The sequence below is a fragment of the Xiphophorus maculatus genome, chromosome 17 (genome assembly GCF_002775205.1).
Source record: "Xiphophorus maculatus strain JP 163 A chromosome 17, X_maculatus-5.0-male, whole genome shotgun sequence".
In the NCBI taxonomy this organism is placed as follows: Eukaryota; Metazoa; Chordata; class Actinopteri; order Cyprinodontiformes; family Poeciliidae; genus Xiphophorus; species Xiphophorus maculatus.
In genome coordinates this window covers 15072701-15216879 of record NC_036459.1, presented here as the reverse complement: position 1 = coordinate 15216879, position 144179 = coordinate 15072701, and the positions used below count along the sequence as shown (strand labels likewise).

The window sequence follows — 144179 nt, the reverse complement described above, 5'->3', positions numbered from 1 at the left end:
GCTGTTTTCACGCCTGATAGTCTGGTTGACTGAGTTCCTTTCTGAATCGGTTGCCCTCTGATCCAATCTTGGGTAAGTGGAAGATGATGGGTAGACACTAAACGCTAAACGAATCTGCAGTTTTCAGTTGTTAATTTATTACAGTTCTCATTGCTTGTTGCTTTCCTTTCAGTCTGTAATTCTGAGCAGTCTTGTGCTGGCCTATCACAAAGAAATTCCTCAAAACGCAAATTAGGGTCGTGGCATAGCAAAAGTTTTTTTTTTTTTTTTTTTTAAATTCTCTGGCAAAGAAAAGTAACTAGCTAAAATAACCTACTTCAAATAAACAGGAGCAATCTGGGTTAACAGGTGAATGTTATTAGCAATTTTTCAGTCCTATGAAAGAGAAAATATGCCAGACTTTCTCCTTACCCTGTTTGCTTGTTTTCACAATGAAGACATAGAGCCAGATAAAGCCTCTCTGTGCATTCATGTTGACTTTGCCTGAGACCCTTAACATAATCACATGAAGACAGATAATATTTTTGTAGACTATAGGCAGCGGCGTAGAAAATGGTGTGTTCTCTGAAGCCTTCATTTAATTCTGTTATTTAAATTTCAGTGAAATTTCACTTTCATTCTGGTGAAACCAAATGACCTCAGGCGCTCCTCGTAAATGCAAGACCTTGTATCTTGCTAACAGCATACCACATGCTTGTTTACAGTGCACTTTTGTGTTAAATCCACATTATTTATGCAGATTCTTTGAGAGGAGCAGACGGTTGCAGCAAGTGAGGAGCCATCCCTTGAACTGAAGGAACTAGGCTGCATGTCGGCAAGCACCCACCCTTAAGTGTCCTTGAGCAAGACATACAACTTCTGTCCACTGTGAGAGCGCTGCTCTTCTGCCGACCTTTTGTTTTGACCTCACTGTTGAGGTTGCACTCGATGGCCTTTTTTTTTTTTTTTACTTGCTGAATTGATCACTCGATGGAAGAATGCTAGCAGCTAACCACAGCTTTGGTGCAAAAATATGATACAGGTTTGTTTGGTTTGGGAAGGCAGCACCAAAACCAGAATATCTTCTTCATGTTATACTATCACAACATAGCCTTAAGAATATTTAAAATAAACATATTGTTAATGAAAGCTACATACTGCAAAGCAACCAACCAGAAAACATTTATACGTTACAGTTTTAAGCAGCTTTTGTACTCCATCTCATTTAACTGAAGCTAAGAAATAACTACTGCTTCAGTTTTGTTACTTCAAAATAATGAGTTTTGAAAGGTATTTGGCAGGAAGGTCATGGTAACAAGTCTATTTGATGCTGAATAATAGAAGCTATGACAATATAAACGAATGAATAACAAATGCACGCAAGACATTTGAGATTGTATTCATAATTACGGTGGTGCTCAGCTGCAACTAAATAGTCTGAATTATCTGAGAAGAATGAGAAATTAAACATCTTCAAAAGATTTACCTTCAGAATTTGTTAACAATTTCCTTTCAGGATAAATGTTGAATTCCCCCACTCTTCTTTGGACTTTCAATTATAATTTATTGTGATTAGGTATGTAAATATGCCATCCTTGATGATGTCCTTTGTCAGCGTGGCCTTCTTTTGCTAAAGAACACACTCTCTTGAGTTTCTTCTTTATGTAATGAAGATTGAAGATTAAACAACAGGCGGGAGCCATTATTTTTGTTGGGGAATTAAAGTGCCATCAATCTCACTTAATCATCCTTCTAATACCTCCTTAGACGACGGTACAAAGCTGTGTTGCAGCTCAAGGTTAACGTGCTTTTGTTTTGCAAACAGCAAAGCATGCAGGGAGATGAGAAATACACATCCGGAACAGATCCGTGCAGCACAGTTTGGATTCAGCCGTCCTCCAACTGGACTCGGGTAATAAAGAGCTGTGCTGTCGGTGGGAGGGCAGAGCTGGGAGGTTGATGTAGACAGAAATGACAGCCATTGTTTGGTCTGTAATTATCTCTGTCTGCTTATTTGCCCGCTCATTTCCTGTGGAGACAGAGAAGGGGACTGAGGGGCTTACCGGTGGTTTGCTGCTGTTGCCATCCAACAGGTGGCATAGGTTGTACTAAAAGGCCAACATTGCTGCTCTCATAACATTTGAAAAAATGTCTTGTTTCAAGTGAATTAATCTTCCGGTGCAACTAATACCTTCTCATCAATATTAGGGAATTATTGACCTGAGCTCCTATATCTGGTCGAAAAGTTCTTTGTTAGTTAGTGAAAGCAATTGGATGAAGTTAGAGTTGCAAAGATATATCCACTCCATGCACACATACGTAAGTCCACATGATACTTTTTTTCTAACTTTTTCAGGGCACAGCTGACACGACGTTCCATCTAAACTTGTTTACAGTCATAATTGTTGTGTGAGAAGTATCACGCCTGTCAGGGTGTTAAGATTTATCTTTTTCAGCACACTATGTGAAACATCCACCAGAGCCGTCTGAGTTTGAATGCCAGCTTTGGCAATGGTGTCACAAACTTAGTAGATTTGCTCTCAGTTTTCCACAGATGGTATTTACTTCAGCACTTGATGGACACCTGTTGAGAAACAACGATACAAATAGCTTAGCGCGGAAGGTTGCAGTCGGTCAGACACACGACAATCAACTTTGATGGTGCCCACTCTAGCTGGTGATGTTCTGACAGAAACCTGTGATTCTCAAACTAAAGACCCGCTTCCACTCCACAGAGGGAGATCATGTAACCACAGAAACCTTCTGTAAAGCCAGACAAAAGAAGCTTCTGAACACAGATGGGGATCGAACGCTCCAGCTGACTGCCATTGATTCGGTGTTAGAAGGGAAACAGGACAGAGAATGTGGGCAGAAGAGATTATTTCTGGACTCAGTTCATCTTCATCTTCCTACTTTCTCGTGCTAGAAATTCAACATTTCACAGTTTTTGCATCCTTTTTCTTTAGTGCTGATTGGTTGTACCCCCAAGAGCAGAGATGAGGAAAACTGTAGATCTTAGCTATCCCCCACCACAGTCTCAAGTGTCATGTGGCAGATTTTCTTCCTGGATCGCATTGTATTTAGCATCATTGACATCAACTTTAACCAGATTCCCCAATCCCACTGAAGAAATACAGAGCCCAAAAAAATATTCACTCTTTGGTTGTTTTACCCTTTTTATTGTAAGTAAAAATGAGCACCTTTTAGTGTCAAAACAAAAACTGATTTAGACTAAATTGCTATATACATGCACTTTATATTGACAAATCACTTCTGCCACGTTTTAGTGTGTTCAAAGAGATGTGCAGTATTTTTCAGCAATAGGACTAGCCTCTTTATTCACAATTATGGTGTTGTGACTTAAAATCCTAAAATAGTACATTAACGTTTGTGGTTGTAGCGTGAAATAAAATGTGAAAAGTTTAAAAGCGTATTGCCGTCTTTTACAAGCAACTCGGATCAGGTCTTTCAAAGTTATCAACTCTGCAAGTATTAGACAAACCATACATTAATCCTTGGTGTAACATCATAGCGGCCATAGATTTAAGAAAGGTTTTAAAAATCCATAAATATTTGCACATCACTTTTAACTACTGCAAAAACTGCGTTCAAATTCCAAAAATCCTGACATGTTGGTTTTGAAGTTTTCCGCTTTAACTTGCTTCCCTAACCTAGATATTCAATGTTATTTTCCTATCTTTTCATCCAGTCATACATTTAACTTTCCTAAATGATTTACACAGATTAAACTACTTTTTTTATCATTTATTTGGGGAACTCCAACTACTAATCCATGACCACTGATATTGCTGAGGGGGACAAACACCATGTCTGAAACATTAACTTAATACACTGTAGGTGTGGTTCTGTCCTTTCGCTGAAATTGAGAGCCTTGGATGACCCGAGATCTTGTTTGTGTGATTGCTTCTGCAAGGCTAATTATACACATCTGACCAGGAACACGTGATTATGGGAAGAATTGGCATTGAATTTCCCCAATAAAATGTTTTATTAAGAAAGACAAACAGGCTTTTCTTTTCTGTTGATTAGGTTTCTATTTTTCGGCTTGTGTCTTGTAGGGGCAAAGGGGGAATGATGAAGGATGGTGCTTTTGCAGGAACCCATTTAATTTGGTGCCCACGCACATACTGCATATTGGACATAGAAATGACTGTAGATACTTGAGGACTCACTCATTGTTTTCTATCTGGGGTAAAGGTGTTGGAAGACTTACATTAAGACATCAAATCGTTCACCCAGAAAACTGCTAAGCCCGGGGACAATGATGCTAGGGCGGGCATTCATCCTGTGGCCCATTGTGTTTTGAGTTAAAAAATATTTAAAGTTGACAGGAAATTTTAAGATATGACCAGATAAATATGATGTTGGAAGACATTAGCAACAATGCATAAACACCAACTCTAAAGTCTTAAAAAGGCAAATATTTAAAAAGTACAATTAAAATAAATATACTTTTTTTGCACTTTTGTTGTTTTACCCTATTTAAGGTGTCTAAAGACCAGTAAAGACTGGCGGTTGCCATGGAGTTACAGTCATTTAAAAAAAGACACCTGACCTCAGACTATGTGTGTTCACATACTGATCATATTATGTTGCCATTGTGCTTGCAGCCATTTCACCAAAGAAACTATTTAACCTGTTTTTGCTACTTCTGTTGGTGGTGTAAAAAAAATCTATAATAAACAAACAAACAAACAAACAGTCATGTGTGGGAGCAAGTAAAACCTGGTGTCCCGCCAGGCTTATATTATAGTAGGGGAAACACTGATGAACTTTACGCCAATGTACTTCTATTTAACCTGTTCGAAAGCATTATTAATGGGCTTTGAAAAATATGTTATTTTAGACGCTGAATAAGAGTAAAATTGTCAAAGGTTGTTTCAGTGGGCCCTTAGCCTCATGCCACTCCTGTCACAGACCTCACCTGTGCACGCATTCATGTCTAAGCTCATCTCAGAAGGACATACGTGTGAGTAAACGAGATGGACTGGCTCAAATACACAAGCTAGCACAAACAGTAACCAGCATGTCGATAGTCATCTCTCTTTCTGCTTCTCTCTGGGAGTCCGGTGAGACCTGGCCTAATTGAGCCGGCCTCAGGAAGCCCATCATTAGCCCCGCCGCTCCGGTCACACATGGCCACCAGATGTGGGTCCAGCCACAATGGAACGCAGAGTGCCACTCTTCCCCTCCGTTTTCCTTTTTTCCAGCCTCGGCCCCTCTCAGTCCATCTGTCTCTGGGACTCCTCAGCCTAATAAACTGTCCTTTGTCTTCATGTGGCCATTGTACGTTAAGTCCACCACTGGCTTCCATATGAGAAGTCATCTGGGCCTGAATGTGATGCTTTGTGCTGACAATAGACAGAAATAGGAGAGGCAGAACAGAGAGGAAGCGCGATATGGTGAGGGATGGGGGTGCAGAGGGTAACTAGAGAGGTTCTCAATGAACTCTCTGGAATTTTTATGGCTTTTTTCTTCTTTGTGCTGTTAAGAATTCAATGTTGTGGTACAACAAATGGTACATCACAGATTTTCATGCATCAATCTACAGATAACTCTGACTTTCAGTATTATTATTAACTTAGACTTTAAATTATTGCCATTAATTTCCTACAATTGCACTAATTTTGCTTTCTGTCAATTCAATTCAGCTTTATAAAGCGACAATTCAAAACACGTCTTAAAAAACACGTTTTATAACAGGAAGTCAATCCAATTATGTAAACAGATACATTCAAATTGATCCTAGTTATTAAACTATACAGTCAGGTTTAGTTTACTATTCAAATCAATTAAAAAAACATTTTCTATCTAGGGAGAGCCACTTAATCACTGACTGGGAGCAATTCCTCCTCCTAGTGCATTCCTTAAACACGAGTTTTCATAGACAACTCTTTATTGGCTTTTTGAAGATCTGGCATATCCTTTTCTTTATTTAGCCAAGTAAGTAGAAAGAAAACAACTTTAGGACCTATACAGATTTAGTATGAGCAAAGACATTGAAAGTCATCATCAACCACAGCACATCTTTGTGTAGATATCCTTTCAGTTTACAACTATATGATGTTATTCAGGAGAAAAGCAATGATATATTGATGATCATTATAACATTGAAACCAAATTTATTGGTCCCTAATATTTACTTATTAGGGATCTAGTGATACGTTGATCTCCAACACAAAGCTGAGAAATACTAAGTTCTTCAGAACAACATGAGATGAAATAATACCTATTTATTTATTTTTGACTTGGATAAAAAACAAACTTATTCTCCTGTCTGTGTAAAATATTCCATTCCAGATTTGTGCAGAGCATTTATTTTGGGTCTTGTTGGTCCCAGTGCCAAAAGAGCATTAAAAATGTTTCTCTACTATGCTCTCAAATATATTTAATTCTTGGAATGTTGATTTAGTAGAACTTTTTCTAAATGGTACAAAGTTACATACAATCCTTTGGAATACAGAGCAGTCAACAAAAATAATAATTAACAATTAAAATCATTGTAAATCAATGATACTAGTCATTCAAAAGTGAAACTGAGACATTGACATCAATTATATTTGTTCCAAGTTTGTTGCTGCACATTCTGGATGTCTATGCATAACAGAAGATAATATGGAATCAAAGTTTTAAAAAACTGGAGCTTTTATAAAGATGTAAGCTTGAGATAATTATATATATATATATATATATATATATATATCCCAATATTGATGATAAATATCGGGATATTTTATCAGTACAAAATCTCCTCTTCCTCTAGAAATTTACATTTTTAAATGAAACAGCCAGGGTTCTTTCATAGCAAAAATACAAAATTTACCAAGTATTTTTGGTTTAGTTTCTACTGCAAATATCTTAGTACACTTGAAATAATACAAAACTAACTTACAAGTTACTTTTCAGTACACTTGTTTTAAGTCAATAATTCCTTGATATTGATTTAAAAAAATACTAGTTCTACTGGTAGATTTTTTTTAACACATAACATGGGAAAATGTCTTGATATAAGTGAAAGACATTTGATATGAAACAATTTCAGACTTGCCACCAGAACACTGAAATGAAAGCTTCTAAGCCGGATTAGTCAAAAAATGGTACATTCACTGATAAAAGTGGAAAATTATAACACAAACTATTCACCACTAGGCACTAGCTATAGCACGTTTCTGATGCTTAAAAAATGCAAGCCATGAACTTGTCCTATAAAATATTATATCAATAAATTCTAGCTTTTATCTCCCTCCCTTTGGGCTGTAGTTGCAGATTGTGGGTGCAGGCAACAGACGACTTGTTGAGGCATATTTTGGTGTAAATTTTCACAGGTTAAATAAAATGACACTTTTTTCCCCCTTTAGTAATTTATGTAATACATAAAAATGGAATGGGAGTAGTAAGGTTGCTGTACGGTTGCACTGCGCTCCATTGTGTTTCAATAATCATGTGCATTTTAAAGGTGCTGTGACTTCAAAAATAGATATCGATTACCATTGGTTGATTTTGCTCATTGAATATTAAAGCTCCAAACTGGCAGTCTAGGTGGCAACATTTGTTCAGGCTAGTGGAGCTTTTTTAATATAGCTTTTTAAAAGTCTTATTACATACTTTTTATGTATTTGGAAGGGAAATATGGGCAAATATATGGATGTATTCTACTCACTGGTTTCCCTTAGTCAGGATTGACACTGAGCCGGTGTCCGTATTACTCATTCTTTTCCAAGTCAGAATTTGTCATTGTCTCTCAATCAATTCGGGGAGGTGTCTGCGTGTGTGTGTGTGTGTGTGTCCATGCAAGCGTGTGGGTTAAACTGTGGACGCGTGGCAACGCATGATACATTTTGACGTCTGCCCTCATTTGAAACAAATGTAATTATCATGCGTGGTTGAGTTTTTTCTTATTATTGAAAAGTTTAGTCACTAATCTGTGAAGTTGTTCCTCGGGTGAATTAATTCAATTATCCGCCAGCATGAGTAGATATTGAGGTTTGATGTTTGTGCCTCCGTGAGTATGCAGTTGTGTAATTTACATATGGGCCCGCATGTGTTTTTGTATTATCGTCTGTTAATGTTTGCGTGTTTCTGACTTGGCATAATGTGTTGGTATTTGTGTGCGTTTCTCTGTGTGAAAACGTGTAAGAATAGGCGCCGTGCTTTCCAACTCGCGCTGGATCAAGGCCTCTTATAATCCACTGAGCCGACATAATTCCAAAGCACTTACAAAGGATTTATCTCTTCTTTGTGTCGTCATTATTGTTCTCATTCACATGTTAAGCTGCTCCCTGATTCCATTAACAACCTCTTTCTTCTTACATGATATTGTTAGTAATCTTTGAACTCTGTTATTGGATCAGAACTTTTTAACCAAGTCATCTTGTTCTTGTTGAGCTGGGAATGTAATAAATAAACTCTATTTGCTCTTATATTAGAATCTGAACATGTTTTTATGCTGTTGATGTGCAGAACAACTGTGGTACAGCCATGATGCTTTCCGCCACCCATTTGTTCCGACCGGGATGATATGAAATTTATTTTCTGGTTTGTCTGTAAAGCTACACTTACATTAAGCCTCAACTACAGCACAGAGAGCAGCCCTCTCTGTTCCATTTATCCACTCTACCTGTATAAATACACCTGCTGCACTCTTCCCCTCCGTTCGCGCTGAACCAGCCACCAGGCAGCAGCTCTGGGATGAGAAAGGCTGTTATACTCCAGGCATCATGCCGGTCATTTTAAGGATTCTTATTGGTCCCCAGTAAAAACCCGGACATTATCATCAATCACTGAAAAACCCCCCAGATCAAACTTGAAAATTGGATGCAATGCTGCTAACACTTAGCATTCGTCAACAACTCATAGGCGGAAGTGAAAGCGATGCGCAACACAAATAATCTCCTGCCGCTAAATAATGAAACATAATTTAGCAAAGCTTCAAGGCACAACGAATTTTAGTAATCGAGGTATTTGAATCATTTGAGGAATCGCTAGATCTCTGAAGTATTGGCTCCACAATATATCAAGACAATATCAGCATGTACCTTATTAATATTGCAAAAAACTGGAATGCACTGTTTATTGGTTACTATTTTTAATAAGATATTTGGCCTACAGGAGTCTCACTGCTAGAGTTTACCAGCTAGATGACGGTGACCGAGAAGCTAAAGGCCTCAGAGAATGCCGGAAACAATATGGTCACAATCCAATTTCCTAATGTCATGCTGCCCTACTCCACGTCTTTATTTACTGAAGTCAAAAGTAAAACGGCTCTGTTTGCAAATAGCAGACTGCTGATCTCCATCTTGAATTAACATTATCTTTCTAAACCCACTGTCATAAGTCTGTTTGGTAATCATTTCATTTATTTAATAATTTTAGTATTTAAATTACCAGAACTTTATAACACTTTTTTTTATGTTTGACATAATTTTAAAATATTAAACCAGACGTCGTGATCAGATACTTAGTGCTTGAGTAGCGTTAGTACTAAATACTCTTTTTACTCTAGTAAAAATGTTTATTTTTCTCAAAATGTTTGGCTACTCATCTCACATCAGAGTGTTTGAAATGGAGTCAGACAGTCACATTTCTTTGCGACAGCCTATAAATAGACGATATAAAACTTCTTGAAAACATTGGTTGTTAAAAGGGGGAGCCAAACAACCTCATAAAGTTTATGAATTGAGGCATTGTTGGTTTAAAATGTTGCTGGTCTCCTTTTTGCATGCAGAAGAAATGGGTACAAAACAAACCAAATAGTAAAGAGATAGGAGCTCTATCAGAAAAAAATTTGTACTATATTAAAAGTTTTCAGTTAGGACTTGTCAGTACGATAAGACAGTGTAAATGCTGCGTGTTTGTAATTAGAACGCTGTTCAAAGGTCTGTAGCTGCTCTCCTCCAGCCCGTCTGTCTGTTGTTCTTTCAGACATGCTAATGCAATAGCATTATTGATCCTCATTGAAAGCGGACAGACCCTTCTACAGATAAGAAGACAATGCTTGTAGCAGCCCATAGATTTCCTCCTGGTGCTCCGAGAGATTTTGTTGCAGGCGGCTTCGGAGTTCAAGGGGTTCTCGCAATCTGTTGTCTTGTATCGACTGTGTCCTCTCGGTTCAGCTTGATAGTCTGTTTTTATCAGAGGAAATGGCAAATTATAGTATTTGAGCTAATTCTCGGTGTGAGTGGACCACTGACCTGTCGAGCACGTCTGTGTATCTAAAGGGCTTTTTGTTTGCATCGGCTATGCATTCTTTTCTGGATTTCCTTTTTCTTTCAAGTAGCAAAAAAAAAAAAAAAATTGTATTTGCCTTTGTTTGTGTGTGTTTGTGAAAGAGGGAGAAGATATAGAGAAAGCATGCGTGTCTGTTTGCTCCAAAGGTTGTGTAATTTATTTACCTAATGTCAGGGTCCCAGACAATGCAACTCCAGTGTCAAGGTTGGCAGTGGCCGTTGCTGTGGCGACTCTGGTAAACAGATGTCAGAGATCTGTTTTTCCTTTTGTTCCCCCCTCCCCTTGTCTCTATGAGGAAGAGAGGCCAAAAAAAAACAAACAGGGAGCTTTATATTTTTTTTCTTCTTTTGCCTGTGGAGTGGTGGATATTGATCAAGAATCGAACCCATGTCGCTCGCTCAGAGTTGCCTAATGCACTTTCGACCCAAACAAGAGAGAGATGGTTAAAACTCAAAGGGAGGGGGAAAAATTACAAGCTTCGGTTTTTCAGTGCTGAAAAAAGGAAGCCGCAATAAATGAACCCAAGAGAAATAAAAATGGGTTATGTTAGAATTAATGTGATTAGATCCTCTGCTAACAGTCCCACACAGCAACACCTGTACCTGCATTCAGCAATATATTTACTATACACACATTTTCAGTAGCACACACACACCCACACACACAAATCCACATGCACACACACTTCCACATACACAAAGGACGAGCCTTACCTGCACGGTCTCTCATGCAGGAGGCAGAGTAGTTAAGTGAAACGTGTTGAGCCCTCTCAGGTAATTACATCTTCATGCTAATGTCTAATTAGACAGCTCAGAGGGGACTCATCTGCACTGCATTAATTAATGCAGTCAATCTACAACTTACACATGCATGTGCTCAAACTCTGCCAAATCCACAACAGCACCAAATCCATGCACCTGTTATGCAGGATATTGGCATTTATGTAATTCATGTATAGAAAATCAATCAATTCAAAGCATTACTCTTTAGAGAGCTACATGATTTTTGCATATCCGAGGTATAAATGATCTAAATCATCTAAGTTTACACAGATCAAAGTTTGGGATTTTATTTGGTGGGGGATGCTCTGAAAATTAGTCAACTTAGAAAAGCTTGTGTCAATGTAAGAACTTCATTTTATGTAATAATTAGAACCTGGTATTTCCTGTCATAGATTCTTTAAAAGTGTGTTTTGTTTTTGAGTTTTGCTTTTAACTTAGAAAGAACTCTTTCCTCCCTAAAAGAAAGGTGTAGATAACAAATGAGGGTGTCTCCTTAGCTACAAGCACGGGTGCATTTGACAAATTAACCGGCGTGAAAAGACTCACAAAAGACTTTCTAGGCTCTCGAGGCACCAGGACTCTCCCAGTCAGCTTATGATGACGTTTTGCACATTGTTGTGGGTGCTGGTTTGCCACAGTGATTAATTTTGACCCTTACTTCACCTCATGTCACCTAAGAAGCTGCTAAAACCGCCTGACGGCACCCTGCACTTTGTGTGTCTCCACATTTTCTGTGTGTGTGTGTCTGTTAATCTACTAACCCTGGGGTTTTACAGTAGCGATGAGAGGTAACTGCACTAATTCACCGTCCTACTGTGAATGTCTGCTGTAATTAAGGCCAACTTGTCGGGCGGGTCATGCCTCTGCGTCGCATGTTTGCTCCCGTCCTTTCATTTTTACACCTTTTAGCATAAGTTTATTCGGTGGGTGTGAGGGTGTGTGTGTTTATATTGAAGATTGTTTTGCATGCATGTGTTCCTTGCTTCGATTCTCTTTAGATTTAGGCAGTCTTTATTTTTTACAATGATTGTTTTTTTTAACATAATAAAAGTGCAGTTACAAAAAATGAAAAGTCATCTAACATTGAGATCGCCTTATGAGCTTAAACTCTGAAATATCAGCTGATGTGTTATCTTTGGAGGAGACAGAAGGCCATGGCTGCTTCCACCCTTCACGTAGTGAAGCTTTGTGTGTTTGAGCACGATGTACGGGAATCTCCAGCTTCTTCCTCTGCAGCAGCATGTCTCCATCAGATCACAACATGCAGAAAGCTGCTCGCTAATTACGCCCATATAAATCTGCAGTTGTAATTATGCTAATTAGACTGCTAACTTCCTCTCAGAAGCCTACAAAAACAAAGGCGACCGTATCAGATGATGCAGCGTGTTAACGAGCTTGTCAACTTATCTGACACAAGCTAATTACTCCATGGGAGTCCTCTGTGCTTTGGGTAAGGGGGGAGGTCAATCTAGTCCAGCTCAAGCACCCCGATACAAACATCTATAAATGTTTTAAAGAGGATTATGCTTATATTTTTAGATCAATATGTACCTATTCATTGTTCTGCTTTACTGTATGAAACAGAGTTGAAACTTCAACTTCTATGTTATTCATATCAAGATGGCCACTAGTTATTCATGTTTATTTCTCCAAATACATCCAAAATTCCCAATGCATCACCCTTAAATCCTTTCAGATTAGATTGCAGACCAGATTTAAATCCAGATAGTGTTATTTACACTGCCTTGCAAAGTTACTCATACCTCATGTTGCATAGTTAAAACAACAAGGCATATTAGTTGGTCTACCATGTGAAATTCTAAGAATTTTTTTTTAGCATAATTGCAATGTGAAAAAAAATGACTTATGGTTTTCAAAAGTTTTTTTAATGTAATAATAATTACAAGAAACTCATTGGTCAATAAACAGGTGTATAATTTAAATGAGTTTTTCTTACTGGCTGGTTAGAGGACATTAGTACATAAACAACATCATTAAGACAAAGATCACTATAGACAAACATAGCTGTAATGTAGTGCTGGGTTATAGAGCAATATCCCAAGATCTGATCATGAAAATGGAAAGAATATGGCACAACTACAAACTTACCAAACAATCACTTTGTTTAAACTTAGACATGGTTCGGAGAAGCAGCCTAGCGGCCTATAGTTACTCTGCGGGAGCCGACTCAGATTGACACCAATGAGTCCAGCCCCTAAACAGAAAGGTTTTTTTATGGAAGAGTGACAAGAAAAACCATTTTCTTTTACATAATGCTGTAAGACAGGCAGTTTGGTGTTCACCACATCACAGATGACACAGCAGATGTGAAGGAAGGTTCTATAGTCATATAAGATCATAATTTACTTTTTGGTCTTTTTGACCTTCAAGCAAACACAGTGTGGAGGAAAACTAACTCTCCGTATTATCCCACCACTGCAATTTGTGGGATGCTTTTCTCCAGCTGGTTGAAGTTAATCAGAATATTGATGGAGCTAAAGAATAATTCTGGAAGGGAGCTCTTGAAAGCTACAAGAGAATCAAAACTGAGGCAGAGGCTCACTTTCTAGCTGGACGACTCTAAACTTACAGCCTGCAGAGAGTTGCAATAGGATCATTTTGACGCATTAGGACCAAAATACACCGGACCTGTTTTTGGCATCCAATCCGACATAAAATCGGGTCAGATGATGTACAATTAGAAGACGCTACAGTCAATGAGGCCTTGAAGACCAATCGCAGTTCTCTACAACAGCATCTCCGACTGTCAAGCGATTTGATGGAAATGTCCTGAGTGAGACAGGAAGTGAGCCACAGTGGCAACGTACAACACATCCGGTTTAGGAGAAAATATAAACTAAAAACTTTTAATTCCCCCAAATTTTGTGTACTTTTTACAGGAATACGCAAAAGTGAAGCAACAATTTTGCTCAAGCAGCTTTAAGTTTACTGCCGGCCGACTTGTGTTTACACTGGCATAATTTCTGATGCATTATCATGTCTGGTGGTCCAACCAGGGCACATCATGTCCGGTCCTGTGAGTTATGTATAAGTCTGGTAGGAGCGTGAAAAATTGGACGCAAGCATTGCGTTTTAGATCATAAGATGGCCGTCACTGTTCAAACAGAAGAATGTCAACAAAACTTAAAAATCAATGCTTTCAGCTGCTCTCGAAGACTTTCTACTAAATAGAGCTGAACATAAATGGATACCACGTTTTGTTTTTTTTAGCACATCTAAAAAAAATTATTTTAGTCGTGCTAAAATGATTACTTCACAATTATTTGTGTTTATCACATAAAATCCTAATAAAGATATTAAGATGTGTGATAGCTGCATTACAAAATAAATTCAAAAGATCACATAACACTTATATTTGCTCCAAAATCTTAACCTTCCCTTCTCTGCCTGTCTGTCCACATGCTGTCTGTCTTTTCATTCAATATGTCAGCCTGGCTATCAGGTGACAAGCACTAAGCCTGAGGACAGATGAGAGAAAAGCTGACTGCTTGTTAGCTTAGATTTATAAAGAAAAAGAAAAAATTTAAGAAAATGTACGTAGTTTTTAATAAAGGCTACAGAAAAGATTAACAGAAAACAGTTTCTTATTCTTGGTTATTAGAGTTGCTAAAGATGTTGCTCTGTGCATGACTACCACCTGCTGTTTACCTCCATCTCCTCCCTGATTTATCCGTGGATTCCTCTTTTTCCCCCCTTATCCACACTACCTCACTTGCACTTTTATTTCATTTCCAAATGTCTTTTTACAGCCATGTATGGAAAACTAAACAAACAGATAATAATGGACAAAGATACTTTGCTTTCATCTTATAAGTGGATATATTTACTTCTTCCTATCTGCTTTCCAAGACTTAATTTATCACAGATAGTTGATAAGTAGCAGTCAACCCGTAAAGCCCCCTCCCCAACTCGGTTAATGTTTTCTGCCTGTGTCTTGGGTGATGCTGACATTTCATTTTAAAGCATTTAGTAGACAATATCAATGACTTTCCGATCATATTGTGCTTCTCTCATTGGGGATGTTTGACAAATATTAGCTATTTAACCGGCTGTTTCATGCTCCATGATTAGCTCTTCTCCTCTGTTCTCTTCTTCTCTTCTCTCCTTCTCCCTCAATCTATCTCTGTGTTCAGTATGCAGTGCTGAGAGGGCATCATTACGGCGCCCGTATTTGAGTCATTTTGATTTAAGCAGCCAGACAATGGCCTGTTGATTGAAGCAACCAGAAGGCAGACAATAGGGTTCTATGCCACATAATGCGCCACCATTTTTTCTGAGCTCCCCGCTTTCAGAAAAGGGCCCCGGCTCTCCATTGTGCTCCTCCTGGAGGGAAAAAGAACGGTGCTTGGGGAGGAGGAATATTTTCCCGTGGTATGTCATTATTTTGCAAATTTCTATTATCTCATCATGTTGTCTTCATTGTAATTGCAGCTAATTAGGAGGCTAGTTAGGAGCCCGGGCTTTGAGGCTGGCTCGGCTGCTGAAAGGAGCCCACCGATTATGGCCCCCGACAAGAGAGGAAGCAGGAGAAAAGAGGAGATTAATGCTGTTACCCAGGAGACACTGGCTTCCATCTGCGGGGAACAATGCAGTTTTGTTTTCTCCGGGATCCTGCTCAGATCAACAGAATGGGCCAGCTCTGCTTCACTTCGCTTGGCGACAATGCCCAATTCTGTCTTACCGAGGGCAAAGCGAGCCCCCCTCCCCATGTCCTCTGCTCACCTACCCCCATCATCCCTTTACCTTCACTCCATCCCTCCTCTCCATCATCTTTACCACCTTTCCTCCGTTCAGCAGGCCCTGGCAAAAAAAAAAAGTCTTAGCCTTCTCAGCACCAAGTGACTGAGAGCTCTCACACACCCCCTAGTATCAGATGAAAGCGGCGCAATGTGTGGGTAGAGTTCCCAGGTTGTGGGGGGTCGTGCCCTTGTCACACACAGAGCTGCAAGGTTTTACTCCCCAATCGCCGCCAAGCTCCAAAGCACTTAATGAAATAATATACTCTGTCGCTTTTACTCTTTCTTCCTCCCCTCGTTCGCTCACTCACTCACAACACAGACCATTCCCACCCCTGCCAGCTTCCTCACACACACAGAGAGAGAGAGTCTCCAAGCGGGGGCCCCATGGCCCCTAGACACCTTCTTTGGAAACACAGGGAGGGAATACAATGAGAGAGGGAGCCTAGTTCGGTACAGTACAAACATGCGGAGGACAAGCAGGCATGGAGAAATGAAAGGCCTTTGTCTGGCTTTGTCGGGGGCCTGGTGGGGTTGGGAGTGCTGGGGGGAGGGGGGAGAAGGACACCGAGAACGAGGTAGATCGAGCGAGGTAGATTACGGCCAGAAACGGGGAGGAAATCTCATGCTGGATCACATAACAGAGATTCGTCTTGAACCCGAAACAGGGGGAAAAGGTTTGGAGCGGAGCATCCCTCCATCTGGTCAGCGCAAAAAAGCGCAGGGACAGAAAGACAAACAGACCGAGAGATGGAGAGATGCGGAGCGACGCAGCAAGGGAGCAAACAGACAGAATGAGAGAAAGTATTGAGCAAGTGCCAGTGACATCTGCTCCCGTGGGCACAACAATAAAACTCCCTCTCTCTCTCCATCAGCCTCGCACTATAGACGCTCGCACAATGCATCGGCCTCAAAGACACAAATAAATGTATGCGAGCGAGGAAGGCTCCGCTAAGCGTTCACCTACACAAAATCTAAATTAGCATAAACCCTTCTCCTGTTTTAACTTTGAGCTGAAGCAGTTGGAGTCCGTTGTAGATATTCGTCTGCTGAGGAACAGTGGACATTTAATAATGTAGTGGTTTTTGGTTGTCACTGCACTTAAACAAGTGAAAACTATTAGTCAATTGCAAAAAAACCTAAACTAAGCATCTTGTTTTTATAGCTAATTACTATTGTATCTGTCTTGTTTGCATGACCCCGGTAAAAGCAGCTTCTCCAGTAGGAAACAATATAGTTGAAACTAAACAGTGAATTATTTTAGATATTCTGTTTTTGCCTTTTTCTAATGCAGTGTTTTTGTTCAAGGACTCTTTTTTTTTTTTTTTTTAAAGTTGAAGAGAAAAGTTGTTCTTTGAAAAGTCATAACTGAATGGCTGAAAACTTGCACCTGTTAATCAAACAGCCTGAAAACAAGCAGACAAGGTAATCTGTGTTTTTGGGAGATGGGGAAGTGTGAGGGGTGCACTTTATCTCTACCAAGGAAGAAAAATTCTCCTTGTTGCGTTTAATGTCTAGTCAAGTGGAGAGGGCGAAACGCTACTCTCTAATTTTGCATGTCATCTCCCTCCAAATGACTTCAAACATGAGACTCCTGCCAAAGGTTTTCTTCCCTTTTTCCTTTTTTTCTTCTTCTTGTATTCCTTTGCTAGTTCTCCCACGTTGCTGTTGTCGCTGTCGCTCTGCGCCAGGAAATCGCAGGCATCTAAACAGCAGCGCACAATGTTGTAAAGAAAAAAAACAGAAAAGAAAAGAAAAAAAAAAGACTGGAGTTGTACTTTCAGATGTCTCTCCAATAGCACACATCTGCTACGTGCCGTGCATCTGCTAGGCTCTCCCCCGTCTCAGAGAGCTGGGTGCGCTGATTGAACTGAAGATAGAAAACATCCTCATTATCGCCGGCAATGAGCGAGCCGGGCTCCCCAGCAGCCTCTTTAATGCTTTCACTCACTTAAATGCAGCCCAGCGTCGTGGATATGCAGAAGCATGCAGAAACGTTCACATGTTGAGATCAGTGAACTATGCGCACACACACACACACACACACACACACGCACGGTGCCAAACATCACTGTGTCACAGACAATGGTATTAACCAGCTTTTGTGTCTGTGTTATGCAGCCAGCAGCGTGGATCAGAGTGGTTTTGTCTCCACCAAAAGTTTGGCAGGAAATTCCCTTGTTAATAAAGATTCTATCTGGAAATCTAATCGTTGCATCACGTTGTGTGTTTAAGTTCTGTAAATGTCTTGTCTGTGGAAAACCCCCCTGAAACATCACTTTTTGCATAACCCTAGACTCATCTTCTATGAGGCATTCAGAATCGATTTTAAATTACATCCAACAACTATCACTGGAACGGTTTGATCTAGAGGCACATTAAGGAAAGTTAGATAAACTCACCATTACAGACCATTGTTTAGAAGCTTTCCGCATAAGCACTTAGGAAGAAGTCCTAAATATGCTTTTATTCTGACAAGCAATCATCATCTGAACGCATATTCAGATTTATTGAATGTGACTATATTTTTAGTTGAAATGTCCAAAGATGATTTCACCTCAACTAAATACTTTTGGCTGTAACAAGCTTCTAACGTAATCTTTACGACATATTTGCCAACTGGTCTTGATGTAAGTGGTTCTGTTTATTTGACTTCTAAGAATAGTCGATTGATTTTCTACATGGTTTTTGGCGGGCTGTTTCAGAAGTCTGTTGTGTCCATCTCTAAATCCGTTTTGGTGTCTTCTTGGGTTCATTGATCTGTTCAAGTTTAAAGCTCCTGTCAGAAGAGAGAAAATTAGGTAGGATTTTCAGAAAAACCCAGGAACCACCAAATCCCCAACCTGCCTAAAACCTGACAGAACCCTTGTGTTCCTGTACGTTATAAGGAGGTTTCACATTATGCTGACCTGGAAGCCCAACAAAACATAAGCACTTGCTCCTCAATCAACATTCATATGCTTTCTAATCTTTGGTCAAATAAAACAGAACCAAATGGTTACCATCGGGTGTTCCAGTGGAAAAATGACTCCAATCAAACCAAATTTCGATGCGACAAACTGGAAGACTCTGACATGGCCTAGAGCTCGGCCATTTTGAAAATGTCTCATTCATGTTTCAAAGTCGACTTTGTGGCAGTAGAGCAACAATCCTTGATTTTGATATGATTTAAAGTGGATTTCTGAATGATCATTCGTCCATGAAAATAAGCTCACGGTCCTGTTGTGAAGCTCACATTTAGAGGCATCAATCCAGATGATGAGCATATGTCACCAGCATTGTGCATTGCTTGATTGTTTTTGAAGGTAACCCGATCCTTCTAATCCAGAACATGGTCCAACATAGAAACTATATGGCTACAGATTGGTAAATGCATTAAAAGTCAGATCTTTTCCCAAAATCTTTTCATACTTTTCAAAACTTCCTCTAAAATGCTAACTTTCCACATCACAAAAACATGTAGAACTTTTTCATGCTGTTCTAATGAAATTCACTTCTGTTGTTTCTGGTTCTCTTTACGCTATGTCAGACTTCTAGAACATTTTTCCACACATGCAACTTCAAATCACTTGTCAAAGTAATAATGTTTATAGCCAGTAAAATCACATAAAACAACTGATAAAACAAAATGAAACTATCAATACATCATTGACTTAATTAGTTAACAGACCATAGAAATGTAGCAACCCATAGGCTAATTTAATTCAATCCAATTTCATCAAAACTTGGTCTCCTTTTTTTTTTGCAAATGCCTTTAAGGCCACATTAGATTCTTGAACCTCTTGATCATAAAACAATTTAATCCACATTTCCTTGTCTGCTTATCAAGATTTATTCCTCCAAGTTGCTTCCCATTTGTATTATCTATGCTCCCATCTATATATGACTAGTTTTTGAATTACTTTCTCATGCATGCCTGTACCGTTTCTGCTATTGCAGAAATAATACACGGATGTCAAATAAGAGAAGTTTCTAGTAGACTGTAAAAACGTACAGTATTTGCCCCCTTTTGCTTTTTTTGTCACACTTGCATGTTTAGAATCATCTAACGGATTTTAATATCAAACAGAGATGCTTTAAGTAAATAAAAACAGTTTTCAAATCATAATTTGGACCTTGGTTTCTCACCTTCACCTCCTTCAGCAGTGGTGATGGAGCGTAACTGTGGCAACGCTCCTTAGTAGCACAATATGGTGGCCGCATTTCCAAAGCTGTTGATATTGAACAAAAGCGTTTGCACATTTTCTGCAAATGGCAGCCCCCTTTTCTGACTCAGTGTCACTATTTACCCCAGACACCATCCTTCCACTTGTTCCAGAATTTGCTGTTTGTTTCATGCTTCTCCTTCTCTCAGGGTCCTTTATAATAAACATGGTTAATCCTTCAAATACATATGTGACTTTTAGAGTTTGGAAGCAGAGAGGGGGATGCTCTCCAGGTTAATTGATATAGATTGAACTGAGGATAGAGGAAAAAATGATTGTTGAGAGGGGAAAAAAGAAGGAAAGTAGATGTGGGGGACGGTTATAGCAAAGTAAGGAGTGTAGAATTTAACATTGAGGAAAGAGATTGTGAAGTGAAGCATGTGTTGGAGTTGATCTTCTCATGGAATTTCAACCAATCAATGCCAGGAATGGATTTTTGTGAAAACTTCAAGTTTTTTACTCAAGTTTGAAAATCACAATAGAACAAACCTGACCCTGTAAGAACAACCGAGTCACATAATTTCTGAAAGAATGGATTCGGTTTTCTTACCTTAGTCGAAAGGCTGCTACATACTTGGGATTTGTGGAATCCAGTCATCATCAGACACTTGACTCCTACCAAGGATGAAAATCAATGACATCTCAATTGCTGCTTCAGTTTTAAAAAGTATTTTCTTCAGTTTACCCCTGAACTTTATAAGAAGTGCAACACTAAGCAATTACTTGTTAAACAATATTATTAAAACCATTGTGTGGTGTAAGGGTGTTGGAAAATTGACAGCTGAGAAAATTCATTTTCAGTACATTAGACATGATCAGCAGCATTTCTTGAAGTCTTTATGAAGGACTCATGAATCATTAATCGCTTAGTTTAGATGTAGAAGTTAAAATGAACTCTGATAAAAGCTCTTGCAGAAACACACATGTTGAGAAAGGGACATGAAAAGATGAAAAAAAGAGTCATTTTACAGTTCATGTAAGAATGGCAGAGAGGGTTATTATGTTACTATCTAACCATGTCAGTTTTGAATGAAATAATATAAGCAGTAACTGGTAGATATATTATTATTAAAGGCAGAATCAACAGAGTTGTGGCCAGCTAATATGCACCTTTAGAGAGTGATCTGAGGTTTCCCAGGCTTGTTTTTGATAGAATAATCGCCTTGAGTGAAGGTTTTTTATTCTGCACAGGTGACTGGAATATTACACTGAACTACAACTTTGATACAAGAATTAGACACCATATGGAAAACACAACTAAAGGAAAATGGACTAAAGTGTGGAGGGATTTTCATCTGGAAGGGAAGGATTTTACTCATTATTCTGCAACTTACCAAGCGCATTCTAGAATAAATGATTTCCTGATGAAAGAAAGAAGGAAATTCAAGAGTGCATCAATTTAAAGAAAGATGTTGAAGTGGAACCTGTAATGATCTGGGATATGGTCAAGGCCGTAATAAGAGGTAGCCTAATTTCTAGAAGTGTTGCCTTCAAACACCAACATATTCAGATTAAAAATGACTGACAAGATTTTTCAACAGACGGATGAAAAGAGGCATAACAGTAATACACACTTTGATTTTGATTGAAGGAAATACTTTTAAGTCATTTGAAAGAGTAAAAAATATATATAATTCAAAATAGAAAATAAAGACTTGTTTCGGTATTTGCAGCTCACATTTTTATGACACTGAAATCGCAGTTATCAACTAACTGTAGTGTGTTAAGTGAAAATGATGAAGTCTATTAAATTGGTGCCATCCAAAACAGTTTGGAAATGGAAATCTAAGAAAGTGATTGGCATTTGATGTGCAAAACGCAACTCCAGCTCTAGAAACTTGAGAGAATTTGGATGAAGAAATTTATTACATTTAATCACACCTTATATGACAAACAAAACAATATTGAAGAGAGTGTAGTCACATAAATCGCTATCATGCTTTTTTGTCATGTGATAAACTACAACCATTCTGGTCAGATGTTGCTGGGCTAACAGATGATGTTCTTCAGTGTAAAGGTCTGAGAGACCGATGGGTCTCTTATGTAGGTCTGATTTTGGAAATTTGATTGAAAAAGCAGATATTGATATCTTTAAAATAATGATGGTGGCTGTGAAGAACGTTATCACAAAGAAGTGGCTGAAAAGAGTAACAGAATGGATGGAAATAATGGCAGAGGTTTATGAAATGGAGAAATGTTGCAAAAAAAAAAATGGATGCCTTCAAACTGAAGTGGTAGAAATGGACACTATATTAAAACCCCTATGCAATAGACTTAAACATATGAGAACTGCCATCCCAAAGATTGTGCTTAATGTCCTATCCATTATTTTTCTGCTTTTTGGGGAAAAAAATGATTAACTAAAGTATTTAAAAAATAAGTCTGAGGCTAAAGTTTGGTTGTCTTAAAAAAAGGAAACTTTAGCACTGCAGTTTATCTATTTGCAGCACAATCCTATTACTTTTTATTAGTTGGCCATTATATTGTATAAGAGCCATTTGAGTATGTGTGGTTGGAGTAATTCTGTATTATTAGGCGAAGCAATGAAAAGTAGTGTTGGAAAGTAATCCATTATTACAACGGAAAGGTTTATGCAAAAGCCAAGTGTTGGTGCGCTTATAGGCCGGACATCGTCCAGACCTAAATACAATCGAGAATCCTTGACGAGGATTAAAAATTGATGTGCACAAATGCTACACATCCAAGCTATCTGAGCAGAGTGGGCGAAATGTGCGAAGCTGGTAGATCCATACTCCAGAAGAATTGTAGCTGTAAAAAGATCGTTCTAATTGGTGCACAACACACCTCTTAGAGCTTTACTTGTTAAAAGATGTGGAAACTATCCTTTTCTGGCCAAGAATAATCAAGTTATAATGTGACAGGGAACTTTCTTTTTTTGTTTGTTTGTGTTTGTCAAAAAACAAAGGAATTTACTAGTGGCAATTTCTTTTTCCGTTTTAAAATGTTGGGATGTGTATCCCTCATTACAGCGCGAGGTGATGATGGAATAACTTATGCATACAAGACAAACACCGCAACAAGAAATTAGGCTTCACCTTAGTCTTAAAGATCCAGTCTGCACCAAGAAAAAGCATTTTTAATAATAAATTCAAATATTTTATGTAAATATTGTTCTATTTACATTACAAGTGAGGAGGGCCCCGTCCCTTGGTAGACGACTCCTACAGTAAGGTGAAAACGGATGAGATTCTGAACTCTGGATGGGTTAAATGATTAGACTCCTGCTCAAACACAACTGTGCATGTCTGTGTGTGTCCGTGCCCACGGTCTAATGACTGTGCTGTCTGCAGAGAGCGGAACACAGGAGGGAATTAGTCGTCATTGCATATCAAAGAATCAGCCATTAGAGATAGAGAGTAGGCTACTTCTAATGAGAAGGGTACCACTTGTGTGTGCTGATGTGTGTGGTATTAGATTGGGTCTCACGCCACATACATGCTTTTTAAGGCATGCACCTTAAAAAGCAGCATATATTGTACTTGTAATGAATATATAAGTACAAGGTACCTGGCACCAATCATCCAGCAAATGACGTTGGCTAATTGGTGTTAGGACACGCTTTGCAAAATTCATAGAAACACATTATTTATGTGTATACCTCAAAGACATGTTCAGATGCAGATGAAGTCAAAGGCACATAGAGCCTTGCCAACCCCTCTGGCAGGCCTCGCTGTGCCTCTCAGTGTGGCACGGCGTGGGCAGAGGTGCCAGCGAGATGCCAAGGCTTTGTGTGCCACACGAGATCAACACCAGCCATCGCACGTACACAGCACACATCCGGACACAAGACCCACACACCCACCTACACCTTCTTCTATCCTTACATATCCATATCCTACTAACCCCTTTGTGTTTATCTTTCCCCCTTCATTCCTACATGTTGATGTGTGTGTGAGTGCATGTTGGCTTATTGGCGATGCCCTCTGTGCCATCTGCAACAACCCCCCCACCCTTCCCCACCACCACTATGCACCCTTCCCACTCATCACAAGGGTGGGCTTAACCATCTGTGTGCCAGTGTGTTCCCACAGTGACAAAAGGATGACTTGGGGTGCGGGGAGGGGGGGCGATATTGGTGAGGCTCCCTCAACAAAAACAAGTGTAAAGATTTAAAAACAGAACAGTGCCCTGTATGTTGGGATTAGACGAAGCACTGACATATGAGCTCACAGCAACACAAGTTGGTCATGTTGGTAATTTAGTCTGGGAGAAAAGCTGTTGTTGAAACTTTTGTACAGACTTAGAAAGTGGGCCAAGACTGCCTGACTGCTACAGTCTGCTTCTAGGCAGAATTTTTGGGTCTTGTTTTAATGGTAAAGCAAAAGCAAGCAACCACATTTTACAGACTCACATATGTGTATGTGCTGGCGCAAATTTAAAAAGGCAATTTCCTTTGAGATGAACCTTTCGCTGCGGCGTCACCTGGAGGTACAACCTGGTGTGGGTTTTCGGGAGAACGCCGACAAACGTGCAGATATGCGCAAAATAAAGATCAGCAGATCTGATCAAAATAGTTGCATTCTGGACCATTCCATCAACATGCATCTTCAGTTATTTATTTAATCATCACAATGGATTTAGATTTGCGTGTCTTTGTAGCAATAAAATGTCTCAGACCATCAAACAAATCTTGACATCAGAGACGAGCACAAAATGCAGTCTTCAAATAATATGTATTTATGTGAGAAAGTAATCACCCCTAAAGCTATCTCAGCAGCACAACTACCATTAAATATTTGTGATAACTGGCAACGAGTCTTTCCCCTCACTTTGGAGACCTACACTTCTTTGCGAAATTACATAAATTCAGGAGAATGTGAGGTTCACAAACACTCCATCCAATATGAATGAGTTTGTGTGATTTAGATTAATCAGAAATTCATCCAATGCTCTTCAGATGGAAAATTGTTCAAAAATAATGTATCATTTTCGTAAATCTCCACAATTCCAAACAACCATGAGTCAATCTGTAACAGTCCCTTGTCCAGCAGTTTTCAGACGTTTCCTTGCTCCAATAAACCTGCATAAACAGGCTAAATTACCTCCAGAGCATGTCATAAAGTTCTGCAATGGCCTGCTGATGAGTCAGTCATTTAATTCAGTTGTGTTGGAACCGGGATGCTGCAGAACAGTAGCTCCCAATGATCAGCGTTTAAGCTCCTTGGACTGTCCCATAAAATAAAAAGTTAGTGGTTGGAACAATAAACATACAGCTGCAGTTCAGGTAATGTACAACTCTGATCACATGCTAAATGGCCTTGTGTTTATGCGCTCCATTTCTGAACCTGTAGCTTAGTCCAACTTGTGGACTATCCACAAATAGCCCAACTTATGTGGAGGCCAGTGAAAGACCAAGATGAAAATTGTTCTTTCACAACCTCATTTTCCAAATAAAATTACTAAAATTACAAGACACATACACACCGTTGTAAAGTTTTAATTGCAGTATTGGTTTAGTTTATTTACCTATTACTGAGATGTGATCATAGTCTTGGAAAAAGTTGATGGAAATGTGAGTAGCTATTGAAGGTTTGTGGATGTTGTGCACATTACGGTCATCACGGGCTAGCTGACTTTACAGTAACTTTTTTCTTTCTTTTTTCCCCCTCCATTTTCTCATCTAGTTTTGTTCATTTTTCTCTTTTTTCTTTTTACGTAATTTGATATCTTTGTGTGGCTTCTGTGTCTTATCTAAATCCACTCTACTCCCACATTCAGATAAACACTTCTATCGCAAGCACGCATGGTCACATATTCAACAATAGTACCGCAAAACACAAATGCAGCCATGCAGTAGAAGCTGCAGTGTGTATTCTCGTACCCTGCCTCCCTAACTGCGCACACTCTCAAATGTTTGTCTGGTTTTGTTTGTTTTGTTGGGTTTTTTTTCTTTGCATATTGCCTCATTGCTGGAAAAACAGAAACTTATAGAAAGCGTCAGGGCTCACACCCAGTCTGCTATGCGATAAGATTAGATTTAGTCCCTCAGATGTGACATATAAATGGAAGTGGATTATTTAGTAAGAAAATGGCAGAATTAAGTTAAAACTTGTAGGCGTTATTGTTAAGGAAAGAACATTGCAGGGCTTAAATATATAGGCTCAGCATCACCCTTAGGCAGTGAATACCACAATATCCTCATCTTTTGTTTTCGCCAATGGACTCAAAGAACACACTCTCGCATACATATGAAGAGCCTTCCAGGACCACAAAGCCTGTGTAGAAAATCAGAAAATCATCTCCTCTCCACTTTAGATTTCCCTCTCCTCTTTCTCCCAGTTCTTCTGTTTCCTCCATCGTCCCCCTTCTTCCTCTAAGCAAGTACACAACGGGCTGCCAGGCCGCATCAATCCAGGGCTGAGCCTTGCGCCTTGACGTGGAGAAACACAAAGTGCACAGATTTGGTGCATAAACATGTGCTTAAGTAAAAAAAAAAAAAAAAAAAAGAAATGGCTGAAGCGAGTAAGGGGAACAGTGCCAAATCCCCTCATTCAGCCTCAGACCCAAGGAGGCAACATCCTGACAGCTTTGAGGTGGGGAGGGAAGAGGGAGAGAAAATGAAGATGAGGCTGGAGGGTGGGGATGAAGAGGTGGTGAGTGAACATCAGCTTCTGGGGATAAAAGCAATGCTCTGGGAGTTACAAAGTGATAATCTTCTGTATTTTAATATTTAAAAATGTGTTGCCTTTCCACATCTCTGTGACATAATGAGACCAGGTTTAATCTCTTAGTTTGACCAGTTAGATCTGACAAAATTGTCATGAACATCTGTCGTCCCCTTGGGCAGAAAGATCAAAAGCCCTGTGTTTTTTTCTCTTCTTTAAAAAAAAAAATCACATTCTACACTATTCCATACCATGAATACCTAATACAATAGTTCAGCTGAAGGTTTTCTGAAATGAGTTGCTGCATATATGACCTTCATCAGTAGATGAAGTTGAAACAGAATAGCAGTGGTGCAGATTTTAATTTTGTTGAGCACTCAAAGATTATTTCATAAGAGATTTGGGGATCAAAGTTCATTATAGAGCTCTGAATAAGACTACAATCCTTGGCGCTCAGACATTTAACTTATTTCAGTGTAATTCTAGTGTAGTTATCCAGCTACATCTTAGTTGTTGTTCTCGTTTCTTCCAGTGATGCGAACCAGACAGTTGTGGTGGTAGACGTTTGAAAAATCTGGCCAGATTATAAAATCCACCGTTTTGGATGTAAAGTTGATCTAAATCTCTAGAGCCATTATTTTAATGCAAAACAACAACAATTTTTTTTCCTTATGCAATTATGATTGTATACTTATTAAAAGGATAATGACAACCAAAATGGGGGCTTCAAATCGGGAATTTACAAGCCAGTAATTGACAAGATGGCCCATGCTACTTAAATATCACTTTTTATAATATGCTTAGAAAATAACCAAAATGATGAAGTCTGTAAGGCATATGAAAGTTGAGCATATTCAGTTTATAAATTAAATGTAAGTTCAGAAGATGCTTAGTCTTGGCTTACAGTCCAAAGAGCCTTTTTCCTTGCCCCTGTACTTTATATGATATATAATATTTTTTTAAAACAACTTTTATATCATTTAATTAAATAATTGCATTTTTATCCTGACTAAAGATGAAGTAATTTTAGAAGAATGTCTGTTCTGTCTGTTTTGATGTAAGGTGGCAGGACAACTGAGGTGTAACGTCTCTAACGTTATTGTTCATAAAACATAAGTTATTTTGAAATACTGCTTATCTGCTTTGACACAACAAATTTAAAGTTGGCAAATTTTGTAAAAGGAAAAATATGATGTTTACTTCGTGGCACTTGGTTACCAGAAAACGCGCTCATCTCTTAGCAACACATTGTTGTTGTTTGAAAAGCACAAAATTTATCTGCTGTCTTGAAATAGGGGTAATCTTATACTCCCTACTACCTAACAAGAATTGTGCAGTTGGTAAATTTTGCAGAAATGTGAAAATGTTCTTCTTTTTTTGTCATTGGTGGTAAACAAATTATTTAACAGACATTCAACACAAAAGCAAAAATCTGATGTTTACTTCATGGCAGTTTGTTACCATAAAAAAACACTCATCTCTTAACACCAAATTAATAACAAGTAATGTTATTGTTTATAAAACATAAGCTTTTTTGAAATACTGCTTAGACACAAGAAATTTACAGTTGGTAAGTTTTGCAAGAGTAAAAATCTGATGTTTTCTTGGTGGCACTTCATTACCAGAAAACGCATTCATCTCATACCACCAAATTAACAAGTAACAAAAAGAGCAGAAGAAATCTTATGCTTTTTGAACGACGACATTTGTTGTTAATTTGTTAAATTGAATCTCTTAGCAATTTTGTAACTGCAACGATCTGGAAGTTACTTTGTTTACTGCCACCAAGTGAACATCTGATTTTTGCTATTGCAAAATTTACCAACTGCAAATTTCTTGTGTCTAAGGAGATAAGCGGTATGTCAAAAGAGCTTATATTTTAGAAACAATATCATTACTTGTTATGAATTTGGTGTTAAGAGATGAGAGAGTTTTCTGGTAACAATGTACCACGAAGTAAAAATCAGATTTTTACTTTTGTGTTGAATGTCTGTTTTATAATATATTTACCACTAATGACAAAAAAAAAAAAACATTTTCTCTTTTCTGCAAAATCCACCAACTGCACAGTTCTTGTTAAGTAGTAAGTACTAGAAGATAAGTAGTATTTCAAAAGAGCAGAAGAAAACTTGTGTTTTTAAAACAATAACAAGGTGTTGCTAAGAGATGAGCGCGTTTTCAAGTGCCACAAAATAAACATCTGATTTTTACTTTTGCAAATTTTCCCAATTGTAAATTTCTTGTCTAAGCAGATACGCAGTATTTCAAAAGAGCTTATGTTTTAGAAACAATAACATGGATACACATGGTGTATCCAAGCATGCATTTGCACTTTTTGTGTACTTCTGTCTTTTTAATCTGCGCATACCTTGTGTGTGTTTCCAAGTTGTCTGGTGTTTTCTTTTTTCTTTCTTTTTTTTGTTGTAAATCATTCACTTTTTATTTATCTTCCCAGGTTAGTTTTTCATTAACCCTGATGTGACACGGACTCCTTTTCATTCACCACTACGCATTGTCTGCTCCAGCCATTCGCTCTTGCACAGCACTGAGGATTACTAATAAATTAGTGACACCAGAAGCAGCCTGTTTCCCTCACTCATAATTAACCGACTTGATGTTTTCAAGCAGAGGAGCTAATTAGGAATGAGTTAAGATTCGCACAAAGAGTACAGATGATTAATTAATTTTCCACACAGCCATTGTTGGTGAGAAAAACAGCTTGTTTACAATACAGTTCTTTGCGTCGTGCTTATAGCTCACTTAGGGGGCATGGCAGGGAAAGGTCTGTCAATATTACATGTGAATTCCACACCCATGTCAGAAAAGGTGTAATAAGAAAAAAAAAACTTCAATGAAGACTCTTAGAGAGTCAGACAAAAGAGTGAACCATGCTTTCATTCATTTATCACCCCCCCTTTTCTTGCTTAGAGCTGTATTAAAAGGAAGATGTGCTAGAGGTCATTACGGCCGCTGGTCAGTACAGATACACATGAGAAAACTGTTCACATTTACTCCAAAAATGAATTTCAAATCAACAAACCTAAAGCACATTTCCAACTATATGGAAACTGGAGTATCTGGAAAACCTGAAATACCAAAACAAACACTCCAAACTAGAAACCCTCTGACTGCAAGGCCAAAGTTACATATCAGGGTTGTAGTTGTCTTCATTTAAATAATAAAGATCTAAAATGTTTCACAATAACGCTTCATCCAAAGTATCCCACAGGAGCTTGAAAACAGTGGCATGCTAACATTCCTAGCTTCCAGTGACACTGGGGAAGCTACGGATGGAACATGTGGTGGATGTTTGACTAACCATAGCATTTCTTTCTTTACAACGCCTCCTGGATTCTTGTAACACAGTTAAATATTCAACCAGGAAGTTATTTATCTAATGACACCAAGTAAAATCTCTTAAAGTGCTAAGCTAAGCGCCACCTGATGGTGTGAGAGCAAGTAATTCGAAAGTCTTGATATTTTATTGTTTGGGGAGAAGTTAGTGGGTGATGTAATTCTACTTAGAAGTTGTGATTTCTGGTTATAAGGTGGCCATTTTTACTGGAGTGCTTCCTGAAGTTCTAACTTGGAAAGTCAGAAATAAATGAATGCCAAGTTCAGATTTAGACATATGACTGGTTGTATGCCATTAAACTAGTAACACAAACAGTGCTGTCCAGTCTGTCAGTGAACAAGCTCCATTAGTGTTTGAATTCGTAGACTGGAAAATATTTATTTGCTATATTGCTAACAGTATGAGCTCTGCAGTCCCTGGTTTCTTGGCATCTAGTGACAGCACCCTCAGTTTGGGTCTGATGTGACTCGATAATCTCACTTCCAGCTTCAGACGCATTAAACAGAGAATTATTCACCTCTGTACCGTCTTATATTTCACAATATTCTGCAAAATGACAAATTAATTTGAGACAAAACCTCCAAGTTAGATTTTTATCTTCAGTTGTCTTCAATTCATGCAAACAGTTTGTCAGGAATTGTTTACTTCAACTTGAAAAGAATATTAAAATGTTTGTTTTGAAATAAAGTTACGAGTCAACAACTGGCAACCTTGTGAGACTCTTGGTTTGTTTGTGTCTCTGTTCTAAGGTGGGTAAACAAGCCTGACATTTGCTTTTGTTGCACCAAAATCAAGGCACCTACCTATTGTACCACGACCGTGAAACTTAAAAACGTAATATTTAGTTTTAATATTTATGCAGTTCTTAATGACAAGTCTTTCTTTTTAATAGATGTGTTGCTCTTTGTCCTTTCAAGGACTTTTAAGATGCAAAAAAATTATAATAAAAGAGTCAGTTTTACTGGCATAAAATTTATTAGACCCTTTTATGAATTCTAGTATAATCCACTTGCCATCAGAGTTGCTTAAGTGTGAAAACTGTAATGTCTAGTTATAATCATACCAATACATTTTGATTATCTAGGATCCAGGACATGAAAATCCTCAGTAGAGTCCAACTAATTATAACTGGTGTATTTTGTTTGGTTTTATTGTTAATTTTTCTTAATCTCTTTAAGAAATTAGGTGTGTCCTGCCACAACCACTGTTGGGTCTAATTCAGTTCAGACTTAACACACTATCTATCAATTTACCATAATAAACTTATTATAGCAAAAAAATAATAGTATTGTACTCTAAATACAAGTGTTGTTTCTTTAAATGCAGCTGACAATAAATCAGGTTCTTGAATATTTGCTATAAAAGCAACTTTTCGTGACACTGAAGTAAGAACAAAGCATATGTATATTTCCAGAAACAGAAAGCAAAATAAAACCTGAAAACAAGACTTCAGGTTTAACCTTCTGCTTCTCCCTAAGCGATGAATCTTCTGGCCAAGTTATCGTACTTTACTCGCCTCACTATACCTTGCGAAAAGTGGGATAAAGCAATTTGTTTGTCTGTCATCTTGTCTCTAGCTGTCCACCTCCCCATTTACCTGCTCAGTTTTCCAGCCTATGCAGAGATTGATGGCTTAGGGGAGAGAGGGGAGGGGATTGCAAAATAGACAGAGATAAAGAGACAGACTTGGTTGTAAGTGTAAAACGAACACACACATGTCCACATCCATGTCACTTCATGTCACTTGACACACCAAAGGAGAGAAGGTGTGTCTTTGTGTGGGCGTGGGTGTGTGTGTGTGTGTGGATTGCAGTGGCCTGAGCCCCTGCTCGTATTAAAAGGGCCCTGGCAGCAAGAGATAGCGGCTCTATCTTAATGGTTTCCACTGCCTGCCACTCAGCCTTCAGACGGACTCTTCTCCCTGCGCACTTCTTCCCACGATAAAACCACTTCACAGGGGCTTGTGCCTCTCCTCGCTGGCCTCTCCTCTTCTCCTTGGAGAGACGAGAGAGAGAAAGAGAGAAGAAAAGCTTCCCGAGGTATTGATACGTGCGCACAGCCTCAGACTGAGGCAGAGACAAAGTAGACAGGGACAGTTCATCGCTCATGTTACGGAAAACTGTTATATGATGTTGCCAAAAGTATAAAATGAGACATAGCAATGGCAACAGGAAAAATCTTAGGAAGAGAGGCCAGTTTATGCTTTCCTTAATCTAAATTCGGTTCCTTATCCATTGGTTTATCCGCACACACTGGGTGGCAGGATGAAAAAAATCATAGTGCCTTGCAAAATATTGATACTTGTTGAACTTTTTCACATTTTCCCTCATTACAAACCTGAATTGTATCGGATTTTATTTGCAGTTTTTTGTAAAAGATTGACACAAAGTTCCCTAGAAGCATGAAGTGAAATAGAAACAATTCACAGTTTTCAGCCTCTACACTTCAGAGGTTTGCTAGAGAATGTCAGTGGACATACTGTATGTTGTAGTGAAGATCAGGAAGTACAGCAGACAGGTCAGGGAGGATGTTGCGGACAGCACTATACAATCTGTCATTGTAGGACAGAAATGGTGTGGTACAACTGAAAACGCAAGACAAAACCTTAAAAACGCTTCTTGTACAGGGTTTTTGAACTCTGTTATTAGCTGTAAACTGAAATACAAACCTTCACGAACAGATAGATCGCTCATTCACCACTAGAATGCAAAACTTGTCCGTTTTGAAATAAATTGGGAAAGGGAAAAAAAAAATCTGGATTTTGAGAGCTTTGCTTCTCAGCCTGCCTGGAAAGCAATATTTGACAAATGGTAGCATGCTCATTCCTCACCTATTTAAATGCAAACTATGCCGTTTTTGCAAAGTAATCTGGAGCTTGCACTGAAAACCGCCACCGTCCCTAAATACTGATTTGCCGCATTGTGTCCGACGTCTTTATCTCAGAATTTGCATGATGCGGAACAAGAATGTTTGAGGAAATGTCGGAGAGATGTGTGTTTTTAAACGTTTGTCTTCCAACACTGCGACTATTTCTTCTGATCTCTGCTTGTTCTTGCTCATGGTCAACTCCTATTACAATACAACTGTCAGGGTCCTAAGATAGAATCAATCGTTCTTTTTGTTTCATTTCTGTTTTCATCCCTTTTTTCACATTTTACCAATACTTTTAATAAGTTTCTGTTTGTGAACAGCTTATACAAGGGATCTTTGCTAAACCCTTTGTATTTAGATAAACATTTATTGTTTATATAAAGAATTTAGCATGTTATGCTGCCTGACCTGTGTTCAGCTTTTTGGATAAAAAAAAAAAGCAGTATGTTTTTATGCAGCTCACCAAACTACCTCGATTTTTGTAAATTTGCATTATAGTTTACATCGTCTTTTGTCCGCTTCGCCATCCATTATTAAGTCAAAATTAATCTTCGCCGAGTTCATTACAAGTAAAATGTTTGAGACGCTATTAGCCTTTACCATTGTGTGAATGGTAATTTCATAAAGAGCTATTCAAAATATGAACGCGAGCCTCATGCCCATTCTTCCAGCTGTCATTAGACGGGGGAAGGAGCGGCGGCGGGGACTGGGGCGAGGGGTGTGCCCAGGTCAGCCCTGCTCCGTTATGTTGACCGATCGTGGCCGTCTCAGCCGCATAATGGAGAAATTAAGTTTCTGTAATGCACAAATGAGGTTATCATTGGTTTTGCAGCTGTTTACAGGGTCAAGGAGAGATGCTGTGTTGAATCGGGGCTCAATTTAGTCGGGAATGCGATTAGATTTAGCCCTTCCAGTGTATTCTCCCCATCTGGCCATGAATTAGATTAGGTAAATAGAAAACTAATGCCACTGATTGTGGTTGACACTGTAATGTTCATATTATAGAAAGCAAAACAGTTGGTATGGATTTGTGGCTCCCATGGGAATGTAAAAGTTACAGAGAGCTTCGGTTTGGTTGTTGTATAAACTAAGTTGTACTTTTTAATCTGTTGTCAGCGTGACAATAGACTGGATAAAGACCAAGAAATGTTTTTCAATCATTATTATTAAGCAGTTTCCATGAAACTTGAAATTTCTTGGTGCTTCTATCTCCAGCAATTCTTAATTTTCCAATATTCAAGCAGCTATGCAAATTAGTTGTACTGTACCACTCTTTATTCAACTGTTAGAAAGGTCATCTGAGATGTTATTGATTAAATGTAGAATAATTTCATTAAATCGCCATAAAATGTTTTGCTTCAGGAAGAACTGGCTCTGGAAGCGACTGGAATAGGCATTTCCTTTTTCTTCTTCTTCTTCTTTTTGCTCTTTGGCTATTTCCGACTTCTGAACAAAGAATGGCTTGATTGGATTTCATTGAATCTGGCACAAACATTGACTTGGACCTCTTGGTTGGCATGATTAGATTTTGTTGATAAGATGTTATTGTGCCAATACATTTTTGACCACAACTCAAGAACTTGGGGCATTAATTGGAAAACAGTGATTGAGAAATTTTAAAATTAAGAAATGGTGATTTTATTGGGCTCATCTGCTGTTGGATTGAAGTTGCGCATAACATATCCATACTTGACGCATCTCTGCTCCCAGAAGTAAAGCTGTGTTTTCAGATGACGTCGCCAAACATAACTGCCTGTCATGTCAGTAGCATATTTCTTTTATAGAGCCTATTAGTTAACTCTTTGGCATAAAGCAGAACTCATGGTTTTATCAATTACGGTGAGTCATCCAGGTCGTCAAGCAGCAGAGCAACCTCAAAACATCACAAACTGTGTTAGTTTTTGTCCAAATGTAATCGACTTATTTCTGTCACATCAGGACACAGAATATTTTCCAAAAAGTCTTGGGAGTCATGAAGACGTTTGAGGTAAATAGGTGCCTCAAATGTAAATTGGTGCTGTCGTCCTCCAAGTACCGTTTTTCCTAATTTTATTTATTTATTATTGAGTTATGAATGCTGACACTGTATAAGATAAAGAAAGAAAGGCTTGTAGTGCTTTAAGTGTTTGGTTGACCACTCTTCAAATGGTGTTTTCATTTCTGCATAATGGCTCTCAATGAGGTTTGACAGAAGAATCCTTCTACTTTAGTAATGCTTCCCATATTGGTAGTCATCATGACTTTACATTTGTTGCATTTCTTTTGATGTGGACATGAGGCGTTGCTTTTCTCCTACTTCATGTTGTGAGACGGGTTCTATGGTTCCATGTAGGAGGCCTACAACTTCAAAAGACTTATCCCTTTAAAAGAAGTCATTCACTCAGAAGGAAAGGTCTGATTTGACTGTAATTTGGTGAACACAAAGAGATCAATAAACACCAGAGATAAATACATAAACGGCTGGATTTGTAAAGTGGGAGCAAGTCTAAGATGAGTACAAAGGCCATAAATGGTGGTTTCCCATCATTGGCTTAAACTTTATATAAAACTGTATTCCTCAATTGGAAAATCAGAACTATGGAAGAGCTATATTTCATAACAGTTGCATTTATTGCATTTTTAATATTCAAATTGGTAAATCTTCAAAAATGGCGACCTCCACATTTATTGTCATACCTGAATATAAATCCACCTTTTGTTGTGGCAGCTTAATCTCTTGGTGCAAATAACCCACCTGTTTCTGTAACAAAGTGGTGTCATTTTTTTTTCTCACTTTTTCTTAAACTTTGTATTTATAGCTCTGATTAGCAAGTAGTTACTCTCATCATTATTCTCTGACTTAAAGTTATCAACCAACACCTTAATTATTTGAATGATATGTTCTGTTGTATTTGCTATTTTGAAGAGTAGAAAAATTTACATGTCGCATCATATTTATGTTCATGGGAAACAGAAAGTAGGGATTTATTGATTAAACGTCCCTTTTGACTTTTTCTTTTTTTTTTTACCCCCACTGAATAAATGTATTGCAGTTAAAGGTTTGATTTTTCTCAAATTTTCCACTACAGTTGTTTTCAGGTGTTTTAGTCTCCTTTATTTGCCATTGGTGCCAAGAAATGTGGCGGTGCCAGTAAAAATATCTCTGTAAATCTACCGTTTCACTCAGTTGAAGTATAAAAAAAGCTGCTAAAATTTGATTGAGGCATCACCTGTGCATTTGAAGCGCACCTAGATTCCATCTTAAGAGATGACTGCCTTTCTCTGCTCAAGTTGTGTGTGTGCTCGCAGGGGTGTGTGTGTTTTAAAGTACGGCAGAAGTGGCAGCCCGTCAGCTCTGCTTTTCTCTGAGCTCCAGAACAATAGCTGGATTGGCCATATGTGTGACACCCAGACCACACACCCGTAATAATGACTGACAGCACTAAGGGCTGAAAGCAGCATGCACTTCTAGCACAGACACATGCATGTACCACACACACACACGCGTGCACACACCTGAGGACATGCAGGGTGTGGTGGATTGGTCAAGGTTTCAGTCAGGTTGCATATGTGTGCTGTCTGAGCGCGTTTGTATTTATCTTGAGCTTGAGCCCTGCTGGGCGAGTACAGCTGTGTTCCTGAAGGATCAAATCTGCAAATTTGAAGAAAAAGAAAAGAAATTATTCTCTATGTATATATATATATATTTTTGTTAAAAAAATAAATTAAAAAGAAAGCTGGAAAAAAAAGTCACTTAATGCCGTTTGAGCTAATGGTAACAAATCTTCCAGCCACGTTTAAGCGCAGCAGAGGAAAGAAAAGTGACTGCATAAATTGACAGAGATGGATTACTCAAACATGTTGACATTAATGCTCGCGCCATAATAAAGTGACATTTATCTCAAGATTGCCTCAAGAGAGCATGAATTCAGGTTCATTACGTTTGATATTTGGCAAGTGGCCACGGTGTACGAGGGGCTTCCCCCCCTTCACGTTCACGTCAGTGTTAAATCGTAATGACAGGAAAGTAATAACATGCAGAGGTCCATTATTAATTCTGTTAAATGCATTAGAAATGCCATTTAGTTGATTTTAAAGCGTCAAAGCGTGCGCAGAGCCATGCGGCTAAAACATATATCGCTGGAGGCAAAGATGGAGAGAACTCTGATCGGCATCTTTCACCCCTTATTTCTATTTCCAACAAGAATTCGACACCAAAACTGAAAGCAAATAATTTAAGAAATCATTTCAAAGGCAACATGGCTGGCCTTTTTTAAGACGCCATTGTTAGGAATCCAAAGGCTCGAACCTCGGGATACCTTATATTAATCTCGTTTCAAGGTTTGTTTCACATCCACTGTTCTGCCGCTTTATTCCGTTAGCATAGCCAATCATGTGAAAAGCATGATGTGTATCAAAGTTGAGCACAAAACGTCTTTGCTTCACTAACACGCTGGAACCAAAGGGACAGTGAAAGAGGAAGGAACAACACAAGTTAACCAATTAAGCATGGGTTAGTCCAAGGCATTACTAGAGATAACATAAACCTTTCAATTCATGCATCCAGTAAATGTATTAGTGTCCATAATGCCCTGTTAGCCTTTCCATTGTGTTTATTTGCTATTTACATTAAAATTAACATTAAACTGAAAGCAGCTGAATGTGTTTTCATCTATATTTCGACGGGCAGCTAAGGAGTGGCAAAATAATAGTAAAACAGATAACTAAATGTCTTTTTAATTCCCTCCATTTGTGTGAAGCGTTCAGCCTCGTTTGTTATGCTCACTTCATTGACAGTCTGACCCCGAATGCCTGATGTCACACATCCCGTTGCTCTTTCATCTTTGTTTCGGGTGTGTCTGATTTAAGGCACGAGGAACCAAAATGTAAAAGAGCTTAGTGTCTGAAACAGAATGAAGTAGGTTTAATAGATTGATCGGGTCAGATAAAAGGTTTTCAGAGAAAAGCCAACAGATGACATATATAAATTGTTGCGTAAGTGAGTGGTTAGATTTCAGAAGCCAACCAAGAACATCTCATTTTCATTTAAAATTTTTTATTTATTTTTTTTAATTTGAAAAATTCTTTGAAATGACTGATATTTGTTGTTTTTACTTTTTTGTTATTTTTAACTGCATATGTTTCAAAAAATTGCAGTTCCTGAGAGGAAATATTCCGAGAAATATCCCGTTTCTGCATAAGTAGGATTGTAAAGCTACACTAACGTCCGAGTTCAGTATGCACCTGCAAAATGCAGTTTGGGAAGCTGAAATACCGAGGCACAAAGCTACTTACAAAGCTTAGCTCTGATTGGCTGTTCCCTCTAGAGCAGAGAGTGGATGTCGTGAAAAGACTGTTGTTTATTTTATGGTATATTTGGTATGTAAACAATTACAATAGGAAGTTACACACATTTTTTAAAGGCTGGTTGAATGCCAATCAATGTAGTAGGATTTGGACATGAGCTAGTTTTTCTCCAATACCATTGGTGTTTACATTCGGCATGAAGTTGCTTCAATTGTTTAAAATTGCTGGCAAACCTTTGGTTCAGTCCTGCTTTTTTCTGCTTCATCACTGTAGCTGAACATGGCTACTTTCATCTAACAGGCAAATGCCTCCCAAATCTGCTTTTTTCCCCCCAAATGCGACCAATATTGGCCTTTTTACAGTAGACTGAACAGCCCAATACCGATCTTGCAACCCCCCTCAAAAACCTGTGAAATGGCACAGTCTGTGCCACTTCAGTATATGGTGCTAAATCGGATACGCATCCGATTGTTTTCAAAGCATTTGCAGTCAGAATGACTGTTGCATGTCATTCAACTTTTATGTCGCTTTTTGTTACCTATCTTCACGCTATGACCATTTGACAACTGTCTCTGATCATCTTGGTGAATAACTTTAAGACGGATCCATAGACGGCTCCATCCATTCTGACTTCCTTAAGCAATATGATGCTGTGTGACATAATCGTTGTTCTGAGCATGCGGGTTGCTTGGGGACGTAAACCGTACACAACGAGTCTTGCGGTCGATCAGAACTGAGTATCGAGTCTTACTGCTGTTTTGTTTGTGCTTCACGTTTGCGTAAAGTTGCGCACGGACCGTAGCTCCAAGCACGTAAACATTGTGCATGTCTTCAGCTTTAAAACATCGCTATATTCATTACCAAATGAATATAGCGTACCATGCACATGCATACCAAACTAAAGGGTCTGTACACCAAGTTTGCAGTACATATTTGTGTATCTTTGCACCCCTATTCTTTGGTGAGCAGCTGATGTGACTTTGATATGATTTTTTTTTTCTTTTTGTAGCTTACTGGGACTTTTTTGAAGTTTTCATGGGGCTTTTCTCAATAAACAAATAAAACTATCTTCCATTATAGCCATGTTTACATTTTTCAAATTTTTTAAAAGCTTTTCTCTCATCCGTCAGACACAGTTTGAGCCCCTGACTCAGTTCTACAGAATAAAGAGCTCTGTTTATGTGTACTCAAAAAGCAGGTGATTTGTGTCAGCTTTATCATGCATCTCACGATTGATGTGAAAGCATTTTTATGCACCAACAGTCACAAAAAAATAAAAAACATCTAAATTTAGGTCCTGAAGACGGTCGATGTCTTCAACACTGCTTGGTTAGGGCTGTCAGGGTCACATTGTGGCTCAGACATGTAAAACTAAAGCAGCAGGAAAGTTTTTTTTTTTTTTCCTGCCACAGTTGTACCACCTCACAATCTTCGCTAGAATCTGCTTAGAGTTGCTCGTTTGGCATCATGTTACTAAAACCAACAAATCACCCTGAAACTCAGAACTTTGTGTCAGCTCTCCTAGTTCAGAATTATTCTAGCCATCAGCTTCCTAGCCTTATGACATTGGGTGAAGGTTGCTAGGCAGAGACGCTGTTTTTGTTTTGCAAAACTTAGTATGTTAGCTGATATTCTGCATGGCACATTTATCATTTTTGGATCCTGGTGTTTTTATTAAAATGTACAATGGCAGAAAGGAAAACACACCTCTGGCTATTTACTTTAAAGTTTCTGTAAACTGTGTTCGGTTGGCGGGGAGGATGAAGGATGAACCTGAGGAAGGGGGCCGCACCGCTGTGCATTTGCGTTGATGGACTGACGAACCCTCTGGTCAGGTAGACCCTCCCTTTTGCTTACACACACTCTCTCTCTCTCTTTCCGTCTAGTCTGAGCGAGGGATACTCGGCTGCTGTCCCTTTAAGAGCTGAGCCCAGATCTCGCAGCTTACAGCGAGGGAGGGAGAAGAGGAGGGACAGAGGCACAGAGAAAGACGGAGAGGGAGGGTGTGAGGCTGGAAGTGTGTGAGCAGAGAGAGAGAGAGAGTGAAAGAGAGCGAGAGCAAGAGAGAGGGAGAGAGAGAAACAGCAGTGTGTGTGAGAGGTTGAAGGATCACTTCAATCCCGTCTTGTTTTTGGGGGAGACTAACCTTGTTCATCTGAAGCATTGTCGGACTGTTTTATGTTGTTGTTGTCGAGAGAGACGGACCCTTACTCCAGCATGCTCACTGAGCCTGAGCTACCTCAGGAGTGTAACAGGTACGTGACACGTCCTGCCGCTCACACACTTCCACACGCACACACAGATATATAAATATAAACACACACATTCACATGCAGATGACAGAAAGAAGAGCGGACCTGGGATTCAGAGAGGGGACGATTCAAAGACAAATAGACGTAAATGTGTAAAGTGTGTGAAAACAAGACTGGGTCGGCGTGTGCGTGAAGTAACTGTCTGAGCGGAGTTTGACTCTGACTGTGAGATGAAATGTTAAGACAGAGTTGATGATTCACTCCCTGTCCTTTTAGTTCAGATAACATATGCAAAGCTGGAGCAATATATGTCCGGGGATGTGTTTGTTTAAGCTTCGGTGACAGATGACTCCCACTCCCCCCTGTCCGCCTCCCCGGCGTCCCCCCTCACTCTTTTTCTGTCCGTCCTGAGTAAAACTTGCGCTCATTCAAATCTTCCACGGACAAAACTGCAGAAAATAAAATAAATAAATAACCCGAACGAGCGCAAGTCAGAAAGATGAGGCGAGACGCGTCAGTCAGAATGTGCGATCATCTCCTCTCATCATCTCATCTCCGCTTCTCGCCACAACTTTATTTACTTCTGCTTCCCTGTCAGCGCTCATGCGTCTCCGTCTGTAGCAGCCGGGTATATTTAGGCACAATCAGACGCTCACAAGTGCATGGAAATGCTCATCTGAATCCGTTTTTCTTTTAAGTTTTACGTTGTTTTTTTTTTAATTATTATTATTTTTCCAATCAGGATTTGCCTCATCTCATAAATGTATTTAATTTTGGTTTTTTTTTATTTTTTTGTTGTTTTAATCCAAACTCAACGCATGAAACCAAACCCCTCCGTTAATCCCGTTCTCAATCTGTACGCTCTTCTCGTTGTTATGCCTTATGCTAATATTAATCTCACTGTGCTCCTCTGTTGTTTGTGCAGGCCTGCCTTCATTTAGAGGTGTGAACCCTCTAACCTTGCACTGTCAACACAAGTGGCTTTCGCCCATGCAATAATGCTTGTTTGATCCTAATACCGCGAGAGGCAGATTATGCTCTAATACATTTTAATTCTAACTCACACATATCATAACATGGGTAACGCCGCTCTTTCCTCTCTGCTTTCTCTCCCTCCCTCCCTCTCTCTCGCTCTTGACTTTTATTCCATTCAACTCTCTGTTTTTGCACTGATGAAACTAATCTTTTGTTCTGAGATAAACTAGGGTCGGCGGTGTGGATTTCGGGGGGGATTTCCGTGGAGGCGAAATATTTAGAAGTGGCAAAAATGTGTTTTTAATAAACCGTTCAATCCTCGCAAAGTGGTCGAGGAGGAAAAGAGAGGGACAGATAACAACAGCTAGAAGGAATTAAACATTTAAAGGATTACACACAAAAAGCAGAATGTATGGAGATAAATGCAGGGATTACAATGACTTAAGAGGAGAGCGCTTAAAACTCTTGCTTTCCAGTAATGCACTCCATCACGGCGGCTCCGGCCGTGTTTCAGAGCCTCTGCATGTTCATATTTGGATGTGTGCACGCAAGACGGAAAGAGAGAGAGTGGGGGTATCTTCCACTGTACTCTTGTGTGTGTGCGTGTGCAGGCGTGTGTATGTGTGTGCGCTTCAGCCCCAAAGGTTTGCAATGATGCTCTCAGTTCATGTGCTACAGTAAGTGTCCGCATGCTTCTTCATCATGCTTCTTCTTCTTCCTCTTCTGCTCCTTTGTAAGTTATTGAAAATGTTGTTAAAGTGTAGTTTGACAGTGTTTAAGAAATATTATCTTAGTTTGAAGAGTAGGAAGTTAACATTTTAATTCGTCAGATTAATTTTATACTATTTTCTGGCTTCACCTTTTAACTTTGAAGTGCTAAAAATTTAATATTTATTATTTTCTCTGATAGATATTTATGGTTTTCTGAATGTTCTGCTGTGTTACAGAACTTTAACGCACGGTTGAAATTAGTCAAATCTGCAAGCACAGCCTTGTGTCCTCGCACTAAAAACACACGAAGAGAAAGAAAAGGAGAATACCAAAGTGACCAAAACAGAGACGGAGGGAGAAAATAATAATCATGATTGAATAAAAATTTTTTAAAAACAAGCGAGATTTGAAATTGTAGCCGTAGGTGGAGGAGAGAGCGAGATGAAGGGGAAAAGAGATGATGTGGTCAAACTGACACATTCCTCACCAGCAGACATTTGAAGCAGGTTTTTACAGAAAAGTGAGAGTGCCAGAGATGAAGTGAAAAGAGGGGTGTGTGTGTGTGTGTTAGGGGGGCGGCTATAAGAAGGAGAGGAAGAGGTCTCTGTCAGGGTGGTGTTAAGGCGGTGGTGGATTTTCACACCCCTCCATTTGTCCCCCCTCGGTTTATAGGTGTGTGTGTGTGTCAGCAGAGGACATGTCAACACTTTGAACGGTTTAAGCGGGACAACACTGGTATCCAGTCTGACATCAGAGCGCCGCTAAGAGCCCAGAGGAATTGTCTGGATTTCAGTGACACAAAAAGTCTCATTATTAGTAATTAAAATGTAGCCTCGGAGATGGAAGTTCATTTCATCGCCTCGCGTAAAGTGCTGTGACAGCTGCAGCTTTATTTGCCTTTCAGATTTGGATCCTAACCCAAATGGACAATTAGCAATTCATAAAGTAAGACGCATTGTTACATATGATTAAACGATATTAGCACGATTAGCAGTAAAATGCTGTAAGATCAAATAAAAAAACAAGGTGAAATTCTCTCAATTAGTGCTTTATAATTTGTAGTCCGGATGTCTTTGTGTGAAACTTCTAACTCTTCGAATTTTGTGTTGGCAAGTTAAGAGACACGTTCGTTTTCGAAGACGTTTCTGCAGCTGTTGATCACTCGTTTCTAGTTTTGAGTGAGCAGTTCTGCTTCCAGCTTAAGTGTCGTTGTACTTCATGTAAAAGTGTGTGGAGGGGAGGAGGGAGGTGCGGGTGAGATTAAGGCAGTTTGAGTTGGGGCTTGTGGTGGGGGGAGAGAAGAAGAAGAAGACAGAGAATTTGTAAGAGTGGAGTAATTGAGCAGAATGTCCGTGCTCTGCAAACTAATTCACCGTTCTTCTCTTCTCTCCCCCTGTGGCCCTGTCTCGGCCCCTCCCACCCACCCACCACATCGGATTGGAGTCCATTGTCTAGGCCATATTGTCTGTCCCCAGAGAGCCTTGATAACCGTGTCTCCATCCGCGAAGCAATAAGGGGGGGGCAGAAAAAAAGAAGGGAAAGACAGAAAAATACCGAAGGAGAATGCTAAAGTGCCCCGGCCCGGGTTGATCAGCTGACCCTCGGGGGGGTTTCTGCACAGGCTGCGTTTGTTCTTCCCGTTGTGGTGGTTCTGGCTCAGAGAGGACGGGATGAAAGAAAGCGAGAGTGATGAGAAGAGCTTCAGTGTCAGAAGTGACCAGGAAGGAGAAGGAAAGTGCGTGTGTGTGTGTGAGTGCGGACAAAGGTGTCCCCCCTGCAACCTCTTACCCTCCAGGCTAACTAGAGTCGGGTCATATGACATGGGGGTCATCGGGTGGAGGTCAAATGTCAGCAGGGTGCATTCCAGTGTCAGCAGAGCAGAGAAACACCAACAGAGCCCACTCGATATGAGCCGGTCATCGGAGTCAGGATAAACTGAGACCCAAATGTGAAAATCTTATCGTTTTCTACCTTTTTAAAGTCCCGTTTATAGGACTAAGTTACCGAAGGATCTTTAGCTGTGTGTTCATTGTTGTCTCTCCCCCACCTGTTGCTGTGAGAAGGCTGTCTATATAGTAGTGCTTCAGGTCACCAAAAACACAACCAGTTGTGGTGCGTTAACTACAAAAAGCGCCACCCCTAATTTCCCATCACTGTAACGCTGCTTTGCAGAAAGTGAATCATCTTAACAAGCAAATGTTTAAAACATTGTTTAACAGTAATCGATTGTACTAAAATGCTAGCAGCAGTTGGAATAGTTTCTACTTTTCTACTTTAAAACAGATTAGATCTTCCTAATTTGTTGAAGTCATGTGTAAAGACCGTGAAAAGTAGGGTGGTGTTCTTAAAGGTCACCATGCATGGATGTTGCTTACACTTTCATTTCCACGCTCTCATCCTATTTGTTCATCCACCCTGCCTGGAGTACACGCAGTCACAGAAAAAAAATCCTCCATCTTTCCACAATCCACAATAGGAGACGGTGTCAGAATCTACAACGAAACCTCTGTCTCCCCAGGTAGCGAGGGGGGGAAAAGGCCGGGACAGTTCGGGGGCGAAGTGGGAGACTTTCAAAGCCAGATGGGAGTCTGTGGATGTGTGTGAGAGAATAAGCTTGCGTGTGTATGGGTCTGCTTTGCAAGGGCAGGCCAAGTTGCTGACAGTGAGACAAATGCCACGACTCCTTTATGGATTGCTTAACAAATGCGGCACAAACAGAGGCCCAGCTCAACAATGGTAAAAAACACTGTCCCCTCGCTCAATAAACATTATCCCTCTCGCGAAGCACCGGGGGATCCGACTCACCATCCGCCGGATGCACTTCTCCTCTCTCTTCCTCTCTCTCTTTGCTCCCCCATCGTTGTCTTTCTTGCCTCTTTTTTTTTTTTTTTCCTCTAAAGCAACACTCCAGTTTTTCCCACGAGCTGTTTAGGCTTCGAGAGCCAGACAGCAGCAGACTTTCTTCCCTTTCCCCTCGCTGTCCTTTCCTTACCGTCTGTTGTGATGTCCACTGACTCAGTGTTAAGGCATAAATATAACGTTGAAAGTATGAGGAAAGTATGAGGAGTGATGAGTAAAGCTTTGGGTGGATGAGCAAAGAAAAGAAAAGAGAGAGGATGGTTCTCCCAGAGGCCACATGAGTTGGCCTCCGTCTTCTGCTTTGCAAAACGCAGGACTTTTTTTTTTCTTTTTTCTTTTCCCCCTGCATGCATGCATTCATGTGTGTGTGATTAACAGCGGTGACATTAGGGTTGTGTGTTATTGCCTTTTGTGGTTAAGCTGGACAGGAAACACGGCTTGGGCTGCCGGCCGGCAATTTAGGGCACCACACAGAGGTCGCTTTGTGTTTGTGAGGCTGAGTGTGTGTCTGCGGCTCTGTGGGTGTGTCTGTGTGTGACCATGAGTGTTCTGCAGTACATTTTGTAGCTTTGACTTGCATCTCTAGCTGCGTTTCCATTGACCACGTAATTGCGCAAATTGGAATTACGAAAATAAATTTGCTTAATTGAAAGGCGCCAATTAAAAGAGCAACATATTTTTTCATATAAAAGTTGGTGTGCGAGGATGAGGTGGTTTCTCGACTGTATTGACGTTAGCGTATTCATAAAATTGCAATGGAAATACATTTTTCCCATCAAACGAATCGTGTGATCACTACTGGCAGAAAAGACAAAGAAAACAACAGGATGATGATGGGGCATGTTTTTTTATTGACTTATTGCGTGAACAAACGTAATCACGTGTGATTTTAATTGTTTCTTGTTTAACCCTGCCACAGTCTTAGTGCGATTCTCAGGAAGAGCGCAGCAGATGTCACAGTCAGACAACGAGGAAGCGGCGGGCTGTCCTGTCAGACCGTCAGATCCCGAAACTGTATAGCAACACAAAAAAAAAGACATTGTAAAAGCGTACACATGATCAGTGTGATCTGCTGGGACTGCGCAAAAAAAAGGGTTAAAAGCTTGCTGGGTCCAACGAACCTCGTCTCTTAGGACACCGCAATTGCAAAAATTGTGTTTCAAAAGTTCGAAGTCACAGACAGAAAAAGGTTTTCACCTCATTTGAAGCCGTATGAGCTTTTCCTTTCCATTACTCTTCCCACTATTTAAAGGGACAATCTATAAATAGCTATTAGGCAATATTCTTAAGAGTCTGCCTAGAGAGGGGGAAAAGTGAGACAGGAAAACAAGGGATGGAAAGAAGTTCTTACAAACAGCTGATTGTGTGAAGAGAGACCAGAGAGGAAGACAACGCCACAGAAGATGTGAGCGCAGTAAAGAAAATGTTAGGATAAGTTCAGCAGTGTGTAACAGAGAGAAGCAGGATGGAAAGAAATAGAGATTTGTTTCCGCTTTAAAGCTAAAAGAGGAAAAGAGAAGCGGAGGGAAAGAGAGGGGTGGGGGTGAAAATGACAGCAATAAAGCGAGTGATAGCTCGACACGCGGGGGGAAACATTTGTTTAAATTCCTGCCTGAGGTGTCATATGGATGTAAATGCTGCGGTTGGCTCCTAGAAGGCAAAAGGCACCCTGGGCGCCTTATCTAAAAAGACACATTCAGCTCAACTATTTTTGATATCCACTTCCAATTTCCCTCAGAGAGCAATTTCAAAAGATGGCTCACATTTCCACCGATAGACCCACACCTGAGTGACAGTTCTTGGTACACAATAGATGTCTTCTTTAAAAAAAAAAAGAAGAAATAAAATATTTTTAAGCGCAGATCATAGATGGGATTGACGTTTTTTGCAGGCTAAAACAATGAGAGTTAATTTAAAAAGAAGCTGCTCACACACACACACACACACACACACACACACACACACACACACACACACACACACACACAAGTGCAACATACACACAAGGAATTCTCCAGAGGAGGCTCCCACGCTCCCTGAAAGCTTGTTCTGAGTAGAGGAGTTAACAAGAGCAGTTAGCACTATGATTATGTTAGCAGCCAGACACACTGAGCGAAACACAATGTGTGTGTGTGTGTGTGTGAGACAGAGAGAGGGAGACATTTCTGCAATGATTGCGTTGTCTTTTCCTTCCCCCTCATTGACGCTTAAACAAATCTTTGTCCCCGTTCTGCTTAATTCATTTAAAAAGTGTGTTTTTCTAGACATCTTTGCCTGTTCTCAGCCGCGTTTACGTCTGTATGTGTTTTGTGCGTGTGTGTGTGTGTGCGTTGATTACAGTGCGCAGCGGTCAGGAGACGGTTAACCACCGCTGATGGCGATTACTCGGACCGTTAATGGACGTCCGTCGCTGTCCGATTAGTGACTTAGCGGCGGACGACATATGTGATATGAGAGGGACTTAGATGAGGAGCCACTAATCATCAAAAAGCCAAGGGGAAGTGGCGCTCTAATCTCAGCTTAGCGCTCTCACTGTGTGCACCGCTTCATGTGTGCGTGTGCGTATGCTGTAAGAGTTTGTTTTTTTTTGGGAGCATTTTTAGTGCTGGAAAAAAAAACAAAACTATGCAAATATTCAGCAATTATAACCTGACCAACTATGCCGATTTATCAGCTTAATAAAGCAGCATCTCTTTTTTTTATATCTCAATAAATCCTCCCATCATGCTTTCTCTACAGGCCTCCATCAGTGTGACAGGCCTGCCAAACTTTAAATGAAGTAGCCGGCGTAACCTGCACACCCGCTGTGCCCAATTGTGTAGTAATTCCACTTCAAAGGCAAATGAGGAGAGCGAGAGAAAGAGAGGTTGGGGTGGGGAGGGTTACAGCCAGAGAGGAGCTGTGAAAAACCTCAGCGTTCGTAGTCATCCACCTCTGAGGAAGTTGTGGTGGGTCTGGGGGGCCAAATGAGAGAAGAGGAGGAGAAAGAAAATCTTATGGCGTGAAACGTTGGGAGGGCGAAGTCATCCCCCCCAGTCCCGCTGTGGTCGTTCTGGTCCAGCATGTTGTATTAAAATACGTAACATAAGACAACTGTTTCTATTTGAAGCAAAAAAGAAATATTCCTTCTGCTACTCAACTATTATGACATATTGATTTCCAGTTCTAACAATGTTGTCTATTTTGACTTGAAAACAGAAGCTAAGCAGAAACATAGAACATATAAACACCCAATAAAATTTGTTGAAGTTTTTAGTCTTTGTGACAGATGTGCAGAGCATTATTCCTTTATGCCATTCAGCTCTTACTATAGTAACACTGAGACAAGTCAAAGGAAAGGTCTGAGTCTCCTTTCATATTAGCCATTCAGCACTACAGTGTGCCTTAGAACAATATGAGTGGAGCCTTATGTTAGTAACTTTCCCAACATAGTTTCACACACCAATGATCAAACAATAAGAATTTTCACACACCAAGACAAGAAATGTCTCCAATAATCCAAATTTATTTAGATTTTAAGCTACCCAAATGTGAAGTAGCCTTTCTTTAGCTAGCCTACCAGAAGTTTCTCGTCGCTCTGGCATTTTCTCGGACGTTTTCGCAGTTTTGAAAACTTTTCAAACCTTGGTATACTTTGGTAATAATAATTGACCAAATCCTAATTTCCATATATTGAATGTCTTTTTTTTCCCTAATAGATGAATTTATCTGTCTTTTGAGGAAAGGCTAAGTGTCATAGCTTTTCTTTATGGAAGCTATACAGAAAACTGAAGTAACTTCTGTACTTTCTCTGGCTTCATATGAAAAGGACAGGAACTGTTTGCTATTTTGAAACTGTAACTTTTTAATCTTAAGGCTGGGAGCTGGTTCTTTCCTGGCTTGCATATATGCTTGTGTGTTTATTTTTTTGGGGTTAATATTTAACTCTGGATTCCCAGTTCATTTGGATAAGCCCGAGGAGCTACTGTGGTTAAATGATGGATAGTAAAATTATAAAATCCAAATTAAAAGCCTCCCACGTTTGCGGGGAACTTTCTGGAGCAAAAGGTGCGTAACTCAAGGGAAAGGTCTGAGGATTCAGAGCTGACCTCAGGTCTGCGTGTCAGCTCCTGACCAGACAGAGGTGTATACAAGGGTATAAGGGGCCGTGTGTTTGTGTCTCGTACAAAAGGCCTTAGTGTGAGAGAGTGAAAGGAGGTAAAGTAAACAGGTAGTGATGAAGACAGACCAGCAGTGTTCAGGCCTCTGTTCTGTGTGAGCTCACACATGTGTGTGTGTGTGTCTGGGTGTGTGCGCGAGTGCCGCGTGGCTCAAAAGGCAGTTTGTACAGCTGGGTCTGCCGCTTGCATTGGACGGCGTGTGAAGCGCTACATAACACAGGCGCCAGCACAGGCGCTCTTTACAACCCAGGGATCATAACTGTTTTTGCAAGTCAGTTTCAGTTTTCGTGTCAATCAGATTTAGAGATAACGCCTTGATTGTCATCAAGACGAAACAAAAACTCCAGCGGCCATTTATGGCCACGCATTCTTTTTTTTTTTTTTTTTTTGCTGAGCTAGGTGGAGCGTCCAGCATAGATAAAGAAATCTGCTGTTCCTGTTGATGTGTTTTCATGCTGTTCTTGTGCTTTTTCTTTCTGGACATACTGTCCTTTTTATGAGAGCAATCACTTCAAGTTCAGCGTTGTTTTATGTGGAAGGATGTGGAGTCCGGTGAATTATGTTACTAGAAGCAATAAAACAGCAGTTAATGAAAGAAACATTTTGATTTTGGCGTGGAAGTTTCTACACTGCAAAAACACAAACGCTTACCTAGAATTTTTGGTCTAGTTTACAGGGCAAATGTCTCCTTGCACTTAAAATAAGATAAAACTGACTTGCATGTAACTTTTCAGCAACATAGAAACTTATTTTAAGTCATTATCCATTCATTAATATTGATTTATCCACTGGCAGATTATTTTACTTGTAACAAGACATTTTTTCCAATTTGTAAGTGGAATAACCCGTCAGGGGAATTTTTAAATCAATATTAAGGAATTATTGACTCAGAACAAGTTCCTATATTTTGCTGAAAAGTTACGTGTAGGTTAGTTTTGTCTTACTTCAAGTTTACTAAGATATTTGCACTAGAAACTAGACCAAAATTAGATTCTGTGTTTTTGCTGTGCATTGTCGAACACTTGTCTGATTAAAGCTGCTGCCCAGACTTTTTCTGTAAAGTCAATGAAGTCACTTCTGAAGTAGTTTAGCACTTATAGGACCAACACGTCGCAGTGGTTCTACGTGTTGTAAAAGTTACATAATCATCAGAAATGCCAATGAAGACCAAACTCCAAGACCAAAGTAAACTTTTTTTAATTTTTAAATAATAGTATTTTCTGAACTTGTATTGTGGAAATAAAGATTTCATTGCATAAGAAGTCCTGCTCGATGGATTAAGATCAAACTTTTAGCTGAAAGCTCACACTTTACATCATTTTGGACAAACCACTTTGGGGGAAACATGGTGATGGAAGCATCATGCTGTGGGGATTTTTCTCTCAAGCTGGAATAGAGAAGTTGATCAGAGTTAATTGGGAAGTTGATGGAGCTTCATCCAGGATAAATGTGGACGAAAACCTCACATTTTCCTCCCAGCAGCACAAGGGAATGGCCTAGTCAAAGCCCACAATGTACTACTTTTAGTCAATCTCATAAAATCCTAGTGAAACACATTCATATTTGTGATCTGACCACATTTGAAAAAAGATTAAGGGCTATAAACATTTTTCCCCTGGACCTTTTTGTTCTTCAGGAACTTGACATTTTAGAAATATATATTTTTAAAAAAGACTTATTGGGATATCCAAGACAAAGAAATAAAAATAAAAAAAACCCTAGGTGTTCTTTTTCCATCTATAAATATTGCAGTTAAAATCCCCCCAGAATCACCTGCAAGTCATTAAATCACAAGTTTTTTTTTTTTTTTTTTTGCTATTTTACTTCAACTCCAGCCTTCCCGAGGTGCGATAAAGTTCTGCGTCCAGTGAGCGGCTCTCGATGCTGTTTGCGTTTCCACTGTCGTGAGGTAAATAAGCGAGGAATTAGGAGCAGGGCTGCTCCGAGGAAGAATGCCAGATGTACAGTCCAGAGGAAATCCAATAGAGTCAAGAGTGTAATCAGTTTACTGGAGACAAGCGGGGAGCATGGGGGAAGAATTTGAGAGAGAAAGGCCGAGGAGGATGACAGAGCCAATTAGAGCGCGGCGCGGTATGAATGCAGGACAGAGACGTGTGCAGATGAGTGAAGAAACCAGCTTGTTATTTCAAAGGGAAATAAAGAATTAGAGGAGTTTGAGGGGTGAGCGCCTGTTGCTTATTGCTTGTTTTTTCTTTTCTTTTTCTTTTTTTTACCGCTTCGCAACACAATCAGTTTCCCAGAGTCCCTCCGTCCCCTGTCATGTGTTGGCTCTGCACCCCTGAGCGTTAGCAGCCTATTACCCAGGGTCATAGTCGCAGTGGCTTCAAGGCTGACAAGTGCATCTGAAAGCACTCAGGCGACGCTGAGAACCACATTAAATTCTATTATTGCCGCATAGTCACTTCATCCCTATTCAGCTGAAGTACAGGGAGGCAAATTTACCTTGCGAGAGACAGAGTTCATCTAATAGATGTGGCTTTATATCCTTTTCCCTCTTTTCAAGGGAACAAAGCCACGGAAACAAATGCAAACAGCAGGGCTGTCATGTTGCCAGCTATTTTTTCCTCCGGTTCCTCTATTGTCCGCACGTTTTCATAAATACATATTACTGTCACTGTACATTTTGCCCTCGCTCCATTTTTCTCTTTTCTTTTCCCCCCCCCCCTCTCCTTCTCCTGTGTTTCTGCGTGAAAAGACCTATTGTCAAGACGTGGTCATTTCCTTCACAATGCCCCGTGCAACATGGCTCCATTTTAGCAGTAATGGCCTTGTCCTTTTGGGGGAAGTGAATTCTGAATGGCCCCCGTGGTAAACACAGTGTAAGACCTCAGAGCAGGTTTGAAGGTCTGCCAGGCGGCTGGGGCGATCACAAGCCGACTGGAGGGGATTTATTGAAGAGGTTCGCTCAAAGAAACGCAGAAGAGCAGAACCTGGAGCATGTCGGAGCTGCGGAGATGAAAAAGGGCTTAAAAATTAATCTTTTACGACACCATTTGGGAGTTTATGAAAAGTACTTTTTTTTTCTTCTTTTTTTTTTTTAATCGACAGGAACTTCCTCCATCTTACAAGCCGTATCCCCTTTTGAATATTGCTCACTCTTCCTCCCGTCTCTCCCTCCTCTCCCTCGTCTTTCTATCTCCTACTCTTTTCCAGGATGTCTTCCAAGCGACCAGCCTCTCCATATGGGGGGACAGATGGAGAGGTAACCATGGCAACCAGCAGACAGCGAGTGGAGGACGAGGAGAGCGAGGGACCGGGCGGTGTCATCCACCTCCCTCTGGCCTCCTACTGCGGAAAGGTGTCCCCTCACTCGCCCCCCAGCCGCCACTTGGATAGCCCCCCCAGCACGGTAAGGACACCTTCATGGGGGGTTTGGGGGGTTTGGGTCCTAACCCGCTTGCCGTCTTTTTGGGGAGGTAAAGCACACACCCATGGGAAGACGGAGAGGTTGAAAGGTGACGTAGGTGATACACCATCGTCCTTCTAATCAGCTCATCTCAGCCTCTATTGGTGCTTGAGAGACGTTGGTGGAACCTAAACCCGAAAACACACCCTTACACACACACACACACACACACACACACACACACCCTTACACACACACACACACGTGGTGCTGGGGAAAAATGTCACCTTCTGTATTTAATAAGTGCTTCCTCGGTGAGCTGGAAGGACAAAAGAAAACTGCATATAAACTTTACTGGAAAAATGTTTTCATTTGTGGATCCATTCAGCTAGAAATTAACTTCCCTGACCTTGCATGTTTGTCATCTCTTAAAATGACTCCTGAAAAGAAATCAATTTTTTGAGGGGGACATTTTCTATTTATTCATTTGCATATAATGGCCAAAGGATTAAGGATTTCAGAAACCTTTTTGGGATTTTGCTTACGACGGCCTCTACACATTTACTGCATAGCACCAACACCGGTGTTAGAGGAAAAAATTCAAAATAAACAGCACATGCCCCTTTGATGGATGGAAACCTAAAAATGGAAGAATTGGACTTCCTCTGTTGGTAAACAGCAGCTTGTAGCTGGGAGCTGATTTGAATCAGAGCAGAAAGTTTCAGGCTACCATTTGGGACGCACTTTTAATGTTTGTGCTGCTTTGAGATAATCAGACGTAAAGTTGGGTAGCTGAACCCTGCACTAGCTTCGTTTCCATTGGCCATATACTGTAAGTGTGTAACTTGACACTTCAAAAATAATGGAAACAGGGCAATTTTGAAAAAACTCTTTCAGATAAAATGTTTTGGTGGAAGGATAAGGTGTTTTTTTTGTCGTAGTCTGTTCATTTCACTTTTTTCACATTACACATGTCACATGATCAGAAACTCTCCACTGGAACAAACCACAAAGAAGAAGACAACAGGAAATAGTTGGAGGATGATGGTGCAGCATGTTTTTTAATAACTTACAAACTTATTCAAATGGGATTTTAATTGCGTTTTTTATTTAATGGAGGCACAGCAATTATAAAATTGTGTTTTTTTTTAACATATATTAACAAAGTTTTGTGCACATTTCCAATGGAAAAGCTCCACCACTTGCACAAAATCAAAAAGACAAAATCAGCTTTTTCTGCTTCCAGTTTTACACCATAAAGAGTAAACACCAAAAAGAAAAGTATTCTGTGCACTATTTGAACTCTCTATTTTCCTTAAGAGCATGATTCAAAATAAAAATAACTCCAAATAAAAGGTTAGATAACGTTATCGCAACTATTGTAATAAAATTCTTATATTGTGAGCAGTATGAAAATTATTTTTATTGGATCATGTTATTGATTTACTTTTATATTACAAGTTGTAAAGTTGTTATTAATTAGTACGGCTCTCTGCTGGGAGAGCCAGCCTTCATTCTGCTGCTTAACAGACATGTAGCTCATAACTTGATAACTGCAGTTTTAAAGCAGATTTATCCTAATAAAAGCTGCGAGTCATTCTCATTTAGACTGCTTGTCTTTCCATGTTTGTCATATGCAAATATTCCCAGAGAGCTTTGCTTATCTTGGAAGTAAAGATGTCATCTTTAGTGGTTTTGAGGGAGCAATTTCTCAGAAAGTTTGGTGCACATTGATTCAGGAAACCAGAACTTTCCTCATTGTGTAAAAGCAAAACAGGAACTGTGGCAGGCCGTTTTCTCGAGGGCATTGGATGGCACATGTATGATGATGATGATGATGATGCGTTCTACGTCCATTTTTTGTTATGATTCATGATATGTTTTGGTATCTGCTGCTGATATTACCCGACGTATTCCTGAGGAAGCAGCCACACTGTTCATGAACTTTCATATGATTCACTTTCCTATTATGTCAATTATGATCATTTTTGTCTGTCTGCATTTTGAGTTATTTACAGTTCCTGTTTTGAAAGAGTGATGACGTGATCTTTAAGCCAATTTAGAATACTGTAAATGCTGAAAACTGTGCATGTACCTTCTTCTTCTTCTTCTTTTCCTCTGCTTGCCAAATGCAGGCCTTGTCACACGCACTCGGATAACGACCATCGACCTTTCCCCCCCATCCTGACAATAAACACTTGCACGCTGTAAAACAATAAACGTTGTTTAGGAGTTGTAATGGAAAGCTAATTCTGTAATTAGCCCTCTGATTAGGCTCTCGGGTCCCTCCCAGGCTCCATGGACTCTGCATGTGTGACAGGTGCTGACTGTAAACCAAAGTCCTGGCCTGGGGAGGAACACCGCACACACACACACACACACACACACACACACAATGGGTTATCTGTTGCTGTTGAGGACAGCGATTAGATTAATCCAGGTACATTTAGATTGAGTGTATACAAAATGGGTCTTATCGTTGTTATCTTCAGGTGATTGGAGAAGAAGATTCCTGAATATTCACATTCAGAGGGACACACAGCTGCTTCATTACTGGATGGCAGAGAGGAGGCGCTTGATGTGGAGCGTTAGGAATGGAGGGAAGTGTGGAGACTCGCGGGGGCTTATCCGACTGCCTGCTTATGTGTGTTAGGAATTTTTTTGAGCGAGAAAAGGAGGTTAACAGTGCCAATCCCTTCTCTGCCGACTGTCAGTGGATGGGAGTGAGGAGGAACTGAAAGCGAGAGGAGATTTACTAACTGGTGGAGGGGAGGGGGTGTCGATGGCACTCTTAAGAGATCAGGATGGGGGTCTCTTCCTCTCTGAGGCAGTTGTTGTAAGTGATGGGGGGGGGAGTAAATGGCTCATCCGCCGCTGGTTGACTTGGAAGTGAGGCAGCAGTGGGACAGTGGGGAGGGTGGAGGTGGGGGGTGAGATTACAGCTTTATCTTGTCATAGTGAATTAGCACGGTGCTGGAGATGCGCTCAGCTACACACTGACCTCTTCATTCTGCCTGCCTGTTTGCCTTTGGCTCCGACCGCTATACCCGCACGCACACACACTCACTACGGGATGTTTCACAAAACCTGATCGGTGTTGGATAATGTCGTTTAAAATGCTGTTTTTTTTTCCCCCACGCAAACGTTGGACTTGATGGGAAATTGTGCTGCTCAGTGTGGTTTGCAACAGAATAAATGAGAAATGAGTTTCTATATTAAGCTAATACAGGGAGGAACTTTGCTTTTAAGACTTTTAGAACTATTAAAACCTTTTCATTTGGGCTCACTAAAGCCCAAATGAGATGCCAGAGAAAGTGAAAGCGTGAATGGAGTTTTCTCTGTTTTGAAGAACGGAATAACCCAGGACTGCCCCTTCCCCACCTGTTGCTTTGTGCTGCTGTTTAGCCAGTTTAGCAAACGCCAAACCAAATAATGATGAAATAGTGGGTTGAAAACCACTGACACTTGTTCAAATGGGCCATTCAGTCTGATGCAGTGACTTTGTCTGGTGTCATGGAGCATAGCTTAGCACGTTAGCCTCTCCCCCACCTGTAGTTACGTACTGCTGGTGAGCTGGCTAACAGGCTAATAGATTTTTTTTTTTTTTTTTGCTCTTCTACAAGAAAGACAAACACAGTTAGAAGTTGCAAACCAAAGGAGCACCACCTATCCCTTAAATTAAGGCACTGCTGTCTTAAAATATACAGTTTAGGAAGCCAGGACCCATGTCTGTTAAAATCACTCAATTCTGCTCACTTAGTTACACTTTTCTCTCACTTAAGGTGGCTTTTTAAAAATAATAGCCATCCCAAAACCCTGGGAGTTGGTCCTATATATGCTTTTATGCATTAAATATTTGTACAAATACCTCACAAACATAGTATTTTACTTAAAGTTATCACTCCGTCAAAATATCTTACTTGCCTTTGCTTATAATCCAGCTTAGGTGCAAAAAAAAACAGGTAGACTCTGATTACTGGGCACAACCAATCAGCGTTGTGCTCAGATATAACGCAACTGTCCAGATAAAGACAAAAGAGACCCATTTCAGAGAAGCCTGTTTAAAAGTAACTATTGTAGCACCACAATAAGTCCCGGGGGCAGCTGCAGATGTGAGGTTTTGACATCTTGTTCCTTTGCCTCCTTTCTTTTCATTCCTTTCATGTTTGTTTGCAAATCCTCGCCAAAAAAAAAAAAAAATTGTTTTCACATCAGGCAGAGGCGAGCATCTTCTTTCATAGACGTGCTAATGGATGAACACAAATTATTTAATTAACAGCCGAGACGCCCGCTTACACCGCGGAGAACTATACCGATCTTTCATCAAGCATTATTTCTCATTCAAACGCTCCCTTTCCTCTCCTGTTTTTCTCTCTCTTCTTCTATCATTTCAATGTGTGATTACATGTGTGTGCGTGCGCGGGCGTGTTCATGTGAGTATGACAGATTTTACACAGCCATTGAGCAGTCTTGAGACACAGTGGTCACACTTAATTTCTCATGCCAGTGATGCACTAATGAATCAACACACGCTTGCCTGTCAACAGCGAGGGGTCGCCGTAAAATATACTGGTGCAGATTTTAGCTAAAACAGCTATTTAAAAACACAGCAAAAAAAAACAAACAGCTGCAGTGTCTGATATAGATACTAGGCATTGGGAAGAATTTAAAATGTAAGATTATTTCTTCTTTAAAGGGCTTAATTGTATTTTAATTGTATTAAAATATGATTTAAAGCTGCCAGAAGTAAAGTAATGTGTGTATAGTGGTTTGTCCCAGCCTGAGGGTCTCCAGGGTCGGTGTCTGCGTTTAGCCATGGCATGTAAAGGGATTTGCTGCAAGTGCGTGTGTGTGTGTTAGCAGGGTTTTTGAGTTTTGTTAAGTAGTCTATCGGGGAGATTGGCAGCCTTGGCGTGGACCTGAGTCTCACCCCCCTGAAGGGAGCGATCAGTGACATCCTCAGTGTGTGTATGTGTGTGTTTTAGACGAGCAGCTGTTTCCAGCTCTTCCTACTTGCCACATTGTCCATGCCTTGATCCGCAGCGACGCGCCAAGCATTAAATGTTTTTTCACGCGTACACCTTTCACAGCCCGAGACATGTCAGGCTGGGGGTTCCAAAAAAAAGAGAAAAAAATTATAAAAAAAGAAAAGAGAGAGAGTCAGGCAACAGAGAAAAAAGAGGAAGGGTAGCAAACCGAGGGAGTTTTAAAAAATAAATAACAGCAGCATATGTGCTGGCTGCTGGGGAAAAATAGCATTTAGATTTTTTTTTTTTTTTGCTTCCTGTATTTTTTATTTTTTTTTGGCAAGAGTAAAGTGTTTTTCAACCAACCTCCCCTCACAGATGAGCTTAAGAAGACAAAAGTTGTTTAATTCGGTTCCATTGCAGAGGCAGTAAAAGGATAAAGAGAGTGAGGCGCAATTTTTACTTTGTTCCAGTCATTTGGAAGAGAATTGACATCTGCAAACTAAAGGCAGAACCGCCCACACTACCAGCCTGCCTCATCCAGTGCATATAAATACATATATGCACACACACACGCACACACACCTACAGGCTATGTGCACTGCCAGTGTCACACATATAGCAAAATAAATGGGTAAAAAAAAAAAAGGGCTGCTCGTACACATGCACTGAGCAGAGGGCATGAACATTTACAGTGCTCCAAATTTCCGTTTCTACTCATGAATAAATGCATGTTGATGAGAAAAGTTTTTCAACCCGCGTTACAGCAGGAGGAGAGCTGAGTGACACCCATTTACATCATAAAATCTCTCTTTTAAAAAAAATGTTTTTAAATATGATGCTTCTGTTTGGTCTGCGCGCGCGGCGCGTGGATTATGCGCTCGGAGGTTGATTGGGAAAGAAGCATAAGCATGTTAAGATGCCTGCAGGATCAGGCTGTCTGTCGGAGCCGGAGCCCCCGATGCAGCGGCTCCCCTGCTAATTCCGTTTGATCGGGAAATGACCTTTATTGTTGGACGCTGCCAGATGACATCTCCCTGGCAGCTTCTCGACAGCAACCTACCCACCTCCCCTCTTTCCCCGTCTCCCTTCCATATTCTTGTTCTGTTTGTTTTGTTTGCACTACATCTTTCTCGAAAGAAAGAGTGCGGCTCTTTTAAGTAGGCACTGGATTAGATAAATGGGATGTGACAGGTGTGACCGTTGCCTTCAAGACGCCTGCTCTCTGTCTCCCTGTATCTCTCTCTTTCAACTTGCTCCTCTTCCATTTCCTCTAATAACACCGCTTCTCTCTCTGTCTCTCTCTCTGTCTTTCTTGTCTTTGGATGTTGCGCCCTCCTCGACTTTTCATGCTTGCGCACCTTCTCTGCCTTCAGTTTTGTTGCATTTGCATGTCGTGCCGCTGCTTCTGATCCAACTCATAATCCCGAAGAAATCCGCTTTTTTAAGCCTGAGATGTCCTAATCGGGACTATAGCGGAGAAATGGAAGCAGCGCAGATAGTCGGGAGCAGCCGCTTGGTCAGGTGGTTGGAGGGAAAAGAGGAAGGTCTTTGAGGGCTTTAAGATCACAAGACTCTGCTGCAGTGTTAATGGCCAAGCAGAAGTTCACTCAAGCCTCATCTTTTTCCTCATATTTGAAGAACCGTGAAAAACTTTACAGTGCAGCACTAATTTGGGACAAATTCCATCTGTTTCAACACTTAAATGTTTCCAACTATTAAACAGAGGAAGTTGTAAAATGATGATTTCATTTGTTAAAAGTTGAAACCCAACCCAGACCTCGTCCCCCTAAACTTAATACCAACTGCCACACTTCTTCAATCAGTCCTGACTTTAACTAGGCCACTCCAAATCCTTCACGCAGCTCTAATTTGAACCATTTAGAGGTGCCTCTTCTCCCGTGCTTTGGATCACTGTTGTTTGAGGAAACCTCTCTTAGTAATTGTTGAATCATAAACATTGACCTTAAGTGCAGGAAGCGAGGCCTGCAGTGCAAAGAGCTGGGTTCCTCTTTGACCTTCCAGATGAGCAGTGGAGGCTCCTCTGGCGCAACTGTGGTAGGCTGGACTCTATTATTGCGTTACTGCATGATCTCATGCTGAAACACTTGGAGAAACAGTAGAGTTATTCAGTGAGGAAAACAATCCCATGTTCATGCAAATATCGGCACACTTCCTGTGAATACTGTACAATCACATCTTTCCATTAGTACAGCATGTAGTCTTCTGTAGGTTCACAGAGAGACAGATTTGACTATTTCTCAGAGTCTATCGGTTTTCTAGAAGACTTAAGACTGAATATACATGGAAATGTCAATGTTTTGGAGTGAATGTATTGTGAAATCTATCATGGTCCTCATCAGTGTTAGAAGAGAAAAACTCCTGCAGCATTAAACATAATCCCACCTGCTCAACCAATGGGATGAGAAACGTCTTCACCTTTTCCTTTGTTTTATACTAAACTCCCCTGAAGGGGTTTAGTAAACCCTGCTCAAACTGAGTTTATTCTCGCATGGCATACAGTTGATCACAATCCTCAGGTCTGCATTTGTAGAGGAAGAAGAACAGGAAGTGTAATTTTGTTGGCATCATTTCCAAAACAACCTGTTGGCAACTAGATGGCATCTTGTGGTTATTATGGAGACCTGATGTCACTACATTCAACAGTTCTGGAACAGAGAGGGTTTTTTTTCACAAAATTTTTTTTTATATACCTTGATCAGAGATCATAACACTCAAAAATAAGTAAGTAAATAAATAAAATTGTAAAACAATAAAAAATGCTTCCATTGGATTTTTTTTTAAACATAATTATCAATGGTATGAGTGATAATTTCATCCTTGGAGATTTTTCCTTCAATTTTTCAAATAAAAGTAGAATTAAAAAAACCCAAAAGAATATTGATGCTGCAATAAAAGACTAACTTAAATTTAGATCTTATACAAGTTTCGAATCCTTATAGCTGCGGTCGCAGCTTGTTTGTCTGCGGCGGTGCTATGTGCAAGAGCGTCTAGGAGCGGATGGGTGAATTATTGAGAGTGCTGACTTATTCAGAGTGTGGAAACACAACGAGCCGAAGTGAGAGAGTCAGTGAGGTGTGGAAAATGCCAAGTGATAATGCTCTTCTGGACCTCTCATATGGAGCTGGGCCACGAACAATGAAAGCATTGTCAATATTGAAAGCCACCGAGAAAAGAAAAAAAAAATACTTATTTTCTTCTTTTGTTTTTTTGTTTATTTTTAAATCAGATCTCTTACATAAGTATTTTTCTATTAAGAAACAGAAGAGAACAAAATCTAACGTTTGCGGCCCGGATGGCCTCATATTTGACTGTGATCCACCTGCACTCGAGGAGTTAATGTTTAGTTAATACACCAAGTGATTTTTAATATAGCTGGAATTCCTGTGCACACAAACAAACAGAGGTCCTAAGCAGTACATGTGTGCTGCCGTCTCAGGTGGCATGCCCTATACTGTAGATAGATTAGCCAAAGATTAACCCTGTGGACCATTGACCCTCGTGCTCACAAAGAGCTGAGCTGACAGACTGACTCATTTGTTGTTGGAATGCCACAGCACACCTTCGCGTATCAGAGTTCAAGAGGAAGAATGCCAGAGCGAGTGCGTTTTCCGCGTCTCCGGCATACGGCGAGAAAATCGCCACACCGTTCCGTCGGTTGCGTGCGTTTGATGGCGACCTCCCTCACGGTGTCGCCGTTAATTGGCCTGAGCCGGCCGTAAGTCCATAATGCCGGCTGTAGAAACAAACACAGGTTTTACCGGGCCAAAGATTAGCCTGCTAAAAGTTACTTACTGCAGCCTTCACCTGCCGCCGTTTGGCAAAACGGTTCACGCCACCTTAACTCTGTGTGGCTGCACAGCTCGACAAGACGTAGCCACAAACCTCCAATGTGATGTTCGTAAGGATTAAATGAGATACGATAAAACAAACTACGATAACAGATTTTGCTGAACGAGCATTTGGTGCAAGAAACGATAATATTGTTGTTTTGAGACCATTTTCAAGTAACGTATTGACAATGGCGTAATAATGCAAGTTTGCCCTCAAGGAGACCAATAAACTTAATTTTGTAAAGAACTCTTAACACTGGAACTGGACATCTTAATTATCCAAAATAAAACAGAACAATTGATAAGAGTAGAAAATGTTATTGCCACCACCATGTTTCACAAGGGGGAGTGGTATGTTCAGGGAAATCCACAGTGTTTATCTTTATCACACAAAAGGTTTTTATTACATGCTGGGTTTCCGTAGTTCAGAGTGATGTCAGAACACCAAAGGCCCACCATGTTGTTTGGCTGTTTTACAGCTTCTATTTATTTGGATTTCGAGTTCAGGGGATCGGTCGAAATAAATCAGATATCAAATTTGGTATGAAAAAATCTGATTTTATTTGTAAGGCATGTAGTTTTATCATTTTAACTTCCTCGCTGACCTGTCTGCTGTGTGCCTTGGTGTTCATGATGTTGTTTGTTCACTAATGTTCTCTAACAAACCTCGAAAGCCTCCATAGAAAAGTTGGATAAACTACACACAAATGGACAAAGTTTAAGAATTATGTGACTTCTGAAGGCAGCTGGTTTATTTTTGTGTATTTGGAGTAAAAATGTATTTGGAAAATATCTTTCCTGCCCCCCTTCCACTTTAAAATCTATTTACAATTTAGCATAATTTTGTGTTGGTCTACTGCATAAAACCCAATAAATTCTGGTAATGCTTGAACAGTTTGAAAAATATGAAAAGCCACTAGGTACTCACTTAACTTTAAAACACAAAGTTTTATATGAAGGGAATATAATCAACTATTTGGCTACAAGCTGCACAGATGCTCATTCAAAAACAAGCCTTTGTGAATTTCAAGAGGTTACCGCACTTTCAACGTGAAAGAAACACCGAAGGATAATTAGTCCTGGTGAAAAGTTGGATAAAGGCACAGAGCGTTTACTTTTGCCGGCACTGTGTACATAAAAGTTGTTGTTTTTCATGGAAATGACTTGACACCTCTCCAGCGTTTTGTTCTTTCAAAAGGAACGCGTTGTTTGCCGTTTTCTCTGTTTGCCCGAGATGCACACTCAGCACTCGCTATGATGAATCTTAGGGACAAAAAACTACAGCAGCTCTGAAAGTCGGGCGCGCGATTTGGAGCGGTGGCGCTGGACGTCCCTCAAACGCGAAGGCTTTGTGATTAAGAGTTAGCGTTGACACTTTAGAGTGAACCGAGTGTCTCGCTGTCGTTTCATGTGTTCGCTCTGTCAACTACCTCCAAGTCAGTCAAATGCAGATTCCAGTGGATGCTAGAGAGACGGAAGAAGTGCGCCCTAACTTGAGATAACTGGCTGGGGATGAAAGTTGCTTCATTGGGTTGTAAGAACAGGAGATGGGGGTGGAGGGAAGAATAAAGAGTTGGAAAGAAGGACGGAGATAATGAGTTGGTCTGTGCCAGCTCCTCCTCAATCTCTTTACTCCATCTACAGTTGCATTATGTCTTCGAGTTTGGGTGATTTTTCAACTAATAAAATGTCATCCGTCTTTCTTGACCCTCTCCGCCCTGCAGGAGCACGATGGCATCAAGTCTCTGAGTCCTTACCCACAGCACAACGCTACCTCACCAGGCAAAGAGGAGGGTGGAGGCGGGGGGAGACCCTGCAGTGACGGCGGCTCGGCAACCGGCACCCTGGGGACCCCTGAGAGACGCAAGGGCAGCCTGGCGGACGTCGTGGACACGCTGAAGCAACGCAAGATGGAGGAACTGATCAAAAACGAGCCAGAAGGTCAGTGACGGAAGCTCAGATGTTTCGGTTTCTCCAGCTTGTCTGTTCTCTCTGTCTCTCTGTCTTTCTTTCTTTCTTTCATTCATTTCATTCGCCGTACCTTCTCCGTGCCTGTTCCTCTTCTGCTCTGCGCTGAACCCACTCATGTTCAGACAAGAGGAGAGCCTTTGTTTACCCAGAACGCAAACAGACAGCTTCAGCTGCTTGGGCCTATTGTCCGCCACGCTTTGCATATTTATCACAACCTGACAAGTAAGATGTGCACTCGGATGCATGTGTTCAAGTGTGAATGTTGGCCGCTTGAAAAAGTGTTAGCAACTCTCCAAATGTTTGCTGCTTTAAAATCCGGAGACAGACTCGTCTCAGTAACAAAAACACCTCACCACCTTTTGGATGATGCATTTTAAGCACTCAGATAAAGATTTCTTACTGTTCAGAAGGCAGAAACAAAGATCTGGCAGGGCCCTACAGAGCTTTGCACCACTAGCCTCTGCATTTTTATTCCCAAGCAGACCCTCAGGCTACTAGTTGGAGTCATGCAAAGAGATAAATTTAGCCCATGGCTAATGCTCATTTATATTGAGTGGATAAATGGTGTCAAATTCCCTGGCTACAATCAGAATGTGATATAAATCTCAGCAATGGGTGTCTGTCTCTTTTAGGAAGAGCATTTTAATACCATGTCACTTTACTGAAAGAGGTGAGGGGGATTCTCAGTCAATATCAGTTTTCAATCAATCCTCTTAACAATGGCTTGAATTGATTTTTTTTCCCTCTTCAACTCACTTTAATAAAGCAAAGCAAAACCCAAACACTGTTCATGAACATCTCTTTATGGCTCTTGAGACCTCATCTGTATTTTGCCCGAGAAAAATATGTTGGAAATGTCACATTTCTTCCTCAATTTTAGTGTCCAAATGTAGCCTAAACAAAGACATAGAAACTCGGATCCTTTCTTGCACATCGCAAACATCCAAGGCAAAGTCGTCTTTTCAGCAACATCTCACTCAGGAATAGAAAAATCTGGACCAGGTAGAAATCAACCTTTGATTAAGTTCCCTGCAGTATGTTAAGGACCAACAGAAAAACTGAAAAAGTTTTTTTAACCGTCCCTGACGGTTTTTTATGTTTTCCGTGCAATAAACCTTGACCAGCTAAACCCTCTCCTCCACCTGACTCCAGCTTGACAAACCTTCTCTTGGCTTATCTGATTGACTTTTCCTGAGGTCATTAAAACAAATCTTTTCCACTAAATCGCATTTTGGTCAGCACATTAATAATTCCTGCAAACTTCATTTAAGAGATCTACATGGAGATACCATCGTGATCGTGTGTTTGACCTATTGCGGCGCTTTACAAAACATTTTCTCAATTTGTCACGCTCTGCAACGACAAATTTCAGTGACAGGCTAAGAGAAACCTGAAACTGTGAAACATGGCCGAAAAATGATATGAGGACAAGGAGACTGGTTGGGGTTGATAAGAAGTAAATAAGTAAATACAGGAGAGTTCTGTAAGAGGATGTTAGAGGCTGCAGAAGTGTAGAGGGTTTGCATTAGAGCAGGACAAGGAGCTGAAACATAAAGCCAGAAATACAATGAAATGGTTTGGATCAAACCATATTTATGTTCTCATATTTATTCAGGTAGGAAATGAATTCTATCTAAACTTGACATATAGATCCATCCTGAAGGGACAAAGCCTAAACTTCCTGTTCCCTAAGGCAGCCTAAAGAGGCAGCCGAGTTAAGGTACTAGTAGTTCTGCTTGTACTAATGCAGCTTGATCTAAGACTCTAGAGTTCTGAAAACGAGTTAGACCTGTCTAGACCTAATCAAATACATACTCCAGCAATTGATTTTCCTTCTTTTACTACGCTAAGACTTCTCCTCTGGTCTCCAAAGCCACTGCAGCGGTGCATTCAAGCGTCCTGACACACGCCGCTTCAAATTCAACTGACATGAAGCCCAAAAGGTGAAAGAACAGTTTGCCTTGGAGTGTAGGTGCATTTTATGTGTATTATGCCCACCCCAAACAACATCAACAGGCTTTCATTTCAAGCTGTGATGTCGTAACCGTGTTTTGCTGGGTTTTTCTAAGGCTTTCAAAGCGCCCGCGACGGCTGGTGAGCTCTTGCCGTCTGCTTGTTTTTATTCTGGCCGATAAAGAAGCCTGTTGTGGCACATTTTACCGAAAAAAAAAGAAGGCTAAAAAAAAAAGGACTGTTTTTCGAGCTGAACTGTAATTGAGGTGTGTTTTGGGTTGTTCGCTGCTTCGCTGGACCTCATGAACCGGCTGCACAGGGAAAAAACAACAATAATGGATCTTTATGACTCAGCCAGGGCAGAGTGAGGAGGGGAAAAAATAAAAGAGAGCGTGAGAAGGAGAGGAAAGCGACAGAGAGAAAAAGCAGTGTCTTCACAGACCCCATTAGCACAGTGCCACGGCGATGTGGCATCAAAACCAAGCCAGGGCATTATCTGCCGTACGATTAAATGAAACGCACTAATAAAAGATCCTCCGGACCCAACACACACACATAGGAAAATAAAACAACAACAACAAGCCCTGGCCAAGCTAGAGAGAAAAGGGAAAAACGGAGAAAGGAAGACGAGAGGCAAAGGGGAAATGGACGGGTTGGACAGGGAGCGAAGCGACAAGGGGGCCCGTATTGAACGCCTGATAGAAATCCCTTTTCTCTGCCCGGCTGGCTATTGTTTGGCTGTGTGGCTCACAAAGGCCATTAGCAGCAAACAGCAGGTTGGGATGAAAATTTAATGAAGGCTTTAATCATTATGAAAGGCCTGGAATATTACTGCTCATACACACACATTCACACACACACCCTGCTTCCAGCTGGATCAATGACACGCACACATTCATAGTGTCTGAACATTAACACCAGGAGGGATGTGAAAGAGGGGACAAAGACACAAAATGGGTCAGAAAACGATAAACATCTTGAAACAGAAAGAAGGGCTCAGCCTATCGAAGGCAGGCCTTGAGCTACACATCACACCCACCCCCAAACACACACAGAAAGTCGCCCGCACTAAGTTTGAAAGATTTAGTCTGTGGCTAGTGTTGCTCTACTTAGGCTAGATGAATGGCGAGTGGTAGATACTAGGTCAGTGTGTGTGTGTTTGTGCTGTTAAAGCCTTTGGGAGAATGAAAACATGTGTGTGTGTGTGTGTGTATTTGCATATGTTTTTTGTGACAGAAACTGTGCAGATGTGTACGCTTGTTGGCGGGAAAAAAAATCGCATTTGCTTGCATTTATGGAAGGTAAGGTGTGTTTGGCCTCTAATAAATGACTCGGCATCCTGTCCCTCATGGCCTGGCCCAACCAGGCTTCACTGCTCTTCTGCTCCCTCCATTCATCTTCTAGTCTCGCTCCACCGGCCACCTGCTACCCCAGAGATACACACACACACATACACACACACCCCCACCACATTACTTACTGTCTTTAATAAATTCTTCAGGAGCAACAGGGAGATGATGAGGATGCCTTGACACCGGCTGCCTGTGATTTCCCCGAGTCGGGGTCACTGGGTGGCTGAGTGGCTCATGTTGGACTGTAGGTGTGTGTGTGATTATGTGGCATAATGAGGAAGGAGTACAGGGCATCAATGGAGGTGCAGGGTCGAGAGAAGGGTTAGCAGTTCAACCCAAGGGAGATGACTGCAGAAGAACACATACCTGGTCAGTTTTCTTGGACTCAACATTTAGCCTCTTTTGGCCCCTGTGGCACAGAGCAAGGCCCCGTAATAATCTGTTACCCCAGAAGCACCACACAAAAAAAACGATAGATAGATAGATAGATAGATAGATAGATAGATAGATAGATAGATAGATAGATAGATAGATAGATAGATAGATAGATAGATAGATAGATAGATAGATAGATAGATAGATAGATAGATAGAACAAAGGAAGTCAAAGAGGTTTTAAAGGGATGAGAACCATCGCTAAATGCTAAATGGGGCACAGATGTTCCTCTCGGCCCCTGGAGTGGTGCCTCTACTGCCCTGGACTTTCACCAGACTCTCAGCCTCATTCCTCCTCTCTTCTTCTCTCTCCTCTCACTACATGGCCGTATCAACTGTAAGTGGCTCACACGCGCTAAGTGCCAGCTGAGCTCCGTCTCTGGACCCGTCTGTTGACCCTCTGCTACCCAGCCACAGCTACCCGTCACTGGGGCTCCATGGCCTCTGGGGCGCGCTCAGCTCTCGCCTCCTTTTTACTGTAGCCTCAGCTGGAAGGAGGGATGAACGAAGGCTCCCACTGTGAAGTGTGTTTTAGTTGAGGACTTTTTTATTTAAATAAATCTACATACAATGCAAGTTTTGAATTAAACAGCAGCTTTCGTTTTGTACTGCACCTCTCCAAAGGCATTCATAAGTATTGAACGTTTAATGTTTTTTTGTCACATCACAAGCAAAATTTGGATTTCATCTGCTGGACCACAACAAAGTAATGGATAACTATTTGCTTTTCATTAAGCAAATTTAAAAAAAAAAATCAGAAAAATGTGGCAAGCATCTTTTATTCCAATTACTGCTGCAGTATTTCTCCAACATGTTTGCTGCGTCAAAAACAGAGTTTGGTTTCTGACTGCAAATGTCATACTGACATGGATCTCTGCAGCTCCTCCAAAGATACAATAGGCCTCTTCGCTGTGGACCACTATGTCTTGGTAGACTTGCAATTGTCATTATCTTTCCAGTTCCAGGTATTTGATTGAACAATCCTACATTTTGTCACCACACCATGCCTTAAAATCCAGTGCAGCTAATACTATAAATGGCATTACAAGCATTTAAGTTGTGCTGAATTTTCTGGCTGTCCAAGAAACCGTTGCATGGTTGGGGAGACCAAAAAGCAGTAGTTTTTGGAACGTCCACTCTCCACTTTCTGACACCACCAGCCACATCATCCGGCACAAGCTCTGTCAAAATAGTGTTTTTACAGCTTATGGCACCTGATATACCCAAACCCCTCCAAGGCTCTAGACTTCACACTGAAATTGCCAGCGCAGCCACAGATGTCAACCAGCCACACACTTACGGAGACACGCTCATACATGTACACCCACGGCACTCCGTCAACTCCTAAGGAACGGACGGAACCTTGGGCTTTCTTTTAGAGCGCACTGAGGCATTTTATAGGACAGCACTTAGGCGAAGCCATTGTTGCCACACAAGCACACAGTGGCTGGAGCTCCCTCACGCCTCCGTACACTTCAATGGGCGACAATGGGAAGGGCGGGCACGTACTGCCAAAGAAAAAGAAGAGGGAGAAAGAAAGAGCCGGAGAAGTGATGGGATCAGGGTAGTCTCTCGTTCATCCATCCATCAGTCCGAGCAACATCCACCCCCCTCCACCTACGCCTCCCCTCCACTTTGCTTAATCCTTCTCCTCGGCTATCTGGGGGTTATGTCAAACACTCAACATGCTCACACTCTATGAACATCCACAATGGCACGTACAGTCATTGCATAGTATTTTCATGCACATATCCTCGAGGGGGAAACTTAACAGTTACAGCAACACACACATACACACGCACACAGAATATCCAAACGCTCACAGCAGCAAGTTCACAGTCCTAGCGTGGGAGCAGGAGAATGTCTTTATGGGATTTTCACCCTTTGTTGGCAATTAGTTAGTTGTATAAATTAACACAAAGTGCAGCAGGGCTCTCCGCGCCATTGTTTGCTGCAATTAGTCTTCTGGCTTTGGGAAGAAGAAGGTGAGTGAGATTATTCGCGGGGGGATCTTCAAAAGATAGATTTGTTTTCATAAAGAAAAAGCCAAACAGCAGAAAGAGGACTTTCGACTAAATAAAATGCTTTTCCGATCAAGAGCTTTTAAATCCGCTGTTGATATTCACCAAACAGACATTTGGCTTCATCTTCACAAGGCTAAACTCTGCCTTGACCTCTTTTCGGAGAGATTTTGAACTCGGTGATTTGATTTGTTTGCCTCACGACATATTTTCTGACCCAGTGTTACTTCAAGAGTCACTGTCAAAGAACAACAACAAAAAAACAACAACCAGAAAGCTTGAAAGGAGCTCTTACTTCAAGTTGCTCATTAATGTAAAACAATTCCTTTTTTTCATTTACCGCTCTTCGTCGTTATCCGGTTGTCATTGTGCCAGTTAACTTTGTAGGATTCGCTGTAGACGAAGGGAGGGAACGGGGGATCATCGCGGACATGGCTCACAATTCAATTCGAGTTAATTCTGGGCTTTCTTCCTCTTCTTCTTCTTCTCCTCTCCCTTTGTGGCATGAGAAACAGGCAACGTCATGGGGCAAACCTGAGGCCTATTGTGGGGCTTGCCATTGTTGGGTTGATGAAAGGCGCATTCAAGTCACTTTTTTCCTTATTGAATTGTTTTGCGTCTGCTTTTCAACGTCCCATTCTCTCCCCAGTCTTGCACGAGACAATCGGTGGGGATGAAACTCCTTTCTGCCATTCTTCCCAGTTCAGATGAGCAATATTAAGGAGATGAATGGTATGTATGTGTGTGTGAGTGTGTGGGGAAGGGGTGCGTGTGTGTGTGTATGTATTTTTTCAGAGGAGAAAAACAGTGCCCAAGCTTTTGTCCGGTCCTTGTGCATGAAGGGGCTTAGACAGGGTAGAGAAGGTCCTGTGGTTTTTCTGAAGGTGTGTGTGTGTGTGTGTGTGTGTGTGTATGTCTGTGTGTGTTATTGGCCCCCCTGGCGTGGCATTAAGTTAAGGACAAAAGGCTGAGTTCATGAATCACTGAGTTTCCATAGATTAGTAGCTGTGATCTTCTCCTAGTAAAATAAAAAATTTTTTATTACATTTGTGTATTAGAGTTAATAAAGTGTTACTTGTCAAGTTTCCTTAGAAATATCTCTTTGCCAGTTTTCAGGAGCCTAAATATTCAGCATCGTGTTCAGTGACCAAATCTGTGGAATCCATAACCTATCAACGTAACGCTCATGAAACGCAATCTGCCACCGCTTTTCCTCACTTTCTGTTATTTCCCTTTCTCTGCCTTTTCTCCCATTCCCATGGAGAGTCTGAGGAATGTTTTTTATGCTGTAAAATGCCCGCAAGATTAATGAGTTTTGTGCAGAGTGCTCTGACTTTCATTTGTCCCTCAATTACTGTATCAAAAGGACATGAAATGCTCGGAAAAAGGAGGAAAAAAAAAATCTCAAAACTTTTCAGACGAGGCACTCAAGCAACAAAAGCACTCCAAGGAACATTGTGGAAAGCAATTGGCCTCTGAAGTTCGAACCGTTTTTCAAAAGGCCAAACGACAGCAGCCGAAACACTTTTATTTGCCACGAAGAATGATCAAGTCAACCAACAACTGTCTTCCATTAAGAGCACATACCAGCAGTTACTTTGTGAGTAGGTGGAAGTTGCTTTTTGAAATAAAAAAAATGTTTGGCTTTTCCTTTTGACACTGTGCCACAACTAACTAATAAAAAGCTTTCCTGCAAGGCCTCAAGGTATCTTCGTTCCATGCTTGTTTGTCTCAGCGCGTTTGCTCAGGAGTGGATTATTTAGCTAACTTTAAATGATATGCAGATTAGTTTGATGTTGCAACATCGTGTGTTATGTATGTAAACAGTGTTGGTTGTGAAACCAGTGTTTGACTTATTTCCAGCTGTTTGAGTACTATTTCAAATAGTATTACATTTTTTGAAAAAAAAAACCCAAATAACTTCTACTTATTTCATTTGAAATGTCTATTTTTATTGACCCATTTCAGTACCTCTAAGTCTCGACTTAAATCTTCCACTGTCTAAATCCCCCCAATGAGGAAAAATCCAAAATTACCCAAATCTTATGCATGTTTTCCTATATGTTGGCATGTTTATATGAATATTTATTACAAATGCATCAATCCAATATTAATATCTGTATCTTTCCTGATATAGGAAAAAATAAATAAATAGCTCGGGTATCGTGACAGTGTGCCTGATCATTTAGGGCAGATCTATTCTGTTTAATTCTATGATTTTTTTTTCTCTGAGCGACGTCATGCTTTATTTATTTTATATTATATCTAAAATTTCTAATTCCACTTTCTGAACCATTTGAAAGAAGATTTGTTGCAGTTTATTCTTTACATGTCTGACCAAGGTAGTTGACCTATTGTCTTTGTCAGTTTCAGTTTCTTTACATTGGCTGTTTTACTCCTTATTTCACTGACTGAAAAAATTAAAGTTGTTTTTAGATGTTTGACCAAGCTTGTGAAAATATTGTTGAATTTGACTGTGCTCTACTGGTGCAGAATTACCAAATAAACGAGTAGTTCATTACATTTGTCTAAAAAACAGAAAGTTTGAAGTCAGTTCAGCTCTACTGTTTCTCTATATCGAATTGGTATCTGCCTGTTCTAAAACTCAAATATCGGCATTGTTACCATTGTTACCAGCTGCATTTCTAATGTTCATGTGACCTTTCTAAAGCAGACAATCCTGCAGGTCTACTCCAAAATTTTTGCACCTTTATTGAAACATTAGAGCCTACTGTAGAGTACAGCGTACTTTAAACGGACCACTTCTCTGCTATAGATATTCTTAATCAAAAGTGACATTTACTACTTTGCATACTTTTTCATTATTTAGTCTGTTTATCTTAAAATATATCATTTTCTACGTTTTTGAAAGACGCAGGCATTAAAACACAAAGTGCCCTTTTTGCGTGCGGCGTAGTGAGAGCACTGCCAGAGAGCAACAAGTCGTCCAGTCACTGTCATTACCCGGCGCGCCGCCCCACTGGTGAGATATCCTTTCAGCCAGCCAGCGAGCCGGCCACTCATCTGCTCCATCAGCCAGTCAGTGTGTCAGTCTTTGAAGCCACGCGGTCTTTATTAATTAACCTCTGGCTGGCCGGTCAGAGGGTGGGAGCGGTAGATGAAGTGGCGCTGTCTATGCTGTCAGCCTCGGGGGTCACGAGCAGAGCCCGCAGCATGACCCCGGCTTATTTGAGCCAGATGTTGGGAGACAAGCATCTCAAGAGCTGCTCTACAACCCCCAACGCCCCACCCGCTACTTTGCTCTTCATTGGCTGCGTTCTTTTCCTTTACCACTGCATGGCCAGCAGATCAGACATCCCCAGCTAATCCTGTCCCGTACTACTTTGGTTCTCTTTACCTCTTCCTCTCTTTTCTCCTCCTTCCTCATTTGGCCCGCTGCCGCTTTCCGCTTCGCTCCAGGGGGGAAAAAAGCAGAGTGTGTGCGCCGCCTGGCACCATGCCCACTCTCATCCTTTTCTCCCATTCCCTTCTTTTTTCTCTCTCCCTTTATTCCTCCCTCATCCCCTTCCTCCCATCCTTGATCTGCATTTCTCTCTTCTTCTACCTTCCCTTCATCATCTGCCTTTGTCTCCATCACTCTCTCCACCTGCTCCTAATCACTCCCCCTCCATCTCTTGCACTCATTCATACCCAGCTGCCCCCCTCTCTCCCCTCATCTCTCTCTCTCTCTCTCCTCCTCAGCTGGGCTCAGGAGCAGTGAACAGGTGTTGTCTCCTTTTGATTTGGGTGCGTTCAGATTAATGCTGTCAGCTCAGCTGTTAAAACAACTGCCACCGCCAGATGCCAGTCAGTTTGGGGCTGGAGTTGTCACCTACACACAAACTCACGCAGACACACGCAAACGCAGTAACGCGCACACTCCCCCACACACACATGTTCAAGCATCCAGATAGACTGGGATGTAAGCGTGCACACACATGACCTGTCTGTGGGAAAGGGGAGTTGGGGGTTTGCAGTAATACTGACAAAGCAAGTCAGCTGTTGTGTGTCAGGCTTGTCAATAATCAAGGTGTGTGTTTATGTAGCCTCACTGAAACATCACAGTCAGCAGGTATAAAGCAGGTGTCTGTTTGAGTGCAGTCATCATTAAAACGTTGTCAGAGATGCAAAACACTGATGTTTTTTAAATTTCTTTCATTCGAAGGTAAAATAATTTGGTGGATTTTTCTAAGGAAATAGCAGCAGAGGACTAGGGCCACAAAAATAAAGAATTCTGAGATCAAAATTCAGAATATTATTATTATTATTTTTTAACGTTGCTATAATCCTCCTCCATTTGCTTTTTTTGTCTCTTGATACAACCTGTGTCATATTTTCTGAACCAGATCTGATCTGTTCAAGTCAGGACAAATTTCTCATTTACCCATAGAGCAAATCTGCTTGACGATGATAAAAAAAATTATAAATTTGATATTGATTTTTCAGGATTTAAGAACACCTCCATTTGATCAGAGAAAGTCTGTGGCATAAACTCTGAGCCAAAAGGTAGGCGTTTGGCCAGAAGAAAACTGGGTAAAAAAAATAAAAAAAATGTTGCCTAACTTTGTGAAATGTGTTTACACGCTGACTTGATTGCCAGAATTCTCTCGCTAATAACATTTGCAACACTCGGAAGTGAATGGACCCAAAGGCATCTGTCTGTTTTTAAATGAAAACTCTTGATAGAACAGGACAAATTACTTTTTTTTTTTTCACAAGTTAGGTATTTTGTTAAAAGATTTTGGAAACGTCATAAAACTTTAAAATCTTGCCGATTTGCAACGCGACAAGTTTCAACCGGTTTATGTTGGCCGCAAACTGGGCGGCAGTGACGTTTTGAGCTCAACAGAAATCAGAAGAAAAGTTTGGGTTTCACTCCTCAAACTTTCACATCATCCACCGTGCAATATTTAGGATTTACACAAACAAAGATCCAAACTGTTGCCATAAACTTGGCCCTGTACATCCAAGATCTCTGTGTTTTAACGTCTTCCTGCGTCACAGTTTGTCTTGGCAGTCCCCCCTTCCTCCCCCTCCTACACTCACATGCCTTTTCCGCCAGACAGAGGTTTAAATTTAGATTTGGTGGATCTTTGTTGCTTAAATGTGATGTGAGTAAAACGATGATTAACTATGAATATAAATGATCGGTGGTGTATAAGTGGTTTTCAGCAGCGCTATTTATGTCTCCTTCAGATGTGGGTAGAGTCTGCAGGCTCCCGTCTGTGTATGTGTGTCAGATGGTAGGTAGTGGGCTTACTGAGCGGTCATGCTGGTGGCTCCACCAAATTTATACACACACACACACACACACACACGACAGTCAATAGCAAGATACAAGAACATCTACAAATTAAGATGTCTTCCATCTTCATCTCCCTCCTTTGTGGATTTTGCGTCTCATTAAATGTGAAGCATTTTATTTGAACGCGTTTTCTCACTGTCGTTCTCAAGCTTCACAATGTAAAAACCTTGAGTGAGTAAAAATACCACAAATTCAGCGTTAAGTAAAAATTTATAACATGAGTTAATTATTTTTATTTTACACAGAAAAACAAAATCTAGTTATGTAATCTTAGCTCTTATTGCTATTTTCCATTAGACACAGGCCTAAGCAAAAATATGGGATATTTGGTGATTTTCAGTGTCATTCTGCTCTTTATAGAGTAGCAAGCTAATATTAGCGGAGTAATTAGTCAAGCTATCTGCTCAGGTAGTTAATCCTGCATGTCACCCACACTTCCCAAGTCTTTTTTTTATACCTGGATTGTCTTAATAAAAGCAAATGGTGGTTCTAATTTAGTGAAATATTCCCATACAGGCATGTTTTTCTCTTTTCTTCTTCTTTTTTTGGATGAAAAGTGTTTTATTCTAACCAGCAATGTGCAGCAGCACAGAGGAGGTGCGTGGCAAAAAAAAAACTCAAGTCACACTGGAAATTTCTTTGGCATCTTGTTAAGCAAGACTTTACGCCAAAGGAACAGTAAAAAATAAAAATAAAATGAAATAAAAAGCATGTTTGAAACCTTAATTTTTTAAATGTCTTGGAATGCCTTGATAGCAGCAACCAGCCCATTTCCCGGGGTGGCGTTCCTTTAGTTTCAAACCGTGACCGTCCATGTCTTTTGCAGCTGGAAAAATTTACAAACAGCTGTAATGAGAGAAAAGTATAATAGCGTTCTTTCAGCCAGTTTCCCAGTCGTTCATTTCACTCTGCCCCTTTCAGGGGAAAAACCTCTGATCCCCACAACATTTTCTCTGGCACCTACTTTAAACGGTAGGAACAGTTTGAGAAACTGTGTTTGAAACATTGATACTGGTCACCGGCCCATACCTAAAAAAGACACTCTGCAAACAGCAGATCAGGGAGTCATTCACTCCCAGACAGTGGACAGGTTTGTGCGCGAAGCCAACACTGAAGTCGCTACATTACCAGTACTCCTGTATCAAATCTACTGAGACATATTTTACCCCAGTTAATTGCGAAACCCGCCTTCCTTGTCCAGTTTGTTGGTTTGTTCAATTCCGCTAACTCGGTTCATTCCAAGGCTATCATACTTTTCACTGTAGGCTACACTCTCTCGTGAGCCAAACGTTAGATCATTAGCCCTCTCAAAGAGTCATGGGTGTCTCGTCAAAGGACAAATGGAGTGGGGAGGATGAAGTGTCCAATGAAGTCATGTATGCATAGGAAGAAGATAAGTGAGGAAAACTAACAACTCCCACCGTTTTGTGGTCTGTAAAAGCATCAACCCACAACACGCACTTTTAGTTTAACGATAATCAGATGAAGGTTCTCGGGGAAACAATTCTACATTGGGTGTTTGATTAAAAACTTCCATTTTTGTCAAGCAATCTGGAGCAGATTTGTTTCTTAGACCTGAGGCAAAAACAGAAAAGCATAATCAGTTAATATCAGAATAGGCAGGTCAGACCTGAAAAAAAGACAGGATTAAGTATAAACCAGGAAGATGTGTCATCTCTAAAAGTACTAAATTAAACTAAAACATGTTCCATGAAGTTTAGCATTCTTATCCCTTCATGCTGAACGTTTAGAGATTTTGAATCTCGTCCAAACTTCTTAGCTCTTCAGGAAATGGCAGCCATGACATTTCTGTTGCATTGTCAGGTGAAACAGGTCAACTTGCTGAAAATTCATCCGAAACTTCAAACTTGGATCTGGCCGAGTTTCTCGTTCATCTCTATGCTAACTGAGCCTCTAAGCATGTTTCTTGCATTCTGTTTTTCCTGTTGGTCTTTCTCTCTTCTGTTCAGTCAAATCAAAGCGAACATGCCAAGAAGAAAAAAAGAAAACACCAAGTTCTTTCCCTAAGTCTGATATTGTCATTTAATTTGTCTGAGTTCTCTTCCAATTTGTTAGCCACAGATGGCTAAATGATCTGAATGCGACCTAACCAGCAGCATCACCCGATATTGACGAGGCAGAGCTCCTCAACCAATCAAACTTTTTTTTTTTTTTTCTGTTCGCCTAAAAGCGGTGAAATCTTTGCCAGCAAAACTTGGGAGTAGGAAAAGATTTACAAGAAGAGACATTGACATGAGTGAATAATTGGAGCACAGTGACTCGTAAGGCTCCATCCGTCCACAAACACAAACACACGCACGCACGTTAGTCAGAGGAGCATTCCAGTGCTCTTTGGGCCGTTGTTGCTATCAGTCTAATGGCTTTCACATGTCCCGTCCTCCTGTCTTTAAGGCAGCGCACGGGACAATGTCGGCTATTCTTAAGACTCTACGGCGCGCTCTGTCTCGGTCCGATCAATGGCGCAGATGGAACACGCATTCACACACACACACACACGCACTGAGAAGAAAAAGACGAAAAAAAAGAGACAGAGAGGGATATCAAGGCAGATAAACAGAGGGAGAAGTGTGTGCATGCACGTCTGTTTGCGCTTGTCAACAGTGTTCGCGTTAACCGAAATAGGCGGGCCCCGCCTCCGCCGTCCAGCAAAGCAACGGCGAAAGCCAAGCCAACTGTCAATCAAACCGCAAAGACAGGGCCAAAACTATGATAGCATCAGAAATAACAGTCTTCACCCATCAGCTCCGCATGCGCACACACACGCACGCACGCCCCCACGCCGGCAGGGGAGGTTAAAGTCACAGCTCAGCACAGTTTGAAAAGACTTCCAACATGCAAAGCAGCATTAGTGTGTCAGGAGTGCCTTGCTGTTCTGCCTGTCTCTCTGTCATTGCTTTGACAGGCAGACGGAAAATGTCATGACTCGAGAGTGAAAACATTGGGGTGTGTGTGTGTGTGTGTGTGTGTGTGTGTGTGTGTGTGTGTGTGTGTGTGTGTGTGTGTGTGTAGCGTGGTTAATGCGTGGGTCCATTCCCCGTCTCTACACAGTGGGGCCTAATACACAATGTGTTCTTTTGTTGTCACGTTAAAATGATGCAATAAAGCTGTGCAGTGACAAGGACGGCCCGAGGGCTGCCACAGTGACAGAACCATTCAGGGTGGGTGTGGGTGTGTGCACGCGCACGCCGGCGTGCGCCGAGCGGAGACAAGAATGCTGAAGAGGGGTTATTGCCACGAGACAGATTGCAAGTGTCATTTTCCATTACAGCAGCCCGAGCCCACTGTGGACGACACACACACACACACACCCCTACAAGCCGGTGTACACGCTTCGGTCGACTTTAACAGGATGCTTTTGACAGGGAGAGATGTGCGTGCATTAAAAACGCAGCGCTGGCCCTCGACTCGTTAACCCTCTCCTCGCCCTGACTTCGGTATGACAATTTTTCTTCTTTTTTTTTTGTCTTCTTGGTGGCTTATCTGATCGGCTCTTCCGCAGGTCGTTGATGTAAATCAAGTTTTTCCGTTAAGTGTAAGCATCGAGTGAAACGCAAATCTCATTTTGGTTTGCGAATAAGTAAATTATCCCACTCCCCTGCCCTCAAACCTAATTTACGGGATTGACATGGATTGGTTAAAAGATACCATCATGATCCTGCGTTTGACCTCTTGCAGCGCTTTGCAAAGTCTTCCTACCTCTTGAATGTTTTCACATTTAATCACATGGACTACAAACTTCAGAGAATTGTAAGCAGCTTTTACGTGACACAAAGTAGGCCATAGTTGTAATGCGGAGGCAGATACTAGGATTTTTAAAATTAAAAACATCGAAGTGCAACCAATTGATTTCAAAAGTTGCCTGATTAGTAAATCCAGTTGTTCTGTGAAGTCTTCAGAGGGTTTTTTTTTAGGTTAAGGTAGTGAACAAAGAGCATGAAGATTGATGTACAAAGCAGACCAGTCAGAATAAAATTCTGCAGAATTTTACAGCAATATTAGGTCATAAAATCTAATACTTTGAACATCTAACAGAGCACCTATCAGCCCACCATCTAAACAGCTGAAACATGAAGTTCCTTTAAATAAAGACAAAACCATAATACCTGGCATTCGTCAAGATGTGCCATCTTCAAATGGTTTCTCAATTGGTGACTTGTCGGTTTTGTTGCTTTTTATTTTTGTGTTTTTATAATGTAAACCACTTTGGGCTGCCTTGTTGCTGAAATGTGCTGCACAAATTAACTTGATTGATTAATTGATTAAACATGGAAGCAAAATGAGACAGGCGCGAATGTTCCTTGGTAACTCTGGAGGAGCTGCAGTGATCCACAGTTCAAGTGGGACAGTTTGTGGACAGGAAAATGATTAGCCATATACTATTCATGGAATAAATTAGACCTAAAGACGTACGTTTCAAACTTTCTTTAACAAAATCAAAACAAAAAAAACACTATCATTTACTTGTTAGAGCAGTTTTTTAAAAAAAGAAACAATCCTCAATGAATTCATACATTTTCAAACACAGCATGACCCATTGTTGCATGGGAGTCTCTATTATCTATTCAAAAGTCTTCCAAGAGGCCGTGTTTGTTAACCGGGCAATTAGTGGGCCGTATTCAGTGGTTATCAGTACCACAGCTGACACTTCAGCCTGTAAAGTATGAGGCAGTAAAATGAAAATGGCTTCTGCTTTTGCTCCCATAACTTGTCCCTAATAAGGTGCTGTGGCAGCGGCTATCAAGGCCTGAGCAGAATTAGTCCACAGCGGATTCAAATGTCTCGATGCTATCAAACGCCATTTAATGATAATGGAGGTCATGGAGGCAATTGGGAAAATGGTGCGCTTGTGTGTGTGAAAGGAACATTTCTCTGTCTCCTGCGAAGGGAAAAAGAAAAAAAAAAGAGAGCATTAAGATAGCATCGGTAATTTTACCAGCCCAGCACAAAAAAAAAAACACGCAAAAGAAGGGAGAGAGAGGAAGAGAGAGAGAAAACAAACAACCGGAGTGAAACAACAGGGAAAGTTTCTCTGCGACTTTCTCAAATGTCGCTCCAGATTTTGCCCTTCATCGTTCTTTCACAATGTCGCGCCCTCTCCGCTGCTATTTCTGACTGCCAGTGTGTGGATCTGGCTCGCTGAGATTTCATGCCAGTGTAAAAATTGGCTGAGGGTTTGGTTCAAATCAAATTGGACATAAGCACCCACAACACCATCTGTTAGGGAAAAGGCAGCGGAGTGAAGGGCAGAGCTCCGCATTCACATAAATGGATTTTCAATTTATTAAATTGTTGACTGACACCCTTGTAAATTTTCGCTTTATGTGTTGCGGCCTATTCTTAGCGCGTCGGATTTCATAGAAGCTTGTTGCTATACATCCTTACAATCCCTAATATTAGGGTGGAAAAAAATATCCTGCTACATCTGTTGTTTTGTGATAGCTGAATGATTTTTTAAAAAATTTTTTATGTGTATATATTTTTACACCACAGTCGCCTCGTATTAGCGTGATCGGGACACGAGGGGGGTTGTTTTTTTTCCCCTCTTTTTTTCTTAAATTAACAGAAATAAAACCTGCTTCCCAGACACACTTCAGGTGTTTTGGCAAGCGATTTTATGTGTGAACGCTCGCAGTTTTCCGCTAACAGGTGTGCCGCCCCTAAATGTGTTTGGAGACGTTCTTCCAGGGGGACGACCATATGTCCCCTGTCGCTTCGCCCAAAAAGGTGAACAAATCTCACGAAGTTGCCGTCACGTCACGCTGTGTGAACCCGAGCTGATTTCTTTCAGCTTCTTCTTGGGTGCTTTATTAATAGCCGGAGCTGCTTCTGAACGAAGAAGTCACGCAGTGGACCTTCATCTTCCCGTCTCTTTCTTTGCCGTATTCAGGAAGCACCGCGAAGGGGTTAGAGAGCAAGGAGAGGGATCTTAATGTTTACGCCGAAGCCACTGTTGCCAAGCGCCGTTCTCCCCAACAACAAGCCAGTAATTGGTACTTTTAGCTGCTAACCTTGCGGAGGTGGTTTTGTAAGGGTGGACTTGGACAAAAAGCTTTTTGATACATCTCCTCTCTATTTGTTTCTCCTCAAAACCACCAAAATGACTCCTCTTTTTTTTAACATTATAAGTTATTTATTTTCTCTTCCCAAAGACTGCCCATAATCTTGGCAGGGCTTGGATCAATTGGAGCGTCTTTAGAAGGAATCGATGAAAAATGTGTCCAGACACACACGGCCCAGCTCAACCAGACATGGATTGATCATCAAAATATCAACATCATCATTTCGTAATGGAGCGTGTTGGCGCCGCCGCCGCCACGACGAGAGGGAACAGCCAGACTGAGCAGCATCAACAGGCTGTAAATAAATGAGCATCTGATTTTTGTGAAAAAAAATAAATAAATAAAAATCTTGTATTAAACATTCAATCATTCAGTCATTTTTGTCTGTGAGGTGTAAGCTGTTTTCTATCATTCGAACAGCAGCACCTCCTTTTTTGGATGAAGGAAGCAACGTTTTACACAACAAAACCACAAAATCCTACCAAATATTTTTTGTCTTGTTTATACTGCAAATATTTTAGTACACTTGAAATAAGACAAAACTAACTCGCAACTAACATTTTGGCAAAATATAGAAGCTGGTTTTAAGTAAGTGATTTCTTAAAGTACAAGAAATTAATCTGCCAATGAAGCTGGTATTTTTTCATCAATACAAAGGAATTATTGACCTAAAATAAGTTCATATATCTTGATGAAAAGTTAATTTTTGTCTTATTTCAATCTATACAAAGAATACTTGGTAAGATTTTGTACTTTTGCAGTGAAGAGTGCAGATAGTCCTTCAGTCCTTCATTCTTAATAACTACATTTTTAAGAATTAATTTAGTTGTAATTTGTATAATGTATTAGTGCGCATTCAGGTGCGCTTCCCAGTACAGCGTTTCTCGTCCTGAAATTTTTCTTTTCGATTGTGTAACCCAGATTATTATGGGTGAGGTCTCACTGGTGCAGTCATGGTGTTTAAAAATAAGAAAAGTAAAATGTTCCTTTAGATTCATTCTGAAACTCTCTGTTTGTTTGAATTCTTTTAATGGTTTTGTTTCTGATCAGCGGTGAGCGTGTGTTCAATCAGATATTATCGCCCGTTCCTCCCTGCCTGCCGGCTCAATGCCTCACTGTTCGGGGTGGGCAGTCGTAGACAAACTCCACCCGTGCTCCTATAGCTGTTTGTTCAACGCTGACCCTTACTGTGTTTGTGGAGGAGGAGAAGGATGAAGGAAGGTGGAGTCGCTGGAACCTCCCTCCGCTGCTGCCAAGGCTTAAGTCAATGTGGAGACTGTTTTCGGGGATCTCAAGCCGGGGCCCTTTCCTGTGGACCCTCCTCCTCCTCCACCCTCCACCCTCTCCTCAGCCTGGCTGGGCCTGGCGCTGGCACAGAGGTCCCTTTGTTGCGCGCGCGAGAGCCCCAGCTTTCTGTCCGTCTTACTTTCCCCCCCACACCACCTCCTCTTTTTTCCTCCTCTGTTCCCTCCCTTTTTTTTTTCCTCTAAAAGTCTTCACAAATATGAGATAATAGGAAAAATGGAGCTGGCATCTTGTGGGTGACTCAAGGCAAAACGTCTGACGGGGAAAAATAGAAAGCGAGAGAGAGAAAGCAAGAGAGGCGATATTGTTTGTGAGACGGACAGAGGTTGCGCCTCTCACCATGGATCCGAAACAGCCCGGATGGGGGTTGGGTGGGTGGGGGGGTGGGGTGCCGTGACACACATATGTACGCGGTTTCCCTCTCTCGGCAGGTGGACGGGGTTGTTTTGGCTCAGCCGCAGGGCAGCAGCTTGACTCTGTTTGAGCCAATGAGCCAAAATAATAGCACTGGAGTCCAGAGTTATTGTCAGCATTTTTTTTTTCCCCCCATTCTGCTTTTCCCAGAATCCTCCTCAGCCGAGCGAGATTCCAATCAGGACGTCTCCCATTGATAATTTTGTGTGGAAAATACAAAAAAACAACGAGAGACTAAATCAGATGTGCTGTAAAGTCAAAGAAAGGGAGAAGGTGTTTAGAGATTATGCTAAGAGAAGTTGGGGGGGTGGGGAATACATTTTGGGGAAAAATTTGAGCGAGACACGGAGACATCAGGAGAGGTGATATTTTATTCATCATAAGACTAATTAAGCAACTGGAACAAGATGACATGAAACATACTTTTTTTAGACAGGATATAAATAGGAAAAGTGATCTTCGATTTGTTAGCTTAAACATGAGTGTGTTGGCATTACTGTTGTTCCGAGGTGAGAGGGTGTCCCATCTCCGCCCTCTGCTCAGAGCACCCCACCCCGCGAAATATGCAGCTCCCACCCCAGCGTGGGCAACAAGCTCCGCACACTTACCTCACCTCACCGCCAACATACACCCATCCCATACACACACACACACACACACACACACACACGCCCACACAACCCAGCAGGCAGCATGCCACTCGCCAGAAGATGAGGGAGGAGTTTGTGAGTTTCATGGAAACTCATGGAAGTTGTGCCGTTTTCATTTTATATTCAGACTCTGACAAATGAGTTGGCTGCTTTTTTTAATGCTGTTTATTTTTGTTTAAATTAAGTACAAAGAATCCGAGGTTAATAACTGTTTTTGTTTGTTTGTTTGCTTGTTTTTTAATCACTGGCGTCAAGTGTACAGAAATCTCTAAGAATGTCTGGAAAAAAGCTTTTCTCTCACCGTTTAGTAATCCATGACTTCCTGTTCCCGCTGTGGCACAAATATGACCTGGTGAAGCCAGGCTTCAAAATAAGGAAGACAAGAAAACTTGCTTTTCAATTTTAGAAAGTATGCTTTTTAATAATAAAAAAAACTTACAAATTACAAGACTTAAATTGCCCGTTTTTAAAAGTTTGATACTGATGGAGATAGATGGAAGGAGCTTGTCGTGAGAGAGGCACAGCAAGAAGTGACAACTTATGGGCACCTGGTCATTGTAGCATGCCAGAATATGACCATTTCTGTCCTACCATCACAAATATATATTTGGAGTTTTGCCGCGTTGCGTCGTTCTGTAAACCTTTTCCTCTTTCAATAATCCTAGTAACCTGTCTAGAGTTCTTTGTAGAGTGCTTTGTAATTGAAAAAAATACATCATGTGATTGTCATTGAGAGTTCAGGCAGGGGAGTGATGCCCAAATTGACATTTTTTTTTATTTTTTTACACATCTTTACGAGGGATCATGACAAATATATCTGCGGCTGGATGTTTTTTTTAGCCTCAAATGTCCCCAACTCTAATTCAGGACAAAGTAGAAGAGATGTTTTCATTCTGCTCACTGAAATGGAAGATAAAAGTATTGAATCTGTGAATGTGGCAGAGGTGAAAAGGAGGCTTTCTGGAAGCCATGTGCGCCAGACGCGATGGCTATTGTTGTTGTCGGGGAGTCGAGTCGGCTAAGAAAGCACATTTGGAGGTTGACAGCATTCTAATGCGCCAAAAACAGCAGCGATGAGAAGCTAATAGCTGGGAGTCAGAGTGACATTTTCTAAGGTGACAGTTCCAACCTATTCAGAAGTTTGTATGTTGGTGTTTTTTAGTGCGGTTTGGGCAACAGTGGAGGTTCACCGCATCATTCAGCAGCTCACTAAAAGATTCAGCTCCTCTTTTCTTTTCTCTAGCCTCCCTCTCCAGCTCCCCCCTGCCCACTTCCTCCCTTTTCGCCGTCCGCCACACAATGAAAGAGCCTCTTGGCTTTTATTAATAGTTAAAGTGGCCCCGGCCTGTCACCGGGGACAATGGCTGCAGCCCTGTTAATAAATAAAAATAATAACTAGGAGATGGAGACGGAGAGCGAGGGAGACGGAGAGAGAACGGGCGACACTGCCATTTGTTGTTCCCGCTCACTTGTCAAAGCTCTTTGGCTTAAAAGCCTCTGTCATTGTTGAGGGAAAGAGGGATGGTGGAGGGGGGCAGAGGGAGACGGGATGGAGAGAAAGAAAGAAGGAGTGCAGGGGCTAATAGCACCTGTTGGGGTGATGCTAAGACAGCTGACATGGGGAGAGCTGCAGGAGTCTGCAGTCTGTTCTCTCACTGCTCCCTGTTTTAGACAAACATTCTCCTCCTGCTTCATACCTTCATCGCTCAGCCAAACAACACCCCCCCCCTCTTACCCACCCACCCCGAGGGACACGAGAAGCACCGGGGGAGGGAGGGGTGGTGGGGTGCGTCAGGGACTGAATCTCTGTCAACGCGGCAAACACAAGGACAGGCCAGGACAAGGACGAAGGCGAGATGAACAGGAAAAGTCAGAGGTGGCCTGGTTTGAACTTCAGTATTGATCTTTGACCGTGTGTGTGTGTGTGTGTGGGCGTGTGTGTGTGTGTGTGTGTGTGTGTGTGTGTGTGTGTGTTTGGGAGTGTGCGACCACGGTAATCAGCAAGGCGTGAATGCACTTGTCTCAAAGCCAAAAGAAAGGGACAACACCGGACCCTCAGGGGAAGCTGGAGGCACATAACAGTGGAGGTACAATGTGTGTGTGTGTGAGTGTGTTTCTCTGCCAAGCCCGAACATCTTTAGTCCCTTATGTGTTGATTTGTGTGTGTGTGACTGAAGGAATTACTGAATCCTGAAAATCTTCCATTTTCCGCCATCCTCGTCTCTTGACGATACCTCCACGGCTTAAAGGGAACCATTAGGAAACCAGTTTTTGATTGGTAGTAAAATAAATAATGTTGTTTAACATGATGGATGGATGTGAAGAACAGCTGTTCAGCTCAACATGGATATTAACCTGGATTTTTGTTTTGGTTATAACATCGATGCCTTTACAAGGGCGATCCTTGGTCGAATAGTGTCTTGGGCGGGTCCTTCCTTCTGAGCCCCCTTTTACTCCCCTCAGCATTTTTTTTGTATGTGTTTGTGTCTTTAAAAATATGGGGGGGAAAAGGTTTTATAAAAATCTAACTGTAATTTAAATCAGTGCTTTTCAACGTTTTAAGTCATAACTTTTTAATTCTTTGATTTTCAATCAATCAAGTTGAATTAATATATTGAAATGTTTTTTTCCAAGCTCATCTGATTAGTTGCCAGTCAAATTTATGAAGCTGGACTGCTTGTAGTCTAGAACAGTCATTAGTCTGATTGATGTTGTACTTCATGGTCCAACTTGATTTTTGAGTTTCTTTAAAAAAACATGAAAGCAGCCCGGTTCACCGCATCAAAACCCAGCTGACAGATGTTTGTATCGGCCGCATGAAAATATGCAGTTTTAAACCATGTGCTTAAACTTTAGGACTGTGCGTGGTGACTTCTGAATTTATTAGTGTTTGTATATGATGTGTGCAGCTGAATGCATCACTGATTCACAAGAATAGTGACAAACAATTTGCTTACTGTGAGTTTAAGATGAGTTAACATTAGCAGCTGCTGTAAGCTGAAGCAAACCATCAGGTATTGGTTTAGATATTCCCATTAGATGATGAATGCATGTGTGTCAGCGTGTAAAATGGGTGTTTCTGCTTTAGCTGCTGGGCGTGGCTCTGTTAAAGTTTGAAATTATGTCATTTAAACGCTTAGAAGAAACTTCTAGGGTGTTGAAGTGTTCAATACAGTTTGTTTCTCTGTAAATGATTAGGAAGACTTCACACTAAAATGCTATTTCCACCACTGTGTGTAACTTTCTGATTTGGGTGCGTGCGTGTGTGTGCGGTCTATATGCACACACTCAGGACTGAGTCTCTCCATGCACATCCTCTCCTGTGTGACATTTCCACTCCTCCTGCTGTGCGTGTGTGTGTGTGTGTACATCTGGGCAGAATTGTGACCACAGTTAGAATCATAATTAGAGATTCTGCGTGTGTGCCCGTGCAGCGCTTTTTGTGTGTGTGTGAGAGAGAGAGAGAGACTGTGTGAAGTGTGTGTTGAAAACAAAGCGCTAGCTGATAATGTGTCCATTGTGGCGGGTGCATTAAGGCCCTCTTTGTCTCAGGGCCCACAGGGCTAATGATTCTCTAGCAGCAGGTGAGAGGGGAGAAAAAGCCTCTCTCTGTCTGTCTCTCTGTCCTCCACTCGTCTCTCTCTTCCTCTCTCGCTCGTTTCCCTTTCGCTCGCCTGTTTTTGTTTTTCAGATTTGCTCTCTTTTCGATTATCAGCTTCTCTCCTTCCGCCTCTCTCCCTCTCCCTCTCTCTCCTGCTGATGCGGCCATTAGGCTGAGCCGCCGCTGCCTTTATTACAGCAAATGGACTTTAAATGAGCTTTATTGTCATGTTGGCCAGCCAACTGAATCCCTCTCTCTCTCCCTCTCCTCTGCAAACCCTCACCCCCCGACCTCCTCCCTTCCTCCCCTAAACAGAGGCCCCCAGCATTGAGAGGCTGTTGTCAAAGGACTGGAAGGATAAACTTTTGGCCATGGGCTCAGGGCACATCGGAGAAATTAAAGGTACGGCAAAAGGAAATAACAACGGCATAAAGCAACGCTTATGTAACGGTAATGACCACTGAATCCATACAAAGTGAAGTTCTGGACTTTGTGTTGCATTATCAGAAAAATAGATTTTTTTATTTCTTTTTAAATCCAGGATGAGCTCAGCTTTGTTTTATACAAATTAACTACAATGACTGGAATGAGTAAAAAGTCAAAACAGTGAGCAAGCACCCTGTTTACAGCATACATTTTTATGCTTCCAAAAATCACCCTTTTGTAACATTATAATTATCACAATCATTAACAATAATGGTAGTAGTAAAAGTGACGTTTTTTTTATTTTTCACATATTGACTCTCACCTACACACAGGCTGTCTTCTAAAGTGAGATGTCTGTGGGACTACATGTATGAATAAAATAGGATTATTTAAAGAGAGTATTTTGTAAAATTGACTTTTTTGAGCTTTGCGTCATGTTATAATGCTACTTCATCATCAAAAACATGCCTGGAGTTTTGCCTCGAGGCTTTTATGCCTGTTTGAGAAATGACAACAACCGCCATGGGAGGCAGCTATACAAACACCTGGCCCCACCTTCAAGGACAAAGCTCCATCTCACAGAGCAGCTCTCCCCCACGATGCCCTCACTCAGCTCCTTTAGACTAGCCAGCAGCAATTAGCAAACACCTGGTGGAACTGCGTATCTGCTGAGCTCGTTATAGGAGCTACTTCTGAGTGAAACCCTTCTAAAAACATTGTTAAAGGATTTATTAAGGAGTGATGTAATGGAGCTTCAGAAAGAACAGGAGTTTTTAAAGAGACAGAGGAATTAAATTACAAGGTAAAATTTCTTTTAAGTCATATTTGATACACCATTTCTATAACAACTGGGGTTAACGTAGCTACTTTATTATGCTATAAAATGGCACTTTAGTAAAGATTCACATGAAGACAACAGAATATACTTTATCAATTTACTAGATTGGTTTTCATAGTTTTAAGACGGTGAAGGGTGACCCCTGTGAGATTTGTGCAAAAAGTATTTTACCTCTAATATTACTAAACACTCTAGTGCATATTGGATGAGCAAATGTGTAACTGCTTAGTTTCTGTCTGCTGAGCTTAACTCATGACATATTAACAGCATTAAGATCATTTTCAGTGTTTTACAAGCGATTCTTAAATTTTACAAGTGCCTTTTATTTCATGCATAAATATCAGGCTGCAGCCGAAACACACAATAAACCCAGCTATTAGTAAGTCAGCTTAGATCCCCAAGGCTCTTATTTTGAAGTTTGTAAGAAGTTGCATCTGTTCATCTGCCGTTTTAACATTTTTGACAGAAAGGCTTTTCTTCTGAGGGTGATTTGTTTGTTTTGTGATCTGTCGCTGTGGCTGAGAAAGATTACGTTGTGTCAAAGCTAGAAGCAGTAACTGTTTCTGGAAAATTTCATCCCCAGACATTTAATTCTTCCCCACAAAAATGTTGGTTTATTGTGCGCTGAAAAGCCATTTAAAGTCAAATTCAGTTACTGTGAAAGTATGTTTATGGAGGATTTGCTTGGAGACGCTGGTAACGGTAAAATCTGCGGTTGATGAGCTTAGCATATGTTGAGGGTGTCAAAGTTGGACAAATGGAGCTGAGAAAGTTCTGTTTAACTTGCTTAAACTGTCATGTAGATGTTAGTTATTAAGTTAATTAACTTCTGAAACGCTGCGTTTTGAGTAGTGTTGTAACTGGATGTGACGTTATCGATCATTTTCAGCTTAGTGGAGTAATGGTAACCGTGGGAAACCCATTAGATTTGTTTCTCTTGGTAACCATTCAAACATCCCTACCATCTTGTGGATTTTGTTTCGAAATGACTAAGCCGGACCAGCTGGCGCATTTTCAAAAAGAATAACCTTCACGTTCTGTTTATTGGCTCATCAGTCAATTACTTTCAGAGTGAGGGAGACATTCAGGTTAAAGTTTCAAAAATATGTTAAGTAAAACCGCCCGCTTCCTCGGCTATATGTCATAAAGTTAACTACGTCCTTGTGGGTCCATCTTTTTTTCTGAAGTTCACCTCTACTTAATATCCAAGACGGATGGATGCAGGAATCAGAGACCGAAATGAGAAAAAGATGAGAGAAAGGTAGAGGAGAGCAGCTATTATTCCCTGTAACTTCGGGGCAAAGCCGTCGTTCTCCTCCAGTAATTGAACTTCATTAGGAAGCAAAGCAATATGTAATCAAAGAGGCTCACTGAGGGGCCTGGCCATCTAGAGGGGGCCTCCATTGATCAAACCCCCTCTTCCAGCGCCCTGTCGCGCTGACATTTCAGCGGAGGGGCTTCCCGCTTGGCGCGCCGCACACCAGCAGCTGGGGAGCAATATATGCATGCCTCTGTTTAAGTTCGTATCTGCTGGACCCACGACGGGTGTGTCTTCGTACTTACGTAATGTTGTGTGTGTGGAAAAGTGAAGATATTTGCGCTGCTCTCTCACGTCTGTGGGTTGTTTTTTTCTCCCCTAAATCAAATTCCACTGAAGAACTTTTTGCCGGGAACAAAGTGCTTCTGAGCCGCCGCCTCCTCCTGCTCCTGCTCCATAGGCGTTGGTAAAAGGCCCCATGCGGTTCACATCGCAAACTCTATGCACTCACCGTTACATGGAAGTGGAGAGACAGAATAAATGTTCACATAGAGGAGTATCATTAACATCAAGCGCGTCTCAGTAGATGGTGACGAGTGGAAAGAAAGATGTCTGTCCTGGCTTTGATTTGCCTCACCTTCCTTCAAACTATTAGACTTTCAACATGTGCACTATGAATATCAGCTTGATGACAAGAAGCTGAGCGCACCCTGGTGTTCAGGTTGGCCAGGTTAAAAACAGACTCGTTAAATTCAAAGCTCACGGAAAATATGAACACTGCTGGTAGCAGAACTTATGTTCCATAAATTGAAACAAATGTGACATTAATTCAATACCCAACTAACTAATAAACAACAGTCAACTTAAAGATGAATGTTTAAGTTCTTCTTGCTGTATATTGTTAAATAAATGAATTTGATGATTAAGAAATCCATTATTCCAATTTTGATTAAAAACATATCTCATTTCCAATAAAAGCAGTTTTATTTGTATATTATTGCATAAATGCCTGCACTATCACATGTTTAAAAATAGTTTTGAATGCTGGACCTATAATATATTAACCAGCCAACAATGACTTATTGTTATGATGGTCAAAACGGCTCCAAAACTATGAAGTATAGAATATATCTACTTATTGGTTGCTACAAACATTAAATTCTGTTAGCGAATTAATGACCTGACCACAATAAATACTTACAATATTGTCTATAAATAACTTATGAAGTTGTTGGTGACAAAACTCTTTGAATAAAGTTGCACCAATTAAAGCTGCACCAATCAACCAGTTAGCGCCTGGAATCAACCAGTTTTCCCTTGATTTCATTATATATCACAACCAATAACTCCCAGCATTCTATAAATCCAGATCATGTACTTTAATGCGCTTTTGAGTTAAATTAAAACCATGTAAATGTTGAGGGACATGTACTTGAATGCATGAATTTTGCCCTTTCCTGTTGGGAATTAAATTGGAATCAGTAAAAACCGGAATTGCGGCGTCAGACACTGAAGACATTTGGAAACCTGAAAAGCCTCCACTCCTCTTCTCCATCCCGTCCTCCATGTCTTTCCTCCTTCACTTTCCTACCCGAGGCTCCGCCATCTATTGGCTGCGTCTCTTCGTTCTCATTCCCTCCCGTCTCACCCGCGAGGAGTTATCAGCGCAGCCGGGGTCATTAATTAGCGGTAGGAGCGCGGTGACAAGTATTACATTGTTGGAAATTGGTTAATTACCCTGTACGTGAGGGAGGCTGCGAGTTTGTGTGTGTGTGCGGGAGTGAGAAAGGAGAAAGTTGGTCTTGGTTCTGATAATCACAGGATGGAGTAATCTGCCTAAGGAAGAATGTGTGTTAACCCGTGGAGGAAAGCAGTTATTGATCCGCCTGGCTGCCTGCCTCAGAGCAGCGGAGGAAACAAGGCGATGCAGGCTGATTTATGGGGTCAGTAGAGGAGGAGCTAAAAGCAAGAGATCTGGTCTAGTTTGTCCTGAAAATATTCTTGTTTACTGATAAGTGATACTCAAAAGAGGGTCAGAGTGTGAAAAGTTTAGATTTTTTTCTCCCCACCAGAATCACTAGCTGTGTTTCTATTACAAACATGCACAAAACTTTGCCGATGTTCAGCTAATATCGAAAAAATTGAGGCATTTCCAGAGTGCTGTGGTGGCACAGGGGTTAAGCACAGCCCACATAAGGAGGCCTTAGTCTTTGACGCGGCCGTCACAGGTTCGATTCCCGGCCGCATGTCTCACCTCTCTTTCTTTACCTGCTTTTCGGTCTTAGCACTTTCAAATAAAGGGCACTAGAGCCCAAAACAAACCTTTAACCTTTTGAGAAAAAAAAGTAAGGCCTTTCTGTTAATTAAACTCAAATGTGAATAAGTTTGTTCATGCGATAAGTCATTAAAAAACATGCCGCGTTGTCATACTCCTACCACGTCCTGTCGTCTTCTTTGTCTTTTCCACCAGTAGTAACATCCGCTTGATTAGTGTTATGATTAGTGTTATGGGAAAAAAGTGTTTCCATCGCAGCGAAACACGCTAATTCCAATACGGCAGAAAAAGCACCTCATCCTAGCGCAAAAAACGTTTCAGCGAAAAAGATGAGTCGGCGTGTTTCCGTAAAGCAAATTCAGTCTCATAATTCCAATTTGCACATTTTTAAGGTAAATGAAAACACACCTGCAGCTGAACAACCACCTCCTCCTGGCGCAAAAATTGTTTAATTAAAACGCTAGCTTCTTTTCTGCTTCTGTTAATCGAATTCCAATTTGCGCAGTTTTAAGCTCAATGGAAACGCAGCTAATAAAGCCTTTGGTTTTTTACTACATTTCAGAGTGTGTGTGTGTGTGTGTGTGTGTGTGTGTGTGTGTGTGTGTGTGTCTCACGTCTGTGTTGGAAGGTTGGTTAACCCCTACAAAAAAGCCTCCTTTGATCCATCGTTTCACCTTTGCAACCCCCCCCCCTCTTTTTGCCCTTTTCCTCCACACCCCTTCACCCCGCGTTTGAACAGCCTAACGTTTTTAACACAAGGCCCTTTCTTGTCTCGGTCAGCTTTAGCTCCACACACACACGCGAGCACGCCCACCCCCACCACCACACATGCACACACTCTCCTTCTCTGGCTCTACAAAGGTGGGTCTGTGAGTTAGGACAGCGGCGTGTTTATTTTTCCAGCGGCCAGCGCTCCCGACAGTTGCCTTTATTGTTCATTGTTGGCGGATGGATGGAGTGCGGGGGGGAGAAGGGGGAAGAAAAAGGGAGGAAGAGGAGGCGCGGGGTTTGCCGGTGGGCAGCGGAGGAGGAGGCGGCGGACAAATGGACGTCTTCCACCTTCTCTAGCGGTCAAAGGGCGGATCATCCATCCCTTACTCCTTTTCTTTTTTATCGTGTTGTCTTTTTCTTTCTTCCGCCGTCTTTCTGTTCCCTTTCTCTTCCTCATCTGGTTTGACTGGTGCAGGAATGCGGTCCTGTTAAAGGTAGCAGCCGAGGAACAATGAGGCATTGTGCTCTTCCACACGCACACACACACACACACACACGCTAAAACAAAGGCATGTAGGCAAACATGAGTACATATGACCAGACAAGAACTCACACACTCGTGCTGATTGGGCCTCAGTGTGCCTCCCTATAACTACATCCTGTTGAATGATTTAGGCCTTGTGTGGAGGCCTGTGTACGTGTGTGTGTAATGGAGCTGGTATGTCAGGATCTAAGGAGTCAAAGGTCAGGCCATGCTAAATGTGAGAAGGAGGTTGGCTGACTGCAGAGTAAACACAGACCAGACACACTCTTTTGCTCGGTTCTCCCTCTCTCTCTCTCTCCTAAGCTTAATCACACAGAAATACAGCTTGATAGCTGCGGCTCAGTCTCCAAATGTCCCCGTAATTCTGCGGAAAACCAAATACGTTTGCTTTTGGCTTCCAGTTTTTTAGTGAGAAATGTAAATTCCCCAAACCTGGCTGCGGATCGGTTTTTGTTTGTGAAACGTATGAGTCTGGCTCTGATTTTTACATTTGCTTTTTTATTTTGTGCTTCTTTTTTTCTCCTGCTCCTGCTCCCCACCACATTTTGCCTGTTTACAAATATTTCCTCCGCCAGATTTATTTTTCCTTCTTTCAATAAGGCGGTAAAGCTGATGATGATGATGATGATGATGATGGATGGGACTTGATTAATTGATGCCGGCCTTTTGCCTCCCAGGGAAACCGGTTAACATCTGGTTGTGCGACTCTGGAGCAGACCAATGCTCGTTATCAAAGCACATCTTCCACTGCCACGCTCCCCCCTGCTGTTCAAACCCCCAAACCAGCCATATATAAATCTAACCAACAAGCCACGGATGTTTTTACTGGGGTTTAATGCTTTTTGTTGGGTTTTTTTGTTTTTTGTTGGTGTTTTAAGTCTAGAAACTAGGATTTTCTAAAGGCATTCATACCTTTTAAACTTTTCCCACAAACTCCTCTGTATTTTATTAGGATTTGATGTGAAAGAAAAACACACATTATTGTATAATTGGCAAAGGGAAGGAAAGCGATATGTGGCGTTTCAACATATTTGGGGCGCAGCATTGATTTGTTACCGGGCCCCAAACGAAAACCCATCACGAAGGGGAACATTCCTGATCACAGATGTTCATTTTTAAACAATTTTGAAAATATTTCCATTCATAATTCTGCACTACGTTGGGCTGGTCTATGGCATCAATAAAGATAGGTGGATGTTTGAGGTTACATTGTGTCAGAATGCAAAGACGTTTACAAGGTTGCAAACAATCATTTTAGTAAACAACAGTTTTATCAATCATTCTGATGATTCATTTTTTAAAAATCTGCACCTTATATTTCATTTTATTGCCTAAGATGCACTGGTAGCATTCCTTTAGTGAATGTTGACTATTTATAGCAAAAGATGCATCTGCTTGACTCAATATCAGTACAGCTGATCTAATGATAATTTTTTTGGATTAACAAATAAATAATTGGATAAAAAAAAAAAAGATGTACAGTTTTGGTCTAATTACTGCTCTGAGTGTTTTCTTTCAGCAGGTAGTCATTTTTTTTGAGTCTGTATTCAATAGTTAGCAATTAATCAATTACTAAATTAGTTGATGATTATTTCAATCGATTCATCACGATTAATCCAATCAATCTCTTCAGCCCTGCAAGGTATCAATACTTTTGCAAATCACTCACGCCTCCACTGAACGAAGGACTTTCTAACCACACAAAGGCAAATTGTTGGTTTAATTTATATTCTACGTTTGAGCAGCGGGAAAAAAAGTTTCTTAGCGAAACCTTAGCCGAGTCTTGTACTCTTCTTCAAAGTGCTAACATTTCACCTTTGACCCATCTCCCCCTGCCCCCTCCTTTTTTCTTTTTTTTTTTGCCCTTTAGGTACCCCAGACAGCCTGGCGGAGAAAGAGCGCCAACTCATGGGCATGATTGGCCAGTTGAGCAGCCTGAGGGAGCAGCTTCTGGCGGCGCACGAGGAGCAGAAGAAGCTGGCCGCCTCACAAATGGAGAAGCAGAGGCAGCAGATGGAGCTGGCCAAGCAGCAGCAGGACCAGGTAGAGGAGCCCACTGCATGTGAAGGGCCTCATTTGGAAAAGCTCTGCAGCTGAAAACTGCATCCTAATTAGTCAGTCGCTCTAATTCTGCGCAAACAAGAATCATAAAAGCGCCGAGTTTACCTTTAAACGAGGTAAACCTTGGCCAAAATTCACCTTGTACTCTGTGCAAATTTGCGAAGCTGAAACGCTAAAAAGTGGGCAAAGCCGCAACAGCGTGCAGATATTTGCATTCAGTCAAATGCATTTATTTATGCAGACACATAAAGAAAATAAATAGACCTTGGAAATACTGGAAACAGCGCACATTTATTTAACATGTGTCCAAAGTTTTATTTTACTGTCTTGAACAAACTGTTCCTGTGCAGTCATGAAAATTCTAGGAAAGTCTGCAATTAGATTTTTTTTTTCATTACCCAAGTCAGCATAAGTGTAAAAAAATAAAATAAAATTTAGTGTGAAAGACGTTGTAGGAACCATGCAAAGAGACTTTTATTGCTGCACCTGGATATATAAACAATAGGGGCTTCATTAGAGAGTCTTCCACCAACATAAGTTAATGAAAAAATCTGACTTTATGTGCAAGTTCTTTTACACACACCCAATTCCACGTCGCGTAGAGCATTAGTGCAACTGGAGAAACACACAGGAACCAGCTGAGGGCATGTTGTATTGGAGCGGATGTAGCAAAAGCACACACACTTCTTCCTCCCTCGCTCTCTTTCTCTCTCACACACACCCCCACACACACACATCCAGGTTTCCAGGCAAGAGTCTGTCAGGTATTTGCATAGTGAAGGGTTTCCCTTTTTTTGTTGTTGTTATTGTGCTTTTTTTTTCTTTGCTTCTGGAGAGCTTCGGTTTACAAAGAGCCACACAGAGAAACACAGCTGTAAGGACAAATCACCTGTGACAAACACAAAGCATTACAGAGCCCTGGGCTGCATCTCACAGCAGCGCACAGAATGACTGTGACAGAACAAGAATGTATGTGGAAGCTGGACTCTTTAGCACGTCCCTGTTACTGTATGTCATGCTGGATTTTTTTTTTTCTCCCTCCCCTCCAGACTCTGAGCTTCTAACGTCTTAGCGGAGCTGCTTCATACAAAATTTGTAACAAAGCTTGAACAATTTGCCATAAACTTGTCTACAAAATCAAGCGTTTTTTGTTTTTTTTCTTTATGTGTCGCTTTCGTACCTGTCCATAAAGGGCTGCATACTGCTGAGTCCGGATGAGGCGAGCTTTAATGTTTCATGAAGGGGCATCGACCCTCTGTCGTGCAACCGGCGGGCCTCAGAGACCCGCAGATGTGCCGCATCTCCCACAAGCTCTGCACGCACACACTGGAAATATGCACGCTCTAAAAAAATTTTTTTTTAAAAACAACATTGCAGTGTGTGTGCTCTGTTCCCAGATTGCCCGGCAACAGCAGCAGCTTCTGCAGCAGCAACACAAAATCAACCTCCTGCAGCAACAAATCCAGGTGAGGCCCGCTTGTGTGTGTGCGCCCGAGTGAGAGCGTGTGAATGTGAAAGCGTCTTTCAGTTGTGTGTGTGTGTGTGTGTGTGTGTGTGTGTGTGTGTGTGTGTGTGTGTGTGTGTGTGTGTGTGTGTGTGTGTGTGTGTGTGTGTGTGTGTGTGTGTGCGCGTGCGTGTGTGTGTGTCAGAGTGGCCTACAAATGCAGTTTTGTGATTGTAATTGTTGCAGCTTTGCTCTGTCATCAGCACTCAGGGCCTGAATCAACATTGACTTTTATAGCAGCTCCGATGTACACAACTTGTGCAATCACCTAAAACTGGCCTGTGCACAGTGATGGATTACAGCTAATGTTTTAGCAAGCATAAAGCTGTGCATTCTGAGTCAGTCGGCCGAGTGCATAAATGAGTGCCTTGCATCAAGTGATGAAACAAAGTCTTCTCAGTGCTGAAAAAAAGAGGGTCCTACCAGGTGCCTTTATGAATAGTCACTTATAGTTTTAATTTCTGTGGAGGAATAACCTAATTATGTCTCAGAAGAATTTGGGCTGTGTTGGCAGAAAAAAAAAGATGACTAAAAAACAACAAAAGAAGCAAGTTTCCACTTTGCAGCTGCTCTGCAGAGGTGAGGGAGGAAAAGCAAGTGTTCATGCTGTTCTCCTCTGAGGGGAGAGGTGGCACAGACTGGCCAACTTTTTATGAAATATAACTTTTTAACTGATAGATTTTTGAAAACGGATGAGTAAAGTTGAAAATAATGAGCAACTCGGCGCCTCGTTTCTGTTAAACAGGGGAAGCATAAGCATGTCGGTGTTTAATAGATCGCAGTGACCCTTGAACTTTTTCACATTTTGCCACATTATGACTACAACTTTGTTTTCCATTAGGATTTTATGTGCTAACCCAACTCAGAGTGCATAGCTGTGCAGCAGAAGTAAAAGGAGTTTGTGGTTGTAAAGCATAAGGGTGTCAATACATTTCCAACATTTTTTAGTATTGGAAATTTTTCCATTTTTATTTAGCCTTGTCCTGATTCTGAGAGATACTTTCAGTCTCCAACAGACCGAAGGACACATTTTTTCCCGTTATTATCGTAACACGTCCAGGTGGAACTCCTTTAATCCCAAACTCAGAATGCAAACTCAATTTCCAGTTATTCAGCGCATATTTGAAACGTCCAAATCTAATCATGACCAGTATAAAGAAGAACCTTAAATAGACTCGCCGAGTTACTCGTCCTTTTCAATGTGAATCTTTGTCTCCTGCTTGAGAAAGGGGCGGGTATATATCTGAGCCTTTAAAAATAGAAGTATTGTACTTTAGGGTGCTACACTGGAGCCTCTATTTTGGTCCAGGTGGCTTGGAACGAAGAGCCTGGGACTTTGTAAAGGCAGATGACACTGAATTTTAAGCTAAGAAAGCGGGGCTTTGTACCATAAAGAGACACTCTGTCCAAGAAGGAGCGCACACACGCGCATTCTCCTTCCCCCAAGAGTATAGCCATACACAGTTTGTGTGACAAGAGACCTTGTGAGTGCATGTGCGTTGGACGTTTGTCTGTCCATGATTCCGTGCAAAGCAGTTTATTTGCTTTGTGCGAGTTAAAGTCGGCATTGTTCACGTTTTGTCTCTTTTGACAAAAAAAAAAGAAAGAGAGCACATGTTTGTTTCTTAGGGTTTCTCTGTGCCTTCTTGATGCTTTCATTTCTTCACGAGTGTGTGTGTGTGTGTGCGTTCTGCTGCAGCTGTGTGTGTGTTAAGCTATAAACACGTCCGCTCATGATTCACTCCCTCACGACCCCGCCGAGACAAAGCTCTCTTTTCCCATGACTTTGCAACCTTTTCCCAAACAAGCGTCTCTCCATTGAACGCGCTCAACAATAGTTTCTCACAAGCAGGGGCAGCTGTAGGCAGCCTCGTTAAGAGAGGGACACAATCAACAGGGGCTCATCACAGGAGCTCTGAAATCGCACATTTTCACATGAATATCACATAAACACACAAGCGCGGGGCAAAAACGGGGCAAAAACGTAAAATATTGGGCATCGCTTGCTGGCGCGCACGTAGTCGGGGTAGAGTCGATGATCAAACACACACTCATCATCAAAGACTTGGTCGAGAAATGCACTGCTTAATCATTCATGAAGAGATTGTCCGCACAATCCCACAATACAATGGCCTGCCAGAGCGAGGGCACCAGGTTCAGTGTGTTGGGGGCGTGCGTGTGTGCGTGTGTGTTTTGTGCCAGCATGATAAGCCCCTTGTGATTGCGTTTCCCCCTAACGAGACTGAGTTCAGCTGTCCCTCCGTTCGCGCGCCTTCGTCCGTGTGCGTCCCGTCCTTGGCTTTGTTGGGCTCGAATCCCCCAAAGGCCCGCGAAGAATGCTTTCAACCGTCCACTCGGAAGAGGTGATGAAACGAAGCGAATTACAACGCTCATGAAAAAGAGAAGAGAGTGACACACATCCTTCATGTATGGAGGACAAATTATTTATTGTCCTTCTATTGGGTTTCCTATTTTTCTCGCCCTGAAACCCCAAAAGAAGTTTGCCGTATTTAGGCCAAAGGCGCTCTCGGAATTGGCATGCAGAGGAAGTCATGATAGCAGCCCACGCTAACGATGTACAGCATCAACATTCGACAGTCATTCTAACTGATTATACAATGTCTTTTAAATTTAGTAATTACATTTTTAGCTTTTGACAGGTGTGAACCACAACCTTCTGTGTGTTGTATTGGGATTTTGTAGTGAAACCATTCTGCTTTGGCACTGATTTTCTGTAGCACAGTAGCAGAGAGGAAAGCTGGTTAAAGGATTGCTTCTCGTCGCAGTTGCGTGATGAAAATAGCGTCATTATTTCCTTTATGTCGCCAGCCCCAACGACTCAACTTCCAGAAGCCGGTTCTTCAGCCAGAGAGCAGGATGGATAGTTTTGAGAAGCAATTGTCCGAGACGGTGAAGAAGTATGTAGCGTCAGACAAAAACACTGAACTCCTTACATCCAGTTCTCGTCCAGTGCAGTGGGCAAACATCCCAAATACACATTCTGTTCTTTCTTTTCTCTGATAACATAAAAAAAATAAAATGAGAAGTTGCATCTCTTCGATCATTAATTCCTACAAACTTATGAACCTGTAAAGGTCATTTGTTTGACAGGAACTGGTGGACTTTGAAGGGTGTGTGCAAAATCATACAGTCCAAAACCACTTGACCATGCGTCCAACCCGCTCCCTTTAGGGTTAATGAGACAGTAAATGGAGCTAAAGTCAATGCAACTCTGAAAGAAAACTTGTTAGAGGCTGCAAAAGCTTTCTACAATACAGCCAGAGCTACAGTCGAATGGTTTTGGTCAAGATATAGTTGTGTGTTGGAATGGCCAAAAGAAACCATCATTTTTAAGCCGACTAGACCACTAAGCCTGACCTGAAATCTAAACGTAGCATAAGCCGTGAGTCCTCTAAAAAACATTTTACTTTCTAGTTGCAGATGAAAGAAAACTGACCTTCACTTTCTACATTTAATCCTGATGTGCAGCTCTCGTGCTAATATAAGAAATCCCGACACAGGCGTGTGAATTATGTAGAAACAAAAAAAACAACAAAAAAAAACAACAAAAAAAAACACGTTCCCTCGCACATTACCTCCCGCTAGGGGCCATCTTGTTAAGCTGGAAGAGGTGAGCACATTTTCTTCGAGCTCCCTTTACTTTCCGTCTCGTTCTAATTAAAACAACTTGTCCACAAGGCCCCACCTGCAGCTGGCCAGGACGGCGGCTGCGGCCGCGCGGGGAAGCGCGACGGGGATGAAAGGAGCTCACCTGCCGAGCGGCTCCGGGGCTTACCTTGGGAGCGAGCGCACATGTTCAGAGAACAGCAGCGCACACAGACAATGTGTTCTGAAACAAGAGGGACGAGCGAATAAGAAAGTGTCGGCCCTAATGAGTCAAAAGCCAGTCAACCAAAACACACCGGCACAGTCTAGCGTACTCTGCGTGCCGCCTTTCATCTCATCAAGATTCACCGTCGCTGTAGGTTCCATATCAGTGAATGAGAGGAGATTCAGAACAAAGTGAAAACCACTTGATGCTTTGACTGGTTTAAGAAGGGTCAGAACCTCAGAGGACAGTCGCTAACAAGCTTGTTATCAACCTTGGTGGCAACTCTTCAGATCATGTCGGAAGGAGGGGGAAAAAAGGAGAAAGAGCCTCGTGTCGCCCACAAAAACACAGCGAGTACCTCTGTTTCCCTTACATACCTGCACCTAGCCCAATTGGCTGTGTAATTGTTTAATCACAACCATTACACAGCAGCCCGAGTAATTTGTGCTTTCCGTTCACACTGTATGACTCTGTGTCCGTGCGCGGGCACACACACCCGTCCCACTGAGAGTCTGCCACCCTTTCAAAGCCTGAAAAACACACTCTGGTCTGTGGATCCTTTGCCATGTGAGCGTTATTTCCTCCTGAACCGGGCCCCGGCACTCACAGGGGACCGGCCTAATAGCGCCGTCCATAGAAAGTTAATGGACTAATATTAAACAGCGACCATATCTCCGCTTCTCTTTCTCTCTGCCCAAATTAATTATTGGTTCTATTGCTCGTACGTCACCTCTTCTGCAATAGGTCAACCAGGTCTTGCATTAATTGCCGTAACATATGGTCGCCAACAGATTTTAGCTGTGGGACTCACACTTTAGCGGGGGCTATTTTTTCGTGCGCTCATATGCGAGCCATATTGTGCGGCGCTGGCAGCTATTGTTCGGCGCATTAACTTCATAGAGCTAATTACTCCCCAATAATAACTTTACCTTGGAGTTTTTTTTTAGCATACTGCGTGCCAACCAACCTGTTTCGCACCCCATATGTTAATTAGCGGCCACATCTTCATTATGCCGCAGCGGCGCTTTAAGTTCAAGCTGTGCCGCCTGGCGCGTGGTGAACGCAGCCTCAGCTCGCTGCCAATTATCCAACTCCTGCTCCCCTCTCTGAGTCTTCCTCACGCTCCTTCTGCCTATCTTGTTCATTCTGTTGTTTCTATCTGCTGCTTGTTTTTGTTTTTTTTTTTTACAAAAAAAAAAAAAAAAAAATCCTGAGAATTTGTCTTGCCAGGGTGAATTCTCTCTTCCCGTCCTCTTTGACCCTGTGAAAGTTCTCAAGATAAAGTCTCACACTTGTTCCTCGTGTATATTTGTGATTTTTCTCCTCCCCACTCCCCTCTTTTAACTCGGAGTGGCTTTCCTTTGTTATCTTTTGGGCTATCGCTGATTAGAGGAATTTTGCAGATGAGTCGCAGTCTTGTTTGCTGCAGGTTTCTCTCTCGGACGTGGAAGAGCGTGCGGAGCTTCTTATTCTCCACGTCAGCAGACTACAGAAGCAGCAGTGTGATCTTTTGTCAGTGTGTACTGTAGGTTTTCATGTTCGCTCTGGGCCTGATGAGAAAGAAAAGCTGAGGAGAGCATTATTCCCCAAAGTGCCCACTGTTTCAGATCTCTCTTCCTTTATGTAAAAAATCTGGAGATTGTCTCATAGATCTGGTCTCTCTTTGTTCCTTTCAACGTTATTTTTCTTTTCTTTCAGTCAATTCATCTTTATCTCTGATTCCCGTTCTCTAGTTTACAGAGAACGTCATAAACTTTAAAAGTTTATGATGATCACAAAACTCACATGCAAAAGCTTCCAGCTCATCTTAAGGTATTACATTATTATGGGCCGGTTATGAGGAGAACTTGTTTCCCTTTTGGATGAAATGGAAACAGAAACTTGGATATCAGGGCAAATGGAACTGAACACATTGTAAATATATATCTACCTCTTGGACGTTTTCATCTTTTATCACATTATGAACACAAACATCAACATACTTTATTTGATATTCAACTGCAAACCTACCAAGACATGGTTGTCTCATTGAACTGGCATTCTGGGCAAGGAGATCATTAGTTTGAGAAGCAGGAAAAGTGCTAATGCTAACGGTGTGATGGAAAACCAAGAGTCAGACTCAGAGCCAATCGGAGAGGATGATTTTTCTGAACAAGAAGTTGATCAAGGTTGATTTATTCCTGTTCTTCAGCTTCACAGGGATGCACTATAATCTCCTCCCCACTATTCCATATTATTATTAATGGTAAATTTTGCTGAGTGTATCTAAAATATTTGAAAGAAAATAAGGAAATACAAGTTGGAGAGCTGAAATACCGAAGCACAACGCTACTTGACATGCTATTGGCTGGAGTTTCCAAAGCAGCCAATCCGGAAGCAACATTTATTTTCCTTGGCGCTGATTAGCTGTACTCCCCAGAGCGGCGATAAGGAAGACTGTAGATGTTAGGGATGACGAGTCAGATGATGATGTAATTTTTATTCCCAACATATATTTCAAAAAATGCCAGAGAAAAATATAAAAGAATAATCTAAGAAAAATAAAAATAGGAATTAAAACCAAACATAAACTAAGACTTCCATATTCAGGCAAAAAGGAGTACGAAGAGGCCAATGCTTATTTAACCCAGCTGACTCATCCAGTCTGTACACAGTGTCAGCTTTGCAGTGCACTAAAGCAGAAACTCTTGCATGTTGGTGTATATTTTAGGTTCTTCCATGACCTGCGTTTTCTGCTTTCCATGCGAGTGCCGCCCCTTTCATACCCAACATGCATCTGTTCCAGTAAGCATGGTGGTGCTGCTCATCAGCTCCACAGCTGTTGCAGAAATATCTGCAACATATGGACAAGAGTGTTTCACTAGAAACCTTCCCCGGTGTTGTTCTATATCTGCTTTGCTGCTTTTGTGTCTCTTTCTTGTCCTTTTGTTGCTTCACCCCGCCCCCCCTCCCCCAACAGCCTGTTTTTTTTATATATATATATATATTGTGGAGACTTGAATATGTTATGCAACAGTTCTGTAGGCTGATTAATGTCTGCCCATTGTGTGCAGGCTTTTTGTTACGAGATCAAAAGAGAAGAAAAGATAAGAGAAGAGAGAAGCCTTGGATGCTTTGAAGGGTTTTCTATGATAATTTCAATTGCGGAAAGAAAGAAGCAAAGCCTCGTGCGCGCGCTCTGACATCACACGCTCCATACGCACGTCTCAAACTTATCGTCCTGCTTTTCCCTCTCCTCCCTTTGGTACGATACAGTTTAGCTAGCCAGCCTCGCTGCTCCAGCATATGTCCAATTAGGCCTGAAAGGCAAAGCAGAACAGTTCTGTCTGTGATTCGTCCCCGCGGGGGTCCTGTCCGCTGCCTGATCGCGTGGCTCGCAGGCGGCGCGGCGGTTTATGGTTAACCCAAAAAAGAAAAACGGTGGAGTAATTATTGTTTTTGGTGTAAGAGAAGAAGGCGGGGGTAGGGAAGTTGCTTGAAGAGAGCGCCGTTCCCCCTGCGCTGTGATAGTTTGATTACAGTGCTGCCGGCGGTCGCATGCCAACACGTAGGAGCAGCAGGAGAGGATGGCAGGGTGGTGGTGGCTGAGGGGGGTGTACTTACTGAACACTGTAAAAGCGCTGTTAGTACCGAGTGACACCATCTCCAACACTAACCACTTCAAGTGCTGAGATATTACCTGATTGTACCGTGGCACCACCAGCACCACCTTCCTGATGATTGTGCTGCCGTTTCCGTCGTTCCAGATCAATTTTCCACATCAGACAGCTTTTACCTGCCCATTATCCTATTCAGCCATTACCTCTCTGGCCTCCTGGCAAAATAAAAGCGACAGAATAGAGGAAGGGAGGGAGATGAGCTGCGAGGAGGGAAGAGCGCTTACAAGCCAGAAACATGCAGGTCAAAGGCTTTATGGGTTGGATTTCACGGGGGTATTTTACCAGTTTGTCACTTTTACCTCCACAAAACCTCTCCTGGTGCTGCTGTACGTTTAAATAAAGAGAAAAAAGTATAGCTGTAGTGTGTAGGATAAGTGGTGAAACTGAAGGACCTGCTTCTACTTCTCATTTATTTCAGTACAGTGTAGGCGAGCGTTGTATTGTTGCCATCCCGAAAGATTCAACAGCAAAACCAGTGGCCTCGCTCCGACTTCTGCATCACACCAGCTCTCATGTAGAGAAGATCCATTTCATACCCACCTTCCTCCTCTCTCTTCCCCACTTTCCCTCTCATCCTTAGCTGTCACTCAGTCCATCACATGCGAGTCTTTGTGTGTTGTTTTTGGCAGAACGCTGTTTAGTGCAACCATCTGTCTCCTCCTCCTCTCTCTCTCTCCTGCCGTCTCTGCCAAAGTCACCCAACGGAGGAGACTTTTTTCTTTCTTTCTCTTCCTGCGTCTCCTTTTCAAATCCTGGAAATCTTATGAAGTCGTATGGCTCTCTGCCGACGGGCGCGCGCAGAGGGTTGGGTTAGCGAGCTTTTTGGTTCGGTGCGGAGAGAAGAGAGAGAACATTATCTTCCAAATAAGAGTAAAAGCCCAGCTGTTGTTACAGTTTAGTGAACTGTCCTTGTGGCTTGAAGTGATGGGATGGCAGGTCTTTTTTAGTTTCTTTCTGCAGTTTCTAATGTATTTGTGAGGTAAAACGAAATCTGCTAGACGTAAAACAAATAAACATTTCAAATATCTATCTATGGAATACAATTAAACATAAAAAAGACCAGTTTTTTTGTTGTTGTTTATTTTTCTTTGCTCACTTGGTTGGTCTGGTTTCTTGATTGTGTCAGAGGTGATTTGCTTGACAGGAACAGGCAAATGGGATATTCTGTTTCATAATTAAAACAAGAATAACCCAGGTCTTTTTAAGGCAACAAAGTATACAAGCTGCGACAATATTATAGATAAAAATGTCAAGAAAAACCCATCAATGTTCTTTTCAGAGACAACATCCAGTTTTTAAGCTAGGTAATGTGCTTCCTGACTTTGTACATGCACGCTAGCGTTTCTGTTTTTCTTCCCACCTCTTTATTCGTATCTCCCATCCCTTCTTACCACTTTTACCCACCAACCTCTTCTCCCTCCTTCATCAGCAGGTCCAGGGCCAGCTCCCTCCACTGATGATTCCCGTGTTTCCTCCTGACCAGCGGACCCTGGCGGCTGCCGCAGCCCAGCAGGGCTTCCTGATGCCCCCTGGCTTCAACTACAAGCCTGGCTGCAGTGAGTGGCATCGACACTCACACACCTAAAGTTTTCTTGCACTCTTACATTTGGACTAAGAACTTAAGTGGATTAAAAAAGAAGAATTCCAGAATTCTGGATGTTTAATCAGTCTTATCAAAAGTAGTACCACTTCTTAGTATGGTCCATGAACTTTACATAGGATCAACATCGAGGCCATTCAGGAACACAAACTTTAAATTGAATAGGAAGACCAGCTTTCCTATCTATGGTAAAGTGTTAGGCCACTGTAGATTTAGAGGGTGCCGACCAAGACAGAATTTCTTCAAGCTAAACAAATTGCTACTATAGAAAGGATTTATTATCAGATGACTCAAGTAGTAAGCTGTATTTGGTAGAGGTCAGGTAAGGCTTTAAACCTAAGATTATTGTAGCATCCTCGTGGTGTGAGTCTGTTTTACTGCTTGTGATACTGTCGTTGCACAAAGGGAGTAGGATAATAGAGGAGTACCTCGAAATACTCCCATCTTACCTCAAATAATCAAATGACAGGTGGTTGAAACTTTGACCAAACTGGGTGTTTTAACAGGACACTAGTCACAAACACACATGAAAAGTTGCTGGTTCCTGGAATGACCTCAACCCTGTTGGACATGTCTGGACTTTCCTTAAAGCCTGGTGCCAAGAAGTCAACTAATTTAGGCAAACCATTTCATATCTGATTGAAAAACGGGCAAATTGTTTGCTGTACCATCATGCCATCCTAGAAAAAGAAGGTCTTGAATGAATATGCTATCCAGGCCGGTGAGGAGCGTTTGTAACTCTGACTGCATGTGGAGTCAGGAAGAGAGGCAACCTTCAGAGAAAATAACTTTCATGTTTCAGTTGTTGTCCACCAAGAAAGGTAGAAGCTGAGCGTTCTCCCACATGACGAGTCTGGTTGCTTCCCCAAAGGCGAGCTCGCCCTTACAACAACATCTCCCTCCTAATAGAAAAACCAGTCCAAATACAGCCTTCCTGTTTACACTCAGTATCTCTCCCGCTTTCACTCAGTCCTTTTGGCTCCTTCCTTTTGTCTTGTCTATTTTTTGACATATAAAAGCAACAAAATGAAGGCGTTCTGCAGGACTTTTTTTTTTTTTCTTTTCTCTTGGCCATTACACTCCGGCTGTGTGGCAATGTGTTGTTTACCATGATAGCGAGAGAGACAGAGACAGAGAGAAAGAGACTGTTGCTTGCCAGGGGATGCTGGGAATAAATGCACAGTGGGGGGGGTTAGCAGAAGGGGGGTAAGGGGGTGGTAATGTGACCTGCCCCAGGTTCTCCTCACATTAACACGGGACGCAGCCAAAACACGTTTCCAACTCAGCCCACATGCACTAGCGCTCACACAGACACACTCGCGTCTCAAACACAGATAGAGACGACGAAATTTATCGAAAGAAACTTCCACAATAGCGCACAAGAACACAGACTGGTGAACCACCGGAATACCCGCCCCAAACCCCACCCCACTTAGAGTTTCACAGCTTCCTAAACAAGTCCACTCCATTTTAATTAGTGCCATCTTCACCCACACCCACGGCCCACGTAAATACCCTAACAAGTAGTGGGCCTGTCTTTTCGCTGCCTCAGCCAACTCCAACCGGACTGGCACACTGTCGCAGGCCAAGCCGCCCCTGAGAAAACTCTCTGGCAACTTTGGAAGTTGTTGTGAAGCGATGCGGTTTGGTGCGGCAAGCTCTAAATAGGACATGTGTAGCATTGTGCTCTGACATATTCTCATGGCGCTGCTGAAGATATGAATAGATATTGTGTGTGCAGTACGGACTTCTAAGCACGACTTTCTTTGACTAAAACTGAAAAGGGACATGCAGAATTCATACAGTCACATTTTCAAATGGATTTGATTTAAATGTCTTGACATTTTAACACCTTAGTCATTAAATGATTACTTTATACAATGAGACAGTGAAAATCTTTTTCGCCCTGCGAACAAGGCAGAATCGATCTTACGATTAGATTTTGTAACACGAAGTCAGATTAATACAACACTGCAGATCAGGGCAAACAATTAAACAGCTGTAGTGATGGTGATAATGAGCTTCAGATATTAATACAAATGAAAAATGATCCAGTCAGTTTCTGCAGTTTATGCCCATGTCTTCACACACAATGAAGACTAAAGTAGCAAAGTTTGAAATAAAACAACAAAATCTCCAAAGGTCTCAATTGGAGATCTGAACAGTGTTTCCATAACAACTGCTAGATGCTTTTTTCATGCCAATCGAATGTTTGGAAGAAAATATTTTCTGTCCCACCATCATAAATGTAAACGGATACAGTTCAGTAATCTCTGCCAGGACTTTAACTGTATCCACGTTCTTTGCTGTAGATAAAACTAAGATAATTCCCAGAAAACATTCAAATTGATTTGTCGTTAAAAAAAACAAAATATTCTCAAATCAAAAGTTTACCAATTATATAAAATGTTTCCTGCACCTAAAATAATATATGATGTTTCTGTTGAAGTGTGTTCAGAAGCTTTGTGCAAAGGTTTGGTGAGGAATTTGGGAACCACTTTCCTAAAAGCCTCTCTTGACGATCAAACCGGACTTGGCGACATGTGCTCTTAACAATTTTTCCTACATCTCAAACTGTGTGAAACATGACACCAGGTCGAGACGGACCGTCCCTGCTTTATTTCTCCCTCTTCGCTCCATTCATCTTCGTCTTTCGTCTGGTTGTCGGTGAGAAATCTCAGCCTGGTTCGCCTCTGTCCCCGAGCCAAGAGCAACATGTTTGCTTTTCCCTGTCCCTCTCCCTTTTGTTACAGCGACCCCCAGGAGGAGCATAAATATCCACTGGACTCATGTTTGCTTAGGAAGCAAGTAGAAAAGACCAATCTCCTAGAATACACAGTCCTGAAATAATTTGTTAATCCCTCCTGCCCTCTCCCCACTGGAAACAAGAATGTCTCGGTTTCGCTTTTCGTTGTTTTTCGTCTCTAAAGAGATGGGAAAATATGTTGCAAGGAGAGTCTGGCTTATGCCACGCTAGGATGCACGCAAACACATACAGATTTACATACACACAGTGCTAGAGCCAAGAGGCTGACCCCTGCTCTGAAGGTTCAAGCCAGAGATGCAAGTTCAAGCCCAGAGAACATTCTCAAGTTTTCTCCGCGAAGACTGAAGTTTTCCTGGATGAAATAAAGCCTGACCTCCTCCGTGTAGTGCACTGTGGTTAGCTGGTATTTTTAAACGCAAATTAGAGCAGTATGTTTATACAATATGATCATAATTAAACAATATCCTTTCCACATTCTCCCCTCCTCATCTCTGACCTCTTTGTTCCCCCGTCTCTGCCTCTCAAAGTAATTACAGCCTATCTTGCACCTACTAACTAATAACACGACTCATCCTTTTTCTTCCATGCTGTCGTCACTTCACTCCTATTATGTCTGTTTCATACATCTATTTTTTCATTTGTTCTTCCTGGAAGAGGGGAAATGCTTAGATTATTAAGAAGAAGAAGAAGAAGACGAAGACTAATGAAAAGCGAAAGATGACAACAGGAGGAAACAAGAGGACGAGCCACCTGAAGCAGAACAAACAGCCGAGGGTAGAAAATGGAGGAGGGGGGAAGAGCAGCAATCGGTGTTCACGGCTCTTAATTATGGCGCTGGGGCCGGCTTTATCAGAATCCCCTCACCTCGCTGCTCTTTGTCAGGGGGTATTAAGGAGGAGGACACACAATCAGGCTTTTCATTAGGGCCATACCGGCAGGGCACACAAAAGAGGGCTTTAACAGCTGCAGAGGGACTCAGGTGGTAGGAGGGGGAAGAGGAGCGAGGGATGAAGGTGGGACGAGTACAATAAAATGATGCACAAAAACAGCGGGGGGCATTAAGGGAGTAAAACAAGATTATTAGGGTTGGGCTTTTATCGTTTATAGTGATTAGAGTTTTGATTTATCGCTGTCACAATAAATTCCAATTAATGATGCTAAAAATCCCCCAAAACTGTCCATATTGTCAGGATTGATATCTCTTTCCTCTGCTGTTTATTCAATAAATATCAATAAATTAGAAAATACAGTTACAGTGCGCAGTTTAGTGATACAAATCACACTTTTCTTACGTGACTGGTGTCCTAAGCGAACATATTATAAACAGGATTGTTTTTCAAGAGCATTATTTGTGTTTTTTAGAGGCTGTAACTGCTGTGACACACACTATACACTTAGGAATGATGTAATAAATAGTTCTTATTGTTACTTTTACTCTTATTACAACAGTACAGACAAATGTCATGAGAAAACTGAAAAGTCCACACAAGGATAAACACTGAAACTAAGGTTCAACCGGTGCGTGAAACACACCTGATTGATGTCTTAATGCAAGGCTGCAAAGTAAAAAAATATCTATATTTGTTTTCCTCAGGTGACCCCTACCCTCTCCAGCTCATCCCCACAACAATGGCCGCCGCCACGCCCGGCCTGGGGCCCCTGCAGCTACAAGTAAGTCTGCATCACCCACTAAAATACGCCAGAGGGCAAGCATGCAACTCGAATCAAACGACTTTTACACTCTCAAGAAAACACTTTTCAGTCCCCCCCCCACCCCTCCTTCCTTGATGAATGCGGTCATTGTGAATAAATTCCTAAAGCCCGGCAGCGTTCACACAACATACTGCTGCTCCGCGCACAGCCGCAAGCAGAGTGGCGGGCAGGAGGGGACGCACAGCTGTCACTTTCAGCCAGAGTGTTGGACATCAGAGAGAGAGAGAGAGACAGCTGCAACGTGATCTCCATGATCAGACATGAAAAATCACACGGTTCTGACAAATGCAACCTTAGCCTTTGGCTTTTACTGAGATAAAAAGGGAACGAGATTGATGTTGTCCAGTAGAGTGGCTGACTGGGGTCAGCACACGTAGGGCAGAGTTATTCAGATCAACCATATTGATTAATCTAGACTTTTCCCTCTCCGGTCACAGCAAACATTTAACTTGAACTTGTCTCGAAATTGGCTTTGAATCTAGGAAGACAGAAACTTTCGTGAGAGAATAGTAGAGCTGTATTTTAACTTAATTAGAAGATGAAGGTGAAATAATGTAGCAATCATTTTCTTAATCAATAGAGAATAAAATGATTTTCGACACCATTATTCAGAGATATGTTATTAGAGAAAGAGCACATTTATTGCTTAGCAGTTCAGCGAAGGTCAGTAAAAATATATTAAAATAAACTCTAGTAAGAGTTCATCAAAATCACTTCTGGGGTCCCTCAAGTTTCTGTCGTTGGTCCTAAATTATTTATACTGTACAGTAATGAAATCTGAACTGTTTCATTTTTGTTTTATTTGCATATAAAACTAATTCATGCTGCTTTGGAAAATACATAGAAGGAAGAAAACAAAACGGGACAAACTTTCTTCAAAATGCTGGAAAATGTTTTATTTGCAGTTATTGTTAAAATATAGGTGAATTTATATGTCTACATATAATACATAATATAATATATAATATAATACATGTCTTCAAAATATTTTGACAGCTGACAGCAGCCAGTTTAGGTCAAAACAGCAAAGGCAGGGTGCAAAGGGAAACCATGGAAAGAGTCAACTGCTATCCTACTTAGAAGCAGGATGACTGTGTGTTTGGTCCGTTTTCAAGCAGATCACACAGTTTCACCACAATTCTCACGGGCTCTGTGGCCCTCCTCTCTCAGAGGCTAACAGCCTGTACGGGTGTCCCATCAGCTGCCTTTCTAAAACGCATTAATCTCTGGTATTGGGCTCGTCACCTCTGCCTCCTCGACGTGAATAATTACTAAATGTAACACACGTGCACGCACTGATGTCTGGCTCTGTGCAGCTGTTTTGACACACGCAGGTTGTCAAGTACATTAACACGTCTTTTTGCTGACCGCAAACACACACACACACACACACACCCACAGAGAATGACGGGAGAATACGGGTTAAGGGGTTAGACACAGTGCGCGCGTAATACATTTGCACCTGTCAGCCAAACGTGCCGCCCCATATGCTAGACACTACAGGGAGAACGCAATAGCTGTGTAACTCTATCATGGAGAACAGGCCCCGCTGTCAACACTGATTTCATTATTACTCGCGTGTGTGTGTATGTGTGTGTTTAGCTGGAGAATAATGTTCTCTGTCTGCGCTTCAATCTAGCTGTCCATGTGTTCGCTTAAAATCAGCTCAACAGCTTTGTCCACCTTAGTTTGTTTTGGGGGTTTTTCTACGAGTTTTGAGAGGTTAAAAAACACAACTAGTAGAAAAACAAATCATCTCAGTAACAGATTTTGTCCTCACACTGACAGAGTCGCCTGATGAGATTAAGGCTTCGTCAGAGAGGAACAGATTTGGCCAGGCTAACACGAGTGCAGATGTCTCAGCGTGGATGGATTTCCTTCGGGGCTGTCATGGCGCCCTCATTTGATAAGGAGGTGTTTCTGTTGCCGAGACGAGACGCGGCGATAACCTTAGTGCTTCCGCAGAGAGAGGAGACACACACACACACACACACATCTGACACACTGCGTCACAAAGGCACCGACAAAAACAAGCTAAAAGTGCCTGGTTAGCATGCAGAGACATAGTGATTACATATGCTAATATTCTAATTGCTACAATGATTTGAGTACTGTCACCACAATGCTAACACTAATGTGAAGGCAATATGAAGCTGGTGTAATCGCACTATTGAAGGGCATCCTAGACCCCTACTGACACAATATAAGATCTGAAGCAGTTGGAAGCACCCTGCTGTCGACAACAAAGGGCTGCCAACTGTTTCCATTTCTGCTAATTCTTAATTAACCTTTATGTTAGGAAGGGAGAAAAATAGATAAAAAGCAAATAAGGGCCACTAAGCAAGCAGAGTTAACCTTTTAAGACCAAAACATTTCAAAATTTCCTTTTATTTCCATCAGGCCAGACAGGGCAAACCTTAGACTTCTCACTCTCGTCCGTTGGATATCTTTCTGAAACAAAACTGTAAATGATCTCCGAGTCATAAGTCATGATCTATAAGTCAGTAGGGCAGACGTTGAAGATCAACATAGATGTTGCCTACAATATAGTTGCACCCAACTGAATGTTTGCTGTATGTGCTTGGAAACTATAAAGATATGTTGCTGTTTAAGAGGCTGCAGTGACACTTACTTAGACGAATTATGTAAATTGTTATTTAAATCTCCATTTTAATTATGCTATCTGTCTGTATTTTTTTTCCTCCAACAAATGTTTGCTGACAGTAAAAATCCTGCTAGGTAATGAAGTATGGATTTCCACTGCAGAATTTTAGAAAACATTTTTAAAACCATGGTAAAGACTACTTTGTAGGGGTGACCATTTATAGTATTGTTTATCATTTATCGTGATAATTTATTTTTTCCAATTTAAAAAAAAGCAAATTCCAATTGATGTTGTTTAAAATTCCCAGAAATTGTCTGTATTCTCTCTTTTATTTTTTCCACCATTTGTTCAATGAGTATCGATACATTTGAAGTTGCGATTAAATATCGGTTAATTTGTGCAGCTTTGTGATACAAATCACACTTCTTTATATGCGACTGGTGTCATAAAGCAGCCTAATACAAATGGGAATGTTTGTCAAGAGCAGTTTTGTGTTAGTGGGGCTGTAATTACAGTGACACAGTCACAACCGTACAGTTACCTCAAATAAATAGTTCTTATCGTCACATTTATCGCTATCACAATAGTACCACAAAATATGATGATAAAACTTTAAGTCCATATTGCAAATCCCTTCTACTTTCTCTACATTTAGGTTTATTACACCAGTGGAGGTGGAAAAATCTAGCAGATGAACTGGCATGGAAAAAACCACATTGTATGAACAACTTTTCATACATGGCTGTGGCTCTCTTCACAAACAGCTGCTGCGGGTTTTATTGTTATTTCCATAATGTTGCTCTCAAGTGAACTGATGCATACTCTAGATAAGAGGCGAGAAGTCATGCTTAGAAACATGGCTTTTGACCCGATGACACTCCATAGCAAGTGTATACATGGGATAAAAGACAACTAAGAGGAGATCTCTCAAAAGCCCCGTGATAAGTGCATTTCTTAGAGAAAATGTTTTAATCTCTGTGATTTAATGCTCTTTCTGTCATCTTCTTTTCTAACAGCCTCCATAGAAATGTGCAGACTAGCTCTTCCAGTCAATAGTGGCTTAACACAGAATCCTCTACAGAAGGTTTTTAAGGCAATGGAGGCTTTGGAGTGTGTAAGGTTGGCATTTAGCATCTTAATCTGAGAGATGAGTGGGACATTGTGCATTAGAGCATATTAATCTGACTCCCTATTGACCCTTCATACATTGATACAGTTATCATTCACATCAAACAAATGGCGAAAGACAGACTGGGGGAATGTTGATAATAATGCTGTAAAGGATGAACATCCAGAGGATCAGATGGAGGGAGGAACTGATAAAAAAAAAAGGGTGGAGAAGGAAGTAGGTGGATGTGTGAGAGGAAGAAAATGTGTGTGTGCATGTGTGTTATAAAGAGGGTCAACAGCGTGGGTCAGGCATCATATGGAGAGGCAGATGTTGGAACATATTGTCCTGGATTATCGCACTGTACTCCGGAGACATAGATGGACGAACAACGGGTAGACAGATAGAGGAGAGGAGGAGGAGGAGGAGGGGGAAGAAAAAGGAGGAACAGATGAGAGGAGGTAGAGGAGAAATCAATGGAGTAGCTTGTCTCTGTACAAAAACCTTATCTGGGAAGAAGCGGAGTAACAGCAAAGCAGTTTTCCTGGACATGGGAATTCTGTCTGTGTTGGTATCTCTCCTACCGGAGGTGATAATTGATTCCAAGAAATATTTGTGCTAAGCTGGGATAAGTGAAGGAATCAATCAAGGCTGTACAGATAGCTGGTATGCTAGCAAGGGTCTGTTTTTGTGGACAGATTCTTAAGTTTTCTATCACAACTTTGATACCAAATCAAACTCTTAACACAACTTAATTCTTTCGTTGTATTATGTGTGAACAAAAAGCCTTTGAGCTCCTTATTTAGATTAGTGAACAAACAATACCATAAAGGCAGCGGAAAACAGCAGACAGGTCGAGGATAAAGCTATGGAGAAGTTTGAAGCAAGCTAACGTTTCTATGGCAACTGTAGAGGAGCTATGGATATCTACAGCTCAGGTATGGACAGGATGGGAAGATGGATGCAAGTAAAGGCTCGAGACTGTGGCAGAGGATTGACTAAACATGTAGCTAGAGCTCTATGAAGTTGTAATCTTGAGTTAGAACGGCCTAATCAAAGTAAGGACCTAGATTCATCCAAGAATCTGTTGCAAGACTTAAAATTAGTTTTAAATTGGCAATAATCTGGCTGGTAAAGCTGGTGAACAAATCTTTTAAAAAAAATCTAAAATGTTGAATTACTATTTTTAAAAAAGCACTGTGTCCAAGCTTTAAAAAGAAATTGAGAGTTATTTTAAAAATTATCATTTTTTTGTTTGTTTTATTGCTACTTGAAGTCTATAAATGCTGACTTTGTTGTCTCTTAAAGTACCAGAACATTTCATCATCACTGGAAGAAATGCACAGTGGTGGAGGAGAATCCATTCAGATCCATACAAACTCCCCTTGTGTCCATGTAAACAATACGCATTGCTAGCTAGCTCAGTGAGGATCAAGTGAGTTTGTAATCTCTCTAAAGCTGCAGATTATTGACAATGACTCAAATACACACACACACACACTGACTGCAACAAGATACACACTGCACAGAGTCAATAGTGCTAATACCAAACAGTCACCTTATGTCTTGAGTTTGGGATCTCCAATAGCCTCACATTGTCCATCAGTAGGGCTCCAGCAGTACATGCTACACACACACAGTGTGTCAGCGAGGGCAAGAAGCACTCACTGACCACTAAACATGTTACCACGAGCTTACACAAATATATGCAGATGTTGCTGGACTCACATTAGGGGATTAAGGACAGAAGGAGCGAGAAGCAGGTCTTAATGGACATACACACACACACACACACACACACACACACACACACAGAAAGCGCAGCAGTATGCCTGGCCAGAGAGTGACATTTTAAATTTCTTGGTCTCATCCAGCAACCTCGATTGAATTTTCTCCCCCTCTCACTCTTTGTTTGTGTGTCTGTGAGTGTGTGTGTTCACTCCTCCAGTCACCCCAGGGGGCTTTGCGCTGTCACTTCCTGTTTGTTGACATGCATGTCGTCGTGGCGACGCTCTGGGCACGCTCCGCAGTGCCGCTGCCCTCTGCACCATGTGTGTGTATGTGTGTGCAGTCAAACGGGTGCGTGTGTGTCATTTCTCGCCGGCCCATTGAGCAGCCTTTGAGTGACGCGGGCCTGGCCTTGTAATGGAACTCGATTCAGTCCACAAATAAAGAGGCCTTTGAACCACTGGTCCGAATATGGCAGAAAACACACACACACACACACACACCAAGATGCACAAATTCATACACACCCGCCTGTGGTGCACAGGCTGGAGGAGTTTGGCTAGTGGTGAGGGGAGTTCATGCTTGGTTGCACCTCCACCCTCCCACCCACCACCTCTCCTCCACCTCTTTTCCAGGAGCTACAGTGCAGCTAATTGAAGAGAAATGAGGGAGCAAGTAGCTGATCAGATCTCAGCTAGCTGGCCTCCACATCCAGTGATTCATGACGGATCTGCTGGCTTACAAAACACAGCACCTTATAATGTACATGCTACCTTGGTAAAGACACCGAGAAATAAACACATGTGGAGTAATTTAAGTGTGCATTCCAACCAGTCCTGTTGGGTCTGCTTTAATCAAGCTCTGGTTCATTTGGGGAGGTGTGAATGCACAACTGAACTCTGTTGCGGATGCGGACCAAAAGAGCAAACTCTGGTCTGCCTAAAAACCTACAACTCGGCTCAGTTAAAGTAAACTCTGGTGCAGTTTGAATGCAGTTTGACCGCTCCAAAAGTCAGAAGTGGACCATAGCGCAGGGCATTCTGGGTAAATACAACCAAACAAATGTGAGTCTAGCATTAACGGGAGAAATGGCTCATGATCTCTTGCCAAACACAAATCCTACAACCTTTGAAATCTTGACCTACCTCATTTTTGTTTACATTTTGTGAAGAAGAAAGTTGCGCTCATGTCTTCTTCGGAAGTTTTCATGTAGTTTCCTTCGGTAGTTCTTGGTGCAGCACCACCACAGGCAACTGGTTGATCAGGTTTTTAAATTAGTTTGGTTCATTTGGCAGTGGGAAGGTGAACCACTCCAGCTGGAACAAATGTTGCAACTTTGGACCTGCATCAAACTGAGTCTGCTGGACTATCAGGTGTGAAAACCTCCTCAGACTGAATAAATTACAAGAATTAATCCTAAATTTCAAATATTTATTTATTATTAACAAGTAGACCCACTGGTTAATAATAAATGGGTCAGTTCTTATCATACCTATAGTTGATCACTGTTTGTCACTCTATCAAGCCTTTTCTAACCTTGCACAGAACAAAATAAGTTCTAAAAGTATCTGTGACTCGCGCAGATATCGTAGCGGGTCACTATCGGTATCAGACAATTCTCAAATATGCGATCTGTGTATCGTATCGAAAGTGAAAAAGTTGCATCAGGACACCCCTAGTGATACGTTACAGCAAAAACAGATTATGTTGAGATATATGTTGTAAACTTTTCAGGAAATTCTTTTTAAAAAAAAAAACGTCTAAATCCTTTAAAAACTACACACACAAATGTGAAGAAACTTTTTTCTTTTGGCATAAACTCAGTTTCACAATTCAGTAGTTTTCAAGTGCAAAGTTTCAAGGTATTCGTCAGGGCTAAGCAGAGATGTGATTCTTCCTTCAGTAAATAATTGATTTCGCTGGAATGACTGGTATCCTTTCTTTAAAAAAAAATAAACTAAAGTAGAAATTCAGCAAGAGGAATAGAAAAGGGAGGCAATTGTAAAAGAAAACGTGTTTCTGTTGTACTACTGGAGTATTTATTATTGCAGCCACTTGTGATGGACGTAGATTCCTCCCTGAAAGTATGCCTTTGTTTCTTTCCAGAGATTAATCTCTTTATTTGAGATAGCAGAGGAGAGCAGGAGGTAACATGGCTGTCAGCAGCGATACAGAAAGAGGTACAAGCAGACAGAAAAGCATGATGAAGAGAAGAAAATAGCGGTGACAGCATCTCTTCCTTGTCCATTTGCATAAACCAGCCTTTGTTTGACGCCGGTGGCCGGCAGCCAAGCGCCAACAGAAGGACGGAAGTTAAACTCAGAAAAAGAAAAACGGTGATCTCCATCCAGAAAATTATTCCACAAGAAATAAATAACAATTATAACTATTCAAAAAAAAAAAAAAACAACACATCAGTGACTTCTCTCTAAACTAAGCATTCTGTTGCTCCTCAGAGGGAGGAATAACAATTCGGAGGAACGCAAGACGACACGGCGTCTGGGAGATTTGTATTAGAGCACATGAAAGCAGCTGAGCTTTGCAGGATGGGTTTGATTGAGACAGAAAGGAACACTGAAGCTTTTTCCAAGTTGTGATCATTTTAGTGTGTGTGTGGGGTGTGTGTGTGTGTTGCCTCGAGGGAAAAAAACAAAACAAGTGAATTTACCAACACAGCATCCTGCAGCATAATGCCTTAAATTAATTAGAAACTAATTAAATACAATAAAAATAAGACTCGGAAAGCTGCGTTTTTGTTTCCTCCACAACAGTTTATTCAATTAATTTATCTTTATTGAACTACATTGCAGCTCTTATTGTAACTAAGCTAAGAGACACATTTCTCTCTTTTCTCTGTATCATCATAATTTTTTTTTCCCACCTTGTGCCTGAGCCGGGCTCTCCGGCATGACCTCGATAGCCAGAATGTTTGCCTTTCTCCCACGATGCACCTGGAGGGGACATGCCCATCTCTAGGCCTGTCAGAGAGGCTGTTAGCGCTTCTCCCATGGGTTGAGGGAGGGACTTGAGGGGGGTGACAGTAAAAATGTCCCTCTGTCACACAAACAGAGGCCGGGCCACTAATGGCCTCCTCTTCTGGAGCTTTTTAGTTGCCTTCTTCCTTTTTTTGTGTGTGTGTGCTCTTAAGTATTCATTTATTCATGTCATCCTTTTCTTTCCTCCCCCTCCCGTAACCTCGCTCCTCTTCCTTTCTTCTTACTGTCCACTCCTTCAAACCCGCCCGCCTCTCTGACCTGGCAGCAGTTGTACGCAGCTCAGCTGGCGGCCATGCAGGTCTCCCCGGGGACGAAGCAGCACGGTGGCAGCCTCGCGCCCCAAGCCAACCTGGGCGCTCACTCCCCACCCACCAACTCACATCCACAGGGCGACAAGAACCGCAGCTCCCCACCTTCAAACAAAAACAAGGTAAGATGGGGTAAAAAAACTAAACAAAACTCAAAAGGCCTTGTGTTTGCGCTTGTGGATGTGCATGTTACTGTACTCAACACACAACAGCAAGAACCCATCTGCAAGATTACATGTCATGTATTTCTATATGTTATATAACTTAGGGCAGAGCTGAGTGTATCGCCGCACCTCAGCCTGAACACACAGTAACCCCCCATGCTATGAAGACGCTTCTATTTCAGATAATAGTTAAAGTAACTCACATTTAAGACCTTTTAAGACCATTATGAATGGAATTTAAGACCTGCACCTCCACAGAAATGTACAAACGTTGTCCAAGCAAGTGGCAAAAATAAATGCAAAAAAGCTAGTTAATTAGCTTGGGTGTATTAGTAGCTAGTTAGCGGTAGCCTCACAATAAAGATATCTCTGTGTGCGACTCAAACGTTTGCCTGACAGAAGAGTTGTGCGAGAAAAAAAAAGAGAAAGAACATACAAGATTAAATAGTCCCGTCAAGACAAACTTTAAGACCTGGTATCATTATTAAAGGTCACTTATTTTAGCTGAGCTTGAGGCATTTTAAGGCCCTAATTTTAAATTTTAAGGCTGAAAGGAAGATGGATGAAAATGATATAGATTAGCACTGCAAAAACGCAAAATCTTACCAAGTATTTTTGGTTTAGTGTCTAGTGGAAATATCTTAGTACAGTTGAAATAAGACAAAATTAACTTACTAGTAACTTTTCAGCAACATATAGAAGCTTGTTTTAAGTTAATAATTCCTTAATGTTGATGAAAAAGTACCAGTTCGACTGACAGATTATTTCACTTATAACAACATTTTTCCCATAAGTAAAATAATCTGACAGTTGAACTTGTTATTTTTTTATTAATATCAAGGGATTATTTAATTAAAAGAAGCTCTTACATGTTGTTGAAAAGTTATTTGTAAATTAGTTTAGTTGTATTTCAAGCGTACCAAGATATTTGCACTAGAAACTAGACCAAAAATACTTAGTAAGATTTTGTATTTTTGCAGTCTAGCAACATGGATTAATTAATTTAATTTTAAATAAAGGTAATTGTACAAAAGAACACCTAAAGGCACATGAAATATGCTTTCATGTGTTAAACCTGGGACATAAAGTGTAAGCTGTAGTTGGATGCATGACTGCCTTTGCTCTCGTTGACATAATTTACCAGCATCTTCAAAAACGACTTTCTAGTCCCAAACGAACATTAAAAGTAACTAAAATCAGGATTCATTCCTATAATGTACGATTAAAATATGTCTTACCAAAAGTAATTTTCAAAATGTACGTTTTTTGAGATTAACAACCAACTTTTTGTTTGTGGTCACAATGAATTCTCTGTTGACTTTGTGTAAACAGTGAAGGTCCTTCCTTCTTTTTCTGAGTTTTCCTCAGATAAACTTGCTCCCTGACGATTCTCAGTCACTTCATGTCTACAAATCAAATAGAGTAACTTCATCCCAGAACCCCCAGCTGGTGTCCCATCGCGGTCCATTTGGGGGGATCTGTTGGAGTTTGTGTCGTTTTCTTGGCTGACTGCCTGATCGGTGTGATGAGAGTGAAGCCTCGTGTCCATCCAGGTGGAATCCTATGAATATCTGGTCGGCCTCCTGCACAATCGCACAAACACGCTCCCTGGTGCTCGCATGACCTCTGGTCAGTCAGGCAAACACGCACAAGGACGTTCGTACAAGAAAGTTTAGCTCGTCTTTTCCTACTTTTCCCTCTCCAGTTTCCAGATTCCTGATCAATGTTCCCATTGTTTCCTTTCTCAGCAAATTGATCTCTGACTTTGTTCCCTGCAGCCTCAACTGCCGACGCACTCCCTACATCTCCATCACACACACACACACAACCACCATACCCCGCTGTCACACACACACTTATTACCATATATATAGAGTCAGGCTGGCAGTGAAAGTCATGGCCTGTGGTGGAGGAAGACCAGGGAGTTGTAATGGCTGACTGGTGAGCAGACCAGACTCAACCCTGACAGCCTATTTACCAACATTTTAGATCAATTTTAAAGACATTCACCTTTTTTTTTTTGGCTTAGACTGACCTCCTCAATGCCTCCTCAAAAACTTTTCCTCTTTGTCACCATGTCTTCAGTCAAGTGACATGTATATTTCATTGGTGTCCTCCCCATGCGGGCTCTATGTCAGGGCTCCAGTCATTTAGAAACTCAGTGGCTGGCTCTGCTCACAGCTGTTTGGACTCAGGCACACACCGCTTAAGTGCTTTACCCTCGGGTGAGACACAGACACACACACACACACACACACACACACACACAGGTGTGGAGCACTACACACACACATACACCCTCTGTGCTTAAATCACTGCAGACTGCATAAAGCTTTCTTATACGCAAGAGTGGATGTGGAGATGCAGGCATGCATACACACACACACACACACACACAATGGAGGTCAAAATGATGCGCCATATGTAGCGCTTTAGCCGACATGCAGCACAATCACACACATGCATGAGTGTGATGGTTGGTAATAGCTTATTGTTTCAATACAATCCAACTATATTGAGAGGATTTTCTGGTGTTTTAATATTGTTTAAGAAGATTTAAGATGTTAAAAACAACATCTGTAATATCTTAAAATTAAAGGCATCTTAATTTTTGTTTATCAAAACAGAAAAATATATAATGAAAATATAATAAAAACAATATTAAATCCTAGGTTAAAACAGTCATTCATCCAGCGGCCCGCCATGTTTTTGAGTTAAAATTTTTTTAAAGTTGACAGGAAATTTGAAAATATCACTTGATAATTATGTGTTATTGGAAGATTGGTAGATTAATATCTGAAACAACAACTATAAACTCTTAAAAAATGCAAACATTTAAAAATATACTTATTTATTTAAAAAAATATTTAAATAAATAAGCAATACTAAGCCTGGTGGGGGCACAAGTAAAGCCTGGTACCCCGCCAGGCTTATAATAGACTACGGGAAATCTTGAAATCTGTAAAAATACTAAATATACGGTACATTCTTTAAAATGCCAATACAAAAAGCAGTTAAAAAGGCAAATTTTGATGTGTTTTCAAAAAGTGTTAATTGATACAAACTGAGTTTTATCTGCAGCAGTCTGGAATCGTGTATATCTAAAACGAACTGCTAACACAACTAAAGGGCTCTAAGACAAAGTGGAACAGAGTTCAGAAATATTTTAAAATCCACTTAATGCGCAACAGGAAGCCACTAGACTGCTGCTGATTCCAGATTTAATTTAATTAAAGTTCTCAAATGTTTCTGAATAGATGGAAGTAATTCTAAGTTGCGGCAAAAAATCTGTATTGTTTGTTTTAAATCTGTTTTAGTTATGACATATTATAAGACTAAAATTAGCTTCAACAATATTATCTTGCTTAATAGATAAAGTCAAACGACGCAAAAAAATTTTTTTTTAAATCTGTCTAACTAGAGTCGGAACTTCTCCACCATAGATTTGTGCCAACATGTTTTTCCAGTATTTGTTAAATGACTGTATGCAATACTTTGCAGAAATATTTTAATGGGAATCTGTGCATTTGTGTTGCGCCTCTTCAATCAATAACCAGCCGTTTTACTGCAATCACACCTTGAAGTTTTTTAAATAATGAGCATCAGTCATTTTTGCCCATTCTTCATTACAAAGTAACCTAAGCTCAGCTAGATTTCAGGTTTTGCCACAGATCCTTAACTGGATTTAAGTCTGAACTTTAATTGGGCCATTCAAACTAAACTACTGCAGCCCTGGCTGTATGTTTAGTTGTCCAAATTGAATCTCTATCCAAGTCTTTTGCAGCAGGTTGTACAAATCCTAGACCAGCGTGATGTTTCACAGTAGGTAATATGGAGGGCCAGTTTTTACTAGATTAAAGAGCATGCCTCGTGTAGTTGTATCCTGACAATGTGAAAAAGTTCATAATGTATAACTTCTGCAAGGCATTTTAAATGTTGGAGACTGATGCAATTCTGCATCGCTGACCTAAAATTGACTTCAACCTGTTAAAGTTTGATATGTTGACCTGTCCAGGGTGACCACTGGAGATAGGCACCAGCACCCAGTAGGGATAAGCATGTAAGGTAATGGATGGATTAATGATATTAAAGTTAACAGAACAGTCACTACAGCTCACCTCCACACACACACACCGTCATGCAGAGCAGATAGGGATAAACGGTGGTGGCACAGCACATGTCGCTTTAATTGAACCGTCAGCTCCTGCAATAAGATGCAGAACGCTGATGTCACTCGCACATGTCTGCATCCGCAGAAGCAGCCCACACACACACACACACACACACACACATTATCTCTCCCCTTCTGCTTCCTCTCCATCTCCGTGTCCCTCTGGCTCTCGCTGTCACTCTGCATGTTTTCTGTCTCAAAGCTGGAGACTGTTTCCTCCGCCAAGAGAGACACAAAAACAATTGTATTAATTCAAGATTCCAAAACCTTTAGAGTCCTCATGCAAACACACACACACACTTTAGAGCTTGTCGAACAATATCTCACACACACACACAAGTCTGTCCAACGTCTCAGCTCCACTCTCTAAACTAATTCCTCCACACTGGCATAATGCAGGTTGGCCACCTTCCCACCACAGGATTTGGCTTGGCGCGGAGAGGAAACTCCCCCATCCACTGTATGAGCAGCAGAGGCATTATCTATTTGTAATAAATATTCAAACGCGTTCGCAGCCAAAGCCAGCCGTAATATGGGTCAGGATTGAGGAGCTCCCGCTCAGTTTTCCTCTTTTTTTCCTCTCTCCTCTTCTTCTCCGGCCCATTGTCTTTCTGAAGGCATCTTTGGGGGTCCTCCGTCTATTTAGAAAGACCTCCCTAATGAAGGACAATCCGGTTAGGACTCGTCGCACACACACACACACGCACACAGAGGATGGCACATACACGTCGTAGGGGCTTAATTGGAAGGGCTTAATTGAGTTGTGAGGGGCTCATAAGGCTTAGTGTGACTCAAGGAGAGGGAATCAGGAAAAGTCGGCCTTAATGAGTGAATATACAACACACACAATACTTTTTCTTTCTTTCTGAATCCCACTATATTCTGGTTTCTATACTGCCTAAGCTGCAATTAGACTAATGACCAGAAAATACAAATAATGTCTCTATTATCTCCCGTTAAGCTTTAAATAGAGCCACACCTGAAAGTTATCCCCAATTCTGTTAAATAACATTTCAATAATCAGAACTGTATTTTCACACGACTGCAGTCTGGCCTGACCTGCCTGCATCACCGTCTCGTTTGGCATCGGGCTTTTAATTGTGGAGTTTTAATTACACTGGGTGGTGTGTGTGTGTGTGTGTGTGCATCTGCTCCGTCTCTAATTCCTTCCTTCCCGTCATGTGATTCGTCTACGCTGCTCCTGATTGGATTAGGTCGTCAGCAGGGGTTACGTTGCCATGACAGCTCACCAGACAACGTTCAACTTTTTCTGTCCTTTGACATTTTCCATATTTTTCTGTCGCAAAAATACAAACTTTGATTAATTTTATTTGCAATGTATAACTGTTAAGATGTTAGTTGTAAATATAGTGAAAACGTTTCATTTTTTCCTCCCTTGTTAAGTGTAGTGTGTATACAGCTGTATGTCTTAATTGCCCCTTGCTCAATATTTCAAATAACTTTTTTCTGTAATTGTATATAATCTGGGGTATTAAACAACAGACATCTGTGTCACTGTTTGATAGAGAGCATTTGTAAACGGCCATCTTCACATCACATTCAGGTCTTCAGCTGAGGGATAACTCCACAGCATGATGCTGCCTTCCCCGTGTGGCTCCATAGTTGCCATGGGCCTCTTGGCTGCTTCTCTGATTGGTTAATTTGCTGGCCTGTCATGGCTAAAGTAGTACTGTACCCTTTACAGATGTTTGAGAAAGACTTTCTTTCCACTCAACCGTTCAATCAGATAATACAGTTAGTGGCTGTATGATGGCTTATTAGGGTCACTGTAGATGGAATAAAAAAACTCTGAAATTTTGGGATTTATCTCAGAAATTTTCTAGAAAAACCAAGAACATTTTTGAGTTTCAAAAGTTGAACGTTTTCAGCTTTTGGAACTCAAAACTGTTCTCCTTTTCCCCCTCCTGTCTACAGTGGCCCCAGTACGCCGTCGAGGTGCTTGTAATGCGACACAATGTGGAAAAGTTCGACAGGTGTGAAAACTTTTGCAAGTCACCAACCTTTCTAAGTAAAATAACTCTTTTCAGTGTGTGTGGGGGTGTGTGTGTGTGTTTGAGGCATAACCGGTTGCCTTCCTCCACACACTGGGACGTTCTCTGAGGTCTCTGCTCTCTAACGGACCAGGAGCAATTTGAAGTGACAGACTGTCCTCTGCTCCGCTCGCTGTTTGATGCGTTGCGACGTCGCTGCATCTTTGCGCTCTCACACCTTTAAATGCTGCGTTATTCTCTGTGAAAGACGGGAGGCGTCCTGTATATTTATACACGGCGCCACAGTGTTCCTCCTCACCGTATATTTAGTTGTTGCTTGCCATATTGTTTGGATGTGAGGCTCTTCAAGAAGCAGAACTGTACTGCATGTTCCTGCAGCTTGCATGTGGAGTGTGCATGCATCACTGTTATAGATGGCCCGTTGTTTTGCATGTGAATGTCAGTGGGGGGGTTTTTTGCACCCAAAGGTCTGTGTGTGTGTCGTTGTGTGAAGACAGGCAGTGGCATGCACCCCGTCACCTTCTCATCCTCGGACTGCTGTGCATGGTGGTTCGGCTAAATCGGCACGTGGTCTTGGTCATGGGAGATGCGAGGGCGTCCCCCTCGCCTCCCCGCTTCCAAATTACCTTACGGTGGTCACGGTGGGCGAACCTGTGCTGTTTTGGTTTTTGCAGGACAGTGAGGGTGCACAGCCACTGAACCTGTCGGCCAAGCCTAAGGCATCCGAGAGCAAGTCACCCAACTCCCCCCCAACTTCCCCACAGGTTCCCGCTGCCGCTGCCGCCACCGCCACCACCAAGCTGGGTCCCGCCGGCTCCGTGAAGCACAGCGCCGTGCCCTCCAGCATCGGAGCGCCGTCCACCAGAGTCAGCTCAATAGGTAAGTACATTTACTAGCCTGTACAGCAGCAGAGCACTAGAGTAAAGACACGCTAGTAAGGGGCTGAAAGTGGAAGTAGGGAACCACCAATCCACTTTTTTCACTTCCCATACCAACATCATTTAGGGGTTTAGTTGGCTGATACCGATCTGATACAGAAAACTGTTGTGTGTTTATATACAAATTTATTTTATAACTCTGCATCAGTACAATTTAAGTACACTTAAATTGATCAATAACTTTACAAGCTTTGTTCAAATATGCAAAAACAGCTTTAATTTGTTCAATCAGTGAAATTAGGAGAATAACAGCCAATGTAAAATAAATAAAGAAACTTAAACTGACAAAAGCAATAGGTTGACTATGTTGGTCAAACTAAAAACAAAATGCAACAAATCTTCTTTCAAGTAGTTCAGAAAGTGGAATTAGGAATTCTAAATATGTAAAATAAATAGTAAAGCTCAGAGCAGAAAGAGTAGAATTAGACTAAATTGATCGGCACTCATGGGTTGGGCATATTGTCACTGGTACCAGATTTTATTTTAGGGATAATAGGGAACACAGTTACTTTTTAACTCTTTACTGACATTAAGAGTATCTAGCTGTGAGTCTACTTCCATCAATAACAACTTCAACACTTATGAGTGAGGCTTTTTGACCAATCAAAACTTACCAGTCCATCTCTAAACAAACTGTAGATGTACAAGCTCCGTTTCTTAAGCTGCAAACATTTTTACCAGAAAGATACATTTCCATAAGTGGAAATCTCAAAGTTTTTAAGACTAAGTGTCTGCAGCGTTTCTATAACAACAAGAACAGTGTTTTTTCTAGCAGTACTGTGATGACAGCACCATAATCCTTCCTAACCACATGCACACATAAAGAAAAAATGACATAAATGAATCACTATTTTTTTTACTCCTAATCCATTTTTCATGCAGCACTGATAGTTCAAATATTACACATATGTAACAGGCTATAATTAGTGTTTGTGTTGTTCCTCCGTGCTGCTATTTGCCTGCAGGGCGGCTTCATTGTTATGTGTTTATTAGTGACTGAAAGAGACAGAGAGAGACATAGGAGTGAGGAGAAGGGAGGGAACGGGAGAGAGAGAGATGAGGATTAGTGTTTCCTTTTTTTTCCAGAGCAATGAAGTGGGGGAATAATAAAGAGAGGAGTGCATGACAGACAGAAGGTATCACCAATGAGATTAGACAAGCCTCTTACATGAGCCAGGACAGCGCAAACACCCAACATTAACTATACAATACCAGCACACACACTCAAACTCACACAAAGCCTCACACACACAATCCAACCTCCTCCTCCTCCTCAAATGCAGTTAAGTCCGTTTTTTTTCTTCTTCCTGACATTCTGGCTAATCTCACTGTTTTTCAACAAATCGGCGGATTTAATATCAGATTAGTGGATTTTCGGTCCCAGATGTTTTTTGTTCAGAAAAATGGATTACAGTGTTTTAAGTTTGTGTGTGATCCTGGCTGAATTACTTGCGCGGCGGAGGCCAGATCCCTGATACGCAGGAGCTCATTGTTCCATCTGTTGCCGCTGAGTTTCAGGCGGTCAGGAGCGCCGCGCCGCGTTCCGGCTCATCGTATTAGGATCCGTTTTACAAGTTCAGGGCGGACGGACAAATTGGAGCGGGGTCCAGAGGTGGTCGTTTTGATTTGCAATCTGTTTGAGGGAGAGAGAGGAGGGGGGTCGTAGATTAGGAGGGTCTTTTGGGGTTATTTATATTCAAACTGGAATCAGAATGAAACCTGATTAAACCCTTCTGAGTGCAGAACACATTTAGTTTTTCATCAAGTTCTTTTTCAGACCGCATGCGTCTTATAATAAGATCAGAGCTTTTTAACCCTGATGTGCGTGTTTGTTTATATATACATATAGCTGGTGGAAAACTGTAAGTAAACAATATCCACATTTTAACACTGTTTGAACAAAATGGAAATAAAATGTAGATCAAAATGTATAGATTTAGAAATTTATAGATTTCTAGAGTTGCTGTCTTGGTACCTCATATGCACAAACTTTAATAACAAATTTAGCAAAACTTTCTAATTGCACACATTTTTCTTTTGTTCTGGTCTTCACAGAGCAACACTAACTGATAATTGGTGATTAATTAGTCAGGCTATCTGCTCCTAGCATGCTAACTGTAGGTTTAAAACTATTAGTTTTACATCTCTTTAAACCATGTTGATCTTTTTTTGCTCTTACTCCCAGAAAATATAGATTTCTTTTTCTAAATTTAAAACAATCATTAAAAAGTTGAGGACCTATTGTAACCAAGCTAAATATCACGTTAAGATATCTGCTTAAAACTTTAATGCTTTTCAACTTAACCCAAGCAGATCCTTTTGCTTTGTTGCAACACTTTTTAGGATTCAGTAAACCTAAACATGATCCCAGTGTTTTGGTTTGTGAAGACCTTTCCACCTGGAGGAATGTTTCTCTCTTTCCATCCGTCCATCTTTCTCTAACCAGACTGAGCGATGTAGGCGCCTGTAATTTCCACCACCGTCACACATTTGTCTCAGTCTGCACCGTGAACAACTGCAGTCCCCCAACTCAAACGTTTCCTTATAAACGTCCCTCATGCATCTGCAGAGAAGAGAAAAAAAACCAACTTGTGTTATTGCAGCGAGAGCAGTAGACATCCCCTCCAACCTTTCCCTCCTTTTATTTGGGTCACATTCACTCGTCGGGTCTGGATGGTTGTCATTTCTGTCAGTTGAAGCAATCACACAATCGTGTGCGCAGGAATTTCTATCAACCCCCCCGCCGCCTCTTCTTTTGACTGCAGATTAAAATTGACTGCCACCCAATTCTGTCACCCCGCCTGCCCCCCTCCTCCACCTCCTCATCTCTGTTCTCACTCCTCTGTCCTGCCTCTGATCCCGTACCCTCTCTTTCTCTTTTTTTCTTTTTTTTGTCAGGCTCCACTCCCGTGCAGATTTTCCGGTTATGACTTCTGAAAGAGTTCACGGCTCTGTCATTACCAATCTGAAGTCGATAATCTGGTCCGAGATGGCATTAGCAGCGCGGATTAGCGCAGATAAAGGCCTCATAAAGCAGCAGCGGCTCTTTGTTAAGAACTAACCGGACCGATGGGGAGCGGAGTTAGCGCCGCCTCACATTCTCACACATGTAGAATAATAAGAGGTGCCTCTGCTGACTGTAACGCTGCTTACAGCGTTCTGTTGAAGGGGATGAGATTGCTGGGGGCAAACTCTGACTCACATGCTCCACTCGGCTGCAAAGTGGTCAGTTGCTTTGAGTGTTTTCAGTTAAATATATAAAAAAACACACACACACACACGCCCACACACACCCTGGCAACCTCCCCTCATCAAATGTATGTTAATGCCTTTACCTTATGGTTCAGAAGATTTGTTCCAGATGAGAACCTTCAAAGTAAACACTTTGGAGTGTTTATCCAATAATAATAATTTTAAAAAGGCTGTTTTTTTTGTATTTTTTTGCTGTTAATACTCAATCTGCATTTGTGCTTATGAAAAATAAAGAAGCTGAACAGGATGGCTAACAGATTGTCCCTCCTGTCTGCGTCTCAGCAGACTTGTTGTCTTCGTTGTCGTCGACAGCCTACCTGAACGACCACGAGGCGGTGAGCAAGGCCTTCGCCGAGGCCCGGCAGATGAAGGAGCAGCTGAAGGGGGAGCAGCAGGCCCTGGACGCCAAGATGGCCTCCGTCAGCAACCTCAGCCTCAACAACGGCCGCTCCGACAAGGTCAGGGTCTTTTGATTTTCCTTCCAGCGCACAAAGATTTTAAAATCTACCCAGTCGTTGAGGCATGAAATTTGCCAAAAGCAACTATGTGTTGTTTCCTCTATTATTTTAAAGTTTGTTTAAAGCACAATTTTAATTATTTTAAATGAACTCTAAACAATTTATACAGCCTCACAAATTAAAAATCGAAATTATAGTTAGTGGGCATTTCCTAGACATGTAACGGCTTACAGAAATACACAGTGTATATAAATACATCAGAAAAATCTTCTCAGCTCCCGCCTCAGGTGAAGTACTAATTGTGTCGGGATTTTTCCCCCACAACAAATGATTTACACTCAGTCAGCTGGAGCTCGGCACAAACGAATACAAATCGCCGCCTTTTATCTCAGCCTCTGAATTCAGCGCGTTAAAAAAGGAAAAAAAAAAAAAATGCAACAGATCTACCCCGAGCCCTCTGAAGTCATTGCAGGCCGTGACCGTCTTCATTGTCGGCGTGCGGTAATTTGTCGTGCCATGTGCCGTCCCCGCCGCGGCATGTAGGAGGTAAATCGGCACACAATGCCCTCGCACAGCTAAACGTGGCCAGATAAGGTAAAAACCGGAGGCAGCGTGGAGGTTAATGACTGCGTCTGTGAGGCACACTGTAGGGCTCTGAGTGTGTGTGTGTGTGTGTGTGGCACAGCAGAGTGTCAAGGAGACAGTAATGTGAAATGACTGCGTCGGCTCCTCAGCGGCTCAGATAAACTCTGAGTATTTGTTCAACATATTTGGAATCAGCTGGAGTGTCAAAGCAGGACTTATTCCTCCTGCTGCTTTTCTGTATTCATGTTGATATTGCTGATAAATATTGCATTCAGGATCATTAATTAACACTAATATATATAAAACAAACTACTAAACTAAATAGTATTTTTTGCAAGTTGCAAATATAATTTTTTCTCCGTCCTGCTCTTTATGGAGTAACATAAATTTTGACAGTGGCTGTTTAAATGGACAGACTATTTACACTGCAGCCGACTTTATAACTGTAGCGTCAAAACTATTTGAAACTCTTATTTTCAATCAAAATAAATGTCAGCTGAGATTTAATTTAAACTTTTCAGCAACAAATCTTTCAGAGAATGTCGGTGTGAAAATGTGGGAAAGCATCTTTCGGGCAATTTTAAAGTAGATGATTTGATTCTTTGGACTTTTTAAAACCACTAAATTTTTATGTAAATGCTTTAAATGTTTCTTATAAATAATGACATTTAAAACTGTTTGCTCGTATGATCAAAGAGGAAATATGGAGCAGATTTGACTGCATTAAATATTATCAAATTGCTCGGCATTGTGGTAAATAGCTCAGAGTTTTAAAGAACAAGAAATCATTTAAGAAAGACAAACAGATGTTTCTGTTATAAAGTTGTAGATTTGTAAAGACTTTTTGAAACAGTGTTGGTTCTTTGTGATGTTCTGCAGCCCTGCTCCTCCTCCGCTCTGGGCTTTGTGTGTCGGGATACAGCGGCGGCGTCCCTGACACTCAGAGGATTAGTTTTGTCACTACTTTGTGTCTCTGCTCTCATGTCAGCCATTCAATCCACTTTTCCCATGTACTGTACCGGGGCTTAATGTCAGACTAGGCTGTCATCCACTCTGTCTCTGCTCTCTCTCACACACACACACACCATAAAGCCAACTGAGAGCGCATATTTAATCTTAAAATCTGAAAGTGTGAGGAGACATTTTGTGCTCTATTTTTTTCCTGGAACAAGGACTGAATGAGGCTTTCATTAGAGCAAAATGAGGGAAAAACTCCTAAAATATTTCTGATTTACATACAAAATGACTAACTCCAAACCATTGAGGGTTATTATGCATTTATAAAAGCAGAAGAAATTAAAACTAAAATGCTTTTGAAACATTTAGAGCTTTTATTCTTCCTCTTCCCTATTTATTCCAACCTATTGGGGGGAGTCAGGGGAAAATTATCTCTAACAATTAAACAGCGTTGGACTAAAAAAAAAAAAAAAAATAGATAAAATGCATTTCATTAGCATTCTGCCCTCCCTGCTTGCAGCCACCCGGCTCACCAGGGTCACATGGAAATGGAGGAGGACACTTTCCGGAACATCGTTTTAGAAGACGGCCGTGTTTTGGGTAGAGCTCCTAATCGTGTAATTAAACTGTAAAACGTTGGCGCTGGTGCCGCGCCGCCTGTGTGTGTGCGTGCGTGTGCGCACGCGAGCGAGCATCAGCCGAGCTCCAGCGCAGTGTGTGCCGGCTGCTTGCATTAGGCATGTAAATGCTCAGTAAATCAGCCTTTTATTGGTTGTAATAAATACCCAGGGGGCCGCGCGGCGTGGCCCCGCTCTCGTCCGCGCTGCGCTCTCTCCCTCTAATGCGTCGACCCTCAGGGGCCTCTGCAAGAGGCAAGCCGCCGCACTCCACTCTCGCAGGTGGCTGCCAGGAGTTGCTACACACACACACGTCAAACACACACTTAATCAGCAGCGCACTCACATAACAGTAAACATCCAAACCGGAGTAAAATCAACATTCTTTTACATGGAAACACACTCAAAACGCAGATGTGTGTTCAGGCTTTTAACATTTCCACATGTCAAACAGCTTGTCTGTTTGGGGGGGAAATATATATATTTTTATAACATTTAACAATTGTTCATTTTCACCTCGAATGTCTAAAACGAGAGAAAAAAAATTGTAAAGATATGAGAGTAGTTGGACTGGGAGCTGCCAGTCAGAAGTGCAGGTTTGGAGTTTCATTCATGTTTTCCCAGCGTATGACTCAGACACTGACCGACTGCTACTGTGAACCGTTTAGGACAAAGCTGCCTTGGAGAGTTTGAGTCAGCAGCTGAAGCAGCAGGCCGACGACAAGTTCAGCCACGCCATGCTGGACTTCACCATGAGTGGAGACTCTGACGGTACGCGCACACACACACACCCACACACCCCCACAAAATGCCAAAGGAAGGATTCTCACATTCAGAATATCTGAACATTAAAGGAGAGATGAATTGCACAGCTGATACAAATATGCTGAAGTAAAAATTCATCTTTTATTGCTTTAGCATAATCTGACTCTGATTTTATTTAATTGAAAACAAATATTACTGAAACCATTGTTTTCACTTTATGCTAGCTTTGAGATTTTGTAAGTCTTTAATTAGTATTCACTACCTTTCTTTTTTCCTGAGGTACAAATATGATCTAAGTCCCATTTCTTTTTGCCACCTTTTAAATTTTAAAGATAAGAAAACATTCAATTTAAAAAAGTGTTTTGATATTTTTAATATTTATACTTCTACAAAATATGTACTCAGGCAGCTTTCAGCTTCTATGCTCCACTAATTTGGAACAAACTTACAGGAAACTGCATAAACAGAGAGTCCCTTTAAATGCATTTGATTAATAATAATCTGCAAAATTGATCATTGTATTTGACAAAAATGTATTTATTGCTATTTCATAATTGTTTACTTTATTAAGATTTTATGGAGTAAAGAACTTTGAACTACTGTGGTGTATAAAATAAACTGAACATGACAACTAATGTGAACCTCACCAGTCAAAGGAATGATTCAGATTTAAAGTATCTACAGCTTTGACAAAGAAGGCTGGATTCTTGCAACTAGTTCTCTCTGTTAGAGAACTGCAGGAACTATCGGCAGCTTAGGCTCACCAAACCTTTTCTGTCCCAACACCATGAGCATAAATATGTTGTTGGTCTGTGGTTGTAAGATCGAGGTGGGAACCTTGCCCAGCATTACAAACTCTGAATTACCAGTACATTTTAAATGGATCCTATCAAAACTTGTCACCTTTGGGTATTTTAGCAGAAAAACAATCAAGAATGCGGTTATATCCAATGTTATAAATGAAATAATCTGCCATTTTTACTTTTGTAAGCTAGTAGACTTGAAATAAGACAAAACTAAGATATTTGCACTAGAAACAAGACCAAAAATACTTGGTAACATTTAGTATTTTTTGCAGTGTGTGCTTCAACATTGCACAAAAGTTGATCTACACTTTCTCTTTTTACATTGCATAATTATTGTCTCCTCCTGACCGGTCTTCCTCCTCAGGATCCCCCAGCGTGTCCGACTCCAGAATATTTCGGGAAACGCGTGGCAGGAACAACAACGAGCCGCACATTAAGCGGCCGATGAACGCCTTCATGGTTTGGGCCAAGGATGAGAGGCGGAAGATCCTCCAAGCCTTCCCAGACATGCACAACTCCAACATCAGCAAGATCCTCGGTAAACTGCCGCCCTTCAGCAGCTCAATGCGCTCGCTGCGTCCTTATCATATAAGCCATCTCTCCGTCTCACAGACACACATGCATTGCAAACTAATGCTGCTTTCGTACTACGGCGGCGTTGTGTAAGCGGGCGTTAATGAAAGGCTGGGGGAGAGCACCACCACGACAAATGATGATATAATTCATTATGCATTAAACAAGCAGCGCAAGGCCGCCTGACATTTCCCCCAGACCGCCGGGATCGGCCCTGACATTTTAAAGAGCTCCTAAGCGTTTTATAACACAGGGAAATCTGGTTTTAATAAGCCTCCGCGCTCTCGATTGCTAACAGATCGCAGAACACAGAAGAGGGAGAAAAGAGAGAGGGGGAGAGAACAGCCGCGCACTGACAGCTTTTACCCATTAAACATACAGTAGTCAAGTGCAAATTCAGACCAGATATGAAGCGCACACACACACACAGAGGAAGACAGGCACAAGATTTTCCACCCACCCACACACACATACAGTACAGATCTGTGAGCAGCAACCGAGCTGAGAGATGACAGCAGGTTAAGTGAAGTCCTCATTAGTTGAGATGAGTACCTGTCGTCCCAGCGGTGCTCCTCATTAACCCTCTTTTGCTCTCTTTTGCGTTCTCGTTCAGGGTGCCACTTCCAGCACCACACTGTGCGTGTGTGTGTGTGTGTGTGTTCTAAGCTCATCCTCACTTGTATCAGTTTAAACTGTTTGCTGAGCGTCCTACACCACACATCAGTCAGAGTAGCCAATCTGCACGCGGACGGTCATGTTTTCAAAGAAATGTCAGGACTAGTAGTAATCAGTGACTGCGCTGAAAGATAGGTCTGGACAATAAATAAATATTGCATGATTAATATTAATAGATAATACGTCTTATAGAAAATTCAATAATTTCACTCAACTCCAATCCAGAATCTCACAGCATTCTAGGGGATGTAGGCACAGGAAAGACTTTACTGCTCAATGTGGCATCAACTAAGACTACATTCACACTGCAGACTGAGGTGACCCAAATCAGATTTTTTTAACCTTCTGTAACCTCTCATCTTTTCATGTCAGTCTGAACAACACAGATCCAGTTTATACAGATTTGACCCGGGCTACTTGGATACGTGGTTCTAAATCCAACACGTATCTGACCTTTTCTAATGTGACCTGCCTTTGTACGACATCCCACCTGTATGTCAGTGATACACAATAAAAGTCACTATTCTGCATCCTGATACGCGGAAGAGGGAAGTAAAACAACAACCATGGAGGACAATAATGAAAATTAAAATAGCTAATATGCAATAAATAAATTGCAAACTATGTTCCACCATTATCATCCACATGTACTTCTATAAACACCAAGCACGCTCGCATTATTGCGCCCTCTGCTGGACATGCGGACACTTTTACATTGCTTGCAGTTCACACGTCAAGTCTCATGTATTTGGAAATGTGAACGACCGCACACAAAAAAGTTTAAAATCGGAATTGAGTATTAACGGCTGTAGTGTGAACGTAGCCCAACTTATTCACTCTTTGGTTACTTAGCAACAGCCTGTTGAGTAACTTGCTCAGCAACAGTTTCAGCTTTACAAAATAAAATAAGGATCACGCTACCAACTTGGCAGTATTTCAGATATTTTTAACAAAAACCAAATCGATTATCGATATCAACTGCTATGTACAATAGTGTATTAGAGCAATTGTAATTTAAAAAAAAGTTAATTTCTAGACATTAATCTGGAAATTTTAGTGCTTTTTGTCAAATTTTTTCTCTATTTACAAAGGCCCTAATACACCATTGTAGACATGAAATGCAAATATCATGTTAGGTTTTTCAGCCATATTGTCCAGCCCTACAACAGGCCCTCTGTGGGAAATTGTCTCACAGAAAAGCAGCAGCTAATAAAAGCTCCATCTGTCTCCAGGTTCGAGGTGGAAAGCCATGACCAACCTGGAGAAGCAGCCTTACTACGAGGAGCAGGCTCGCCTCAGCAAGCAGCACCTGGAGAAATACCCGGACTACAAGTACAAGCCGCGGCCCAAACGCACCTGCCTGGTGGACGGCAAGAAGCTGCGCATCGGCGAGTACAAGGCCATCATGAGGTCCCGCAGGCAGGAGATGAGACAATACTTCAGCGTAGGGTGAGGGACTGGGTAGTTCTAGGTCCAGGAGGATTTTGTTTGTTTTGTAAATAAAAAGATCAGAATTTATAGGATTTTTTTTCTCATCATTCTATTTCTGTTTTAAACGCAGAGACTGAATGTAAATTTGCTTTTCCTCTTCTTTTAGTTTTTATGTAAATATATCATAGTTACTAATAAGGATTTTGACCAACAAGATGCACTAAGATATTGGCTGGTGACCCATCAGACGTGTTTCAGCTTAACCAGCCTGTGGGACCTTTTTCAGATCATTAACATTTAAACTTTACCAGTGTGCCATAACAACACTCTTCAGTACAGAAGTTAATACAAAGGAAAAAATTCACTATGAGTGACGTGTTCAAAAAGGAAGTAAGAGGACGAAGGAAAGGTGCTTTGTCGCAGAACGCCGAGTAAAAATATTTCAGTGTTTACAACAAACCTGAAATCATCATTTGGTAGATAAACTCTGGTGCATCTCTACTTTAAATTTATGTGTACTATTCTCATTTTTGGATCTTCCTGTAATTGTTCTTTTGAAACAAACCAACTTAATGCAAGTAGCTCACTTTGTACCAAATACCCAAAATTTAGGCCTGGGTCAATAATGTTTTACCTGCAGGTAATAAAGCTACCTCACTTTCATCATATTTACAATTAAATTAAAGCTAAATTGTGTAAAAGGATCCTTTATTTGTAATGGGATACATTTTATTTTTCCGAATCACAGTTTGTGCTGAAAAACAGTTGAAGTTTCTCTTTAAAGAGTAGGTTAAAGTTAATAGCTGCCTTTTAGCTAGCTGCTTGGCCATGAACAACAGGCAGAGAAGGACTACAGCACTGAAATACACCAAGTCAAACTGGAATTAAAAGACGTTTATACTTTTTTTTTTCCGACAGTAACCTTTTAAGACTCTGTATGCTCTTGATGGTGGTAATCAGGGAAATGTTTCCAACATGGTTTGGTTTAAAAGAAGCAAACTTTTTAAACCAAAGTAGAGGGTGAATTGTTACATACACACTCAGTTACAAAGTCACATGCATCCACTAGATAGTGCTTCGTAGGTCAGGCTCAACTTTGATAAGAAATGCTTGTATTTTCATATGGCAAAAATATAATTGAACCCCTAAAACATCTTATTCTACAAGAAAGAAAGATTGCTTCAGTTGTTAAGCAGGGCTATCAACAAATGCCTCGTTTCCATTGAGTGGTACGGTTCGGTAGGCTATTTTCTGTTTGTCTATTATAAAAGGGGCCCATACAACCAATCTGTACCTCGCTGTTCCTGGGCCCCATTCAGGTGTAGGCCCATTGGATAGTTGTATGGTATGGTAAGAGTGGAACTACTGGCATCTCTCAACACAGTATTGATTAGGGAACAGAAAAACGTCATTCTTGTGCGTCTAATTTGTCGTTGCACTCGTCTGATTCAACGTTAGGTTTTTGGGTTCAACCCTGCCTGCCCCGGTAAAGTCCAACTGGCCGTGGAAAGTTCTGTTGAGCACAGTGGAAACGAGGCAAAGGTTTCACCTTACTGACTACAGCATATTTCTGACGTTACTCCTTACTTTCCTTTCTTTTTGTGAATGCAGGCAGCAGGGCCAGCTGCCCTTATCCTCTGCAGGCATGGTCTACCCAGGTGCCCTTTCAATGGCAGGGATGCCCTCCCCCCAGATGCCCTCAGAGCACTCAAGTATGTCCAGCAGCCCAGAGCCCAACGCCAACCACCACCAGAACCCCCACATGCCCGGACTGAAGGGGGACGAGCCACGGATCAAGGAGGAGGAGCTGCGGCTAGACGACAGCAACGGTGACGTGTACGATGATTTTGACTACGAGGACGAAGAGGCCGACTACGCCAGCGACAACGACAACCATATCCCCCATTAAGGCGGCACCGGTCACTGCCGGTGGCGCTCTAGAGATTCTAAACACATCAGTCAGGAAGAGGAGTTTGTATTTCGCCAATCACCTCCAGTTTAAAAGATAAAAACACCTCCCATCCCCTCTTCTCCTGACTAACACGGACTCTTTCGGCAGAGCCAGCTCCCTTTCCCCTCCCACTGGAGTCCTGATACCAGCATCTGATCAATCAATGGAAGCACAGGACCTGTCACTCACACTGACTGTTACACATGCTGGAGTCTGGGAGGAAGCCAGTTTAAAGCTCACTAAGGAATATTCAAGTACTACTGCGAGAGTGTGATGCCACAAGTGAGAAGACGTTTATAAAAATCAACCCTTTTCAGTCCGATCTGGAGGGAAAGGAGACATTTTAAACTGAAAAACTAAAACAGCGGACCTGTCAAAGGCTAACAGATGACACTTTAGGACGGCGGACCTGTTTATTATCAAGAGACACTTTTAAGAAACAGCTTTTTTTGTTCTTTGGTTCTATAATATTCTCACTCAGGTACACGGTGCCAATAAGTGGCTTGTGAATGTGATTTGTTGTTTTTTGTGCTACAAGTTTGAATAATAGAAAAAAAGAGACGTTTCTTTTTTTTTCCCTCCCTTTTGTTGTAAAGCACCTGAAAGACATCAGACCTTTATTTTTAACTGAATCCTCAGCCTAGCGGTGTGCTATCGGTGCCTCCACTCGCCTCTTTCTCTCCCTCCACCGCTCAGGGGGAGGAGACAGAGGGGACCCGATCGAGGGGGGGAGGCGTCCCGGAGAGGAATCGAAAGCACTGTGTTTGTGAGACAATCCACGAGTTTTCTTCTCACTCCGTCCCTCCTGTCTCCATCTCGATATCGTGTAGGGCAAAAAAAAAAAGAAAAAAGTTTAAAAATCATCATCAGCACGACTCCTGAAACATCCGACAGGTGCGCGTCGGTGTGTGTTGCTTACAGCACTTTTGTTTTTGGTTTAGAGCAACAACAAAAAAAGGGCGCTAAAACAAAATCTTGAAGGATAAGAAACTTGTTCTGCTGCTGTTAATGCGCTGTAACACACACACACACTCTCTCTCTCTCACGCACACACACACACACACACACAGAAAGCTATTGTTGTGTCTAAGTGTTTTCTGCTCCCTCCAATCAACGTCGTCCTGCTGTAAGCCAGTGGGTGGAGCCGGAGTGCAGTCAGTGTTTCTGTATTTTATTATTATTTTTCTTTAAAACTGCCTCTAGTCTAATATTATTATTATTATTATTATTAACCATAATTAAGAGGATGGTCAGCGTTTCCTGAGTTAAGTAAGTTATGTACAGTATAATTTATTTTTCTCCTCCTTATCAGGTTTTTGTGACCGTATGAAACGGTCACTGAAACATTATTCTATTTAGCTGGTAGGATTTAGATTTAAGCAGAAGTTGTTATTTTACCTTGCTTTGTTTTTGTTTGTTTGTCTTTCTTTTCCCCTCCTAAATCTGTTTTGACTTGTATTAACCCCTGCGGACGGATGTGTGGCTCAGTTAGGACAGCGAGCTCCTCTAAAGACGCTGAAGACTTTTTTTTTATGTCCATGCCCATTTCTACGAAGCACTCAGACTCTCTGCAGTCAGAGATAAAGAACATTAATATTTTTTATTATTGTTATAATTTTATTTGTAATGATTATCACCATGTACAATGTGAAGGTTTCCTCTTTTTTTGTTGTTGTTTTCCTTGAGAATGATTTGAAGGATTTCTGTGAACAAAGACCTGTCCCCGTTTACTAGCTGAGCCGCTGAGCCGAGACGCAGTGAAACATCTGCTGGGATCCTCACGTCCACAGCCCCGCACAGAGGTTTACATACTCTTGATCGGCATGAATGTCAACTGATTAACACATTTGAACATTTCTTATTTTAAGCTGGACTGATAAGATATATATATATATATATAAACATGAATTTTTAAAAAAGGAATATGTTGTATAAAACAAGAGTCAGAATTGTGTCTTATATGTCTTGTTTAACACACCTTAGCAAGTTGTACTTGAACTCCACATTTTCCCAAGCCATGACATTGTATTTTCATAATTCTGTCTGATTATTGACCACTGGCTCTTTAAATTGCTCAGTTTGCATGAAGACTGCAGCATAGGCCATACGTTATAAATCGGGCTAAAATTGGGAGTGGTCAGCAAACAATGCTAGCCTGCTTTAACTAGTCTGAAACCAGTTTTGAACGTTTATAATCGGTTGCTTCCAACAGGATAACTGATTTTAGTCGACTGATAAAATAGTACACAGCTTATCTTAATGTTCAGTTTATGTGGGTCTATTTTTTTTAATTTACTCTAATTTAAGAGTTATAGATATTTAATTCATCATCTAAACTCCCTTATTTGACATTCATGCTGATTAGCGTATTCAACCGTCTTCACGCACAATCACTAAAACACACTCCGACAATATAAAGAGATTATTATTGAAACTAAACAAATCCTATGCTGTTTGCTTTTTTCAACCCTGTACATATCTAGAATGTTTTTGTAATAGCAGTGATTTTCTTTCATCCAATCATCATCATTATCACAGGAGAGCAGTGTTTACTCTGACCCAGCAGGCGTGTTTCACCGTGTCGGCATGCGAGGCGGCCCGGCGGTATCTCTAACCTCCCTCATCAGGAGCCCTTTGCTTTGTTTGAGCTCCACGCGACGCTACAGGAGCCATGACTACTCTTCAGGTGTGACGTCGCTTAATGATCCCCAAAACCCCCCTATCTATTTTTTCTTCTTCTTCTTTAAATCGCTATATAAATGTTCCACATAAAGAGCTTCTGGGTCTTAATTATGCTGTAAAGTCACCCCTGTTATCACCACACTGTTGCTGGAGAGAGGAATCAGGAGAGCGTGTGGGGCATTAAAGACATCAATCATCCCTGCTGGCAAGGTCTGTCCCCATGACAAGACAATGAAAATATTATTTAAGACAATCAAGTCACGAGTGGAGCTCACAACAAAGTAAGAATTATTACAACAAAAAACTATCTTACCATCTCAACTTGAAAAAAAAAAATCAAGAAAGATAATTATGTAAATATAACATAGAGTTATAGATTTATATTTTGTTCATAACACAGTGTAATATAAGTTGTATATTTCTTTTTTTTTTTTTTTGGTTTTCTCTCCCTACTGTCTCTTTTATTGATGTTTATTCATGCCACAGAAAAGTGGAGTCGCAGTACTCTCTCAAAAAAATGAAAAAAATATCAACGAAATAAAGAAAAACAGGAAAAACAACAAAAAAAATCCGTGGGCTGCCACCACCATCTGTTCTGAGTTCACTTTTTTTTTCAGTATTACTGCCAGACGAGGCTCTAATAAAGACAGCAATGTGTTGAGTAAAACTTGTGCTGGTCCTGCTCATTTTTTCCCGCCACTAACTTTCATATAGACACACATTTTTTTCCCTACACCAATAAAAGTGTGGTGTCAATAAATACTTGGACGCAGAGTAAGTGAAGGGTACTTCCAAAAGCAATTAGAAATGTCTTCCTCACGACTTATTTTATTATTCTTATGTGAGCCATCAGCAAAGTTGAGTGATTGAATCATATTCATAATGTTAATTATGGTAAGTCCACCTTCTTGCCCCTCCAATCAGAGGGAAGAAGAAGATGAAGAATCACAGCCTGTTAACCTAATTAAGGTTATCTGGTTATCTGTCCTTAAAGGGACACTTTTCTGTAAAAAAAAAAAAAAAAAGAAAAACATGTTTGCTGCTGTCACCAGGTTTAAAAAGCCCCGCAAATGTATAATTGATGCTTGCTTATGGATGTTGAGAATGTTCGTGCCTCCATTTTCCGGGGTTAAAAACACCAAACCCCACTCAGCGTGCCCATTAAAATGCTGTCCCCCATCTGCGTCCATATGTTCCGCAATCAACCCCCACAGCCCTGCCCGACGCGCGGCGCATAAAAACAAGCTAAATGCATTCAGAGGACAGGATTTTATGTGCTTTGTTAATTACCAGAACTTCACAGACACACACTCCCCTGCCTCCCCCCCAAAAAAACACCTTTTGATGCAATAAAAAGGCAAGAAGGGGGGCAGATCCAAAACTCACGGAATAATACGCTAAGTGAAGGATTCGGTTTGTCTGGGCAACGTGAATTTTTCAGAAGCGGCCCGAAGGCAAAGAACCTGAGAAAGAGAAAAGGTTTGTGTGTGTGAATAGCTGAGGAGCAGAAAAAGAGTTTGGATTTCTATTTTATTGTCAGCAGTTTGGGAATGCTGAAGGAAGCAAACAGTGGTTAGCCTCCGATTAAATCACACACCCTGAGGTGGGCTGGAGGTGGGCAATTCAGAACAAAGAAGGAAAAACTATCAAATGGCAAAATTATTTTTATCAGCACAGTTGCCTTGAACTTTTCCTGCTTGTGCAAACTGCACTGAACACTAAAAATCTGAGCGGTGTGCTCCGAGAGCGGGCCGCTCAGCCTGCATCGGCTCGGTGAAACATGCCGTGGATTCCCCCCCCCCCCTCTCTTTCAACCGTGGGTGTTTGGAAATTGAGTGAAAACGATGTCACATTAATGATTTAAAGTCGGTAATAGGATGTGCTGTGACGCTGAGCCGCCAGCTAAACTGAGTTTAAGGCTGCAGCGTTAATGTATTCATGAGGAGGAGGATTATACAGAGACAAGAGCAGCTTGAGCTGAGTGCAGCACACTAGCCAAGGCCTCACTTTAATTTATTTATTTCATATATATATATACATATATAAAATAAATGCAAATTAATTTCATATTTAAATTTTTTTATCAACTTTTTAGAAATAAAAATATGCATGCAGAATTGAAAAATATATACATATTTTTTTCTTTTTTAATTTTTGTGTGACTAGGATTTAGTTTCTAAACATTGTATTCCCCAGATGACGAGTAGCAAACAAACAATTATGAAAACATTTCAAAGAAATTAATTCTTGCCTCTAACTGGGATATTAGCACAAATGTGTGTTTATCTCCGAGCAGTGCCTTCTCCTTTCATCTCTGATTCTGGCTGCTCGGCTAATCCCCGGTCTGCCGCACCATCACACACACAAACTGCAGCATCACGGAAAACTAAAAATCGCACAAGTATCAGAGGAAGGGAAAAAACTCTAGCAAGTGTTTAGGTTTCTGTTTTCTAACATTTCATCAGCTATTTTTTTTTATTAAGCTAAAAAAAAAAAGGTGGGGCGGGGGGAAACAAGACCTGTTAGTCTGTGGATTGCGTATTAAAATTTCAGAGTATAAAAAATGAGGTAACTTGAGGCTTAGAAGCACAGTAAAATAAAAATCTACTTCAAGTTTATTTTTATTTTTCTTGATTTGTATTTAAGTTTTAAACACCACGAGGTCAAACGGGTGGAGACGGGATGAAAAACATGATTTGATTTGGATGGATTCCAAATACCATCAGTCCCTACAGCTCCTATACTTCCTTTACATTATTCATGTTTGAACGTTTATGCATTACACATCTAATGTAATCGTTGTCATGACAGACAAGTATATCAACCACAGCAGGTAAGCATGACATTATAACAGTATGATGAGCAAAAAGAGCACAACGTGATCTATTTGCTTTTACTTAAATCAACTATTTCCATTCATGCAAATATCAGATAGTTTTTTTTTTATAGTTATAGGTAGAAAATAACATAAACGACTGCTAAATTCAGCTGTAGTCTTGAAGTAGTTATTGAGCAGCATTTTGATATTCTGCTCTTTAAGAGGAACAAGCAGAGTTAGTTTAATTAGTCAGGCTATCCGAGTCGGCTGCCAATCTGCAGCCGTCTCCTTAAAGGGGCAGCGTTTTGTAAAACTGAAATGTTCGACATGGAAAGGCATTTTTATAACGCGCTGAAGGCAGAGCTTCAATTTCAAAATGCCAAATTACAAAGTTGAATTCCTTTGAAGTTATTAATTATATATAGCATTTTTTTAACAACTAAATGTAATATAGTAACTTGAATGTGCTACAAAATATCACTATGTGCCTGGAAAATACACCCTTTAACTGGTGCTAGTCGCGCCTCAGCCTTACCATAATAAGAGTGATGGGTCATACATAAATTGTTTCCAAATTGTGATTGTTGGGGGTTTTTTTTCTTCAAAACAGCCAAATTTAAATTTCTTCTAAGAAGAAAGTCCAGCTATTTGTTTTGTTTTTAATGTACAGCAATAAGTTGGGGAGGGGCAGTTCTAGGTCACTCTATGCAGCAAACAGCCAAAGGAAGCCAAAGATAACTTGGAGTTTCCCATGGCTTCACATTGGAAGGACTTTAAGTTACAGGAACACTGAAGAAAGATTTTAGGACATTTTATACGACCCGTCCATGAATAAGTAACACAATATACAGTTAGATTTATTTATTTTTTATTTTGTTTAACGTTACAGCCAATGTGTCTGAACTTAAACACATTAACGTCACTTTATTTGTCTTTACAGACCTGTAATGCAATTGTATTAAAAGTTTGTTCAGGCTTCAGAAACGCCGATATTAATTCTGGCTGAACTGACTGAACTTATCTGACAAAATGCGTCTTCATCTCCATCCTG

General features: G+C 41.2%; 1 protein-coding gene across 8 annotated transcripts; it reads left to right on the top strand.

Moving 5' to 3' along the window:
• Window positions 1–40100: 40100 nt before the first annotated feature.
• On the top strand, window positions 40101–138472 carry sox5 (SRY-box 5). 8 transcript variants are annotated; one of them, XM_023350127.1, is made up of 15 exons: window positions 40101–40364; window positions 52241–52436; window positions 62979–63195; window positions 86656–86742; window positions 94263–94435; window positions 95851–95919; window positions 104881–105004; window positions 109410–109486; window positions 118231–118395; window positions 125295–125499; window positions 129093–129268; window positions 132096–132198; window positions 133363–133536; window positions 135479–135695; window positions 137289–138472. In XM_023350127.1, exons 1-15 carry the CDS (start codon window positions 40288–40290, stop codon window positions 137584–137586), a joined length of 2358 nt encoding a protein of 785 aa, XP_023205895.1. In that variant the 5' UTR covers window positions 40101–40287; the 3' UTR covers window positions 137587–138472. The 8 variants fall into 8 exon arrangements, with proteins under 8 accessions (XP_023205895.1, XP_023205894.1, XP_023205898.1 ...); XM_023350126.1 differs by having other exon boundaries at window positions 104878–105004; window positions 118234–118395; XM_023350130.1 differs by having other exon boundaries at window positions 104878–105004; window positions 125385–125499; window positions 129096–129268.
• The last annotated feature ends 5707 nt before the right edge of the window (window positions 138473–144179 follow it).

What these genes read in the sequence shown, in the direction of transcription:
- sox5 (XM_023350124.1), top strand. Translation starts at nt 40,288, where the DNA reads ATGTTGTTGTTGTCGAGAGAGACGGACCCTTACTCCAGCATGCTCACT. An exon ending in TGGGGCCCCTGCAGCTACAA is followed by an intron (nt 109,487 to 118,230) that starts GTAAGTCTGCAT and finishes CTGACCTGGCAG; the next exon opens with CAGTTGTACGCAGCTCAGCT. An exon ending in AGACAATACTTCAGCGTAGG is followed by an intron (nt 135,696 to 137,288) that starts GTGAGGGACTGG and finishes TTGTGAATGCAG; the next exon opens with GCAGCAGGGCCAGCTGCCCT.